Source organism: Anguilla rostrata, chromosome 9 (genome assembly GCF_018555375.3).
Source record: "Anguilla rostrata isolate EN2019 chromosome 9, ASM1855537v3, whole genome shotgun sequence".
Taxonomy (NCBI): domain Eukaryota; kingdom Metazoa; phylum Chordata; class Actinopteri; order Anguilliformes; family Anguillidae; genus Anguilla; species Anguilla rostrata.
This window is the reverse complement of record NC_057941.1, coordinates 45,830,761-45,973,835: the sequence shown is the minus strand read 5'-3', so window position 1 is coordinate 45,973,835 and position 143,075 is coordinate 45,830,761. Positions and strand designations below refer to the sequence as shown.

At 43.3% G+C, this 143,075-nt stretch overlaps 7 protein-coding genes, 1 long non-coding RNA gene and 1 pseudogene across 14 annotated transcripts in view; 6 read left to right on the top strand and 3 right to left on the bottom strand.

Moving 5' to 3' along the window:
• The window catches only part of LOC135263956 (tyrosine-protein kinase receptor UFO), a 39,151-nt gene extending 32,255 nt beyond the window's left edge, over positions 1-6,896 (bottom strand). Inside the window, exon 1 of one of the 2 annotated variants that reach the window (XM_064352487.1) lies at positions 6,028-6,896. In XM_064352487.1, the coding sequence (XP_064208557.1) occupies positions 6,028-6,112 (85 nt within the window). In that variant the 5' untranslated portion in view covers positions 6,113-6,896. The remainder of the gene's footprint in view (positions 1-6,027) is intronic. The other variant, XM_064352488.1, reaches the window with a different exon arrangement.
• Positions 6,897-11,060: 4,164 nt separating this feature from the next.
• Positions 11,061-19,418, top strand: si:ch1073-83n3.2 (uncharacterized). Its single transcript, XM_064352471.1, has 5 exons — positions 11,061-11,519; positions 16,409-16,667; positions 17,195-17,228; positions 17,920-18,094; positions 18,346-19,418. Exons 1-5 carry the CDS (start codon positions 11,477-11,479, stop codon positions 18,696-18,698), a joined length of 864 nt encoding a protein of 287 aa, XP_064208541.1. The 5' UTR covers positions 11,061-11,476; the 3' UTR covers positions 18,699-19,418.
• A 3,478-nt stretch (positions 19,419-22,896) lies between these two features.
• b9d2 (B9 domain containing 2) lies at positions 22,897-26,890 on the top strand. Of its 3 annotated transcripts, none has more exons than XM_064352469.1 (4): positions 22,897-23,790; positions 24,326-24,414; positions 25,179-25,304; positions 25,984-26,890. In XM_064352469.1, exons 2-4 carry the CDS (start codon positions 24,327-24,329, stop codon positions 26,295-26,297), a joined length of 528 nt encoding a protein of 175 aa, XP_064208539.1. In that variant the 5' UTR covers positions 22,897-23,790; position 24,326; the 3' UTR covers positions 26,298-26,890. The 3 variants fall into 3 exon arrangements, with proteins under 3 accessions (XP_064208539.1, XP_064208538.1, XP_064208540.1); XM_064352468.1 differs by having other exon boundaries at positions 22,898-23,713; XM_064352470.1 differs by having other exon boundaries at positions 23,746-23,790; positions 24,313-24,414.
• Positions 26,891-31,061: 4,171 nt separating this feature from the next.
• LOC135263952 (transforming growth factor beta-1 proprotein-like) lies at positions 31,062-43,046 on the top strand. 2 transcript variants are annotated; one of them, XM_064352466.1, is made up of 7 exons: positions 31,062-32,202; positions 36,947-37,216; positions 38,363-38,440; positions 38,605-38,752; positions 39,038-39,188; positions 39,604-39,714; positions 40,866-43,046. In XM_064352466.1, the coding sequence occupies exons 1-7, from the start codon at positions 31,824-31,826 to the stop codon at positions 40,911-40,913; spliced, it is 1,185 nt and encodes a 394-aa protein (XP_064208536.1). In that variant the 5' UTR covers positions 31,062-31,823; the 3' UTR covers positions 40,914-43,046. The 2 variants fall into 2 exon arrangements, with proteins under 2 accessions (XP_064208536.1, XP_064208537.1); XM_064352467.1 differs by having other exon boundaries at positions 31,063-32,202; positions 39,041-39,188.
• A 595-nt stretch (positions 43,047-43,641) lies between these two features.
• On the top strand, positions 43,642-52,090 carry LOC135263951 (uncharacterized). The gene is made up of 3 exons (XR_010332565.1): positions 43,642-44,403; positions 46,283-46,384; positions 50,051-52,090. It is a non-coding gene; the product is annotated as an uncharacterized LOC135263951 (long non-coding RNA).
• A 7,534-nt stretch (positions 52,091-59,624) lies between these two features.
• Positions 59,625-64,567, bottom strand: cbr1l (carbonyl reductase 1-like). 2 transcript variants are annotated; one of them, XM_064352463.1, is made up of 4 exons: positions 64,143-64,563; positions 63,190-63,370; positions 62,446-62,569; positions 59,625-60,363 (listed from the first exon to the last, which is right to left on the bottom strand). In XM_064352463.1, the coding sequence occupies exons 1-4, from the start codon at positions 64,426-64,428 to the stop codon at positions 60,124-60,126; spliced, it is 831 nt and encodes a 276-aa protein (XP_064208533.1). In that variant the 5' UTR covers positions 64,429-64,563; the 3' UTR covers positions 59,625-60,123. The 2 variants fall into 2 exon arrangements, with proteins under 2 accessions (XP_064208533.1, XP_064208534.1); XM_064352464.1 differs by having other exon boundaries at positions 60,151-60,363; positions 62,432-62,569; positions 64,143-64,567.
• A 2,119-nt stretch (positions 64,568-66,686) lies between these two features.
• On the top strand, positions 66,687-77,576 carry ppp5c (protein phosphatase 5, catalytic subunit). The gene is made up of 13 exons (XM_064352462.1): positions 66,687-66,854; positions 69,309-69,550; positions 72,407-72,554; positions 72,802-72,923; positions 73,071-73,136; positions 73,722-73,820; positions 74,030-74,135; positions 74,547-74,689; positions 74,799-74,886; positions 75,578-75,618; positions 76,179-76,357; positions 76,799-76,880; positions 77,353-77,576. Exons 1-13 carry the CDS (start codon positions 66,728-66,730, stop codon positions 77,413-77,415), a joined length of 1,506 nt encoding a protein of 501 aa, XP_064208532.1. The 5' UTR covers positions 66,687-66,727; the 3' UTR covers positions 77,416-77,576.
• Positions 77,577-96,979: 19,403 nt separating this feature from the next.
• Positions 96,980-134,249, top strand: LOC135263947 (beta-arrestin-1). Of its 2 annotated transcripts, XM_064352460.1 has the most exons (16): positions 96,980-97,081; positions 117,406-117,436; positions 119,302-119,362; positions 120,496-120,540; positions 121,067-121,263; positions 121,656-121,715; positions 122,136-122,203; positions 123,033-123,168; positions 123,802-123,886; positions 123,978-124,050; positions 124,345-124,482; positions 124,628-124,711; positions 126,574-126,597; positions 128,025-128,095; positions 128,529-128,580; positions 129,301-134,249. In XM_064352460.1, the coding sequence occupies exons 1-16, from the start codon at positions 97,062-97,064 to the stop codon at positions 129,410-129,412; spliced, it is 1,257 nt and encodes a 418-aa protein (XP_064208530.1). In that variant the 5' UTR covers positions 96,980-97,061; the 3' UTR covers positions 129,413-134,249. The 2 variants fall into 2 exon arrangements, with proteins under 2 accessions (XP_064208530.1, XP_064208531.1); XM_064352461.1 differs by lacking the exon at positions 126,574-126,597.
• A 4,894-nt stretch (positions 134,250-139,143) lies between these two features.
• On the bottom strand, positions 139,144-140,108 carry LOC135264306 (olfactory receptor 52P1-like; annotated as a pseudogene).
• Positions 140,109-143,075: the final 2,967 nt, after the last annotated feature.

Below are 143,075 nucleotides of genomic sequence, written 5' to 3'. Positions count from 1 at the left end.
CTTCTGAGGGGGAGGGTCCAAGAATGCTGGGCTGGAAGGTGCTGGTGCCGGATTGCAGAGCAGAGCTGGGAAATGGCAACCCAGGTGCTTATCCTGTCGCTATGGTTACAACCCTACTCCACCCCGCATGGCTGTGACCTCTCAGCTCAACTCTGATTCTATGGGCCACAACTGGGAAGCAAATTTAACAGCTATATTATCATGCACGTTTGTGCTCGCTGGACAAATTGAGGGTCTAGAAGAGCTGAGTGCATTTTCCATGGCCAAAAAAACTTTTTCCCACCAATTTTTTAGACTATGTATGATCAAGTGCTTGCAGACGGTTTTGGAAGGTTTGTTGAGGTCAGCCATGATTTCTATGATCTTTGGCTTTGGCTGCTTGGACTTTGAAATGGCCTTGGAGATAGAGGGGGGAGAAAGGGGTGGGGGGGGGGTCTCAACCTTGTCCAAATCATTGTAAGAGCAAAGTCCTGACAGTTCAGCGTCTCTTAGGGACAGCTGTGTGTCCGTCTGTGGGCTTCAGCCTGCCTCAGACAGTGGAGCTCAGCCCCAGCACTGATAACAGGGACCAGAGCGGAGGGGGGAAAGGACAGGAGCACAATGAGACTCTTTCAGAACTTATCTCAAGTGGACTCATAACAAGCCAGTGAGCCTTATTTCCACACAGCAAAGCCTGGACACAAACTCTCTCTCTCTCTGTTCTCTCTCTCTTTCTCCCTCTCTCTCTCTGTCACCCTCTCTCTCTTTCCCCGCTTTCCCGTCTCTGCTGCATCCAACCCCACCCTGCCCCCGCTAACCCCCATACCCCCCCCCCGCCGCCACCCCCGCCCTCCACCACACACACACACAAACAACAACCCCCACACATCCAATTCCCCCAGCTCGCATTCCCACAAATTCAATCCAAAATGCCTCACTGGCATGTCTCACAAACACGCTGCTTTGCCAAAGATTTGTGCGCAGAAAACCAGAAGGAGCGCAGCGTATACGCATGTAAAACAGCTGTATAATGCCGTCACAGTTGAACAGCTAAATCTGCTTGGTGCCTATGGCTGTCTATTGCTTGTAGCAGAGAGATGGGATCTCACATATTGTCCCAAATCTTGATTCACCCTGGTGAAGTATGGAAAGGAAAGGCCCCCAAAACTGTTGAGGTTCTTTTACAGGGCAAAGTCTCCCCTGTGAATTTGAGGGAAATGGTTTGGGTAAGACTTTTGTTCTAGAGATGGGGTTCATTTTTTTCAGGAGCAGTGAGCCGCGAAGTACAGCCAGGGTCCACTGACGTGCCTCAGCTGTTTGTTTGGCAACACCCTACAGAACAGCAGATTGAGTCGCACTGCAGATTCCAGAAGGTCTTAATAATGAAAGCTGCATCATTAAGCCCCGCATAAGCAATAAAATGACAAGGCTAGATGGGCTAAATGGCCTGTTCTCAGTAGCACGGTATTCTTATGTTCTTCTGACGTATGTCATGAGATGTTCGCTTATGAAAGAACAGGATCGCTGAATGCGTGTTTTCTCACGGACCTGTGAAACGGGAAGAAATCGTGAAGCCAAAAGACATAAATGATTGCCTCAGATAGTGACAACTGTTCACGTTCACATGACAGGAACTAAACATGTGTTTCTTTTTCTTCTCGAGAAGCGTTGAGATTCCATCATCAAAGACACCGTCTCTACCACCTTATAGGATAAACGCATTTTTTCAGAGTGACTCACCTTGGTTCAGGGACAGCCCTCGGCCCGATAGACAATTATCCCATATAATAGTGGCCAAAGTCTACTTGTTGTGGTAAACACAGTTATTTTTTTTGTAACAGAAATGGAATATACTGCAATCTACGGGATTAAAATGTCAAAATATTGCAACATTTCATCGCAATTGAGCAATATAAAATTGATTTCTACCAGATGTTGCAATATATATATTTTGTAAATACATTGTAGTTGCCAGAGATGAACGTGGCTGTTTCATTAGCCTGTAATTCACTATTTTCCCCTCCTTTCTCGCTGAGATTAGTTCAATATTCATCGGCGAGATGAGGCTCTACAAATCTGCTCACAGCCAAAAGAGCTGTGCGGTTGGGGAGCGATAAATCTCGATCATTTTCCCCCCTTCCAGTTCCCGTTTCAGTCTCTCACTCTTGCTCCCTTGCACTCCTCTTGGAATGCAAATTCCAAAAAATGCTGGTATGACGAAGTTTCACTGGACTCGCCAAAAAGTTAAACAATAGGAGACGCAGAAAAAAAGAAGAAAAAAAAGAAAAAGAGAAATGCACATAGTAGCAAATGATCCTTCGCATTCGTACAATTTTTTCCATATTAAACAAATTGGTCAGTCTCATATAAATTGAATGGTTTCACTCTCCGCTTTCCTGCCCCTCCCCTTCTAAAGTTCCCTAAGCTTGCCAAGCTTCTGCCCTTCTCCGTCATAGGGCACGACCTCTGACCCTTGACCCCCACCACCTATGAAGCAGGTCATTTCTCATCGCCCAGTCGTCGGAGCCTAGACTCCCGTGATCAGCGCATGGACAAGCACTCACATTTTATCAACACTGCGCTGGCATCTTGTTTGCCCTTCATTCGTCTCACAGGCCTGAAAACACACAGCTACGCGACTGACACTACACGAGGAGAAATCCTGAATGATTCTAAGAAAAGCAAAACAGACTGCCCCACGGATTATTTTGGACCCGGGTTAGAGAAATTGCAGGGATCTTGAAAGCAAACATGCCCACTGGCATACAATCACACGAGGAGAAACTCACAAGAGGGCGTGTTTATAATAAAAACCCTCAAGCTCCCTCTCTCTCTCTGCTGCTGTGCCTAGCTTCTCTGGCACCACATTGTACTTTGAGCGTGCTAACTTCTCTAAAAGGTCCGCACAACCGTGTTCTTTTGTCATCACAAAACAAAAGGCGGTTATTTTACGCCTTAAACACCTGTGTTTAAATGCCGAAAACTCATAACAAGTTGAACAGGTATCCCTGGAAGGATAACATAGCAGGCTTAAATCAAGTGTAACTGCGTGGGTGTGCGTACGTAAGTCTGTACTTACGTGCATACCTGCATGCGTTAGGCATGTTATATTATCTCGACCCAGTCCCCCAGCCTTGAATGCAGAAGAGGAGTATTTTTCACTTCCTGCCTGCTTGGCATCCGGTACAAAAAATAATACACTGATGTATGAACAAGGTCCCACTGTGCCGCCAGGATTTCAAGTATCCTCCTGAGACCCGACAGAAAGTAAGTACTCTAATTCAAAAAAAATAATAAGGTATCTTAGATGACAAAAACATGTTGCAGTGAAAAAAATGTTAAACTTAGTTTCATTCAAGACCAGCACACTTGAATATATGGTTCTTGAGATGAAGACCAGATAATCATGTCTCCTGTAGGGGACAGAAATTAATAGATGGATCTTAGGACTATATATGGACTGCCTGACTGTGTTTCAGCTTAGATTCAGCTTATGATAAATATCAAATGACTCCAAAATCCAATAAATGAGTTTTTTTTTGCTCAAAAAGAAACCCATTCCAGGGGCAAGACCATGTAGCATGGTCTTTCAACCCTATACAAACTCCTCTGTGCAGTCCTAAATAAACTGCATGCAGAACAAAATAAACAGGAAAAGAAATCGAGACTAAATATTTATTAAATCCCTTTTTTAAACAAGTGGCCCCACTGAGTTTGCCTCCTTTTTTTGAAAGGTTACGTTCTCACCCCTCATTACACTGTCCTCCCCTCGAGCATCTCACACCACCTCTTTACCTCACCAGCTTTAGAACAGCGAATGAATCAGGGCTGTTTATAGTAAACCAACAGGAGAAAACTGAACGTCTATTCATTCTCTCGCTCCCTCGTCTCCTTTTCGGGCCTTAAAACGTAATCCTCCGTTCTCCCTCCACCCCGCTCTCGTAACGGTCCTCCTCTTCCTCTGAATCACCACAGCGGATTACCGTACACGCTCAACGTCTGACCTGACTCAACCGCACCGCATACTTCGACCCCCTTTTAGACACCGCCGAGGTTCCTGCGAATTGCTGACAACTGAAAAAGAAAAAGGCTCACCTCTTTTCAACACTGTTCACTGCAAAACTCTTATTTCATCCAACTGTACCGTACGTTTCTGGATAACTAACTTGTTTCGTTGGAAAATTCTGGGGAACTGGTGGCAGGGGCGGTTTAAAATTCCTCCAACAACCAAAGAATTCAACAAGGTCATCTCAGATACATATTTGACTCAGCCAAACTTTTCCTCTCCCGCCCTTCACCAAAGTTCTGTCCATCATTTCCATCATTCGTCCTGATACATAGCCTGCACCGCTACCTGCAGCCTCTCTCTGCCCCCCCCAACCCTCCCTCGCTCTGCCTGAGTAACGAGTAACAAAGGTTTTAAGGTTTTGCGCCCCCCTGATTTCTGCAGCGGGGGGGCTTTTTTGAAGTTCAGGTTTTACACACGGAATTACACGTGCTTGTAATTATCCCGCGGTCCCCCCCCCCCCGTGGGGGAAAGGTGCATCGCTGCGCTCGCTCTCGCGTCACGTGACCCCTTTGTTTGGAAAGAGAACGGACCAGATGCTGACACGGCTTCAGACGAACAGAAGAAAAAAAAGGTGAGCTGGCTGGAAAGATCTCATTAAAGTTTGATAATGAAATCCCATCATGCCGTGCGAGCGGCGAGTAGTGGGCCAGAGGAGGGGGAAGCGGTGACCGACTCAGTGGGCCGACTGACTGCGTCTTAGTGCGCCACATAACTGAGAAATTAGTGCTTCCCTCTTTAGAATCGCCCCCCTCTGACAGGTGCAGACACGTTCGGGTAATTAACCAGCAAATGCAGCGCAAATGTTACCATGATGTATACGTGCACTTTTAAATACATTCTGTGGAGCCAGTTTCAGATCCGAGGAGTAAATTCACAGCCAGCACAAAATCTTTCCCAGTCACTATGTTCGGTTAGCGATGAGATGGCTCAATGTAAAGCACTGATGTACAAGAATGGTGTTGCAACACTGCACTGAAACACAGGAGACACATCATTACGCTAATGTACAACACACTACACTGAAACACATGGGCTTTAGCGCTACAATGGTAATTACAGTTAAAGGCCCCCACGCCTTCAGGTTCTTGCAGATTTACAAAAGGATTTCACAAGATTGTTCATGCCGATCAGCGATTTTAACTTCTCTATGCTCATCCCAGTCTTTCTATTTTGAATTGCCCATGCCTTAGAACTGCTGAGCTTCACACTAATGCCCAAGTAATCATTTGGGAGAATGTGGTATGGTATTAAAATAAAATGTGTCTTTTCAACAAAGGCCTCTTTAAAAACAAAAGCTTTCAGATGGAGCCATGCACTAAGAGATTGAAGTGTGTTCTGATCATCTGACTTCTCATACCTAGCAAGATCTTCCAGAACAAAGTCCATACACACCCATGCACTCTCCCTGTGTGTTTGCGTGCGTGCGTGCGTGCGTGTGTGTGTGTGTGTGTGTGCGTGCACGTGTGTGTTTCTGTATTTGGGTGTTTAAGTGTGTGTGAATGTCTTCTATTAGTGATCTATGCACATGTCCATTCAAAAGACCAAACTGGAGCTGTAGGCTACATATTGCAGCCCATCATTATGAATTCAGAACATGAGTTTGTCCTCACCAGATTTTGTTAACACAAATTATTAGCAGACTAGTGCACATTATGGGGAACAGTTGTGTTGGTGTTGTATGCTTTTTATTATCATGTCATGAAGATTTTCTTCAACTACTTATAAAAGCTGCGTTCATACATTTATAGAGATCAATTACCAGCAAAAAATCTATTGTAGTATGTGATAACACCTACAACACTAATAATAAGGCATTTGATTACAATGGCCAAAAACGATTTATTATTATTTTAATTATTATTATTATTATTATTATTATCATTTGTGTTGTTGCTGTTAATAATAATAATAATCATCATCATCATAAGAATAAGAATAATAATAATAATAATCATGCGTTGTATCATATGCTTTCTTACCTGGCACAGGTTTGGCTGTACCTGGGTTCCAAATTGCGGATACAAACACCGTCAGCAACAGCGTGAACCCTGACCCTCCGTTCATCCTCTTTCTCCTTGGACGGCCCTGATCAATTAGAATTCCTTTGGAGATTTGAACTGTAGTTAACACAAGTCACCGGGGCTGTTCCGTTCGTATCACCGCATCGTCGCTCTCAGCCAGTTACAGCACCAAAACAAAGCACGGGACGTTTACGTTTGTAGCTCCCGCAGTTGAGTAAATTAATTAACAGGTACAGCGACCTTTCATCTAATACTTCCGTAAACTTTGTCTTCTTTGCGGCACACGATTGGTTCCTTAAAGTGTTTATACAAACATCTAAGTAGAAGGAATGTGCCACCGAGTATGGACATGGAAAACAAATCAGTGACCGAATAAATCCACGTAGTTTTAGTTTATATATCTAAAGACAACAAATGAGGATAAAATCCAAGTGTTTTGCGGCAAAGCACCAAACACCGCCGCTCAATGTTCCTAAAAAAAGAATAAATAAAAAAACACACAAATATTATATTCCACGAGGCTTTTCTTTCTGTTTGGTAGAGTTATAGGAACCGGAGAAAAAAGATCTCTACAAGTTTTAGCAACAAAGCGGTCTGTTTAAAAAAAGTGGTTTATGGAATGGATGTTTCGGCTCCAAAGGGTTTGTGCCTTCTCTCTTGCTCACGTCTCCTCGATCTGTCGCTCTCCTTTTCCCCGAGCCTGTGCTGCCGTCTTGGAGCCTTACCCCAATTATTTTCTTTCTTCTTTCCCCCTTCAAACAGGACTCAAATTCCTTGACTGAACTTCTTTCCATTCTCCGGCTCCCTCCTCCCCTGTACCTCCCCCTCCTTCTCTTCCTCCCCCAACTTTAGCCGTTTTTTATTCTCACCGGACTAGCAAAGAATCAAATATATATATATGCAATCAGACCAGTTATTATTGTGAAATGTTTCGACAATTAAGCTCTAACTTGATGTGCGAGCAGCACCTGTAACACCTGTAACGCAACATTTCACCCATTATTTTAACATAAGTTTTTTGTGATAATTATGTAGGCTACGAGTCTGAATGGTTGCAGCCTGAATCGAACATCTACGAACACTCGAACAGCATTTGGGTTTGGTAAACATAATTCTGACACTGAAAAAGTCATCCTCACCATCCAGGTGAGCTGTTGCGGTGATTTTTCAATCTCTCTCTCTCTCTCTCTCGCTCTCTCTCTCTCTCAAACACACATACAGAAAGAGATTTGAGATATAAAAAAACCCTTTTATTGGGACATTGTTCAACCACAGAAATGACTGTACTTCAAAATAAAAATAATAGACAGAAAGAAAGAGAGAGAGAGAGAGATGATGATGATGCTTGATTAAACTAATATTATCGATTTTCCATTTTGCTGTGAAGACTTGCAGCCTCATAGCCCAACCACTTGTAGCAACTGCAGAACTTGGATCGTGGGAAAACTGTAGTCTTATTTAAATATAACCATAGTTTGACGTACCACAGATGCAGTGAAATACCAAAATTATGGTTTTGCGCTTTTGTTTTGGTATGTTGGTGGCCTGGATGAATTTACAGGTAAATATAAAGGAAAAGTTGGACGCTAACCTAGACGAACCATCGACAGAGGGAGATGTAAAGGGGTAATTAGCATGCGTTTTTATGAATGCCCGACTCATGGCTGGGATTAAACCGTTATGACTGTCGCGCGCGAGCAATTTGCTGGGGTAGGGGGAACGCTGGCTGCTTAAAAGTGTGTGGCGATAGGGATTATTTCCCAGAGTCTCTTAAAAGAGACGGTAAGCGAGGCTGTGAGAAAGACCCCATTGTGTCCCCCCTCTATTCAGCGGGACTGGCGCAGTTGGGCTCTCACAGGCGCAATGCCGCGGCTGTAGGGGTCCACAAATAGAAAGAGAGGATTATTTATTTATTTATTTATTTATTTATTTATTTATTTATTTATTTATTTATTTAAATGGTTACTGAGAGAGAGAGACTGATATCATGCACTTTGATTGCAGTGATGATGCAACTGGTTGGGGGGGTGGATGGGGTGGCAGTGGGTGCATGGTTGCTTTTCCCCCATGCCCCTCTGACAGGGGCAGGGGGTTTGACTCACGGTCAGGTGAGGGCTGGTCCCTCTCAATTTACGGCTCTCCCGGAAATACAGAGGTCCAGGTCCAGACCTTTACTGCAGCAACCTGAGAGACAGTGAATGTGTGAAGTATCGAGAGGATTATCAAACCTGACATCTTTTTAAAACAGTGTGCATATTGTGCTTGGTTCAAATTAATTTCTGTTTTATTTTATTTGTTCTGTTTTCATACCAATTTTATGTGGAAAAATTTTACTTGTGCAGATGAAACAATGTCTTTTTTTCATGGCAGTAACATTGTTGGGGTTGGAGAGGAGGTGAAAAGCCCATTAGTAGGCTCAGATGATGATGCTACAGTATGGTTTTTCTACTGAAGCCCTGGATCCCCTCCTCTGCTTTCTCCTATTGCCTGTTCCTATGCACCTAGCACACCACTGCGTGCTATAGGTGTGGTCAAGACATGCAGGAGAGCCAGAAGCAAAACAGTGGGGGTGGGGGCTGGGGGCTGGGGTGTGGGTTTTCTGGGAGGGTGGAAGGTGGGGGAAGCCCTGGCGGTTGGGTGTATTCATTTGAAATTTCAGCGCCTGGGTTCACGGTCCTCACAGCTGCTGACCACTGCTGCTGCCATGTGGCAGACGTTAGCATCACAGCAGCAGCGGGACCGGGCACGCTCAGAAGAAGCAGGAAGATGCTGTGGTTATGGCCCTCTCCAAACATCCGATCCATGATTCAACAAACCCAACTGTGAGCCTAACCTAAGGATTATATGTACTTCAAGAGAAGTGTGTTATTTTTTTTTACACATGAGGTCACACATACCCTTTAGATGTCTAAATTATTTTAAGCATTGCCCTACACTACTTATTATCCTGTACTATAAATGGTATGTTTTAATTTTATTCAAAATTACTTAAATAGTCACATCAAGAGATCGATGTGACTGCATGCAAAGGATAGTAACAAAATACTAAACGTGACTACTTTCATTTACATGATATTAATATATCCAAAACATTATTTTGCCCTAAAATGGGGAAGGGGGTTATGTATAAAAAGTACTGTCATTTCTACAGGGTGGAATCAAAATGTTTTTAAAAAATGCCCTTTAATAAAAGCTGAGAAACTCCACTGAATTGTTTAATTGCAAATCTAAAATTGTGGGGTACAGAGCCAAGTCAACAAATTATGTCTTTGTCACAAACATTGTGGAGGGCACTGTATATAATTTTGTTATGTTTTATGACATGTTTCAGATGTGTATATTATTTGATGTAATGCGCATATGCACTTTTGTACTACTGAAGATTCTGAAGAGCATGCAGTAAGCCCAGAACCCAATGCTCCACTCAGTTCATAATGTGAGCTACCCTCATTAGCAACCTGAGTGCTTTGTCAGTATTAACTGTGGAAATTCTGAGCTTGAGAAACAGGAGTGCGTTTTTCATGTATAGAACTGTGAGCATTTGAAGGTACCAAAAAAATGCAAACAGGAAACGTATTTTAAGTTCCAGATGCAGCATGTCTGCAGAGATGGTCTCATCGTGTGGAGCCTGAGTACTTGCATCAAGTCATCCTCCATTTAAAAGGCTTTTAATAATCATCTTTTTAGTTGTCAAACGTCTCCAAATAAGCAAATTATACTGTGTATTGATAACAATATAACAAAATCATACATTGAAGTGACTGTAATCAATCTCATTGTACAGTTAAGTATAGTATGACAATTAATACATTTTTTGTTGAAAATATTGCAATAACATACTTCATTGTTTGTAAGCTTGAACTGTTTTAAATGATGGCGTTGATGACACTACCATTGCCTAGAAGCGCAGTGGCAGTCACATGCATTACATCAGACGTTCTGGCTGACTTGTGGTTTGGGCTGGGATTTAACTTTTCTGGTTTTTATGATCTGAAAGTCATGCGATTATTCCCCAAATCTGCACTAAGAAAACTAAATATGATGAATGTCTCTCCAAAGCACGGCATTCATCCACAGTATGGAACAGGCTGACAGGGGAGGGAGTGCGTAAGTCATTAGAGATTAGAGAGAGATGAGTCCCACCATTTTGGCTCCCCGTAAACTCTCTGGCTGCCATTAATCCAGTGCTGGAAAGTGAAAAGGCCCTGGAGCTGACCGTAGCTATGAGCTCATTGCATGTGCAGCAGCCAATGCCTGCGGAGGTCATGCTTGTGGACTATACAATGTCCACTGTACAATGTGTACGTGTGTGTGTGTGTGTGTGTGTGTGTGTGTGGTACATGTACATCTGCATGCATGTATTCTCTGTGTGCTTCTAGATGTATAACACTAATTGCATGAAAGTGATGTGCATGGCTTTTAATGATATTGAAAGGGCTATAGAAAATGTGACTGACAGGGAGAGCTTTTAGTGCTGTATGCGTTTGTGTGTGCGTGTGTGTGTGCATGTGTGTGTGTTTTTGCATAAAGATATAAAAATGTATTGTGACAGGAGTGGCTTTTTTGTGCTCGCTTTCAGAAAAAAGTACTAAAAGTATCTAAACAGGTCCAATCGCTTGTCACTGTGGTGGCACCCTATTTGTACATAAAATTGAATCCCTAGTCAGCAAAACATAATTTATTTGTACCTTTTCTGCTTTGGAAAAAGTACTTTGTAGTACCCAAATATAACAATATTTTATGTTTGGGGACATTTGAGATATTTGTTCCTTAAAGAACAAATATGTACCTCCAATGTGCCTTTATTTCTGAGAGCATATATGCACATTTGTGTACACATGTTGTGTGCATACATGTGGGCATATGTGCCTGGGTATGTAGATGTTTAACAGGCAGTTAGTCCTGTGTGTGTATGTGTGCATATGGACGTGCAACCTATGTATGTGAGAGAACGAAATGGGATGGAAAAGACAGTTTTGACATCTGGTGAGCATTATGTAATTTTGAAAAACCCTGATGGAAGATCTTGTAGAGTGTTTTTTTCCTCCTCCCATCGTTATTATTATGATTGCGGCACCTCCACCCATTTCATTTGGGTGACCGGCAGCGTGTGTTTAACATTCCCGAGCACAGCCTACCCAATCCAATCCGAAACGGCTCCCGACCTGGGGATTGAGCCGGCAACCGAGTTGAGCAGGGATTACCATTCGTCGCTGCGGGATACGCGCGCTCGCTCGCTCGCTCTTCTCTCCCTCTCTCTCTCAGTCTCTCGCTCGCTCTGTCGCTGACACACAACATCGCAAACACAAACACTCGCTCTTCTATTCAACCCGTAACCACCTCAGGTCCCTCGGGCGCTCTCTCTCTCTCTCTTGGCCTGTATCGCTGATGGAGGCTGACCGCTAACATGAGCATCGCGGGAGTGCACCGTGGATTCCTCAAGAAGTATGGTAAGTGACCGTCCCTGCGGAAACCGTCGCGTGGTTGCAAGTCTGCGAACGGGCGTCGTGTCCAAGCTTTTCAAGAGCCATGAGCATAGCTTTTTGGATTTGTCTGTCAGTTTCTCCTGGAATGCTGTTGTTTGTTTTTTAGAATTAACTAGGAATGCACATAAAAGTTCCAATTAAGGGACATTAATAGACAGTTACTTATATATATATATATATGTGTGTATATATAATATATATATATATATACGTTATATATATATTATATTAATAATTATTTACGTATATATAATATACATATATATATAATTATTAATATATAATTATATATATTATTTACTTTGTTTTGGTGTTTTTGGTGTGTTTTTGTGTCACATGTAACTGTGCCATGAGCCGTTATGAGTTTTCATTCCACTCAGACTTATTATATATAGTTAAATTATTCTGAATTAGATGCGTTTGTGCACAATGGTGACGAGTCTTGGTACCGCATGTTAAATAAAATTTTCTTATTCTGTGCTTATGCAGTTAACATTGGTGATGAGTAATGACTCATAGGCAATTTGTGATAACTCTCACAGCTCCTGCACAGTTGACACATGTCTAGGGGATAAAGAAAGGTCAGTTTGATGATCCAGATTAATCTTTGTACAAACATTCAGTATACATAATCTCCATAATGATTTGACATTAATGATTCCAGACAATGGAGTTGATGCTGAGAGTTTTGGTTCAGGCTTACTGCTGATTGGTTACTCTGCTGACAGGTGATTGGCAGGGTCACAAGATGACCTGCAAAGTCAAAGTTGCCCACCTTCTAAAAGATGGGACTGCACTGGCTAATATCTCTGACCTGCTCTTTGGAAATGACAGGATGTGAGGCTTCGTCCCTCCCCTCAGGCAGTGCAGCAGCTTCTGCCATACTGTAAGTCAGTGACGGCCATGTTGACAGTGTTTTGCTAAAATGGCAGCGAATCTGTGCAGCCGCTGTTTTCCTTCAGTGATGAAGAATATCAGTTTTGAAGTGGTATATAATGCACCTTGCTTTTTGTGCAAAGGCAATTAACCGAACCAGGTAACCATTAGGTCAGAGTTGATTAGTTGCTATGAAATAACAGAGAATGGGAAGTCTTTACCACTGGAATCACAATGAATATTAAAACACTGTTAATGCATCTGAATCTGATGTCTGTGCTGAATCAACAAGGAAGCTGTGGTATAACCACAACACATTACACATTTGTATTCAGTGGCCATCCTGAGGTCAAATTGTACCCTGTTATGTGGTCAGATGATTACGGACTTGGATCCAACATTTGTTCTTAATTTTGACTCATGCCTAAATTCAAGTGTTCATTCTTTTCTTCACATAAAAACTGTCTGGCAATTTGATTGATCGCCAAATGTAACCCACCAAACAGCGTTTGCGAGGAACAAAGCTAACATTAGTATTTAACTGTGAGTCAAAGTTAATGACGAATGTTGGTTGAATCCCGGCCATAACTTTTGACCAATTTTGATTGAATCCAGTCCACAACTTTAACGAACATGCTTCTCAGCAGTATGGTTGGCACCAAATAGGTAAAGCTGTAGGATAGCATCCTTTCTGTGCAATGCCCTTTTTGGTGCTCCTTGGCGCTCCTTATGATAATGAAAGAGTAGGGCTGAGGTGGTTATGGAAGCCATGCCGCCAGTAAGCCGAAAGCGTGCTATTTTAAAACGGTGGTGTCTTGTGGTTTTTGTTGTCACCGTAATAAACTTCAGAAGACAATAAACACGTGCGGGCTGTCGGCGGCAGTCTGTAGCGAGATGAATAATAAACAGAGCGTGTGAAATCCCAGCTGTCTGAGTGTGTCCTGAGCGGGCAGCTGTCCCGATCAGCTCTTAGTGTGTAAGTAGGACAGCCACCTCCCAGAGGAGCTATCCGCTCTGATGTTAGCGTCGCGCTAAAGCGCACACTGGATTTAGCATTTTGAAATCCAAAACTGTCACTGAACGGTGAGAACACTGTCAACAAGCCAAGTTACGTGTGTTGTGTCCTTCAAATTTGGTTCAATTACTTAATAAACTTTATAAAAATATGATGTCATGACAAAATACATATTTTTCAATGAAAAAATGAAAATAATGTAACATTTTAGTGTTTTATTTTGAAAAAATTATGTAATCCTGTCTTTGGAGATTAATAGGAGCTTTGGCAATTTTTCATGGAGGGCTGTAATGCTTGTAATAAGTGTGAATTTAAAATGGAGGCTTTGAACAGAAGCAATCCATTATAAGCTTTCATTGTCATGGTCAGCATCAACGAGCTGTCTGAAAATTTAAGGCACATTGAGGTAAGTCCCTGACCTGCTTATCCCTGCTCCTGGCTTTAAAAGCAGAACAAGAGAAGCGGAATATGCTTAAGCTTAGCATTAATGCGGTGGTGTCTGTAATAAACAGGTTCAAAGCGAGTGGGAATGTCGCCATATAGTACAATCGGTATGGCGCTTGTAACCTAAACGTCACAGGTTCGATTCCCAGGTAGTACCCTGGGGCAAGGTACTTGACCTGCATTGCTTCAGTATACATCCAGCTGTAAAAATGAATGCAATGTAGATGCTGTAATGTAAGTCGCTCTTGATAAGAACGTCTGCTAAATGCCTGTAAGGTATTGTTGCCACCGTGTCAGAAAGAGTGCGTTTGCCTGGAAAAAAAAGCTTTTGTACTATGACAAATGTCATTTGGGAGGTAACCTCCTTCAGAAGATTTAACATAGGCTCTCAGGTGGTTCCTCCAGCAATTGCCCCCAGTGCAATTATGAGCCCCATGGCCTGGAATCAAATCAGACTGTGTCAGTAGTACCATAGACTGTAAAAACAATTATGACTAAGTAACTGTGCCATCACCCTTTGACTTTCCCTGGACTTGCGAAAAGCAGTTTTTGTGCTGGCATGTTGTACCAACAAGAGCCTGAGACTGCAGTAGGGAAAAGAGGGGACCCTAATATGGTCATGAAGTCTGGGCCGGGTCCAGGTTTTACCACTATGTGCATATACCGCACCCCTGATTGACATGCAGTGACAAGACAGATGCAAACTGTCCCTGATTGGTCCTCGAAATATTAGAATATTGTCCAAATGACATAATCTCTTAACAAAATTGACACATGGGGAGACATTAGACAAAGAAAAACACATATTGAAACTACATGTTCTCGTGGGAAAAAAGTATTGACTTCATATTTTCACCGCATTGGTACCACTGACTTATAAACTGAAATGGGCAACAGAATGGCTTATACTGGAGCCAACTATACTAGCCCTAGAACACAGCGTCTCTCAACAAGATGAGGAAGTGAGCTTCAAAACTGACACCAGGTCTTGGCCCCTTGGTCAGGACCAATCGTGATGGAGGGCTCCTTTGACCATGACATAGTGCTGTGGTCAGGCAGTGTGCCTGCAGCCTGCCTGCTACACCACCCGTGCCTGAAGTCCACTCCTCTGAGGTTGTTACCGTAGGAACGGCCTCTCTTCAGAATACGATTGCTCTAGACTGCCCTCTACTGGTCTGGAGATTGCAGCGCAGGGGACATGCATTCCAGTTCGGAAGACAAAAGGAGAATCGTACTTGGAAATGTTGGCGTTGCCGGCATCACACTGGCAGCTTGAATCGGGTGCATGTGATGAGGCTGCAAGGAATCAGTGTTGTGTAGTCACAAGACAAAATGAATGCATCGTTAGCTATTGGCTAGTTGGTTGGTTGAAAGAAAAAAAAATACAAACATGCCTATTAACAGTATACAAACACGTATGTAGTATGTAGAAACGTCGTACGGAGTACTTAGTAGTAGTAGTTTTGACACCAGAAAGCTTATGGTGTCAAACTCAGCTATATTATGAAGCTCAAGCTTCAGTAGTCAAACACCCCCCAAATATGAGGGAGCTAGGGTAAATAAGGAATAGTCAAAATCACTTCAAAAATGCCAAAGAATCATTAAAAGTCTGATTACAAGTATTTTGAACTTTTAACCTTCCTCCATTTTATGATAAACGTGCAGTTTTCAGAAATACATATCCCGTTGTTCTGTGCAGTGCTGAATATTGTTATATTACATAAAAAGACGTGTTAGTGTACAATATAGGCTGCTTATTCACACTAGCAATTCTTGGTGAGATCATGCTCCGCCTCCCTGACTGAGTGGTCGCTGATAACATCGGTGACACTGAAGCTTCAGGACCTCCGCTGTGCGCAGCCACACTGCAAAAAGGGATTTAATTGCTGCAGGCTTAACTCTGCTTTGCGTCTTACGCACCATTGTGTTTAGCATTGCCCTTCTGCCTATCTGCCGGAGGTTCGGGGCTGGGGCCGCACAATCGGACCACTCTGTCATTATCGACTCTGAATCTGACCGCTGCTAATCCCGGTGGAAGATGGACAGTGGGGAGAAAAGTGGGGGGGGGGGGGGGTGGAGGGGGCGCATACAATTTAATCTACCGGCGCTCAACTGTTTGTGGCCGCTAAGAATACGGTTACAATAGCGGCGATAATTTCCCGTTTGCTTCCTATTGCCGACGTCCTTTGTTCTGTTCGGCAAATCCTTTGTTTGTTCTGTTTGCGTGCGACTGTCAAATCCTCTGCAGTACAAGTACGTGCAGTGCATTGTATTGCAGTCTGACCTTCTCGGTAACTCAGTGTGTAATTTAGCATGTCCCTACCCCCAGAATATTTCTTCCTTCATTCTTTTGTCTCCCTCCCTCCCACACATCTTTTCTTTTTCTCTCTGTCATTTCATTACACCCCCCTCTCAGCCTCATTTAAATCTAAATATATCCGCTAACCCTCTCACTCTCTCTTTTTCTCTCTCTCCCCCTCTCTTTCTCTATCTATCTATCTATCTATCTGTTTCTTAGGTGGTTTTATGTTCAAACAGTGGAAGGAGAAGTACCTCATTCTGACCGCAGAGGGAAGTGTTTTGGTCTGTCGCGATGCAGAGTCACCGGCCGACCAGGTGGTGGCGCTGCAGGGCGGCTGCGAGGCCATCGTGGAGGGCAGGGAGATCCTGGATCTGCCCCGGTTGCCCCCCGGGGGCCGCAGGGACTGCTGCCTGGCGCTGATTCTGCCCCAGGACAAGTTCCTGCTGCTGCTGGCCGACAGCCCCAGTGACTGCAGGTGTGTGTGTGTGTGTGTGCGTGTGTCTGTATGTGAGTGTATGTGTGCGTGTGTGTGTGTGCGCGTGTGTGTATGTGTGTGTATGTGGCGACATAGCTCAGGAGGTAAGACCGATTGTCTGGCAGTCGGAGGGTTGCCGGTTCAAACCCCGCCCTGGGCGCGTCGAAGTGTCCTTGAGCAAGACACCTAACCCCTAACTGCTCTGGCGAATGAGAGGCATCAATTGTAAAGCGCTTGGATAAAAGTGCTATATAAATGCAGTCCATTTACCATTTACCGTGTGTGTGTGACATAGGAAAGTATGGCTTTGGAGTCTGATGGTCTGAGTCAAGGTTAGCTTCTCCCTCTCTTTTCTCTCCCATTTTAATCTTAATCTCAGTTCCAGCCAGTAAACGCTTACTTATTCCATTGGCTGCCTCCAGTTCTGAAAGCTAGTTATCCAGATAAACGTCTCCATCTGTACTGAGCGCTGTGCTGCTGTGAGTGTGCAGGACAGAGGCAGTAATGTTGCTATCTTCTCTCCACAGCCAATGGCTGAACGTGCTGAGGAAAGCGAAAGAGGTGAGTTCTATTTCTCCCTTCATTTCATGCAAACTCTACTGTCGTGGATTGACCAGGGTTTGGGTGAATTCTCTTTCATAAAATGGATTGAAATGTAGTCATTGAGTGAAAAATTCTGATGGAGTGTTGTGGACGTTTTTTTAAATCATGAACTGAATTTCAATTCATTTCCTGAATTAAATCATATTAAAAAGGAAAATACTACCAATATATTAAAATGACTTATTCAAGACCAAAAAGGATATTGCACCACTTCACAATATTTGGGCAATAATGCAAATTATTCCTCCTTTCAAATATATTATATTTCAAATGTATTTTCAGTAAAATATATTGATTGTGATATTTTCCAGAAGATCCATCCGTTTGCTATAATTTTGCAATGTATTTCATTCCCATAAGGAGACTACGTTGAAAATGATGCAGCTCCAGCCTTAATGCTGACAACCAAGGGCTTGATTTCCTAAGACCTTCGGCACATTAATAACACAGCCAATAATTGGTACAAAGCAAATACCATGACCAATCACTAGTCATGTTGTTGGTTTTTTTATGTGCTAAAAAGTTTTGTATGTGCTAAAGATCTTAGTAAATCAGGCCCCAAGTGTGTTACATTCTGTGTGTCCATATCCATATACTCCTTGCTGCATGGCTGATGTCAGAACTTGTGACTGTTTCCTGTTTCCTACAGAGTGTCTTTTCACCCCCGGCCCACTCCTGCAAGCGGCACCAGTCCCTGACCCCCTGCATCACGGACAGAGACCCCCTCCCTGACTCCATCACAGAACGGACGGCCACCAGGAGGCTGAGTGAACGGGCCCCCCCATCCCCCGGGATCGGTGACACCCCCCAGAGCAGGATGAGAGGTGAGAGGTCTTTACTTCCGGGTCATTCATTCAGTGTTTTTGTTTAGTCTTTTTTTTTTTCTCACAAACGAATGGAGAAAAAATATTATCTTGCTCTGCCAGTGAGCGTATGTTTTCTGGTTTGCCAGTGTCTTGGGTTAATCTAGGACTGAGTGTGAGGTTGCTTGAGTTCGTGTGTGTGTGTGTGTGTGAGTGTGTCTGTGTGTGTGTTTGTGTGTGAGTGCATCTTTCATGTACCTCTTCCTCCACAGGAAACAAGTCCCCACGGTCGCCAAAGAGCCCGGGGATACCGTCCCGCCAACGTTCCGTCGGCTGCCTGCGCCACGGCAACAGCAGCGACGCGCGGGCGGTGAGGGCCGTGTACCTGCTGATGGGCGGGGCTGCCGCCTCCTCGGCCCTCGGCTACCTGGGCTCCTGCCCCCCCTCTGGCCACGACGCCCGGCCCCCCGAGCACATGGCCCCCGCCGCAGACTTCTCCGACATGGGGGGCGGGGCGGCGTACCACGCCTGCGGCCAGGCCGCCGACCCCCCCAACTTCCACAGCTTCGACTTCGAGGCGGACTCCGACTTCGATACTTTCGACTGCGGGGGGTTCGCCTTCTAGGGGAGCACAGGCCCCGAAGTCTAGTACTCCCGCTGAAATAACCTCTCCTTATACAGCCCCCCCATGTAACTGCAACCAGGGGCGTAGCATGATGTTCAGGGCCTTGTCTCTGTGGGCACCCTTTTCCTTTTTAGTCCAGGCCTTTTGTGCCCCCCCCCCCCCCCGCCACCTGCCCCTCCCTTCCTGGGCCCTGGCTAGTCAGGTCCACTATTCCCCCCCACTGCGATGCCCCTGACTGCAATCATAGAAATATGATCCCCAGAAACTGTTTGAAATATTCTGGATCTTTCTCTTTTTGATACGATGTTGTCACGGTTTTTGATTATGGTTATGATTTGTGTTTTGCGCCGTTCACGCAGTTGTGATGTGTCTGCCGCTCATTTTTTTCTGCCTTTTTTATCCAGTTTTTGTATCGTTTTTGTATCTGTGCTGAAAATCAGTAACTCCTCTTCCGTCTATCTTTGTGACCGTTTCTGACCCCAACACTCTTCTTAACCCCAACCTACATTTATAATCTGATCTATTGCTGTTGTTTCTTTTTTCTCTCCGTCTCCACCGTTTCTCTCCCTTCCTCTCCCTCACCCTGTCTCTCTCCGCCCCCATTCTAACCCAGCTGTCTCACTCCTTTCACATTCCCTATATCTCTCTAAATATCTCTCTGTATCTCTGTAAATTAATCCCAGAGGCGATCTCTGAAATAAAGATGGCGGTTGTAACGGCTCTCTCTCTGTCCGTGGTTCTGGGTTTGTCGGGGACTGGGGACGTCGCGCAGACGTGCTGATAGAGGGAGTGATTATCTGCAGTGTGGGTCAAGGCTCGGTACGAAAATCTAAAGACTGCTGCTTTCACCGGGGGCAGGAGGACGTGAACCTGGCCGAGTTTGAGCTCCACATCGAATGACTGAGAGAAATGTACGGTTCTGTGTGTGTGTGTGTGTGTGTGTATACATGTGTGCAAGCGTGCAGCTGTGCACGTGTGTATCTGTGAACCAGTTCTTTGCTGGTATGGCGAGCCCAGATGTCGCCGTAATCCCACAAGATTATGGCCACTGGCCCTGGTTTAAGTGCTGGTACACTCGGCACTGCACAGAGACAAACACTACACATGCCATTGCACAGTACATAGCCTACTTTTGAGATTTACCTAACGTAATTGTCCACTAAAACAATGTTCATTCTTTCAGGTTATATTACTTAAATATATATAAAGTATTTTTAAATAAGTCATAATGTAATCTCACCTTCTCAATACCTGTTAGAATTTTATGTTACGCTTTGCGGTGAATTCAGTTCCATTCATTTCGTACTGGTTCTCGTCTGCCCTCTAGTGGTAGAAAGTATACAAAACAGTAAAGTGGTTATTCTCATTAAACAGTATTTGAGTTCACTGCGCATCAAGACGAAAAGAATGATTGTTCTGGCAATCAGGTCATATTCGATAACTACTGTTACCATGTATCGCCCAGCTCAAAAAGAAATTTAAAAAAATGAGATGAACTATTTCTGTTTGATCACAAAATAATCATCTTCCCTACTACCAAATACATCTACAATATCACATTAAAATATTTCAAATATGCACTATAATTCATGTGGATATTCATCAGAGAAAATAGGGTAACTCACCACCTTTCCAAAAGTGAAACATATTGTGCACATACTGCTATCTCTTTACTATAGATATTTCATTTCATTTCATTGCATCTTGTTAAATAAGTCCACTTATCCCTTCCCAATATCACATTCAGAGCTTTTTGAGTCATGTTTTGGCAGTCACGTATTTTCAGTCTCTATTCATGAATCTGACAGCTTGCACAGAGGTCCTCACGAATGACAAGGTAACCATAGAGTTTCTTGAGCACATATTACATATAAGTACAATTGCTGAATATAGAAATTCAATTCTGAATATATAAACACAATTTCTGAATATATAAATTAAATTCCCGAATATATAAATTAAATTCTGGAATATAGAAATTCAATTCTGGATATATAAATTACAATTCTGAATATATAAATTACAATTCTGAATATAGAAATTCAATTCTGGATATATAAGTACAATTCCCGAATATATAAATTCAATTTCCGAATATATAACTTCAATTCTGAATATATAAATTCAATTTCTGAATATATAAATACAATTCGGAATATAAAAGTAATTCTTGATATATAAATTCAATTTCGAATATATAAATTACAATTCGAATATATAATTCAATTCTGGATATATAATCATTCCCAATATATAAATTCAATTTCCGAATATATAATACAATTCTGATATATAAATTCAATTCTGAATATATAATACAATTCGAATATATAAATTCCAATTATAATGTTCTCGAATATATAACTCATTCTAATTAAATCAATTTCTGATATATAAATTCAATTCTGGATATATAAGTACAATTCTTGAATATATAAATTCAATTCCAGAATATATAAATTACAATTCTGAATATATAAATTCAATTCTGATATATAATACAATTCCCGAATATAATTCATTCGATATATATACAATTTGAATATATAAATTCATTTCTGATATTAAATACATCGAATATATATACATTCATATAATTTTCTCGAATATATAACTTCAATTCTGAATATATAAATTCAATTTCTGTATATATAAATTCAATTCTGGATATATATAAGTACAATTCTTGAATATATAAATTCAATTTCCGAATATATAAATTACAATTCTGAATATATAAATTCAATTCTGGATATATAAGTACAATTCCCGAATATATAAATTCAATTTCCGAATATATAACTTCAATTCTGAATATATAAATGACAATTCCGAATATATATATAACTCGGTTTATAATCAGGCATATCACAAGACAGCCGTTTTTACTTTTTGAATAATTTCTTTTTTTTTCTTCATGGGCTACTGAGTGAGAAAAACAAGTTTAACATTACCATCAGTAAAATTTGACAGTACAATCAAGGATAAGCAAACAAAAACGTTAAATAATTAAAATTTGAATGAGGCAATAATTCGGACTTCATTAAGGGGTCTTTATTTTCTTGGTATTAGGACCTTTCAAGTAGGGGCACCAAATTTCACAGGGAATGGCCCAAAGAGCTAGAGAAATAGAAAATAATCTCTTATCCAGCGAGAGTTTCATAGAAACCCTTGCTGCAGCATGCGACAGAATACCGTGTTATGGCTCAATGGCAAGCTCCAGCGCACACCAAACTACGGAGGAAGAGGTCTGCATGCTATTTCGCCGAGGCTCTCAACCAGGCGAACGTTTCCCTGCTCCTGTTTACAACCTGAGGCAATTCTCCAAACCGCGCAAAGAGTACAAAGTACAAATCAAAATCAAACAGGCCTAGTGATTGTAACAGTTCTAGTTTTTTCAATTTTCGTACCGCACTCTAGTCTGAGTTGGCCTGCTTGAGAACGGCTAAAAACACGAAAACAATTCATAACAAGATGGCTAGCGGCAGTGCGCCTGCCATGACAGTTCCACCAAACATAGGCCCTACCACTCTTTGAGAAACAAAAAAATAATAATTCATGTGTATGAATACTTTGCCCTTGGTTATATAATCAAGACAACGTTGTCAAAAACACGTTTGGAAACACTGTCATTGCTCATTTTAAACTGAAAGAGGAAACGCATCTAGCTAGCTAACTTAGCCAAGCACCTCAAACACCGACATCGCGAGTTATTCAGAGTTTAAGCAGCTCATGTGTACTCTTTGCGCGGTTTGGAGAAGTGTCTCAGGTTGTAAACAGGAGCAGGGAAACGTTCGCCTGGTTGAGAGCCTCGGCGAAATAGCATGCAGACCTCTTCCTCCGTAGTTTGGTGTGCGCTGGAACTTGGAATGTCATAAAATCAGTTGGCGAGCTATATGTTATTTTATGATTAGCAAATTACATTTTAGACAGCTAGCTTGTTAGCAAGCACATATTTGGATATTCAATGTTGAAACTGCAGATGCACGTTTATTTTAGTTGTTAATTGTAATTACAAAATGTATTGACGGACATCGCGACAAGCCTACTTAAGATATATCAGCTGATTTAAAAATGTGTGGGTAGTTTTTATCAGCGATGAAAACAAACAGCTCGGTAGTGAACTGAACAGCATTACACAGGCGATCTGACAAGCAATATAAATCTTTATTTGAACAAGTACAGCACAAACAGCATGTCACAAAATATTAACGGTAGTACAAAACTTAGTTCAGAGATATTTCACTTCGGTATAATAACATAAGTAATTTTGTGGAGCCTAACACATTGTACTTACATAGCATTTGCCTCCCCTGCTGACCGTCAACGTTAACAGAATCGCTTTTCCTCACAGTTGTCAGGCTCCCTATTCATTCATTTTCGGGACAACCGAGAGGAACAGAGACGCTGTTAACGGACAGCAGATGTTGCTTCACGCTACGAAAACACAGTGGAGTCGCCTCCAGAAAAGAATCTGTTATGTCGAAGTGCAACATCTCTTTAATCGGCTAACTTGGTGTGGTTAGCAAGCTAGCTATTTAGCTTTCTTGTGAACCAGAGCTAACGTTATACTTACCTTCATAACCGAATATAAACTTCTCAAAAAAGAATTTATAGCACTTGTCCAGTTTGGACCGCTTAACGTTCACTGGCAATGCTTCGACAATACGGATAACATCGGACAGTGAACTTTGGCAGAGCTATCAGGGACTGTGAGAACACACGTCGCTGTTTAGGCTCAATTTTTCGCTGTCAGAAATGGACTTGCGTCCGTAGCAACGGTAACCGAAAACAAAGTATCCCTACATTCGGTTTTGGTCGCCATCTTGTGAAATAGGCCTATCGCTGCCCTTGGATGAAACCGGAACTTGTTTAGTTGGCGGTTTAAAACAGGATCTTTTAACCTGTAGAAGGAAAGACGTCCAGCTGGTTTTGTAGAACAGTGTTGCTTGCGGTTTTGGTTGCTAAGGAAGTGACGCTGTATCTTCGCCTCGCTGGGGCCGTGGCAACGGCAGGTTTGTGTAAACAACGGGACTGATTTTTATTAATGAATGGGCTAATCTAACTAAATTCAACACATCGGAAAATCTGGGTATGCTCTTAGTAGATGTGCTGTTTCGCTAACGTCCTTGTGTTATATTTATCTCACGTTTAACTGTTGTCGTAACTTGCAAATGTACCGTTTTCACTATGCAGACAGTTACATTGCTACCAAGTTAACATTAGCTAGATATAGCAGAGAGTGATCTGTTGCTAGCTTGATGGCTAACTGGGTTAGCTAGCTAGCTATTCAAAAAACAAAACACCGAAATGACTTGGCTAACCTAAGTAACCATTGCCAGCTAGGCAAATGTTGTTAATATCAGTCAGTAGATAGCTAGGGTGTTGTTAAACGTTTATTGCTAATTATGCCAAGGTAACTGTCTACGTTTAACTTTACAGTTATTTTGACTGGAGTTAAGAATGTTACCATGCTTAACCTGAATCGTTATGTTGCTAACAGACTTGTTAATATCAGTAGCATTAGCTAGCGTTGGTTAGGTAGCTAGTATGCCATAGTATGAAAACCCCCTGGTTTTGATACAGGGAACTGATTACCGTTAGCTCATCTCAGTTCTTTCAAACAGAATGGCAGAGCTGCACATCATTGGTCAGATCGTGGGGGCCAGCGGCTTTCCTGAGAGTACGCTGTTCTGCAAGTGGGGCGTTCACACAGGTACCGTAGCTAGCTGAAGAACTGTTTTGTGCTAACATTAGTAAATATTCTATTAGCATACAGTGCCATGAAAACGTATTTGCCCATTCCAGATTTCCTCTATTATTGCATATTTGTCACACTGAATGGTTTCATATCTTCAGAGAAAATGTGATATTATACAAATGGAATCTGAGTAAATTCAAAATATATTTTAAAAATGATTTCATTTATTTAGTGAAAAAAGTTATCAAACACCCATATTACTCTTGTGAAGAAGTTATTACCCAGTCTTGAAGGGGACAAATACTTTTTCACAGCACTGTGGCTAGCCAGTGTGAACATGGCACACACTGCACCAGCTTTGAATTCCACGTTAGGAATGGTGTCTTTAATCGACCTACAACACCTTTAGAATTAGCTGTTGACATTTAGTCTGAAGAGCCAATTTTTATATAGCTGTATGAATGAACAGACTTACAATTTAGACATTTGGCAAATGGATCGATGTTTAAAGTGTATTGTTTGTTTGTGTGTGTGTGTGCTCTTTACAAGATGAATGAATCAATGAATCATTGCATTATAGCACTTTTCCAGATGCTCAAAGTGCTTTACAGTGATGATGGGGATCTCACCTCACCCACCACCAATGTGTAGCACCCATCTGGGTGCTGCACGGCAGCCATTTTGCGCTAGAATGGTCACTGCACATCGGTTAAGGTGTAGAGGGAGAGAACGATTTTTAGCCAATGAAATTAGGGGATAATTAGGATCAATTTTCACAGGAGGGGCATGGAGGCTGCTCTCTGGGATAAGGGAAGGACAGACTCAGGTAGACTCCCCACAGAATGGGGAGATGGCTTTCTGGAGTCACCCCATTGACCTGCACTACACCACCAAAGGACTGCAAGGTAACACACACTCATGCCTGACCCACGTCCAGAAGATTCAACAAGGCCCTGTCAAATGGAACCTGTTAGCACGCTAAATACGCATGAAAGAGATTGAATTTTTGAGCCACTGTAAAATCAACCTTAGTTCATTATTTTCCAAAAATGACCAACTGAAAATTAAGTCAATGTGAGAAGTCATGATATATATGTGAATATGAAGAAACTAATTTAGGCAATATGTCATGAGAGGCAGTGTCATATTGTGAATACAGTTATGAAATTGATACAGCATGGCCACAAGTGTATTGCTTTTTAAAATCGGTTTCCTAAAACATAATTTTCTTTTATAAAACATATAGAAACAATTACTTGATGACACAGTATTATTTCATCATATAATGATGAGGTGATCAGTGTCTACAAACAAGTAGTTTGATTAACTGTTACTGCATTGGATTTACATTCACTGTAGAATGCAGTCCCAGTCAATCAGAATCCAGGATTGAAAGAACCTGTTTTATCAGTCAAGTTTCAGAGTCATTTCCATTCCGGTTTGCTCTGTTCTCTAATTGAATTGAACTGAATTGTATTAATTAAAAAATCTTTATAAAACGTAGTGGACAACCCTGGTAAGCCGTTCACCAGTAAAGCTGCTATTGCTGTTTGCAGCTCCCATGATCCTCTCTGTCCTCCTCAGGCTGGCCGAAGCTCCACCTGCAGGTGTGGCACCAGGACTCGTTTGGGCGCTGCCAGCTTTTCGGCTATGGGTACTGCCACGTGCCCTCCAGCCCCGGGCACCACCGGCTGCGCTGCGCCACCTGGAGGCCGCTGGGCTCGTGGCAGGAGCAGCTGGCGCAGGCCTTCGTGGGCGGGGGGCCCCAGCTGCGCACCCCGGACCTCATCTACAGCGGCGCCGACCGCTACCGGCTGCACACGGTCGCCATGGGCACCGTGGAGCTGGAGCTGGGGATCGTGCTGCGCCACTTCGACAAGTACGGCGTGGAGAGCTGAGGGGGGGACGTGGCAGGGCGGGGCCAGGAGGACGGGGCGGGGCCGGGAGGATGGGGAAGAGAGACGGAGCGACGGGGGGGACGAGGGAGGAGGGTGGCTCACTGTGGGGCTTTCTACCAAGAGGATGCCAGGAAAAAAGAAGGGTGGTGTACTGTTTGCGGAACTGGGAGGATGGTTAAATGAGAGAAGTGCATTGTGGGTGGAAGAGAGCCAGAGATAAAGTTCTGGAAAAAATAATTTGGGCTCTGGGATTGAGCTTGCCCAATTGCACTGTTGTAAGAAATCTGCTTACATGCTGAAAACAGGATGAACTGCAAAATCAGGTGGATGAACGAGTTTGCTTGACCGACATGCTCTTCCCCCTTTCGCCACAAGGGGGCAGAGCGAGTCTCTGTATAGTGTCTGCCTTCATCATGATTACACACATTAGAAAAACGCATTTCACACAGTGGACTCTTGTTTTTTTATAAGTATTACAAATACACATTTTGTACCTGTTGATTCGATATTTTTAAATACTTTTTCTACGACTGAATCGTGCTGTGAGTTGTAGTGCTGTGTAATATGTCGTAACCGTATTAAAAGTTTTTTTTTACATTTATGGCACTGACTGGTGTGTCTGTTCAGTGAATTGTTCAGCTGTTTTTGCTACCCTTAAAATGTTGTAACTATTTGAAAGACAGAAAACCTTCGGTTTGATAGTTGCTACTCCTTCACATCCTGCGTTTTTCCCCTCTTAGTTTTCATTTCTAAGAAGGATGAGAAGGGAGTATGTCTGAGAAGGACTCTGAAGTGTCTCAGAGATGACTAGTGGTTGATGACCCTTCTGTGTGTTGGCTCATGTGTGCCTGTTCTCTTACAGCTGCTGGACAGAGAGAATTAAAACAGAGAGTGAGAACAGAAAGAAAGAGGTGGACCTGAGTCACTGGCCTAACAGGGAAAAATAAACACAACAAAAAAAAGTCAATCTTAACAAGTGTTTCAGTACTGTAGTGAGACTTAGAATCTTATTTTGTAATCCTGAGTAGAAAGTATTAGCCGGTTTTGCATGCCAAGTGGAACTTCTTGAAATTAGTCAAACTCTCACCTCATTGGTAATATTTTCATCTTATTTCGCAAAAAAAAGGAACATAAGTAAGATTTACGTTAAGTCTAAATATAAGACTAAAATACTTGTTCAGATTGACTCAATGGTTTTTTGCAGTGAAGAGTGTACGATTAAAACAGCACGGGGAGTGACTCCAGCGTTGCTAGGCTACCGTTGAGCCCCGTGTGTGTCTGTGTGTGTGTGTGTGTGTGTGTGTGTGTGTGTGTGTGAATCAGTGTTATACGGGCCCCTTCATGTGGTCTGCATGCGGGCTGCCTGCGTTTGATAACCTCCGAGGTTTTTACGGAAACATTCGGCCAGTTTCCCCCATCTGCGGTCTGGTCTGCGGAGTGTGTGCTTTTCAGACCAGAGGTCCGGGCTTAATCCGCCGGTCGCCGAGCGACGGAGCCACCTGAGCAGATGTGGTGGATGCACTCAGCGCTGTGGGGGGGGGGCAAAGTCTGTTCCTCTTTGACAAATAAAGGTGCTGTGGAGGTACAGTTTCCATTGTTTAGCGAACAAATTGCCCAAACGTAGCCTGAAGGGTACACTAATGTTCTATTTGGGTACTAGTAAGTACCTTTTACAAGCAAAAAAAAAGGTACAAATGAATGACGTTTTACAGTTTTATGTACCTATAGGTGACCACACCAGTGACAAGTGTATATTACTGAAAGTGTAGTGAGTCTGGGCTTAATCCGCTGGTCGCCGAGCGCTGTCGGGGGCAAAGTCTGTTCCCCTCTCAATCAATCAATTTTTATTTGTATAGCGCTTTTAACAAAGGAGCTTTGTCACAAAGCAGCTTTAGAGAACCGTCCCCCAAAGAGTAAGCCTAGGGCAACAGTGGCAAGGAAAAACTCCCTGACTGATAGCAGGAAGAAACCTTGAGCAGAACCGGACTCAGAGGGGGAACCCATCTGCCGCAGGCAGGCACCGGTTTGTTATGGAAAGTCAATAGTGGCAGGAGCTGGGGGTGCCCAGCTGGTCTAGCTGGTCTAAGGCTGGAGCTCCGGGCCAGGGGGGGTGCTCAGCAAACTTGGGCTAGAGCTCTCTGACAAATGAAGGTACAGTGGAGGTACATTTTTTCATTGTTTAGGAAACAAATTAGCCAAACTCAGCCTGAAAAGGTACACTAATGTTCTATTTGGGTACTAGTAAGTACCTTTTACAAGCAAAAACAAAGGTACAAATGAATGACGTATTGCTGGCCAGGGGCACAGTTTTATGTACCGATAGGTGACCACACCAGTGACAAGTCTATAGTACTGAAAGTGTAGCGTGTCAGCCCTTCCTGCTCGGCGTGCTCGTCAGAATGCCTGTTGGCTATAGGACTGGCTGTGATGTTATCAGAGCGAGCTGGGAGCGTGGAGCCCCCGCCCGCTCTTTAAAATGCAGATGTTTTAAACACGGGGACCATTGCGCTCATTTCCTGGGCGGGGGGGGGGGGGGGGGCCTCTGTGAAGTCGCAAAACCAGAGAGAAAAAAAAAAAAAAAAACGAGGTGAGAGGTGGAAGGAGAGGGGGAGGAGGAGAGGAGGGAGGAGGGGGCAGCCCAGAACGTACGGAGTGAAGAACACAGATCATTTGTCACCAGCAAGCTTTGACAAGCAGGAACCGCGGGAGGAGGGGAGGTGAGTCGGTGAGGGATCGGGAGCTTGAGGGAGGGAGGGGGGGGCGCGTTGTCTGCGTGGAGGAGAGGAAGAGTAGGTGTGAAGAGGGGTTCGGCCGAGGGCCGACGGTCCGGCGACGGAGACGTATGGAGTTGAGGTGACGGCGCCGGAACGTTCGCGCTGCGCCGCGTTCCGTCCGCCAATACCGTTTCCCGACCGGTCGCCCACACTTCCTCGGCTCTTCCCTCCGTTTCCTGACCTTTCCTAATTTTACCACCGTTCCCAGCTTCGATCTGCAACGCGCAGGGGGTGGGGGGGGGCTGCTGTGTCCCTGTGCATTTCTTGTCCTGTTTTGGTTGCAGTTCCTGTTGTGGGCTGGACCGGAGGCTGGCACAGAGCATCTGTGTGTGTGTGTGTGTGTGTGAGAGAGAGAGAGAGAAAGCGTGCTTGTGTGTGTGTGTGTGAGAGAGCGATAGAGAGACAGAGAGAGAGGGAGAGAGAGAGTGTGCTCGCCTGTGTGTGTGAGAGAGATATAGAGAGAGAGAAAGAGCGTGCTTGCCTGTGTGTGTGAGAGAGATATAGAGAGAGAGAGGGAGAGAGAGAGTGCTCGCCTGTGTGTGTGAGAGAGATATAGAGAGAGAGAGGGAGAGAGAGAGTGCTCGCCTGTGTGTGTGAGAGAGATATAGAGAGAGAGAGGGAGAGAGAGAGTGCTCGCCTGTGTGTGTGAGAGAGAGAGATAGAGAGAGAGGGAGAGAGAGAGTGCTCGCCTGTGTGTGTGAGAGAGAGAGATAGAGAGAGAGGGAGAGAGAGCGTGCTCGCCTGTGTGTGTGTGTGTGTGTGAGAGAGAGACTCACAGAGAGAACCCCAGCTCATGTAAGCTGTGCATTTTTTGCAGAGGTGCGCTCGTGGCTGCCGGGTCTCCAGGGCTTTTCCTGTGGAGGTTTAAGACTGCTGCTTTCCTCAGAGCCCGCTCTGCTACTTTGTAAATCACTTTGGAGAATTCATCTTTTTGGAAAATTGATACCATGGACACTTCAAGAGACTTTTAATAATTTTTCTACCAATTCTTTCTTCAGACGAAGCCTTTGCGCTTGTTTCTTTTTGACAAACTTGTCTGCTTTGCGGTTTAACATTTAGTTTATCTCTGTGTCATTCCCCAGATGAATTTCAGATGGAGGAGTCGTATTGGTTCGTCAGAGTTTGAGGTCATTTGTGGCTGTTGACTCTTTTCTTTTTAATAGCCGGGTTCGATTTGTGCGTGCGTGAGTCTCTTTGGATGTGGTGAGCTGGGGCTGCCCTCCCCCTGAGCGCAGTGTCAATGTGAAAGACGCTATCAGGCTTTCCGCAATCTGATTGACCAGGGGGGCTGAGTCAGGTCTACCAGGGGGAAATTATCTGCCCGGCACAGGAAACGCGGGGTTCTCAAATCAACCCTCTTTTTTTTTTTTTTTTTTTTTTGGGTCTCGTTTCCTTCCCTCTCTCTCTCTGTCGAGCCCGAGCGCAGAGAAAGCCGGAGGAGCGGAGGTCCGGGACGCAGTTTCGGCTGAACAGGACGGGAGGACGGTCCCTGGAGGGGAGCCCCGTAAAAGCTCAGCGGAGGAATGTGAAAAAGAGGGAGAAAAAGAAAAAAAAGAAAAAAAAACACTCCGGAGAGAGAGAGAGAAAAAGACGGAGCGTGAGAAGTGAACTCTCTGCTGCGCGAGGGGAGGCAGGAGACTCACAGCGGACGGGCTCGCGGGGGACCGAGCGAGAGAGAGGCGAGAGAGAGACAGAGGGAGAGAGAGAGAGAAGAGCCGGAGAGAGGAGGGAGAACGGGAGACAGGAGAGAGAGAGAGTGGAGGGAGCGAAGAGAGGAGGAAGGAGAAAAGAGAGGAGAAGAAAGAGGAAAGAGAGAGAGAGAGATGGAGAGAGACAGAGAGAAAAGACGGAGCGGAGAGAGGAGACGACGCAGGAGGGGAGGAGAGAGAGAGAGGACAGAGGGGGAGAGAGGAGAGAGAGGGAGAGAGAGAGGAGAGAGAGAAGGGGGAGAGAGAGAGAGAGACAGAGGGAGAGAGAGAGGGAGAGAGAGAGAGGAGGGGAGAGAGAGAGGGAGAGAGAGAGAGTGACAGAGACAGGGGGAGAGAGAGAGGGAGAGAGAGAGAGTGACAGACAGAGGGGGAGAGAGGGAGAGAGGTGCGTGCAGACGCCGGTCCGCAGTGTGCTGAGCAGTCGGGGAGTTTCTCCTGTCATCTGTCACCAGGTCCCGTGCCGAGTGAAGGGGCTTTCCCCGAAAAGCCAGGTAGGAGGCGAGGCGTGCCTGCCGCGTCCGCTGAAGCGCCGCCGCGCGTCTCCCCCGGGCGCTGACTCCGCGCTCTTAAAGACCGGCCGCGTCGCCGGCGCACGCTCAGACTCCCGCCAGGGGCGACGCCGCCTGCCAGCTCACGCGTGATGTGCTAACCCGGCTCTCTGGTCCCCGAGCGAGCGAGCGAACGTTCCGACCCCTGCGCCGGGCTCCGGGGACGCCGCTGCCGCCGCCGCCGCCGTACGCGTGAGTCAGACGCGGAGAGGCGGGCGTGCCAGCGAGACGGTGACTCAGTCCCCCCCCGGACGGGGTCCTCGGGTCGCCCCAGGGGGGTAGTCCAGCCCGGCCCCCCCCCAACGCTCCAGTGAAAGGGAGCCGCCGGGTGGAAAGGAGGCGACAGATCGATTCGGAAACGACCGGAGAGCTCCGTCTGGCAGGAGCTGGCAGAGAGGAAACTTCACACGCTCGCAGAACGCCAACGCGCCCGACCGGCGCCTGACGGATTCCGCTGACGCCCTGTGCGACCGGGACCGCCCGCGCCGGGCGACCATGAGGCTGGGGTGCGCCGTTTTGGGCGCCCTGTGGGTGCTGGGCAGCGTGTGCCCGAGCTGGGGCATGTCCACCTGCAAGCCCCTGGACCTGGAGCTGGTGAAGACGAAGAGGCTGGAGGCCATCCGGGGCCAGATCCTCAGCAAGCTGCGGCTGCCCAGGGAGCCCAAGCCCGAGGAGGACGAGGAGGAGGAGGAGGAGGCGGCGGCGAGCGGCCCTCGCCGCCGCGTCATCCCCGACGCCGTCATGTCCGTCTACAACAGCACCCTGGAGCTGAGCCGCGAGCAGGCCGAGCAGGCCAGCGCCCTGCCCTCGCTGGACGCCGACGAGGAGGAGTACTTCGCCAAGGAGGTGCACAAGTTCGACATGAAGGACAAAAGTGAGTACACAGCACACACAGCCACACACACACACGCACACACACACACACGCGCGCGCTTTCACTCGCTCACGCACACAAACACGTCTCGGTTATTTATTTGAAACCGCGGTCGAACGTAAACCGAAGGAGGGATGCCTTGGCCGCTGTGTCGACCCGCTGTCAGAGTTAATAAACATCGCGGCTTCGCACGTTCGCACACGTGCAGTGCGCACGCCTCATTAGCGAACCCTCCGCGCTGGCGGGCGTGACGCGTGCCCCGTGGGGTCACCCGTGAATCCCTGCCCGAGCGCGGAGCGCGAGCTCTCTGAAGGCACCGTATAGTCGAAATTTACTAGTTTTCTCGCTCGTAAAAAAAACCAGCGCATGTACTGTATGTATCCGGCTGTAAAGATGTCTTCGGTTCATTCACGCGCAATGTGGAGAGATCGCTCTCAGAGATCAGAGAGGGCTTTTTTTAAAAATTGTTTTGTTTGGCTTTTTGATGGGGTTCACGCTAATGGTACATCAGCTACATCACGCTAATGGTATCCGTGGTATTTTATTTTTGTCGTAAACTCTCAGACCTATGAATGTCACGCTGGCTGAGATAAGCGAATTCCTGCGCCCCTGCTTGTGATAACACACCTGACTGAAAACGCGAGAGGCATTTCCCCCCTTTGTCCTGAGCGCCATTTAATACCCAGTACCCCCCCCCTTCTCCCCCCTTCGAAATCTCACCCACCCTCTCTCGTTTCATCTAAAAGCCCCTTCTTCCCGAACACTTCTAGCAGGGTGAGAGAGGGATTGTTTGGTTTGGAGGTGAGTGGAGGAGAGGTACTGTACACCTGGCGAAAGTGGAGAAATGGAGAGAAACTGCCGGGAAGAGAGAAGGGGGGAGGAGGAGGGGGAGGGGGGGTGGGGACTGCTTGTGGAGGGCAGTGTGAGGGGCAGATAGCCCTTCTCCTCCCCCCCCCCCACCCCATACCCCCCACCCCCCTCTGGGCCGGGGGGTTTCCTGTAACAGGAGCCCTGTGTCCACTGCGCACTCCTCCCTTCCATCTCTTTCTCTCTATCTCTTCCCCCCAGTCTCTCTCTCTCTCTCTCACTCTCTGTTTGTGTCAGCCTCGCTCGGCCCGGCTGTCGGTATGGCAGGCAGGAAGGAAGGCCGGCAGTCAGCGTGTTGTTGAGTGACTGGGGTCCGTTATAAATAGCCCCCTGGAGGAAGCCGGGTCCGCTATCGCCGAGCAACAGGTCCCAGCTCCCGCCCGCGCCGCCGCCGCCCCGTGCCTCTCCCGCTTTCTGCCCTAATAAGGTTCTCCAGCAAGCCGCAGCGCGCCCTCCGTCCACAGGGGGCAGTAGCAGCATTTCTCTAGGGCTGCACTTGGTACTTAGTGGTACGCCCTGCTCTCTGAATGGCAGGTTTGCGTTGTGTCCGTGCGGCGCTCCGACCAACTCAAGTCTCTGTTCCCATTCCTCCAATCAGAAGGAAGCGTCAGTAAGAGTCAATGAGGGTTCTTTCTGGTGACAAGGCCACGGGAAAAATGAGCTTTCGCTTCTTCTTGTGTGTCTTTAGGTCTCTGCTTTAAATTAATGCCCCCCCTCCTCTAGCCCCCCCTTCCCTCGTTTCGCGTTTCACAGGAATGTGCTTCTTTGTCATTTCAACGTCGAGTTTGATTGAACAGGCGCCTGAACTGAGATGTGAGATATCATTAGCATAGGTTTAATAAAGGCATTGAGTTACATATTTACTGAAGTTCAGGGTTTACACTGGAAACCTTAGCGATGTGTGTGTGTGTGTGAGAGAGAAAGAGAACTTGCAATAACCTGCAGGATACAGACGGCGGGGTAAAGGTATTTAATTAAATATGGCTATTATAATGTCATTACCATGTGTAATGTGGCTCTCAATTCAGCATAGATATAAAACCACAGTAACCGATGGAATGCTAGATATCGCGCCTAATCGGGGCAAAGGTGAGCTAAGGTGAATGCGAACGGGTAACTCGGTTCTCGTAAGCGCGCGCACGCGCGTGCGAGTCGCGTGCGCACGGTACGGGGGTGCGGCGCGCGCCCCCCCGCGTGCGGGCCTGCGTGTGCGTGCATGTCTCCCCCCTGCGGTCGGACCTCGTTTTGGGAGGGCGGTTTTGAACGTCAGCCGATTAAAAAAACGCCCCCGCTCTGGCGTTGGAGGGACGCTGATGAACCGCGGCCATTAAGGCATTAAAACGTTCCGCGCTGAAGCCTCGACCGCGTCCAATTTATCTTCATTCACCAGATAATCAGCGAAAAAAGGGGCCGTTTCGGGGGATTACGTCCCGCGTGTCTATTTCCAGTTTAATTCCAGTGTGCCTAAAGGGATGCATTCTTGTCCGCAGCGCGTTATTATTTGCTGTACTGCTGCACGTACATTGGAAGGCCTGTTTGGGTCACACACGCATTCTGTCATTAAAGGGCCAGCGACGCAACTGAGTTGCGGCACACGGAAAGATGGAAAGAAATGAACAGAAAGAGGAGAGAGGAAGAGGCGTGTGAGAGGATGGGGGATAGAGGAAGGGATTGGGGGATGGATAGAGGAGAGCGAGAGAGAGAGAGAGAGGGAGGGAGGGAGAGGGGGAGGAGAGGGAGGAGGTGTGGAGCGCAGTGCCGAGGCAGGTATTTAAGCCCGCTGGAATCCCGTTTCTCCCTGGCGTAATTACAGAGCCGTCTCCCAGCCTGTCACAACAGCTGTCCCGGGCTTACCTGTGGCGAGGCCCCCGGATTACGCTCGCAAATCACCCCACGCCCAGCCCGGGGGGCGGGGCCGGACCCTACCGCGCACGGACCGGATCCGCGCCCCGCCCCAACGTGGGGTCGCTGCCCGGGGTCTGCGCGGTGCCTGTTCAGTCTTGGGGGGGGGGGCGGCACAGACTCCCCACAGTGCTGTTCGTTACAGTCAGTGAGACTTCTCCACGCTTCGCCCCGGCTCTGCTGTTGTCCCACGTGACCTGGGAGTGCGGTCTCTCGACGTGCTTCGGGCTCCAGCGCTTCTAGAAATGACCGCTGCGTGTGCGCACACAGGATGTTTTTCCCCCGTTCCAAACCGTGTTTTGCGGCGTTGACCTGGAAACATGGCGCTTGGGACCAGTGGAAATTGAGCCGTCGAGCCTGAGAAAGAGAAGGAGAAGGAGTCCAATTAGGACTTGAAGATTGAAGACCGAACTTTTTTGGCGTGCGTTTTTTTCGGTAATTACGGCGTTGGGGTTTGGCTTGCCCTTAGACTGCAATCTCTCGGTCAGCAGTGCGCAACCACCGACAACCTCAACCTTTCACCCTCGCTCTCTCCCACAGGCTTTCTTCTCTCTCTCTCTCTCTCTCTCTCTCTCTCTCTCTCTCTCTCTCTCTGTCGCCGTCTTGCTCTCTCTCTCTCTAAATTGCTTGAGGAAGCATTTTCTCTGTCTCTGAAGTTCTCTGGCCCAGACTAGGGCCTCTGAGGACCTTTCTGAGTCAGGAGAGGCCTCCTTTTTGGGGCTCTGTGATGGTACGGCCTGGTACGGCCCTGCTCCTGGAGCCCTCTCTCTCTCTCTCTAAATTGCTTGCGGAAGCATTTTCTCTGCCTCTGAAGTTCTCTGGCCCAGATCAGGGCCTCTGAGGACCTTTCTGAGTCAGGAGAGGCCTCCTCCTTGGGGCTGGCTGCGATGGTACGGCCTGGTACGGCCCTGCTCCTGGAGCCCTCTCTCTCCCTCTCTCTCCCTCGCTCTCCCTCCCTCCGTTTCTCCCTGGGAGTGTGTAATTACTGACGCAGATCCCAGGATAATTTGGGCTCAGACAGGCAGGGACATATAGCAGGGTTTGGGGCCAGGCCAGACCCGAAAAAAGGATCTGAACACACGCAGGGTTCTGTCTTTCCCTTTTTTTCCCCCTCCACCCACGATTCTCTCTTTTCTTTTGAGTTTTTTTTGTCTTCCCCCATGAAGCATGGCTCCCATGCTTCTTCTTCTCCTTCACATCCTCCCGTTCTCCCATCAGTGACTTCCCTTCTCCCTCTCTCTCTCTCTCTCTCTCTCTCTCTCAGTGGGCGAGGTAATGACAGGCTGTAATTAAACACTGCCACGCCCTCCCGTAGCGCCTCGGTGCCTGGGTGCGGGCCGTCTCCTCCCGCCGCTCCCCGGCGGGATTGGCGGGCGGGCCCCCCGCTCCGCTCGCACGCCGCCCGGCCCTCGCTCCGCTCGTTAAAAAGCACTCGTCCGCCGCTCGCCCGCCGCTCGCCCGCCGGTCCCGGGCCCCCGCGCTCTGGGGACGCTCCGGCTGCTCGTAGCTCCTCGCCCCCCCCCCCCCCGCGGGCCAAATTATACTGCTCCCGCGGCGTCTATATTGCACCGGCGCGGCGCGGCGGGGGCGGGGCGGGGCGGGGGCGAGGCGGGGGCGGATGGACGGTGCGTGCGCAGAACTTCAGAGGGCAGCTGCGCAGGTGCTTCTCATTTAGATAAGCCCCCTCGCGGTGCGTGGATCGCCGCTTGGTCTCTCTCTCTCTCTCTCTCTCTCTCTTAAGGTAGTTGTGGAAAATTTAGTGTTTCAATAAAGGAACACCAAAAGTCAAGCAAGTTTTTTTCTCTCTCTCTCCCTCTCTCTCTCGCCCTCTCTTGCTCTACTCTCTCTTTCATCCTCTCTCTCTCCCTCTCACCCTCTCTCACTCCCTCTCTCTCTCTTCCTCTCGCCCTCTCACACACTCTCTCTCTCCCTCTCCCCTCACCCGCCTCCTCTCTCTGCCCCCCGCTCTCCGCAGGCGAGAACAACACGGGGCAGCAGATACTCTTCAACGTCAGCGAGATGCGGGCCAGCCTGGGCGGCGCCCGGCTGCTCTCGTTGGCCGAGCTGCGGCTCCTCATCAAGAGCTCCAGCATGCCCCCCGGCACCGAGCAGAGGCTGGAGCTCTACCAGGGCCTGGGGGACCACGCCCGCTACCTGGGATCACGCTTCGTCTCCAACGGCTGGATCGACCGTTGGCTGTCGTTCGACGTCACGCAAACCGTGAAGGACTGGCTACAGGCTACTGGTCAGTGTGGACCGCGCACGGTCGCGAAAAAAAAATTTTCCGCCATTCTCAAGCACCTCATCTGCGATGACAGGCTTTCTCTCGACTACCTCACACACACACTGTATTTGGCTGTCTCTGTTGAAATTTATTACTTTGACCTTCAAAATGAAAAAATTGGATATACACAGCAGAGAAGTTATTACTTTCTTTTGTGTGGCAGCTATGTAGCATTTATAAAGCTATGTGTCACTTTATTTAAAGTGGTGAAATTAACTTTTAGAAGCTGTCATTACCGAATAAGCATGCAAGTTGTCAGGCATTTGTGATGCAGTTATGAAATCTCTTTACTTAAATGGGTGGAGAAAATGTCATGCCGCTGTTGTAAGTGGTTATAAGCAGTCATAAACAAGAATGTATGAACTTTGATTGAGTTCAGCCATCACAATTACACTGAATATATGCTGAAGTGTCAAATTCTTAAATAGCGTCATTGTGTTTTCCACTGATTAGTCATAAGTCTTTATGACACTTGTAGTGGGAGTTTTTATGAAATACGTAATAAAGAATGAAATCACCGATGATCTAGATAGTGGTTTCGTTATGACAGTGGATAAAAAGATTAATTCGTAGGAATCAATATAAAGGTTTTATAAATGCTACATAACTGCCACCTAAAGTGTTACCATAGAGAAACCTGACACAATAATTAGATTATATTTAAAGAATCTGGATTTGTGGTCATATCTATATCAGAGATCGATATAGTGGTGCTATGTGAGAGCATGTACATGTTTTCATGTTTCAGTTTCACAGTAGAAAATTCTCACAGATAATTTGTGTACCCAAATCAACCTTGTGTATACAAATAACCAGACCAAACCAGATTAGCAAACTGGATTTGATTGTGGCTGTTTGGGAAATATTAATGTGTGAGTACATGTTATAGCCTTAATACCAAACATGAGTTGGTATTAAGTTTTTTGGTTACTGCCATAATGAAATGCGCTAGCTGAAGAGTGCATCACAATGGTCATCCTGAACTTTTCACGAACTTTCAATCATCACAGAGTAATTATGGTACTTGCTGCATCGTGTCCTTTTTGTCGTGCACAATGTCATCATTTGCCACGCGACATTGACTTTTCTCGTGTGCGTGTCATACAGAAGGAGAGCAGTGGTTCCAGCTGAAGCTGTACTGCGAATGTGGCAAGGCCATGGAGAATTTCCAGTTCACCATTTCAGGTACGGCAGGTTCCCGGACCTCCCCTTTTCCTTTTGGGAAAATAGAATTCAGACGGCTGCTCGGAATAGCCCAGCGTCAGTAGACAGGGGGTTAGAGCAAACGGGAAAGCTTGTGAAACGCGGCGGGTTCCTTCCGTCTGACCACGCCTCTTTTTTTTGGGCAGGGATGGGCAAGCAGAGAGGGGACATCGGCAAGCTCGCCAAGAACATGCAGAAGCCCCACATCCTGATGATGTCACTTCCTGCGGACCGTGTCAGTCATCTCACCTCGCGCAAGAAACGGGCTCCAGGCACCGACCAGACTGGCGCAGAGTAAGACTCCCCCCCCTCCGCCCCCTTTTGTTTTCACTGTATACCTACATTTGAAAGCAGAACTATCCATCCCAAGCCAAACCAAAGCTGGGAATGATGGACATTTTTCTATGCTGGATGTCATTACTTTTCATTGCCAAATAAAAACCTTGAACATATGCCATTCAGTGGCCACGTGGACTTTCCCTGTATCATTAGACTTCCTTCTCATTCCAAACCATGCGCGTTGAAAATTAGGCCTGTGCGTCTCAACTCTGCTCCTTCCCATGGTCCTGTGCGACCCAGCAGGTCCGAGGGCTGCAACGTCCGCAGCCTGTACATCGACTTCCGCAAGGACCTGGGCTGGAAGTGGATCCACGAGCCCACGGGTTACCATGCCAACTACTGCATGGGCTCCTGCACCTACATCTGGAACGCCGACAACAAGTACTCCCAGGTACCCACTGACTGCTTACAGAGGAGAGCTTAAATGGCGGGGAATTTTTTTTTTGGGACTGTCATATCCCTCACGTCAGATGGTTTGCTTGTCTCTCGGGGATAACAGGATGCCCCTGTTGAGGGTGTAGAGTTAGGGGGATTCCGGGTAACTGTCGTATGACATTCTCCGGGGTTTTCCCTTGTCTGAGTCCTCGCTAGCATTGACGCTGGCTAGCCTCATGATACCTTTGTTGTCTGTGTAAAACTGCCACGCTAGTGTACTGAGGTAGTAGGAAACACAGGGGACTTTGTAGGACTGAAGACTTCTGTGATCTGTGACTTTCAAAGCGAGTGTAAACAGTGGAGTGTTCCTCTCTCTCTCTCTTTCTCTTTCTCTCTCTCTCTCTCTCTCTCTCTCTCTCTGTTTCTCACAGATACTGGCTCTCTATAAGCATCACAACCCCGGGGCTTCTGCCCAGCCCTGCTGTGTTCCCCAGGTTCTGGACCCCCTCCCTATCCTCTACTACGTGGGAAGGCAACACAAGGCCAGTACTTCTCAACGACATCACCACCGTCACCGATAAGATTTCCAATAAAGGAGACTTTTAAGCAATATTTAAACTTCAGACCGCACAAATGTAATAATCCATTAGAGACTTTAATTAGACATGTGTCACACCCTCATGCCAATCATTCTGTTGCCTCACATCATTGAACGCTACGATTACTAATGCGATTAATGATTCAGAAATGCGAAGTAACAGTTCGTAGCGCAACAGTGGTTAAGCCTGAGGTAATGATTTAATGATCCCATGATTAGCGCTGAGCTCTTTCTTCATCGGGTAATTTTTTATGGTGGTGGAAAAGGCCCCACGGAGAATGAAACCGCTCCATTGTTTCACCACACACCACACTGTTCACTCCCTGCCTGGCAGCTGGTGCTTGATAACGGCAGAGCTCTGTCACAGGCTGGTTATTGCCTGCTTTGTTTTTCTGGGGACTTTCCTTTTGATGAATCCATTATCTGTTATTTATGTACAGTACAGCCTGTCATGTAATGCCTTTATGAACTTTCAATGCATACATAAATACATACATGTAGGCATGCACACATACATACATACACACACATGTTCACTACATTATTATTGTATCTGATTAACATTTGGCTACGTGTAGTAATGCATAATACATTTTCTGTTAATATGCACACAAATAGATTAGAACTTTATTAATTTTTTTTATTTTTTATTTTTTTTACACTTTGCCGATGCCTTGCATCTCCAAAACTGGAATTCACAGTAAAAGAATAAGGACTTGTTTCTTTATTTACTAGTCAACACAAAATTATGGTTCAGCCACTTGGGATTTTGGACTATTTAGTTTTTTCACTGTTAAATAAACTCTAATAGAGACTTAAAGGAATGGAGGTGCAAATGTACTGTGCTAATGTGCAGAGTTAAAAGTATTTTATCGAATGTTACTGTTTTGGTGTATAATATTCATAGGGCTGGTTGGGAAATTGTGCGTAAAGAAGTCAAAGAAAACGAAATCCGTTTTCAGTGTGCACTTTTGTGCGTGACGCCGATATTATTCCTGCTGTTCCACACCGTTCCGACTTCGCTGTTGGTTAATCCGCGGCCCACAGCCCGGGCCGCTCCTCTGACCGCTTCGTCGCTTTCCTCCGCCCTCGCAGGTGGAGCAGCTGTCCAACATGATCGTGAGGTCCTGCAAGTGCAGCTAAAGCCGCCGCTCCCCGCGAGCTCCGCCTGGCCAGCGCTCTCTCTCCCTCTCTCTCCCTCCCTCCCTCGCTCTCTCTCTCTCCCTCTCCTTCCTCCTGCGTTCGACGGAGGGAGGGAGGCATGCCGCACGCCACGGAGCAGGGAGAGGAAAGGAAGGAAGGATGGAGAGATGTACAGAGAAGGACTGAGGAGAACAGAGACGAGCGGACGGAGCACCAGGAAGAAAAGAACAATCGGGGGCGATCTGCGGAATTTTTAATTTCCGTCCTTTCAACAGAGGAACTGATGGGACAGTACAAAGAACTCGATTTTTAAGCTTTTATATGAAATATTTAATTGTTTTATTATTATATATTTTTTTTTTAGCAGTTGTCTGTTTATAGATTCAAATTAATTTATTTTGTTAAAAGCGATTTGCTGTTTTGGGGAACTGAAACTCGGTGGGAGAGAAATTGACCTTTGTGGTTTTTAAGGGAGTGAGCACTTGCCACGGTAGTTTTTGTAAACCGTAGTCAATAGGAATTAAAATACACTGAACTGGCATGACGAGGACTGTGTCAAAAAATGGCTGAAATTGCTAAAAAGTTCTAATTGCCCCTCCTTACTACCTTACAATTAGGCCTTTACATTTAGGCAGAATAAAAGTGTAGGAAAATGATGCTGTGTTCTCTAAGGAGCAGAGCACTAACGCAGCACACGCACACACAGCCAGTCTCCGTGGAAAAGGCACGACACGAGAGGAGCTTAATCTCGTTGCGCTCCTAGAAATCTCAGTTTAGCCGAAAACCTTTTGAAAGGACAGCGAACCTCGCATCTCAGAATGTCGGTGTGTGCTGATCGGCGACGGGTCAGTTCCTCCTTTGGGCCTAACGGGTCGCGCCTCACACGGAAGTGAGCGCGCTAGCCCAAAAAACCGAAGGTGCGCTTAGAGGCATTGCCCTGCTAGCACACGGTAAAGTAAGGCAGGCGAACGAACAGCTGGCGCCGGCCATGCCGACGATGCTTTCCTGGCGGGAGAGACCTGACTGGCTGTCGTTACGGGCGCTGGACGCAACCCCACCTCCGAGATGGCGTAGACCGCAGACCACGTCTCCCCGTCCAATCCTGGCCGGGCATCGCTGGACCGACCCCACCACCACAGGCCCAGGAGAACGGACTGTACTCTACACTCAACATCACCAAAGGACCCCCACTCCCCTGCACCCACCTCGCCCCCCCACCCCCGTCACAGCTCGACTGCCTGTCACGGGTGTAGGAGACGCCATCCCAGGATGTTCTGGGTTGTGAGCTCTCAATAATTTCATGGTTTTTAAAATTGATTTCATTCTTTTTGTTTGGTGTACTATAGTAATTATGTCTCTGTAATGTCTTCCTCGCTTGTTCCAAGTTTTATTGAGTGTCATGTATTGATAGGGGTATTGAATAACATCAATAATAGTATTGCGAGTGCTAGAATGTTAATTGTCGGGTTGGTTTGAGAGCTGAGCGGTGTACTTGTGGTGGCAGTGTAGGGGAGGGGTGGGTAACTTTATTCATTGTGTTTTTCTGTCACTATTTTAAACAGATCCACATTTTATTTCACAGTCTTTACACCTTTACATTGGTCTTTACAACATGCTGCAGGGTTAAATTATAGATACGTTCGTTAAAAAACGTTCAGCGTCCTTTTTCCTGGTTACTGGAGCTGGCACACACCTTGTATTTAAAGGCTGGAGGTGGCACACACCTTGTGTTATTAAATTGTTTCCAGGTGCTAATCTTGGGGAAAAACCCATGACACATCCATCAGATTCACTCTGAAAATTTAATTATTATTGGCTGGACCGCAACAGCGGGGCCAGCCCTACAAACGCAAATGTCTGTGACTGAGTGACTGAGTGAGTGATGAAGTTACACCATTGGTTGGCCGAGTTATTAAGTTACACCATTGGTCGGCTGGTTGAAGTGCATTAGGTCCAGCCACATACTAGGTTTTGACCTGGTCTTGTTTTCTTTGCACTGGCTATCTCTGTCTCCTTATTTACAGCATCGCCTGCCAGCTACAGTGACCTTACAAGCTAGAAATATCTTTAGAGTACCGTGCCTTTACTGAACACGTTTTCGTGAATGAAACAAAAATAAACGGTTTCCTCTTGTTTTGACCCTTTCTCGTCGTGGTATGGATTCAGAGCTCTGTTCCTTTCCTCTGTCTGTCTGTCTGTCTGTCAGTCTGACTGGCTTCTGACTGTCTGTCTGTCTCTCTGTCTGACTGGCTTCTGACTGTCTGTTTGTCTGTCAGGTCTCAGTTACGCAGGTGTATGAGTATTCTGCAGGGGGGTCTTTTTTTTTTTTTGTTTTTGCGAAGCTGGCTTGGCATTCCCGTTTCCTGGCACCAGGATAATTCCGCTCCAGGGGGTTGTGGGACATGTGGAGAGGGGGTAGGCAGGGACAGAGCAGCTGCGCAGAGCATCGCGGGGGGGGGTTGGGGAGGTGGCAGCTTGGGGTTGGGGGGGGGGGGGGGTGGCAGGTTACTGATGGGTCGGTGCGGTGGCCAGTGTGGAGATGATTGGGGCAGGCCTCGACACGCACTGCACTCAGTTACCCGGGGTGGTGACTGCATGGAAAAATTAAACTCGCTGTCTCACACGAACACTCGCACACGCTGAACTCTCCGACACAGGCTGTGTGTGAGGTCACGCACCCGCATGTACACAGCACATACACACACACACAAGTGCGCACACACGCACAAACACAGTAAACTGTTCAATGTTCAGTCAACTCTTTCAGAGTACATATGACCCTGGACGTTTTACTGCGTACAACACGAAGAGACACACACCCACTTTACACAGTCAGTCGCACATACACACATACCGCACACAGTGTGGAATAACAAGCTCTTGCCGCTTCCCTGGGATACCCAAATTGCCCACAACTCTGGATTGTTAGGGAAATTCTCCTGTACGCACAGAGAGCGAGTTCATTTGGAAGTGTGTAGGTGTGTAAAAAACACTCAGTTCTCCTGACGTTCCTGTGGTTTGCCTGATGCTATTAACGGTGAAATGTTGTCATGAATGGACGTGCTCAAAGGGAATACCTGCCTCCAGTTTTAACTGCCAAATGGCCAGTGGAAAACGTGACTATAGATTTTTGAATGGAATGCTCTGCAATGCGGCCAACTCTTGTCTCCATACACATAGACGGCGATGTTCCGAAGAAATCAATCAAGCTTTGGACAGCAAATAAAAGTTCCGCATAGAAACGGCATCGCTTCCAAATTTCCCCTACATCGCCAAGGGAGACAAAATGCAAGATATCCGTCTTCTGGGAGAACACGCCTGGGTTTCCTTTGTTGACTGATTATCCGAATGTGGAACTACGTGACAGCTTCCCACAAAAGGGGAGGTTACACCTGGTACATTCTCCGTGAAGGGGAAACACAAAGGTGCGGTCGTAAAATCGTAAATCTTCTGGAGTGCGAACGTAAAGGTCCTGACGGAAAGACAAAGCGTACGTGTCCCTCCTCTCTCTGTCTCCATTTTTCACTTAACAGGTGTGTGTGTTTTTGTTTTTTTTTTAATGCTGGCTTCAGGCACTCTGAGAAGACGAGAAGCCATTCTTTTCTTCTGAGACGCCAAATTACATTTTCTGCACGGTTCACTTTTTATTCGTTTTACAGATGCTTATGCTAAAATGCCAGTAAGGCGAAAACACTCATGTGCATGTGATCAAACAACTACCGGATCTTACAGAACATATAAATATGCAGCAGAACAATAGAGCATGATGCTATTTATACTCCAAAGCTGATCAAACTCACGACCTACACAAATTAAATTGTGTTAATTGCTCAAATACTAGATGCCATGCTCCTAGTACTAATCAATATTGCAATCAATGTTACAGCAGTAATCAATATTGCAACACAAGAGAAAGAATTCGAACACGATGGAGAAATAGAGGAACTGCAGTAACTGTTCCTGTAATTGTAAACTGGAGCCCTAGGGCTACTATTAATAGGAGTGGCTATACCGCTAAAGTATACACCCTTGCTTTCACACAAGAAGTGCTTTGCGTCCACGGTTCGTTATAATGATACAGTGTGGAGACATTTAGGAGCTTTGAGAGGTAGTTCTCCGCCACCCATGGTACAGTACCTGACCTGAAGCCAACAGCGTATACAAGCTTCTCAGGAAGCAGGAATGGACTTAATTACAGGAGATGGCAGATTTTGGAGTTCTTACAAGAATTAACAAGACTGTTCTGTTCCTCCAGTAAGACGTCTCAGCTTCTTGGAAGGAAGGGGTAGCGGTATTGTAGCATGGAGGCCCGTTCACAGAAACGGCTTCTCTGTGAAACCCATTCACGTCACATCTGGGAAATATTAGGCGTAAACTGGGTCCAACTGGATTAAAATGATATAATCGGGTCAATTACAATTATTTCAGCAATCGTCATCTCTGCCATGCTGCACCACCAGGGAAACTGACTTTTACATTACCCCGTAATGTTTTTATTTATTTATTGATATTAATATTTAGTAGCATGTTTCACAGGAAGAGAGTACAATTTCCAAAATATAAGCTTGTTGAATGTGACTGTGGTTACCCTGTCATTGGTTCTGAAAAATAATTAGCTGTTTGTATCTTTTAAAATTGGCGAGGCACTTGGAGCTGGCTATGACACCCACAATTATGCGTGGATTGATCTTGTGCTGGAGGTAGCCATTAAAAGGAGGCTTATATAATTGATGTTCCACAAGGCTTGTGACCTTAAAGACCTGCCTCATAGCCCTGTCATATCGAAGCTAACATTTTTTGTTCTTAGTATATTCCCAGAAGGTTAGGGTAAAGTCAAAAGGGAAATTTCCTAAACAGTTTTGTATTCCAGTTAAAACATTTAAATGCTGGAAAGTTATTCCCAGCAATTGCATTGGGAAACTTAGCAATGCTCCAGATTTCCCTATGTGTACTCCAAAATGGTTCTTTATGACTAAATAAGGGAATGTCACCAATGATCTTACATGCCACATATCTTGAACATTTTTCTGTGTCTTTGACAAAACTTGTCTGGAAGCAAAAAGTATCTTCACAAAAGACTATCTGATCAAGGTTCTTGTCATAATTGTTTCCCACAACCTAATGGGAATCTAACTTAAATGTTCCCCAATATTAAACAATGCCGCCTCTTCCATTCCCCTATCCGGATTCTCTGTCCCTCTCCACCCGTCGTCCTGTTTTCTTTTTTGTGATTCCTTTCTTTTTTTGGCTCTCTTTTAACACCTGCGCAGAAAGGAGAGATGGCTATCGTGGTCTGAGCTGGTAGACCATGACTCTCTCTCTTTTTTCCCCCTCTTTCATCCATCCAAGTTCCACTCTTGTCTTCGCAGGTGGGCACTTTGAAGAAGCTCCCTTACTCCCTATCGTTCCATCGCACAGAGATAGGGGACAGGGACAAAGAAGAGGAGCAAGGCAAGATGCACACAATCCAGGTAAAAAAAACCCCAACAGTTATGAAAACAAGAAACTCATGGAAATCCAATCCAAAAAGGTGCTGTCCAAATCTTAGCAAGCAACACTACTGTTCGTGTAATAATACCTTCCAACACTGTGAAGTAGGCCTACAGTACACTGAATGCACTGAGCCACATAGATCAAAAGAATGCTACCCAACCCACACCAAAAGGAAGATGTGTGATCAGCCTTAACCATGGACATGTTTGCGTTTGTCTGTCTTTATGTGCGTAGTTCGGCTTGTGAGGGCCACTTGTCTTAATTCTCTTTGCAGCTCAAAATTTTTTTTTTTTTTAACGGGTTGGCAACGGGGCTCGCAACAGGAACAGACGGCCATTTGAGATCGCAAACAATCCACTTTGCGATGATAAAATGTATCTCAGTTCAGCTCCAGCAGCCAAGCAATTTCCATTTTAAAGTGCAGCGATGTGGATTTAATTTCATTTGTTCTTATTTGTTGGCAGAATTAAACACAAAATGTTAGAAACAGGCTTGCTACTTAGCAGATTTCAGGCTATTCCTTTCAGTAGCTCATGCGAAGATTGGTTGTTATGGCGATAATTAAATTATGAACAATATGAAGTGAAGTGGTCAGATTAGTTCAAATGTGAATTACCCCAAGGGACCATATGGGTGTAGTTTTTTAAATAATAAATATTTCCACTAGGTTTATGATGATTTTAAATGAATGTTTTTTTATAACAAATAGCCTTTCTATAAAAACAATGGCTACAACACACTTCCCTGGGACCATTTTGAAAACTTTCCAAAGTACACAGCGCTATCAAATATGACGGTCTGATCCGGACAACGAATGCTTTCCATTTTGCTCGGACAGAGTTGGCCATGAGCATCAGGCCATATATCATGTTGACAGGTTAAATCTTTCTTTATATACAGTGAAGTTTGGGGGGGGCGGGTGGGTGGTGTGGGGTGGGAGTGCTGTGGTTTCTCTGAAAAGTTCATGTTTCATATGCTTTGCATATGAGTACAAAGAGTCCAACGAAATTTCATGAAATTGTACTGGTTGTCCAGCTAGGTGAGTGGTGAGTTATCAAAGTGAAATAATATACCTGTTAAAAAGAACATATCACTATTTGTAATAAATTCTGTAATATAGCCAGGTAATTAAGTTTATCTTATATAAATGTATCTGAATTTTGTTTAGCTTGTATCTCATGACATTTATTATGGTGGCCACATCACGTAATGTAATGCTGGCTTTTGTTTGTTACCAGGCACAATATTATTTGGTTGAAAAGCTATAAGCCTAAACCTTTCTATGGATTTTAGCTGTGTAAGCTTGACAAAAAAAACATTCATTTTGATAATACAGGATTTTTGTTCCCAGTTGTTTATGAAAAGAGATCGTGTTTTGTTTTTAATGAAAAAATCCAAGATAGATTCATTCAGTTTTTTATGGCTCTTTACCTTCAGATCAAATTTCATTCCCATGTCACTTTAAGTGGGTGAAAAGTGATATTGCGGTGGCAGCCATGCTTTTTCTCATTGCTGAGCTGTTTTGATAGCAATGGCCTACAGAATGCGATCCAAGCGCCATTGGTATTTGCCTCTCATAAAGGAATGGAATTACATACTTTCTCTCCTCCTGGCATACCCACTCCTTCCTTTCCTGTTACTGACGCAATCTATCTCTCCCTCCTCCTCTTTTCCTCCATACTTTCTCTGTGCCAAACTGTTCTCCATGGGACTCTGCGCTATGTCTATATTGCTTTACCAATTATTTCATCATTCTCTTCTTAAATTTGCTGATTTATTATCTCCCTCTCTCTCTTTCTCTCTCTCTCTTTCTCACACACACACACACACTCACGCACGCACACCCTATATATATCCAGCAAAAGCAGCTGCAGAATGCGCAGAACAATTGGCGTTCCTTGATGGGTCCCTTAGCGACTGGGAGTGCACAGCTTCTGCAGCGGTTCCCAGGCGGGGGGTGTAGTGGGGGGGTCTAAAAACCGCAGGGGCCCGGGTTCGAGCCACGCATATTTAAGCGAATCTCCAGGAAGGCCCAGCCCACAAATGGCCCAGTCCCGGGGGGGTCGGTGCACAGCGCACAGCGAAGGCCGAGGGGGGGGGGGGGGGTCGGGCAGTTCCTCGCCATTGCCTCATCGCACCCACCCAGGCCTCGGCCTGCTCTGCCCTCAGCGCCTGGGCTGTGCTGGATCAGCCGCCTTCCTGTGGGAGCGGACCCGGCAACCAATTACGTCCAATCACGTTCTGCCGTGGGTCGAAACGCGCACAGTCCCACTGCAGTCGCGGCAACGGCCGCTCTGATTGACATGGGGCGTGAGAAAGGGTACAAATTGCTTGCAGGCTGTCGGTTCGACACGTTCCCGTCGAGGCAACACTGTCCGTCTTTGTCCACCGGTTGTGTAATGGCGAGGAAACTCTCTGTTTGTTCAGTCTGGATATTATGCTGATGCAATCTTCACATTTGACTTGAAAGTGGCAGGCCACACCACGCCCAGGTTCTGTTTCCTCATCCCCCTCCAAAAAGCGCTTCCACCCTAAAATTACAGAGGTGTAAGTGTACAGTCCCTTTTGTTGGGAGAGTCGCGAGGTCCCGACATCCCATCAAGCTTCCAGCGTTTCTATGGTTACTTTACGGAAACACTGTAACAGAGTTTGCTGTTCACCGTACTGCCTGCTCAGTAAATTGTTAAGTTTTAAATTAACTTTTGCAGAGTGCATATGGTCCTCATTGGACTCATATGTACTCAGCTCGAGTCGAATTAACACTGCACATTTTACTGCCTGCTTTTTACAGGGGGAACGTAGCCTGTAGCTTGTTCTTCTCCTGTTGCCATGACAGGCTAAGGGGAGTGAGATCAGCATAACCCTTCATCATTCATCACCACCCACCCAAACTGCCTGTGCTCCCACACCTCCCCCCACCCCCTCCATACACACACACATATCCACACACACACACACTCTCACACACATACGCATACGCACATACCCACACATGCTGTCCTCTTTGAATTCCCCCAGCGCATAGCAAAGCACATTCCTGTCTTTTTTCCCATTCCGCCTGTTTATGATACACAATCCTTTTAACTTTGAAAGGATGTATGTGTGTGTATGTGTGTGTGTGTGCGTGTGTGTGATTGTGTGTATTTGTGTGTGTGTGTGTGTGTGCGTGTGTGTGATTGTGTGTATTTGTGTGTGTGTGTATGTGTGTGTGTGCGTGTATGTGAGATTGTATGCATCCGTGTGTATGCGTGTCTGCGTCAGAGTGTGCGTGTGTGCAAGTACGTGGGTCTGTGTGTCACAGTGGTCTGACAGGCATGTGGGTTGTAGAGATACAAGAGCAAACACAGATAAAGTATTTGTGTTCTAATTAAAACAGCTGCAGCCGGGGAAAGTCACAGAAGGTCGAGTCAGAGAAAGCCGAGTCATTTCAGACTCTCACTTCCTCCAAACTGTGCTGGAGCAGGGGGCCAGAGGCTATGTAGGGGGCTGAAAGGGAGCTGGTTTTTTTTTTACCCACCTACCCCCTTTCCCCCCCTCAAATACACATGTAGGGGGAAGGAGATGGAAAGAGAGAGGGGCTATTAACTGAACCCAGACCTCAGCGGAGAGTCCTAATTTAATTCAGTTGTTTTTTACTTTTCCAGTCAGGGCGACGTAGTTCGGCCTGGAGACACGGCCCAGAGCAGCGCAAAAACGCAGCGTGCGACAGATCAGAACAGTCCAGAACAATCCAATCCAGGACCACGGAGATCATCACAAACCAGCTCGGAACAGGTAGGAACAGTCCAGAGTAACTGAGAACAACCGGCCCCAGCATCCAGCCCTGAGCGATATAAAACAACATGGAACGTATCAAAACTGCTCCACATCAAGACACAAGGACACTGAAGCTCACAGAGGCTGGTGCTAGAGCACTTCAGCAGTCTAGAGCCAGTCTCAACTAATTAGTTTGGCACTGGCGTGTACACAGATAAACACAGGTAGAAATATGCGGAAGCAAATGCCCCCTGCCCTGAGACAGAGAAGGCGCCATTTTGGCTCCATCGAGCCAGTTTGTTAGGGCCTGCTTATCACAGGTGCCTGTTTTTATTTTGTTCAGCGTAAAACAATCCAAAGCTTCTCAGAAGAGCATAGCACAATCGTGCCACCAGCAAACAGTTTCTTGCAACCAAACCGAAAAAGAAACAGTAAATTAGGATGGGGAGTTTCTCCATTGATTGAAGAAAATGGCGGAGTGACTGAGCTTTCACTTCTAACTCTGGGAGCAAGAGGCCCAGCGAGGTACAGCCCTGAAAATCTACAACAGTAAAAACGGGGCCCAGAGGCTACGGCAACGGGACACGTGAGGTGCGCACACGCTCAGTTACGTAATCGCTCGCAAAACACTCGCCGGCCAGTTTGAGGTCATTCGCTCATTTTGTTTGTCGGAAGCGTTTGCCAGCGGAGGTGAGTGGCTTGAAGGGGTTGTGTAGGGGGGAGAGGGCGGCAAAATCGTTTGCGAGGACGTATTTTGGACTCTCCTTTCATAGAGCAGAAGTGTTTACCTGCCAACGTTTCAAGGCAACGGGACCCGTTTGCTTCGACGGGTGGTCTGGATGACCTCACCTCTGGTACGAATTAGAGTTGAATCCCCTAGAACTGCCACACGCCTCACACACTGCCAAAGGTAACACAACGCAGATCTGGATTCAATCAGCAATCAAGCTTTATTGCACGTTTTACTCTTTAATCTTTACAAACACAGTTTGACAAGTTCAGAAAACACTATAATAACCTGCAAAAACTGTGTCTGAAGAAAAAACACACTGATGTTATGCATTTATACATACATTTAACTGTGCGTCAAAGTAAGAGAAATCCAGGATGTCAAAATCCAGTCCTGAGATCAAACCAAATATTAAACCAACTAGCAAAATATTCTGTGGGGTTTCAATAAGATTTAGAGGAAAAGAATGTTAAATTTGGCACTTCACAGAAAAGGAATCCGGACTGCAACTGCACCCTGTTTCAAAATAAACCCCTGACTTCCTCAAAAGAGCCAGGAGAACCCACAACAAGAAGCACACCTCAATATATCATTGGCATTGTAAAAAATGTGCCTCCCTTTTCCCATTTTTGAGTTTGATACATGAAGATTATATTATCAGTTGTACACAAATCACCATGTGACTAAAAATGTCGTGATATACCATCTATTTCTGATGATATTAACTTAGGTATGTAATATAATTATTTAAAAAACATGTATTTATATGTAATGTTTTTTATTTAAAATGTGTTGCATAATACAACACCTAAAATACAGATATCAAAATATTGTAACTTATCCTACTACATTACTGTACATTTTCCTTTCTTTTACCAAATATTTTCTGAGCTCTTTTGTCATCATGAAACAGCACTAATGCTCGCATATTTCCAATAATTTTTCATACATGAAAAATAAAGTTTATGCACCTTTTCACATATTCCTAATACATGCCTTGTCTTATATTTTTAGGGATAGATATTTTATTTATATTTCTTTTGGGTATAGAAAAGAGGGACTTGAATGAATATGAAATGACAGCAGTGCCACCTCTGACCCAGAATCCTGTTCTGCCTGCTTGTGTTTTGTTTTTAATCAAGCCCATGTGTGTGTGTGTGTGTGTGTGTGTGTGTGTGTGCGTGCGTGCGTATCTGTGTGTGTGCGGTGTGTGTGTGTGTGTGTGTGTCTACGTGTGTGCGTTCACGTGTGTGTGTGCGTGTGTGTGTTAGTTAGTTAATCAGTTAGTAAGTAATCTGCCTTGACTCAGGAATGTGTGCGTGCGCGCACTTTTTGTGCGTGTTTGCGTGCATCCTTCTCCGATTGGAGCGACGCTCGCACGGGCTGTCAGGATGTAATCGCACGTTCATTTTCTCTGCCGTCCGTCTGTCTGTCACCCCCACCGCGCCCCTCCTCCCTTCCCTTTTCATGTACAGACCCATATGTTCCAGGGAAAGAATGTGGCTGTTGCCGCAAAGTAGGTTTGCCCATCTTTGCAAATTTTACCTGACTGCTGTGGCTCAGCCGGGCTTACCGACCTTTTGAATAAAAACTACGTCATTATTTCAGCTTTCTGCTTAAAAGCAGAGGTGCATAGATCCAAGGTATTCGGCAACCACTTTTTAAAAAAAAGATCCACACTCAATGCATTTTAGTAAAGATGAGGATAAAAGTCTCAAACATTTTTGACATATCCTCTTCATCAGTGAAAGGGCATTCTGTACTAATGGATGTTCTAACTCCAAAACATCGCCACAGGTGTGCGAGCTAATTAGCTAAAGAAGCTGCTAATAGCATCCTCTATTTTCAGGTACGGTGGGCTATTAACTGGCGTGGAGCTCACGGCAGTAAATCCGAAACATTACGTAAATTTTTAAACAGAAGCGCGTTGCGCTCTTGTTTAATTCCCACGGGGTTAGAGACCGCACAGTGTGCGCAGCTATCGGGGTGCCTGGTTGGAACAGGGCACCTCCAGATGCTCTGAATCAGCGAACGAGACCTCCGTGCGGTTCGCGCCGTGCAATGTATACCTCGGCTAATAGCTCGTAAATGCAAAGCGCGGTGGCCCGATGCGTAAACACAACAACCGCCGCCGCCGCGCGTTAGCAAGCTTCTGCCGTTAGCCTAGCGTGAAACCGAGGCCACACAGCCAGATGAAAGGACGTTCCCGGGCCCGCTACCGTCCTCCTCTCTGTCTCACGATGACTTGTGGAAAAAAAGGAAAGGTTTTATTAGCTGTGTTCAAACCACCGTGGGCTTCAGACAAGCGCAGGGCTGCTGCTCTTGTGTGTGTGTGTGTGTGTGTGTGTGTGTAGAGAGAGAGAGAGAGAGAGCCATCGTTGACAGGGAACGAGCACTGACCAACGACACGAAAAACTCGCCAGTGTAGCCTGAGCCTCTGCACTAGAAGAGACCATTGTTGATGAGGTCTGTTTGTTATGGGGGGGGGGGGGTGATGTCATTGCCTGAAGGTGCGGGAAGTTTGGGGTGGGCTTCTGAAACGAGCGTGTGAGACAGTGGGAGTGTGTTTGTCGTTTTGCGGTGGCGCGTAGTGCTCAAAGGTTGACATCACAGGGAAATGAGAGTGCAGAATTTTGGGATGAGAGGGCGGCTTCCTCCTTCTGCCTGCATGTATTTATGTGGGTGATACTGGTCAACTTTCACTAACCTCTCTTCTGTTATTCCCATCCTCTGGGTTGGGAATGTCTTCTTAATCTGCCATCTCCCCTGCTTTTCTGCTCTCTCTCTCTTTCTCTCTCTCTCACACACACACACACACGCTCACTCAGACACACACTCATAACGCGCACAGTCGCTGGTCTGGTTTTCTTAAATTTCTCATTTCCTGTTTGGGGCGTGCACCCTGGCCCTTGTTCTTGTTCCCAACACACATCAAAAGGGATAGGAAGGAGAGTGGCGGGCCGGAGAGAGCCGGAAGAGATACAGGGGACGATGGCGGGAGGAAGCTAACGGAAGCCAGGGGGGAGGGGGGAGTGAGGGGGGAGAGGGGGAGAGGGGAGAGATGGGAGGGGGTAGCGTCACAAAAACAGACAGAGGGGGAGGACAGACAGACGGATAGTCAGAGCGAAGACCAATCCAAACGTGGGGGTAATGGCCCCTGAATCATGTTTCTCACTGTCTCTCTCTCTCTCTCTCTCTCTCTCTTTCTTTCTCTCACACTCTCATGGCGATCGCCGTTGTAAATAGCTCCTGTAAACACTGAGGGAAAACCGTGAGGCGTAATCCTTCCAGAGCGATGAGGTCAGGTTCACTCCCTGGCTGGGTGTTTTTTTTCCACTCAGTTTATTTTATTTAAGTCAATTACGCATTTGCAGAATGATTCCCTTAATCCCTCCTAATGAGCCCGCGGTGCCAGCGTATCTGGGAGATGGATACGGTCTCCAGGCCCGGGAAAACTTTTCCAATCATCCAAATCGGGCAGTAATGTCCTCCAGGCCCGCGCTCTTAAAATAGTCACACGAGGCTTCGGCGTTCAGCGCGAGGTCACATGATTGGCCCCAACCTTAATTGAAACAAGGTGCCAGAGGTGAGACTGGCCAAGACCTGGGGGACAACTTTATTGATGGAAAAAATGCCCAGTAGGTGGGGATTTTGAGACAGGGAGGGATAGTTAGAGTCGCAAACTCTACCCAAAAACCCATCGTTACTGATGCGTGTTGGCACTGTCCCCTCCACGCAGTACAGTGGAAGTCTCCCTCATAATGAAAAACAACCTCGACCACTGCCGTTTCCCAGAGAACCTACTCATAATTGGCTTCTGAGAGTCAGCTGGTCAGCCCAGCTCATCATCTATCTCTCTGCCCAACGCGGAGACAGTTGGCATATTGTTCTGCATTCCAGGGTTTTATGTATTGCACAGAACCTCATTGGCAGCAACCGGGGGCGAATACCTTCGTCTATATTTGAAACGGCTCGGTAAGAAATGTAAACAGCCGCTCCGCAAAATATAAACATTCTTTCCCCTCTCTCCTCCCTAATAGACAAAGCACAGATGGGGGTGGGGGGGTGGGGGGAGCAGGGAGGGGGAGGGCTCTGGGGAGGAGGACGATTCTAGCAGCGCCAATATCGAGTGGCATGGGCAGCGGCACGGGCAGGAGTGAGGTCAAACATTTTGGTCAGTTATGCACGCTGTTTTTAGTGTTTCCTACCACTCGGGATTTATCGCCCACTCCCCTCTCTCTCTCTCTCTCTCTCTCTCTCTCTCATTACATTACATCACAGGCGTTTAGCACACGCTCTTATCCACGGCGACTTACACAACTTTTACACAGCATTTACACTGCATCGGGAATCGAACCTGCAACCTTTAGATTACAAGATCAGTTCCTTACCCATTATACTACACTGCTGCCCTGCCCTCTCTCTTTCTCTCTAATAAAATGAATTTTATGTTGATATGTTGATATTTGGGGACTGGGAGATGTACTGTGCAGTATAGTACAAGAGTCCTTAGTTATGTCCTTTGATGGAGGATGATGGAGGCTGAAGTAGAGATGTGTGATCTCAGTAATGACACTGTTGACAGCCCATGTACTGTAGGATGGTATGGAAAACGGGAAAAAGTGTGTGTGTTTGGGAGGGTGGGAGTTGCATATATGTACAGAGGGGGTTTGTCATTTCCCCCATTTATTGAAATGTGTTGGATATTTAGACTTTTAACTGCAAAGGCTGTGCCTATAAAGGACTGGTTAAGGGTCAAAAGGTCTCTCTCTCTCTCTCTTCCTCTTTCTGAAGAAACCCCCCCGCAGTTCTGTATTGAGAGGCAAAGGTCATCCCACCTTGATGATCAAACACAAATTAAGCTCTGATGGTCTGGAAAGGATCTGAAAAACCTCACACGGAGACTCAGGAACGTGACCAATGGGAGAAATTAATGAATAAAACCATTAAGGAATGACACAATTACAAGGTTTCCTGCATGACATACTCCCCCTGACAGGAGAGAAGGATTGGGGGGGGGGGGGTGGTCTGAAGGCAAGAAATGAGCGGGAAAGTTCCTGACTGCATCTTAGATAAAGAACCATGAAATAAAAAGAAGGTGAGAGAGGAAGAAAGGAAAAAAAAAAACGGGTGGGCTGGGGGAATGAAAAATGCCGTTTGAAGTGGCTTTCAAACAAACATGTGTTTCCAATATGCAGCCCCCCGAACGGCAGAAGCCCTCCTAACTCTTCCCATCGATGAAAGTAAAAAAGGACGAAGAGGTACGGAGAGAGTGAGTTTATTAGATGACTCTACGCCTGTGCTATTTCGACGCCATTAACTCTTGGACCCGTCAGTGCCTCAACATGGGGGGGCATCCCTCCCAGGAGAGCAGGGGTAGTACCTTGAGTTCAGCACATACCATCCAGCTAACCCCCCCACACCCCTCGTCATCCCCATTCCCCCAGGATACTGACACATCCCTGACACACACACGCACACACACACACATGCACGCACACATGGCACCGCGTTCCTGTACAGCTCACTCAGTCCACGTATGGGCGCGGGTGAGCTGGGGAGGTGATGGCGTGCGTGGTCACGAGTTGGGTCTGAGCGGGATATGATTTGACCCATCGTTACCCCCCCGCCCCCCCGGTCCGTTACCGTCACCGGCTCACGCCCTTGGCATTTCGGAGCTTCCGCTTCGAACCCTCGACCCGCGTCAGTCTCCTCCCCACGTCGTTTTTCCTTCGAAGTCTGACTAGGCACACTCTTCCCTCTCCCACCGACTGTTTAAATTTTCCCAGGCCTCCCACCCGGCGGATTTGACGCGCAGGAGCGGGTAACTCTCTCTCTCTCTCTGTTTACCTCCCGCTTTGTCTCTCCGCCTCTCTTCCCGTCGTCTGTACACCCACTCGTCTCTCCCTCCTTCTCCTTCTTTGGCTCCAGTCCTCTCTTTCACACAACCGCCGTTATGCTATCCTGCAGTAGTTCCCCCTCTCCTTCCCCCCCGCTCCGAGTGCGGGCCCGGCTCTCCCGAAGCCCCCCGCCGGGGTCGCCCCGCTCCAGGTCGCGGCTCGCGGTGAGGCGCAGGCGGCCTCTGATGTCATCGGGGTGGCGGACCTTAAGGAGTGAAAGTTAGCTCGCACGGGCTCACTCACACTTTCAGTATGACCCTGGGAGTCGGGTGGGGGGGGCTGGGGGGGGGGGGTGAAAATGAGTCACGACGCACCTCAGGCCTTCTCTTTCTCATGGGAAATCCCGCGTGAGTCAGGGAACTCCAGACGGGACTCTGTGTCAGTCCGTCTCTGTCTGTCGGTCTGTCTCGCTGTCCTCATATGGCACTCGCATACCTTGTCTTGGCAGTGAAAGAAAATTACAGGCTTTTCTTTTCACACCATTTATAGTGTGTGGCCTGCAAAGCTACATAACAGAGTGACATGAGGACGCTGATGTTTTGGCTAGAAAGGCTTCCTCAGTCCCTCACGATAAAAATGACATGGAAAATTAGCCTTTTCACATGTGAAAATCACAGTTTCACACGTGAATTTAACATTAAAACATTTAGTAACATGAATTTAAACATTTGATATAATTAACATATTCACGTGAAAAGAAAATGCGACTGGACATTTTCACATGTGATTGGCTTTCTTCACATGGGAATGAAAATTTCCACATATGAACAAAAAATAGGTCACATTGGGTCATTTGCATCATCACGTTTTCACACGCCACTGACTTTTTTGTGAACTACAATTTTCACATTCGAAAACAAAACATTTGATACAGCGATATAGCATCCCAATGAACACGAGCTTGAATCTAGATGAAATCTAGCTGTCTCGATGGCTGGAAATCTAGGTTGAGAGATGTTTTGACATAAATGGACTAGGTTAGCTCATGTTAACTCCAGTTTAGACCAGGTTTCACCAAGGTATAACCTGGCGATGTCCAAGTTGGCTAAAAAACTTTCATTTTTCAACCAAATGTAGCGAGGTATATACCATCTACGTTCAGTGAAAACCCAGCTAAATTTGGTTGAAAAATAAAAGTTCACGTGTACTCTTCACATATTGAGTGACTTTTGAACATGTGGCTTTTGAACATGTGATTTATTTTTTAAGGAGAGTGTCTTTGATGAAGATGGTGAACAGACTGACAAAAAGGAAGTGACTGACAGTTCAAAGAGTTTTTAAAAAAGGGTGTACTGCCCATTCTGCAAACTCAGCAAGTGTTTTTTTTTTTTTTTTTTAATGAGAATTCCACTATATTGAAACAAACAGCAAGTGTATCAAACTCCGCCATGACGTCGTCTTCGTCTGCGCAGGGCAGTGATTATAAAACAGCGCGTCTGTTTGTTTGATGTCTAACTCCCAAGTGGAGAGCCACTTGTTTATTTTTGAGTAAGGTACTTCACCTGAATTTCTTCAAGAAACTATTCTGCTGTCAAATTAAAGAATTCTAAGAATTTCAGTCAGTTCAGGCTGTGGACCTCTCAGCTTCATACTCTAATTTTGGCAGCATTTTCTCCCACATGATCCAACTTTAGATTATAATATAATATATAATATAATATTATATATATATGTGTATATGTATATGTATAAAATATCTATATCTATGTTAGAAATTTAACATACTTAACGTGCTGGACAGTCACATATTCCGCTCAAGAGCAATAGCGTGTAATGAAAACGTTTTTCAAATATTCTTAATACTTTAACAACAACAACAAAAAAGACGTTTTTTATGGCTTTGTGACTCAGTTTTCGTAAAACCATCCCAAATGGGCTCTCGACCCCCAGGGATGTGAACCGACGATCAAACGGGTTTACATGCTGTGGGTCAGCACAACGGCAGCAGGACCGAGCGCGAGCTTTCTCACATGTGCCTGGCAGATGGCAGGGGAGCCGGAAGGGCGCTGAGCAGCTGTGCGGGTCTGCCTGACAGACGCCTTGCGCCCGCGACTCCCGCGGGTTCGGCTCGGTCCGGTCAGCCCGGTGGGGTGTGGACGGGGGTGGGTGTGGGCACTGACGAGAAGAAGCGCGAATCTCGGGGGCTGGCGTGACTCTGTGACTCTGTGAGACTGTGAGACTGTGAGACAGCGGACGGCGCCCGAGTGCGATCGTTTGCGGACAGACACCTGCGACTCCCGCCCCTCCCTGCTCGCCCTTCTGGTTTCCCATAAGTCCACCCTGAGAGTCCAGCTGGCAGGAAGCGCTCAGCCACTTCAAACAGATTTGGGGGGGGGGGCTGGGGGAGGTGTAAGGGTGTGGTGTGGCGGTGGCAGCGGGGGCCTCTTTTTCATGGACATTTGCCTAGCCGTGGGGTTAACACGTTGCTAGTAAGCAGCGCTGCATCTCCCACCTGCAGCTTGTAAACCTACTGTCCTTTACCCTCCTGAAAAGGGTAAAGCCTTCTAATATTAATCCCAGTGTTCCCAGATGGAGGCCTACAGCACAACATAGCTGCAGCCATGTTCCTTTTCCGCAAAAAGGTTACGCAATGCAATATTATTACCAGAGTGAGTCATCGCATAGCAGGCCTTCAATGGAGCTTTGGTGCCCCCTCAGGTTATTTAGGGTAGTACACCAGTTAGAAAAAAAACGGCCTTAAAATAGAGACCAGGTTTTTTTTTTAAACATTTTTTTTTTTTAACATTTATTAACATTTGACATGTATTGACATTCTGATTGACTTAATTCCCAAAGTTATCAAGCTTCCATCCCTTAAATACAAAAAAAGTAGAATGAAATCCAATTTATTTGTATAGCATGATTCACAATACGTTTGTCACAATAGGTTTTAAAGCAGACGTCATCTTAAAAAATCCCCTGGAAAAGCAAACCTAGAACAACATTGACAAGGAAAAACTCCCCCTTTCACCTTTTCTTTTAAAATCACATTAATTCACCATTAAAAAATGCCCTTGAATACACATCCCAAGTAATTCCCAAAATGATGACTCAGTAATGCCCATTGTCACTGAGGTTTAATGATCACTGTCGGTACGGGCCGTAATTACTTCATTGGACCACTGTGAGGCTTCACAGTCAGAAAGTATTAACAGCATCGCGTGCTACAATAGATCCGGATCTGGAACCCTAACAGTCTGAGTCTTCTGAACGAGATGTTTTTTCCCCCCCCTAAATGATTATGAATCTGCTGCCTTGTTTACTGCTATAAACGGTAATCACCACCGTTCCTGACACGGACGCTCTTCCAAAAAAAAAACTGAGCGCGCCGCTACCACTCTTGGACTTCCTTGTCCCAGACCAGCTGCCCGTGGGGCCCCGCCGCCCCCCGGGGCAGCAGGGCCAGGTAGACGGGGGTCTCGGCCCCTTCCTCGGGGCTCTTGGGGGCCTTGGGGCCCGCCATGTCCGTGCGGACCCAGCCGGGGCAGCAGGCGTTCAGCAGGATGCCGTCGCCCGCCCGAGTCTGGGACAGGACACGCGCCTGGATCCGGGAGAGCACCGTGACGCCGATCTGCGAGGGGACGCACGGACCATCAGGCAGTGCAGCGCTAGCAGACTTACAACTTTTACATAGCATTATAATATAATAATTATACAGCTATAATATCATCTAACAATTTAACTAATAATGTCAACAACCATATACACAATCAAGAACGATAGAAGCCATTATCCACTTCTTCTCTTCCTCAGCATCATCATCAGTCTAGCAGTAGATTATAACCATATAATTATGAATCATAATACATTTATATATCATATAGCAACTTTAGCACACACATACAGTAAAAACAAAACATTTGTCCTAGATATAAAGAATAATGGGGAAACATTTTAATTACAAAACTATGTTGACAAATTTATCAGCATTCTCGAGATGGGGCCGCTTTAGATATATGAAATGGTACTTTTTCACGGCACTGTATATTCAGGAGCTCCCTTACTCCCACCCTCGATAGCATCCGTGTGTTGGGGTCCATTAAGGTTCAGTGAGGTTTCGTGGGAAGTGAGTTTCTGCGGGAGCAGCGCAGTGAAATAAAAACAACTCTTGTACAATAAAACACGCGCCCCTTGACACTACAACTGATGAATTTACCCATTAACAGAGCTAAATGCAGCTAAGCTAATGTAGTTGAGCTATGTAGTTAAGATGACGTCTACTCGTCAGCCAAAAACTGGCTCCCCTATCAACATTCCCTCATGGATGCAGTGTTTTCTAGCACCAAAAGAACTATACTTAGATTTAAACCAACAGACAACAACGCCGTGGTGAGCAGAATGAAAGGGACTCCACAGTTGTATGCTCCTTTATTATTATACTCATTTATTATCAACATCGACCATTTAAGCTTGGTCTCACGGCAATATATTCTATGAACATAACTACTGTGGCATTACTTTCTAGAGCTGAGGTATAAAATTCAGATACATATATATTTATATTTATATATGTGCATATAACATTATACTCTTGTCCATTAATGCTCTCAACTCTGACCCCACTATGGTAATGTCAGTGACTACAGCAACATGCTCATAACATATGCATACAATGACCAAACACACTTAAAGGCACATTCCCTAAGAATGACTGTTACGCCACCTAGTGTCTTTATTAGTCAGTAACCTTCACTTTCTTAGAAAAAATTTTTTTCTTTGAAAATCATTTATTTTCCACATGCCTGTTTATCAAAAAAAAGTTCATAGTTTCTTCTGTAATGTAAAATTAATAATTGATTTGACCTCTGCATCAGGCAATGATTACCTCCAGCCAACCTGGACCATCACGTATTCTGGGCTGACTTACAATTAAATTAATATTTTATTTTGGGCTCCCTCACTGCTATATTCTCCCCAAATGTGTAGCAGGCGTAGCCTGGCTAGCTTTGCCGATAAAATCTATGGACGAGTGAGAGGCCTGGACTCGAATCCCACCTCAGACTCAGGCAAATATCTAACTAGTTACACTGGTGCCTACTGACCCGGATCAGAATTGTAATCAAAAAGTGGTTGCTGCACGGAGTGTAGCACAGTGCGCAAGGAACTGGGCTTGTAACCGAAAGGTCGCAGGTTCGATTCCCGGGTAGGACACTGCCGTTGTACCCTTGAGCAAGGTACTTAACCGAAATTGCTTCAGTATATATCCAGCTGTATAAATGGATACAATGTAAAAATGCTATGTAAAAGTTGTGTAAGTCGCTCTGGATAAGAGCGTCTGCTAAATGCCTGTAATGTAATGTAATGTAATGCTGCAGAGTTTCAAACGGAAAGGCAGTCAAAGGAGGGTGAGTGTAGGGGGTGTGGCTCGGCTAGTTCGCTAGTGAAGCACAGTACGGGTGCCGCAAAGCAAAGGTCTCATAGCTGGTTACCGTGACAGCACTCTCTGGCGACGCAACCCTCAAAAACAAAACAAAAACTTCGAAAACAACGACGTTGCCCTTGGCCAGGGGCGATTACACCTTTAGCTGACTGGTGACGCATTTGCCTATGAAATCTCAGGACAAGTGAGACGTTCTGGTTGAAATCCCACCTCGAACTCAGGCAAATCTCTATGTGGTCAGAGACGCAACGATCCCTACCCAGTTCGGTTTACCTTGGTGGTGCCGTAAGCAGTGGTGGGCCAGCCCTCTTCCTTGTGTTTGCCCCGCTGAGCTGCTTTCACAAACTCCTCCATCAGGGAGCACAGCTCCTCCTCCGACAGCTCGGCATCACGGAACCTGTGAGGCACATCACAGTACATTACAGTACATTTAGCAGACTCTCCTTTCCAGAGGGACTTACACAACTGTTTTACATAGCATTTACATTGCATCCGTTTATGCAACCCACACCAACACACATCTGCTCAAGGAGCAATGGGAAAAACACAGAGTGGGGTGCATTTCTGCACTAAACACTTGCACAGAGATGCATATTAGCACATAAGTGGGCAGGAGGAGGAGGAGGAGGGTAAAGAGAGAAAGAGAGAAAGAAAGAGAGAGATGGGGAAGAGAGAGAAGGAAAGACAGAAACTGGAAAACCTGAGGATGCAAGAATACGAAGCATGAGAGCCACGCGACTCAAGGGAAGAAAAAATAAAAAAGAAAGAGAGGATTATGGGTAGAGAGAAAGCATGGGTTAGAGAGTCCTCTTTTCTATTCCTCTAGTACACATGGAGTGGGGGGGCAGTGTTTATCCAGTAGTTTGTTTATGTTTCAGTCTTGCAGAACAAGGAGAGATTTTTATTATTATTATTATTATTATTATTATTATTATTTTTGCAAAAAATAGACTAAATGATCTTATTCCATAAAATTCACCACTGGAAACCGGGGCAGCAAGGGATCTGGCGGCCTACTTTGCCTGCAGCTGGGGGCTGCACTGTCCAAGAGCCCGCTTACTGACGAAGCTGGACACGTTGACCACGCGGGCGCAGGGCCGCAGCAGCGGAAGAAGCGCGCGGCTCACTTTCAGCGTCCCCCAAAAGTTGGTGCGCATGGTCACCTCAGCCTGCTCGCTGAAGGGCTCCACCGCATCATCTTGGATAAAATAAGAGAAATGAATAAATGCGCTACTGCTCTAATCAACGGAAACAATAACGTATCATAGCACGAGCTATACATAAATTGAAGTTAGCTAGGGCCAATAGTAAAATAACACCCAGATGACGACGGCTAGCTCACAGAAACACCGGGGACTAAGGTTGCATTCAAGCTGCCTCAGACCAATAGTAGGTTATAGCATGACATCGCATGACAGACAGCACGTGGCCTACAGCCTGCACATTCATTATTTAATTAATTTATCATATCAGTAAAATTACCAGAACATAAACAGTAAAATGCTCAGTGTTGCTTACAGAGTAGAAATGGTCCCTATTGGACTCACTCTGTTAGTGTAGAATTAACTATGGATAATTTGTTGTGTATGAAGTACACTCGTTGCCGCTAGAATATAATATTATTATTGGTAGCAGTAGTAGCCAAATAATAGTAGTAGCACTAGTTGCCTAGTAGTAATAGCCATTTTTGATTTACTTTCATTTTTATTAAACTAGTTGTACATCTATACCAAAGTGCTTTCAAATCAATAACACTATATGCAGTTACCTACAGTAACAGAAGCCCAAACGCACTTTGCACGCTCGCCCTCTCCCCTTTCTGTAGTCATGACCTACCGACTGAGGCACCTAAACATTTGTGACATGATCTGTGCGGTACAGTGCCGAGTCACAGAGAGCCCGGAAAGAAGCTGTTCGTGCATGTTCTACTATGCGCTAAGCATACACGGGCAAAAGGAAGTGTCATTTACTCTTGTAAGCGATTCCCGCGTTGTTAACCAGTACATCCAATCCTCCATATGTGTTCTGCAAGAAGTCTCTCAGACGCTCGGCGCTGGTCTGGTCACAGACATCAAGTTGGTGGAAAACCGTCTCTAATCCCTCCTCTCGCAACATATCTACCGCTTCGTGTCCGAGCTTTTCATTTCTAGCAGTGAGGACCACATCCCCGGGAAAGCCAGCTCTGCAAAGTCCCCGCACGATCGCCAATCCAATGCCTTTGTTGGCACCGGTAACCACTGCCACTGCTTTGGACATTATTTCCAGGGAAAAAATGGAGCCCGCACCGTGCTGGACAGCAAGCAAGGTTATAAAATAAAAGGGAAAACCCTCCTCTTTCACTCATTGGCTATGAGACGGAAACAGAGTCAGCCAGCCTCCTTATTGTACATTGTGCTATATACTGGATAAAATGTGCGAAGTCACGATTGCCAGTTAGTTATGCAATCACTTGTCAAAATGCATTTTGCACAAAGGTTGCCTGTCACCTAACCTGTTTTGTGCGTTTTTTGTTTGTTTGTTTTTTTTTGGAGCAGCTGTAGTTTACATGACCAGCCCAAAGGCGTCAGTGCAACAATACTATTGTCCTAGCCTATTATTTCAATTTCACGTTCATACGTCAAAATTATGCTGTGCTACAATAATAATAATAATGATAATGATAATGATAATAATAATAATAATAATAATAATAATAATAATAATAATAATAAACAGAGTAAAATACATTATACAGTTTTTTTTTTCTTTTTTTTTCTTCTTAGGTCACACACACACCTTAAACAATACTGTCGCATCTCTCTCAATGGCATGCACAGATCTTTGGAGAAGAGTTTTTCATTTTTCCTTTGCTATATTGTTGTATTGTTGTTGCTTGTGTATCTAGTGTTTAAGGGCTCTCCTATGACTTTACATACTCTGTAATAAAACAACAACCTCATGAGAAATGCATTTCTTTGAAGTTACTCTACACGCTCTAATGAACAAAATTAACTCTCCCTCCTTTCTGGGAATTTTGGGGAATAACAGAAAACAAAATTGGGGAAAACATGATGGAGTCGTGATGAAAAATGTGCTATAGATTTTCAGGAGCTTGGTTAGGGTGGGGACTGTTTCCATCATGTTTTCTTTGAGGCACTGCAATGTGGCTTGTACACTGCTTCTGGGGAAGGAGTAGAATGAGTGGAACACTTTGAGTTCCGTCAGAAGATTCTCTCCATCCGAGTCACGGAACTGACAGATGTTTGTGACAGACTGAGCAGTCTCCTCCATCTATTCTCTTTGTCTAGTTGGTTGATTTGGTCTGAGAGTGCACGGCAGTGAGGATCGCACCAGCTGGGCTTTTATCCTTCCCCCTGAAGTGCCCTGTCATCTGCTGTGCCACCTCCTTATTAAGAGACTTTTTAAAGGGCACCACTTAATCCACCTGCACTGACTACAAACACACATGTAAACAGACGACACAATTATACAAGCACACATATATACATGCACGCACGCACACACACAAACACACAAACTCTCTCTCTCTCTCTCTCTCTCACACACACACACACACACACAAACATGCTTTAAATTAAGGTTTTTTTTTAAACAAGGGCTATTTCAGCATTCAGAGGAAAAAGCGCACTCCCTTAAATATACATATTTAAGTCTTTAAAATTAAACTTTTCTGCAGTACAGCTCAAACATTCATGTTTTCAGATTTTGCTCAAAATATATAGGCTCAAAAATATGTAAAGATAATGAAATTAACAATTCTGAATAAGGACATAACTGCATCCTTGCTGTAATGTGTAGGCCTATTTATCATACGACAGACCAAAAGAATAATTTTCATTGGGCTAAGAGGAAGGAGAGGAGATCACATGTATAACTTATTCAATTCATTATTGAAAAAAATCTATTATGTAGTGCGTTTGTGTTAATTAAATTTGACTTGTTTGGTAATAGGAAATCTAAGTGACAAGCTAACAAAATGATGTATTTGCAATTGGTGGTGGCCCTGATAACACAACTAGACAGTCCATGGTTTAGCTGTGTCTAGTTAATCCATTTTGGCTCAATGGAGAAATAATTCAGTAAAACGTTTATATAATTTGTAAGGCCTCCACTATATTGGTAGAGCAAGGTGCTGAATTCAGTGGTTGGCGACCCTGATCTGGAAGCGTAGAAGTGCCTCTGTTCTATTCCATTTTTACTTGTGTTGCTAAAACTGTCAATTAAATATACATAACAGGTATGTTTTCAGATGCTCGAATTGTGCCCTTTTTGCCATCAAAAATATTTGACTTTTATTATCCTTTTGGCACTTCAGGGTTTTCTTTGCTGGACGATGGGACACGTAAGTCCCGCCTATCCAAAGTTATAGCCAATGAAGCTACACAAGCTGTGGCTCATGGACCAATGACGCGAATAACAATGGAAAATTTGACGAATGAGAAGTATTCAACACCAATTCCAGTGGTCGGATCTGCGTCGACTTCACATGTGAGCCGTAATGGCGTCGGCTTTCAGAAAGAGGCTGATTTGCGGCAGTATTTCCTGAAGTAACGTGATGTCAGAATTTGCGACCGTTTACCAAATAGCCATGGCGGACGTAACGAATAACGACAGCGTGAAGATGGCGGAGGGGGAGCGGAGTGCCGAGGAACTCAAGGAGAAGGCGAATAAATACTTTAAAGGTAGATTATAACTGCAATCATATACCATTAAGGATTGTGCACGTGGTTTAGACACAGTGGAACCATGAGAGACTAAAGCACTGCTACGCCAGAGAGATCTATCTAGCTAGCAACGGCTTAGTGAATCCCCTTTCAAAGCCGGTGGTAATGTTACCAAAGGAAGCGTGCCTGACTGAGCGAGGAAAGACTGCGTATGGAATAACTTAGCCTACCGTTAGCTCTATTATACGAAGGGCTTGTTTGTCAATCAGTGATCTCATTTCATATTCCTGTATTCAATACAAGAAAATGTATCTCAAATATTTATAATAATACTTGTGTAGTTTTTGGGTAATATTCTGTGTTAGTGCATCATATTAAGGTCAGTGGTTGCATCTGACTAGGTGGCTAGCTAGCTATTTAGGTGTCACGACTGAGTGTTCTTTTTAAGACAACGTTAGCTATGTTCATTTTATGACATAATGCGATTAGTTGGCTATCAGTCCGCCAAGAAAGGACTCGTCTTCTTATGACATCACGATGCGGTCTAGGTGCTCATATATTTTATATTTTGACGGTAGCTAACGTTAGCTGGCTTAATAAGTTGACTGGTCTAAGGCATTTACCAAAATCAGTGTGTGATAACTTGTGGACGAGTTTACGACAGATGTGCAACTAGTTTTAGCTAGCCTGAACGCAGTATGGCTGATACAACAGCTAACGTGCAGCGTTGCTACTAAAATGAAAACGTGCCGTGTAGCTAGCTAAATGCACCAAATTTAGCTTGCTAGCTGGACTGAGAGACAGTCGCTACACATAACTTTGATAATCTAATTCTCATCTAATTCTGGAGATTTGAACCTACAAAAATAGTAACAAGGGCAAATACCATGTGCCGTAGTGTCTAGATAAAGCTCCCGCCAACTGTAGCTTTCTATATTAGAAAGTGAGTGCGTTTCCGCCCAGCTAACGAAATTGCAGAGCTAACGTTACAGATGGGACATAGGGCCAAAATGCGTCTGTCTTGAACAGGTAGCTTGTAGTTGGCCAGTACGATGAGCAAGGAATCATCTTTTAATAAAGGTATTGTGGCAGCCAAAGAAATGAAGAAGTTTGTATCGATTACTAGAGCAATGCAATTAATGCATGTAAGTATTACTCGTTACAAATACACTTTTAAATATAAAGTTGCCTAATGGATATTTGTTAAGACAAAAAAGATTAATAGAAGTCTGCATACAATGCATGCCGATGCGTACTCCAGTTTCAACGGTATCTAGTAGTGTTTAAAATGGAGTAGTGATCTTTGATAACCAACATTCTGGGTATTTAAAATGGTTTGACACAAATGGTAAATGGACTGCATTTATATAGCGCTTTTATCCAAAGCGCTTTACAATTGACGCCTCTCATTCGCCAGAGCAGTTAGGGGTTAGGTGTCTTGCTCAAGGACACTTCGACATGCCCAGGGCAGGGTTTGAACCGGCAACCCTCCGACTGCCAGACAATCGGTCTTACCTCCTGAGCTATGTCGCCCCCTGACACAGTCAGTAACAATATGGATTTTTAGAGCACATTACCCACAAATCTTGGTAATCTGGTTTGCAAAGAACCTTGCATCAAACTAGTTGTACAGTGAACATAAGAAGATACCTGATCAGGGGACGAATAGGTTGTCAGATATAGAGACAGTTTTGTGGGAACTTCAGCAGGACACCAGGGTTAACACCTCTACTATTTAGAGAACCCCTGTGGGATCTTTCATTACCACAGTCCTAGTTCAACATCTCATCCGAAGGATGGCACCTTGTACGGTTTGTTACAAGAATTCAGTTAAGCAGACTGTGATGTGTAAATAAACCACTAAGCATCATATCAGCTGTTCTGCCTGCTACCCTGCTTGCAAATAAATCACAGCCGTAACTTAAATTACCTACTTAAACTTCATAGTGTCTTTTTAGTAAAAATATTACCCCTCAGTTATAACATGTTCTGACTACCTTTGTTATCTTTATAGACAAACGTTGATTAAAATTTCACACTTCCGCTGAAAAAAATTCTAATGAGGGAACCTTATGTGAACCTTGAGGACAAGTTGCGAACTTGGAATCATTTTACCTTATTTTGGTGTGACTGATTTTTAAGAGGGTAGGAAAGCAATTCAGTTCCACCCTCTTCCCTTGTCCCCTGTTCTCAGGAACTGGAATATCAGTTCAAATACCAGTGATGATGTCAAGGGAAGCGATGGGAATTAAAATGGACTAACAAGAAGGGAAATTGTTTTCTTTGCAATGACCATGCTGTTGTGGAAAATGTAGCTTCATCGTTTGAATGATCAAGCTGCAGATCTTGCGTTTTTTCAAACCGCAAAATTGTTAGCGGAGAGGCGGAGAGGCACAGAGACGTTATGTGGGAGGGTCCTCATCGAGTATTTTTGTTATTCATTGAAAGAACGTCCGTGTGGTTCCGTTTCAGATAAGGACTACGACAATGCCATCAAGTATTACACGGAGGCCCTGGAGCTGAACCCGGACAATGCCATCTACTACAGCAACCGCAGCCTGGCGTACCTGCGCACGGAGTGCTACGGGTACGCCCTGGCGGACGCCACGCGCGCCCTGGAGATCGACAAGAACTACATCAAGGGCTACTACCGCCGCGCTACCTCCAACATGGCCCTGGGCAAGTTCAAGGCGGCTCTCAAGGACTACGAGACGGTGAGTGGGGTGGCCCGTGGACCTGCTTCGTGCTACCTAATCGAGCGATCGTTTTCTCGTTGGGTTAAGGGAGTTTGGCAGACGCTCTTGTCCAGCGCGGCATAAGCAGTTTTCTCGTTTTTGCATAGCATCCATGTTTGTTTATGCAGCAGGATGTTTTACTGAAGCAATTCAGGTTAAGCACCTTGCTCAAGGGTACAACGGCAGTGTAAACCTGCAACCTGTAGCCCAGTTCCGTAACAATTACACCATTATTGAATGTTACTTCTGTTTTAGGACGTGAGCCTAGGAAGCCCTTTAGTGTTGTGTATATAATTTCCATAAAAATAAAAAGAATCTATATTTTCACGATTGCATGAGTATACTACACAAAAAACCCTTAGAACTAACCTCCAGACCTGTCTGGCTGCTACATTAGCACCTCAGGCCAATATTAAGCTTTGCCACTAATGTAGTCGGTCTTAATAATTAAGGCCGCTCATTTGTTTACAGACGTGTGGGCATGTTAAAATGTCTCCCATGATGCACTGCTGCTCAGTACATATTGAAAATAAGGGTGCGTGTCCGATGCCACGCCTGCAAAGATATGTCTAAGCTGTGAAGACTGGGAGTGTTCACCGTTTGCACGGTGCAGGCACAAGTGCTGTGTCATGGTCTGTTTTTTACGTGATGCTTTGCTGACACAAAGACATTGATTTAAAAAAAAAAATTTTAATGGCTAAGGATGGGATGATCACGAGGATCAATTGAAAAGAAAATGTATAAACGTCAGTATGCGCGGAATTGAATGAAGATCCATCACCTGAGCGTGTTCATTGATCAGACGGACGAGAAGCAATTTACTGCCTAGTCACCATGAACATCAAACTCTGTTATGTTGGTAATTGTAACATGAGTGAGCTGCCTGGATTTTGCCGCGTCATTGATTTTGCAACTAATAAGGTGGATGCTGAGCAGTTGGAATAATGGTGATATCACATATCTTATCATCTGTGTGGTAATCCTACATGCATTTGACACGATTTCAAAGTCATTATTGGTCCATCTTGTACATCGCTGTGGTGTGCACATTGCAGTTTTGCTCTGTTTAAGGTGGTAATGGCAGAGATAGACTGTGTATGAGCCAGCCTGTACAATCCATGGGAATTTGAGCTGGAAGCCAGGAGTACTAACCTAGGAGAAGGGGTGAACTAGCTAGTTAGTGAGGCTGAGGAATTCTTGGCAAAAAAAAAATGCAGATTAGCTTCTGTAGAGTTAACGTAAAAAAGGGGGGAAAATTTCAAGTGAAATTTTGAATATTGTCTGAATGGTAATTTAGCCGTTACCTTGTTTAAAGCCTTGCCTCTCGTAGGACAGTAATGTTGTGTAATGGTTTGGGACTTGGTGTGTTTCAACTCCCGGATTGCAGGTTTTGTTCCCAGGTGGGGCACTGCCACTGTACCCTTGAGTAAGGTCCTTAAATTGAATTGTTTCAGAAAATATCCAGCTGTATAAATGGAATCTGTATAAAACGCTTTGGATAAAAAGTGTTTGATAAATGCCTTAAATGTAATTAAAATCACACTTAAGTCATTGATCAAAATTAATCACTTCTTACTGGAACTATGCGGAAAAGATTTGAAAGTTATGGCAACACCTAGCATACGTGGCAGTGATTATGCTGACACACAGGCTTGTTTTTGTTTTTGGATGAAACTCAGGAATACTGTATTGCTGTAAACTTTGGTTTATTTTTAATGTTATAGTGTGATGACATTAACAAGAAACAAATGTCCACAATATAGGAATGTACATTTGGAAAGACATGGAAGTCACGCTGTTTTTCCTGACGCTGGTCTACGTTGACATAACTAATATGCCCCTTATTTTAGCCCAACCCCAAGTTGCCCCAGTCTCTGGCCCTGTCTCTCTCACTCTTTGTCTTTTTGTATTTTTAAACATGGAAACAGACACATATCGTTATGTTTATGAAAATTATATTTAGTTGCATACACTCGCATGACAAGACTAATCATGGCAGATAAATCATTGTAGTCTTTCACCTCTACTGATCCGATCCTGAGTACGCCAACCTCTGTCCCCACTGTCAAATGCAGTCTACAAGGACACAATTCAGAAACAAAATGTACCTGTCTTGATAGCCCACGGAAGGCCTGACATATGGACTGCTTGCAGACCTGGAGTTTGAGGACACTAGTGTTTTTTTCCCCTCTGAGGGAAAGAATGATGTGAGTGAGAAATGCGGTTTGACAGCACGCAAGTTCAGGGAGCGAGCGTCACGTCAGTCTGCGTTCGCTTTGTTGATTTCGAGCGTCTTGCCTGATGCAGAGTGCACTGAGTCCCTATTACAAGGGGGTGGCTAACAATATCCAGCACACGATTTTGTTGGTCGTGTAGTCTGAGCTTGGCATAAGGCTAATGGAACAGCCAATGCACAATGCAGTAAATCTGACAGGGCCTGAAACCCGTGTGCCAGATGTCTGCACTGGTGTGAATGGTGATCATTCATGCATGTGTGACAAGGCAAAATAAGATTGAATATGCTGCATACAATATGCATCCGGATAAGGCAAAACGATGTTGAGAGTGTCAGGATCCCTGAATAGGCGGTGAAATTGTTGGTGTGGTGCTGGTATCAGGCTCATCGAAGTACACATCTGTACAGTGTTTATTTATTTTATTTTTTTACAGAGAAGGGTATCATTGATGGTGAAATTCTTGGTACTTTCCAGCCTTTTTTAGGTGCACTTGAAGGCTGTGTGTAGAGTGAGATTTGACACTGAAGTGGGCGGTGCTCCTAATGTGTGTGTAATTGTGTGTGTGTGTGTGTGTGTGTGTGTGTGTGTGTGTGAGCAGGTAGTGCGGGTGCGGCCCAATGACAAGGACGCGAAGATGAAGTACCAGGAGTGCAACAAGATCGTCAAGCAGAAGGCCTTCGAGAGAGCCATAGCCAGCGACGAGCACAAGAAGTCGGTGGTGGACTCGCTGGACATCGAGAACATGAGTGAGTCCGGCCTGTGGGACCTCAGCCTCTCTCTCTGCAGTGGGAAAGACCAACGAACGAGCAATGAACAAATGAACAAACTCTTTTCACGATTTTTCTTAGCCCATATTAAACCGCACTCGGTTTTGCATACAGATGCGGACATTCTTGCTTTCTGTCTGACATGTTTATAAGTTATCCGTGTGTAGCGATTGGTGTAGCTGTAGATAAATGTGACGATAAACACGGGCTCTTCCTCCTTACGCAGTGATCGAGGATGACTACACAGGGCCCAAACTGGAAGACGGAAAGGTGACGGTGAAGTTCATGAAGGACATGATGCACTGGTTTAAGGAACAGAAAAAACTGCACAGAAAGTGTGCCTATCAGGTAGGGGAAACAACCCCACGTTTTTACATAATATTTGTTGTCTCTGAAAATGGTAAAGGTTTCATTGTTTGTATGTATTCATTTTAAGCTGACATGCATGTTGTTTGAGTTTGTAGTGTTAATGGAATTTAAAATGTCCCGTTTCAGATTTTGGTCCAAGTCAAAGAGGTTTTAGCCAAGCTTCCGAGCCTGGTAGAAATAGTGCTAAAAGAGGTAAGGCACTGCACGCACACAGTTTGTTTGAAACGGCACCTAGTGTAGTTCTGAGAACATTAATCCCCGGGTATGGTGCCGCTTGGATAGAGCTCACACAAAGACCTGTGCATTTCCCCAGGTGTTTATTTAAAAATGAGTATTGAACAGAGTTATTCTACTTTTGAAATTTAAATTTTCACATTTAATATTCATTTAAAGTTCAAGTCGCATGTATATGTTAAACCTGAAAACAATGGACGGAGTATAGACCGAGGCATCCTTTATATCAAGGCTGCCCAACCCTATTCCTGGAGATCTACCGTTTCATGGGTTTTCACGCCAAACCCTAACAAAGCACATCTGATTTTGCTAATTAGCCGCTCAATCTCTGGCTGTTGAATGAGGTGTGTTTTGTTAGGTTTGAAGTGAAAACCAACAGGACGGTAGATCTCCAGGAACAGGGTTTGACTGCCCTGCTTTGTATATAACCTAAAACTACATGCCTGTCCTGTTGCCATTCTACCTTCCCCTGTCTAGTGCGTTTTGCTTTTTCGCCTCTTTACCTCTCCTGTCCTCTCGTAACCACGCCGCTGTCTCCCGCAGACAGACAAGATCACCATCTGCGGCGACACGCACGGCCAGTTCTACGACCTCCTCAACATATTTCAGCTGAACGGCTTGCCCTCGCCGTCCAACCCCTACGTATCCTTTTCAGTTTTACCGGCGCGAACGGCCAGCCAAGGCTGGGAATCGGCCAAGGATCAGGATGCCGGAGTCTGCTAGGCGTGACGTTAACCACAATGCATTGTGTGTGAGCCTCACGGGCGGCAGTTGCCGTCGTCGCAAGCGCTCGCCGCGCGCTGAGCCGATGCCGGAATGTTCTGGAAGGTGGCGCTTAACTCCGCCCCCAGCTTTTCAACGGCGACTTCGTGGACCGCGGCTCCTTCTCCGTGGAGGTGATCCTGACGCTCTTCGGCTTCAAGCTGCTCTACCCCGACTGCTTCCACCTCCTGAGGGGTGAGTCTCTGGGAACTGGGAGGGCTGATCTAGGATCAGCATTCCTCGGTCCGTGTGCGCAGCTTATCAATTATGAGCTAAAAGGGTGAACTGATCCTGAATCAGCACTTCTGCTCTGACATGCTGTATGATTACAAGGCCTGGAGCTGTTTGCACTGTTCATCTCCAACCCCACCTAAATGCTCTCACTGGCTGTGTGCATCTGCAGTCAGTGAGAGCATTTAGGTGGGTTTGGGGAAAACTGAAGGTGTGTGTGTGTGTGTGTGTATTAGCACTTAGTGGATGAGACTGTTCAGTACATGATGATTTGGGTTGGTGTTTACATTGATAATATGTGACAGTATGTGTGATTGTGTCTGTGTGTCTGTGTGTGGTAATGTGTGTGTTGTGACTGTTTGGCGCCCTCTGCAGGGAATCATGAGACGGACAACATGAACCAAATGTACGGTTTCGAGGGCGAGGTGAAGGCCAAGTACACAGCCCAGATGTTCCAGCTGTTCAGCGAGGTCTTCCAGTGGCTGCCCCTGGCACAGTGCATCAACGGCAAAGTGCTGGTGAGCCAAACCCCAGCCACATCCGCCACCACTGCCCCCCCCCCACCCCCTGGCCCCTGTACCCTGAACCCGCCCCAGTCTCACAGCCTCCTCTCCCCTCCCCTCGCAGGTGATGCACGGGGGCCTGTTCAGCGAGGACGGGGTGACCCTGGACGACATCAGGAAGATTGAGAGGAACAGACAGCCTCCTGATTCGGGTAGGTCATCCAGCACCCCGCCTTCCCCTCCCTACAGCTGGCGAAGACGGAAAGCAGCGGGTCATTAGTTAGGGCCATGGAAGTATTACAGCCACACTCACTTTCCTCTGTTCTGAATGAGAGAAGAAACAAGACTGCAATGTAATCTTATCCCTCTGGTTTTGTAAACGCTGTACAGGGGGTCCTTGCTATACACTGACCCGTTGGCCTTCGTTTTGCACTTGTGTTGAGAACCGTTTTCGGTTTATGTTCCCCTCGTTTCATATTGCGACAAATCTTTTTTTTTTTCAAATTATAACTGAAATGTACAGCAAGGACCCCATGTATTTGTATGTTGCCAAATTCACCTTTCCTATTTGAACACCTTCTACATGTGCTTATACTTCAGTGGAGGCAAAAAAAAATCCTTGACACATAAATTTTAGCTTTACATTTGCTCAATTTCAGACCCAGAAGTTACTGTACCTTTACTTCTGTTCACTGTATTACTGGCTTTTAGCAGAAGCTCTTATCCAGAAGGACAACGCAAACACCAGTGCAGAAACCTTATTGCTTATTGTTCTCCGAGCAGTTTTTAAATACTTGGCTTGTACATTTATGAGGGGCCGTTGTCCTTTGTCTTCAGCCATTTATCTTTCCGGTGCACAGTGTGTTTGTAAGCGTCATAAGCCTGTTTTGTTTCCTCTTGCAGGCCCCATGTGTGACCTCCTGTGGTCAGATCCTCAGCCCCAGGTGAGTCAGCAGCCCTCCTGCCTGTGCACACGTTAGCCAGCACTGAGCCTTTAGCATTAGCTCCACTGAGCCAGCCATCCATTAATATGCAGCATCTGTGTCATATATGCAGTATCAGTTACCTTTATGCTGGTAAGCCCCACCTACTCATGGGTAATGTTGCAAACCTCATTTAGCTGCACTTGCCAGGCTTATAACATAGTGGTACCATAAACTTGGCCAGGTTGTCATAGTGATGCAGTGGAAGTCCGGCCAACTTCCGGGGATATGCTGTGCTAATGAACAACCAATCACTTGCTCCCTCTTATGAATTATGACCTTGTGTAGGCGGGGCTGCAGTCGCCGGTGGCGATTGAAGCCGCCTCCACCTTTGAGCCTATTGAACATAATGGAGGCTAAAACACGTTTGAACCGATCACATCCCCAGAAACCAATCAGAAAACCTGCAGCTTCCCTGTCCAGATAGCACGGGGGGTGGGGGATCGGGGGCTAGAGTTTAACCCTAACCCCGCTTTCTCCGGGACCCCGCCTCCGGCCCTTCCCTCCCTCTCTCTCCGCAGAACGGGCGGTCGATCAGCAAGCGCGGGGTGAGCTGCCAGTTCGGCCCGGACGTGACTGAGCGCTTCCTGGATCAGAACAAGCTGCAGTACATCGTGCGCAGCCACGAGGTGAAGGGCGAAGGCTACGAGGTCACTCACTCAGGGAAGTGCATCACCGTCTTCTCAGCGCCCAACTACTGGTACGGCCCTCCCATAACTCTGCTCTCTCTCTGTCTGTCTGTCTGTCTGTCTGTCTGTCTGTCTGCCCAGCTACTGGTACGGTCCTCCCATAACTCTCCTCTGTCTCTCTGTCTGTCTGCCAAACTAGTGGTATGGTCCTCCTCTGACTCCTCTGTCTCTCTGTCTGTCTGTCTGCCAAAATGCTGGTACGGCCCTCTAACTCTCCTCTGACTCTCTGTCTGTCTTTTCTGCCCAACTACTGGTACGGCCCTCCTCTGACTTCTCTGTCTCTCTGTCTGTCTGTCTGTCTGTCTGCCCAACTACTGGTACAGCCCTCCTCTGACCCTCCTCTGTCTCCATCTGGAAATAAAAGGTTTTTCATGATAACTGTGTGTTTGACTATGTGCTATAGGCTCCTACGGTAGGTATCGTGATAACAGTGCCTCTCTGTCTCCCCCTAGTGACCAGATGGGTAACAAAGGAGCATATATCCACCTCAGGGGATCCGACCTCAAGCCAGAGTTTCACCAGTTCACTGCTGTGGTCAGTATAAATCCAGCTTGTCATCTGCACAGATTTTTCTGCTTTTATTTTTTATTGATAAATTTGAGGCTTTTAAGTTGCTCTTTCATATATGTTTATTTAAGTTTCTTTTCATAGCCTGTTTCCCTTCCTGCCAGAACTGCATTGCAACAGCCAGTATATGGTGTCAAACTGTGTGTGGATGTGGGGGTGGTGTAAAAACAGTTTCATTTTGGGTGTCGTATTGTGTATTACGCCTGTTGTGGTCAAGAACACCCTGGTTTTCCACCCTGAGGTACTGTGTAGTGTTGCTACATGTGACTTGATATCTCTCTCTCTCTCTCTCTCTCATGCTTGCTTTCTCTCTCTCTCTCTCCTCTCTCCCTCTCGCTGTCTTTCTCACGCTCTCTCTCTCTCACACTCGCTGTCTCTCTCATGCTCTTTCTCTCTCTCTCTCTCTCTCCCCCATCTCTCTCCCTCCTTCCCTGTGCAGCCTCATCCGAATGTTAAGCCCATGGCATACGCGAACTCCCTGATGCAGATGGGGATGATGTAGCGGCACGGAGGCCCCGCCCACCCGCGACCGCCACGTTCCCGCCCTCTCTCCTCCGTTCCACCGTCTGCCCGTTTCTGTTTTTTTTTTTTTTTTTTTTTAATTTAACGAACGGCAAAGTCCTCCCACTCCACCTACGCCATCCCCCCCCCCCCGACCCCACCCTCTCACCCACAAAAAAAGGGCTGCCCCTGCTTCCCCAAAGCAGCCCAAAACTGGAATGTGTGCACCTCAACAGTAGCTGTGTGACGGACGAAACTGATGGACGGACGGTCGCCTTTGAGGGAGGCCCTGAACCCGCTCGATTCTGCCGCGGGGATTCGGGGCCGGTCGTGGTGGCGGTGGGAGCGGGTAGCGAGCCGCTCGAGCCTGGAGACGCCACTTCGCACCCGAGGCCTGCGGTAGAATCGACCGGAAGCCTTGTGGCCCCGTGCCACCCTCACTCGCGGGCTTGAGCTGGCAAATCGTGCCGTTATGAATCCCTCCCAGGCCAGCTGCTTAGCTGGCGAGAACGGCTTTTGTGTGTGTGTGTGTGTGTGTGTGTGTGTGTGAGACAGAGAGAGTTATGCGTGTGTGTGTGTGCGTGTGTGTGTGTGTGTGTGTGTGAGACACAGAGAGTTATGCGTGTGTGTGTGTGCGTGCACGCACCCGTGCGTGTGTGTGTGAACGAGCGAGTGAGCGAAGCTTGGTTTCGTGTTTCGTTTGTAAGAGAGGGTGTGACACTATGGTCAGGTCAGTCAGCCAAGCTCTTTGAAGAGAATATACTCCTCCTCAAATTTAATCTGAAAGTGAACATCTCTTCACTCAAACAGAGAAAAAGAAGCGCCTGCGGGTGACCTCACTGCTACGCCTGAAGGCTTGTCAGTAACGCTACGGCACCGCAGACACGAGTCTTTCTCCCCGACCGTTTCTCCTCGATCCCGCACACTCCCTCGCGTCGCCAGACGATCGCGATGACCTCGTCCACGAAGCGTTCGGTTCCCGGTACCGTTTCTCATTCTGCTGCACTACCAGCCCGCGCGCGCGCGCACACTCGTCCGATTAAAGAAACCGTCTAATCGAACGCGCGAAGCACTGTCCCATTCCTTACACGTGCGTCTGTCCCGTGACATCGCCCCCTGCAGATCGACAGTGGTGTCTGACGTTTAGAGCCCATCTCTTCCTGTTTCTGAAACGCACAGCAACGTCGTCCTGAGCTTTATAGATAATGTTATACAAACGTGTATGTATATATATATACTGTATATCATTTAATATTCCAGTGTACATGTTTGGGGGGGGTGGGGGGGAAAGGCTAAATAAAAATGGTCATCACTGATTTTAAAGATCTAAGAATACTGTGTTTGTTTTAAGAACGGTCTCTTGCATATTGAGCGACATCATTAATTTCTTTAATACTCAATGGCTTGTTTATCATTTCATTTTAAACCTCATGCATTTGTTACCTGGCTGCAGTTAGAGAATATCAGAAGAATGGCAGCTCATTGCAGATAAAGCCTGGCTTAAGAGTTTTATTCTTATGATGAGACTTAAAATCTTTTTTCTCTCAAGTAGAAAATATCAGCTTGTTACTTCTTGCTTTGTCAAGTTAAATTTTCTAAACCCCATTGGTAAATCATGAAATGAGTCAAGCTGTCTCACCTCATTGGCAATCTTTTTCTCTAATTTAGCAGAAAAAGTAATACAAGTAAGATTTTAAGTCTAAATATAAGACCAAAATACTTGTTTTTTGGGTTGCAGTGCTTTTACCAATCCTATCTCCTCTTAGGCTCTTGAACACAGTGCCATGGTTGGTTATCAAGGGTGCATTAATAGCCATTACATTACAACCACTCAGCAGTCTGTCTTACCCGGCACAACCTGCAGAAGTGCAGCCCTGCTTTATGGAGACAGTATTGAAAAGCCACTGCTCTGTGGTTTGTGCTGCAGTATAATCACCCTGCACCTTGGGGTGCAGTCTAACCGGATTAAATATGAAATCAGAGCCTGCCCTTTGGGTTGGGAAACGTTACCCTGTGAGTTGATCACATCTGATGTATGCCCTCAGCACTTAGCCAAGGTGAGATGAAACTTTTGTTCTCGCACATTCTGTCAGTAATGTGTAATCCTGCAGAAGATGAAAGCTGCTGTTCTGCACCAGAAATGGAAAGTAAAAGTCCTCCCCAGTATTATATTCCAATCACTTGTATTTGCTAATTGATACATTTCTTCAGCCAGGAAGCAGAACTAATTAGTTAGCCGGCTGAGCTCACAGGTTGGAGGAACACATGGCAGAACATTGACTTTCTGACCCCTGGACTTCCACCTGTGTTCTACACAATCCCTTAATTGGCTGAGAGCGTGTGACAGGAAATGTGTTTACATGTCAGTGTGTGAACAGCAGATGGCAGTGCAGTACAGTCGTTAGTGAACTGGGCTTGTAACTCAGAGGTTGCTGGTTTGATTCCCAGGTGTGCCACTGCCTTTGTACTCCCAAGTAAGGTGTTAAATCCAGATTGCTTCTGTATGTTTATATTTAGCTGCATAAGTAGATTGGACATAAAGATGATTGTTTGCATGATGGTCTGGATAAGGGCATCTACATATTGTCTTCATGTGTAGTACTGACATACACATAATGTGTATCATCATGCACGAACCTTATCCATAAAATATTAAGTAGAGCATAGCCATTCAGTGCTGTATTCGGTTTGTGTATTCAGTCTCTTTAAAAGGCAGCCAGGGTCATCTGAGGTGGTCAAATATAATTTTTTAACAGAATTTATTGGGGATAAAGTTATTTCAAGCAGGTAATATGAGAACAAGCCAAATACATCACATTGTAACAACTGGCATTTTAAGGGTATTGAGCAGTGCCATTGCTGGTAGATGTTCAGTTCAAGATGGGTATTTGGACTTGATCTGTAACGGAAAGTCTACAAATGAACAGAATAAATGAATCCGTACATATACAATCTGGATTCTTAATTTTTTTAAAGGAAGTTTTCCTATGGTTACTCAATTTTGTGCATATCTAAACTTTTGTTACCCTGAACTTTATTTATGGATAACCCGACCCACGCAACTATATACTGCATAAAGCATGCTACTCGCTTGTTATTACATGGCTATAACTATGCTCAGTTTCTGCTAAAGGACCGAAGCCATTCAAAAATCTCCTGCTCTTTTAGAGTGGGGGCACACATTAATTGTGACCGAATGCGTTTGAATATGTAAATCCCATTCTAATTTAATGCATTTATTACTAGCCTTCATCAGTAGATTCACAACGCGACTCATTAAAAAGCTCATGATTATTCCCATTCAAAATGAGGTACTGAAGTAGTTTTTCTTGACAGCTGAAGGTTACTTTGTTCACTTCTGACCAGCTAAAATTATGTGTGTAATATTATTGTAATAATATACCTGTTTCTAACATCTGTAAATTGCATACCCTGTTAAAAGTCACACTCCTTTTTCCCTTTTCAAAAAAATCCTCTGGCTTTTTATTTCTTTAAGGTACTTTAATGGGAATCTTGGTATATAAATGAACTGTAAGTTTGGTCTGATAAGTCCTGCTTCTTCCTCATTGGGGAAGCATTGAGGCCTTCTCTCTGTTTTCTGGCTAGTAACCAGCCTGCGGAAGATTTGGGCCTGTTTTACTGCACATCGGGAGCACCGATCCATTAACCAATTTGAACATTTTTATCTTAAACGGGTTTTAGCGTACGCTTTCAGTAGACTATAATTGCTAGTCCCTTTCAACCAATGAACCGCTGTGCTTTGCCAAGCAGACAGATGTTGAGTCTGATTAATGCGAGGCAGAACCCACTTGTGGTCAGTTTCCTGGAAACAAACAAGGCGCCGGATACTATACCAGCTGGTACCCCTGATATTTTATGGCTTGGGAAATTAGCGGTGCAACTCCCCGGGGAGCTGGGTGTTAATTTGCAGCTTATTAATGTTAATTGGAGAGCACATGTTCTTCCTCGGGGCAACTCTGCGAACGGACCCGGTTCACGAATCAAACGTTGCGGCAAGCATTTCAACGTCGTTACCTCGGTTAAGAGATTATCCGCCGCGTTGAAACATTAATGCGCAAAGACTCTCAAATTCACGTCTGGGTTTGGTGCACTAGCAGGCATGCATCGGTATCAAGGTGGGAGGAAACCAATCAAAGGAAGGGACATGGTTTGTGACTTAACAGCTGAGCCCTCTGTCACGAGTCAGTCATTATTTCTCGACAGAATGTTCTCAGGCGAAGCCGTCGTCTTGTGATCCTCTGTGTTTGGTGCGTTCATTTGCCAATGCTGTCAGTGGGTAATTAATTTGATCTCTTCAAAATGTGTTCTTAAAATATTGGGCATGACAATTTCCGCACCCCTGCTTGGAGCCCCCTGGGGGAAACGGCAGGATTCAAGGCTCTTGTCAGGTCTCTTATCTTTCAGTATTATGAGCCTGATCTGGTTGACACCCAATTCCTTGGACACAAGTAAACAAAGTCATCCAAAAGGTTGTGTCTTATGCAAGTCAGATTAAGTCAGTTTTTCGGAAAAGCATGTGACTTGTACTCATGCATTTGGTTCACTATGATGCCAGACACTCTTCATTTTCTGATGTACATAACATAATGGCAAAAACTTTAGAAGGTGTAAAGGAATTGCAGGGCATGTTTTTGTCACATTGCAATAATGTCAAAACTAATTTTCAGATGCTCCATACTAGAGAGAGAGACGTTGAGACTAAAATTGCATTAATGGTATTTGGCGGGTGCCTGGATATCTACTGAAGCAATCAAGTATGTTGTTAGGTCATGAGGCCAGTTCCATTATGAACCGTTATGCTACTCTGCACCACCAAGGGCCCTGGCTGAGGCTGTCATAGCATTAGCATTGCTAGCTGCCATGCTACTGAGAAAGCAGTGCAAGGGAAAGGCTTCATTCAAGCAAACTCGATTGAGTAAATATACTCTAATGGAGAGTATCATTCAAGGTCCTCCTCAGCCATTTCACACCAAATTGTTAAATACTGTATATTAAAGTCTCCAAGAATAAGTCCGATATATTTGTTTTTTGTTTTTTCTGAACATAAAATGTGCCCCGCATTTGTTCCCATCTGTTATTAAAACTGCTTCCATAATTTGCTTATTGAGCCTGAACAGCTGCCTGTTTTGTAAATAAGCTTTTAGCTAATATTCAGCAAAAAAAAAAAAAAACTATTAAAAAACACAATTGTTTCTAGCTGAAGTTTACATAAGAATATCAATTACTTTTAATTTATTTACATATTTTGGGTAATTTAAGACTGAAAACCTATTAACATAAAAATGGCTCATTTATAAAGGCGACACTCTAAATAAATTGCTCGATGTGAAAAGTGGCGCATTGTGGTTTCCTGACGCCGCACGACACGGCGGCAGACACATTGGCGCCATCAGCGCGAAGGCCAGCCAGCAGCAACCTGACTGCAGTATGTTCTCAGCGGAAGGTAACGCAACGGTTTTATTTATTTATTTTCAAATTTACTGGAAAAAAATTGATGAAATGACACATTGACTCACCATTACTGGGGTACTGGGGTACTGCACATGTCGGTTAAAGAGCTGTATGGGTGTGTCTCACACGCGAGATGGAGCCCCGATCTTCTTTCATGAGCGAGCCGGCGCTGTGGACCTGTCTGCTCTGAACCGCGTCTGAACCTGCTGGCGTTCCACCAAGACGAGTTCTGGAAAGCTATATGCAGTGACCTTTCCAGGCATAAACAATAGAGGTAGTGCATCTTCCTAATTGCACGTCTTGAACGCGTGCCATATTCGCAAGTCAGAATATGTTATTGCTGTTGTATGTCATTGCCTCTAAAAAGCATCTTCCTCTAGCTGATTCAATTTTAGAGAAACCTTTACACATCAAAAAGAACCACTTACTCATCTGAGTAAAGAAATTATATAATATATATATATATATATATATATATATATATATATATGTGTGTATATAATATATATATATATATATATATATGTATATATATATATATATATATATATATGCGTATATATATGTGTATATATATATATATATGTGTATATATATATATATATATGTGTATATATATATATATATATATATGTGTATATATATATATATATATATATATATATATATATATATTATATTATTGAAATTCACAAACAAGAACATTGAAGAAATTGCAGTAACCAAATAACATTAACAATCTTATAGATGTAGTAAACAAAGATGGCGTAAATTGACTGTAGGAATGAAACATTGAAACATAATGATAGTGGATTTTACACAAATTTACAGACAAAAACCAAGCAATTCCGAGATATGGATGACAAAAAAAGTTCTACAACATAATCTTGGGGACGTGAACGGGCTAAAGAAGCACCAGTAGGTAGTTACTGGCGGAAGAGGTTGTTCATGAGAAGTTGAATGAATAAATGAGCATTTTGGGAGAGAGGGGGGCTTGCATGTTACTAGTTGTTGGCGAGGGTGGGGGTCGGGGGGGCGGTTACGGTTGGTGAGTTTCTCCGTGGGAGTGGATGTCAATGCCGCGGCAGCCTCCGCCGGACAAAGTGCCATCTCTGTGCCGCGCACAAAGAGCCCCGGTCTGTGAGACAGTGGCGCTCTGTCACAGGGACTGGGCGGGGGGCGCGCGCGGAGGGGGCATTTTCATCTGAATGGCTCGCGGGAGTCGCGGGGGCGCGGGGGTGATTTGCAGCTCCGCTCGTTTGATCTCGTCGCGGCCGCGCCGGAATAAATCATCGCTCCGAGGACTGCTTCGCGTACGCGCCGCGGTGCCGTCCGGGGCTGCGGAGGTCGGCAGGAAATGAACCGGTCCCGGTTCTCTTTTTCAGTGCCTGGGACGCTAAATCAGCCAGCGGCTTGGGGATCATGTCCTTATGAACAGCCATATATCTGTCACTTCCCTTGCTGAAATACATTTGAAGAAATCTTATCTAATCTTGTGTCAATTTAAATTAATGGAAAAGTGGTACTAATGCCGCAGCAGTACAAATACAAACTTGTGTCTGCGACACTTCAAATGATTACAGCTGACATTTTTCAGTCACAGATATGACAAGGGTTAAGGTAAAATGTCCATTTACAACTTTCTGCATTCAGAAAGAATTGATATGGTTCTGATAAGCGTAGTGAATAGCTGAAATGTGTACATTTACACACCTTTATTTAAAAAAGTAAAATGCTTTGCAATGATTGTATTGACAGGGCATTATTAATGCATATATTTTCCAATGCCAATATCTGCAACTACAAAATACGCTTTTTAATGCACTGTATATGGCAATTCCAATATTAATCTTTTTATTGTGCACATAAGAGCATTCCTAGAATGATTAAGACGGGTGGATGAAGGATTCTTCTTGAATATACCAACCGACTGGGATTTAATCCCAACCGTGCGCACGTTTAACATGAATTAGCATCACCCCTTATAATCAAACTGTCGCCCAGCACGGCAGGTGGAATGAGCTTCCCAAAAATGATCCTTCACTCCATGCAACCAGCAGGTGTCAGTGCAAACAAATGTACGATTTGCCTCTTTTCAACCGTCCACAGTTGTGTATAAAACAAAGTGGAATTAGAAACTTGGTAGCAAGTGGTTTGAATTATTTTATTTGTATACATTTCAGAAGTTGTATTGTATTTGTTTAATTGCCGGATTATTTACTATTCATGATGATCATTCATGAGATATGGCAATTGCACAATTATCTTTTCAATTCACAGGCCTGCTTCACCTCGCAGAGGAACTCAAGGTGAAAGACAAAATGAACATATTTCACTGGACATACAATCCAAATGCTTTCTGTCCCCTTAATCACTAAGGCAAATTATCCTGGGACCATATTACTTAGTCTATTTTATCAACAAAGGTTTTCTGAACCTAATTTTTAACTGCTTGATGAATTACAAACGAGTAAAAACCACTTGTTGAGAACAGCTCTTTCATAGTTTGCTTTTGCAGTTTTCTTCATTCGTACACAGAATATTATATGCTATGTGAGACAATATGTAATTATTTAAAACTGGGTAGAACCCACACGTTCATCTATAAAATTCATTTAAATAGCATGTTTTTCCCTTAGATTTTCAGAGGATTTCATACTTAAGCAGGTTAGGGTTTTAATCATTTTACATGACACATTTGTCCTTTTTAAGTAACTGGAGAGCTATGTGCTCAAAGTAACCAAATATTCCTTTTTTTGTTTTCATTTTGACTAACTGCCCGACTCTTTATGCTTTTAACTGTCTGCTTAATGTTCTGTCAAAACAGCAGCTCAGACTGGAAAATGGTAGAACGGTCTGTAAACAGCGAGTGTGAAATCTGACTAGGAACACTGCCTATATGTTAAGAATAAAATATTAAGTATGCATGGAAACATGCATGTAAAAATGCCTGTAATAAACTTAAAAAGGGTATTTTAAAGATATGGGATGTATGGTATATTCACATCTGCAAGGTTGCACTACATGGATTCTTATCATTATATCATAAATGTTCAGACATAAATGTTTTCTTCATCTCCCGAAGATGTGTCAATGAATTGCATGTACACAGTCCCACGCACCCTGCCAGTCAGGGCCTGCCGTTGTCTCGGGTGTCATTTCCATTACTGACTGCGCATTTATTCGCTTTTCCCCGCTCCTCATTATCTCTCCAGTCTAATGACATGGGTGAGTCACTGCAGTTCGTCTCATTGGAAAAAAGAAAAACAGGAGTGCACAGGCCTACAGGCCACTTGAGACTAACATGAGACTAACACCAGACTGCACAACCCCCCCCCCCCACACACACACACACACACGCACACATACCCAACCCCCCGCCTCCCCCACACACACACACACACACATACCCACCCCCCCCCCCCCACTTCATCCGTCATCCGTCATAAATGGCTGTGCATTCTCCAGGCACTCTGGGGTTTTTATTATACAGCATGAAACCTAAACACCAGTGGAGTCATGGCGAAGATGAGCTGAATTCAGATGCCAGGTTAATTTGCAGAAGACCTGATGATGCCCAGATCAGTAACCCAGGCCATACAAATCTCTAAACTCATTTCACAGGGGCTATATGATGTAGAAGAAGAAAAAAAACATGGAAAAATACAGATGTACAAAATATTTTTTCCGTAAGCTCTATAGAGCTCTATTGGTCAGCTCTCAAAGGAAATCCATGTTGTGGGTTCTGTTTCTGTTCTATGGTGTGTGTGTATGACAAGCTTATAGCAGATTGCTGTGATGCATTTTTATAACTTGTTCTGTGAGATGGAAAGGAAATCTATCCATGGTGGAAAATAAATCTGGTAACAGATTTGTGTAGCTGCACCCTTTTACCACTAATATAGCAAAAATCAAATATATGGGTCTGTATACCAAGCAAACACAGCGGATGAGTTATTGTTTATTTATTCACAAGTGAGTGCGTGTTTGCGTGCGTATGTGTGTATGTGCATGTGTGTGTTCGTGTGCTTCTGTGTGTGTGTGTGTATGAGCATGTATGCGTATGTGTGTGTGCGTGCGTGTGCGTGTGTTTGCCTGTGTGTGCAGTTTTTTGGGAGGAGAAATCTCATGGCACAAAGTTGAGAGTTCGACCTTTTTTTTTTTTTTAGAATTTGGACATCACACTCGTTCTTCAGCAGCCGTCCCGAGCTGTCACTCCGCACGGTCTTGTGAACTGTCTGCGGTCGCCTAGCAACAGCCAGCCCACGTAACCGTCTCTCCGCGTCTCTCCCCCGTAATGGGACTTTCTCCGTATCCCGATGTTCAAAAACACACCGCGGCCAAAAAAAAAAAAAAACATTTCCAAAGCGCGGCTGCCATCAAAACAAACTTATCGCTCGTTTTGTTTTGCCGGGACCGACTTAATGAGCAGATTGCTCAGAGGCTGGCCGTCGTGCGCCTGAGTTACCCTGGCTGTCACCCCAGAGAACCGCGCTGTCTGTTTTGCGAGAGAGGAGACAGGACACAGGTGACACGGTGATGTAACCTGTTTAACGCCAAGCCTGGGGACGCTCAGGCTGGAAGCAGACCGAAGGGAAACAAAAACGATGACTCCATACCGTCAGCATGTCAGAAGCAGCAGAAGGTCAACGAACTGTAATCTGGGATGGACAGCTTTTTTTTACATGTACCTACGTTCCGTGTGTCAGGACCCTTTATTTGCACCTGGTGCACTGACATTTTACAGATTGTACTGGGTATGGATTCGCTGTATATTGTGCTCTTTGACCAATGTTTGCTAATGTTGTCTTGTGCCATTTACCCTTTTCTCTTGAAGACACTGGGCAAGCAAATGCCTGTTCACTGGCCTATGTTCCCTCAATGCTCAGTCCCAATTCACTCCACCAATATTAAACAGGGATTCTTTTTTTACTGAGGAATAGGGAATAGGGAATCCATAAATCCATAGCATAAATGTCACAAACCCATTTGGCAAGGAAGCTGTTGTAAGACACAGGCACCCCCCCCCCTCCCTGTGCCCAGCTGGAATTCAATCCTATTTCTCTGAATACATAGCTTCCATTACACAAACCAATCAGTTGGTTGGATGGTTGTGACGGTTGGTTGAAATATCAGCTCAGAAGCACGCTACTCATATTTAAAATGAATCACTGAGGCATGTAGGGAATGGGCAGGTGTATGTGCTAAGTGAGAATTAACCTGTTTGATGAAAACGCACCTGCTGACTGTGAGACCCCCCCACCTGGGTCCTACTGGGCGTCCCATGTGGTTGCAACGCTCTTGAGGATGTAAATTGTCTCGCTAATTTATTCTCCATCTGGGGGGGGGGGCTCACAGGAAGGGTGTTTGGTGAGGTCCCTAGAGCCAAACAATGCTGCACAGGTTGGCAGCAATTTCCACAATCTGTTGTTGTCTTCTGTCGCAAACGCTCACATTTGGAGCACGCCATCAATTTTCAATGTTAATGTCATTATGTAAATCTGCCCACCAAATGCCGCCTAATTTCTGTCGAGGTGGCCAAAACCGACTCCATTATCGCCCCTGGAATTGAGTTCACCATTAGTGTTGCTGACCCTAACATGTTATCTCACATTGCTGAGCTTCCAGCCCTGCTCCCCTCGTCGGGTATTATGGTCTGGTTTTTTTTTTTTTGGGTGTAGTAGAGCTGGGGGGTGCAAAATCTGGCCCAGATTTTTCGAGATTATTGTCTTTTATCTTGCTGATTTGCTGTGACTCATTGCATCTCAGATGGCTGGCTATTGTTAAAAGACACCCATTAAGTTCTTACAGTATTTGAGAGAAAAAAAAGTCTAAATCACTTGAGATTGTTTCATTGGACTGTAAGTTTTAAAAAGGATGATTGCCTGAGTGCCAAAATGCATGTTTGTCTGTCTGTGGACACATCAAAAATCTCTTTCAAAACCTGTTTTTGAGACAAACACCCCCCTCCAATAAAGCCTGTCGTTTCTGGCAAGTGCAGTATTTTTTTGTTGAAGGTGCTAGTTTTTGCCAGTTCAGAAAATGGCAGTGAACACAGACAATAAACGATGAAGTGCCCGTTCAGTTCTGCTCCTCCAACACTCCGATGGCACAAAGGTTTGCTTCTCTGGGTAAGTGAGGAATAATGGCCCCTTGCTGTGTTCAGTGCTTTCATGTCTTGACTTCACTTCAGGACTGACAGTACAGTACCCCTGCCATTACCAACAGTCCTCTCTGACTCCTTACCAAACCACCTATCAAACTGACACAAAAGTCATTCAATCAATATCTGTAATTTAAAATCTGTAATCCCTCTCATTTTCTTTCATACAAGCCACAGCTGTAATCTATATTTTATGTTTGTTATGCAGAAGGAACCGGCCCATGTGACGCTTACTGTAAATGAGTTTTGAATCATTCATTTTTTCATTATGAAGCAAAATGACTTCCACACCCTCAACAGGACATGCTTCGTTGTAATAATAAATCCATTTTTCATAGAGCCTACCCCTTTATAAAACGGATTATATCCAGATAAAGCTTCCATTGATATAATATGAGGTTATTTGGACGCTGCTATTTGGAATGTGAAATCTCTTTCTTAAAATGAAACTGGAGAGACGTTTGCATAGTGCGTCGATCATTCAGTAGTTAAAATGCGTCCTATCATGTGTTTTGCATAGAAGACACTTACAGGATGTCTCATGCAGTAAAGACAGTATGCAAAAAGACCCAATGGGAAAGAAGGGTAATCTGTGGAGGATAAAATTTGACCAAATCTGTACATTTTGGATGGGGATTGATCATTGATCCTGCATGCCTAATCTGTATTTTTTATTTTCAACTGTCAAGGAATGATAGTGAAAACCATAATTTTCTGTAGAGAAATACTAAGATACAGATCCTCTCCGTTCCAATCACAGTAGGGAAACATTTATGCATCTTTGTTTTATATCAAAAGCACACAGTCAGATTTTGAAACGCTAGCGCCATTTTCCGGGGGGGGGGGGGGGGGGGGGACATCTCCGGATTCCTCTTGACTCCTCGGTCGGCGAGATCGACGTGTTTTTGTGCGAAGCTGACAGCTCTCTCCTCCCCTGGCTTCTCCAATGCCGGATGAACCCCGACAATAGCATAGGCTAGGCCGTCTCCATGGCAACTGGAGGAGGGGAACAGACCGCGAGCGTTTCCGCGGCCCCCTCAAAGGCTCGGCCAAGCTGAACCTTGGCAGAAACACGAACGGGGCGAAACCGCGAGGGGAGCCAAGTCCAAACGGTCACCCCCCCCCCCCCCATCGCTCAGGGCTGCTAGTTTTGCAAAAACCGGCGCCGTACTTGAGCGATGCAACCCTCTCGACAAACCACACCCATCGGCTGCTGAGGGCTATATTTCCTTTCAACAGCTTATCAATAGCTGCCGGTAGGAACTAAAAACAAAGCACTAAATCAAAGCCATTTGCATGTGGCCCGAAGAGGGCCGACCAATGGGAGCGCGGGGCTTAATGTCAGATGACCAACGTGGCGCGTAAATGTCAGCGTGCGATCCAACCTCAACGTGACAACCCGTAATACAACACACGCGTCTCCTCCTGTTCAGGTCTGGTGGGAAACTATCCAGCAGGTGGTCTGGGCAGATGGAGCAGACCTGTTTTTTTTTTTCCTTTCTCAAACGGGGACAATGGTGACCCATGCGGCTGTAAAACAGGCACAGGTTCAGTTTTACTCCTTAAACACACAAGCTCTCACGCCGCCATTGGGCCCCTGCGGAATTTTCCATCCATAAGCTTCTATATATACATTTTACAACGCGTGTCGTTCATTTCTGTGCCGCTGTACGCACCCAGTCGTCCTGTGCCGCTGAGCCCATGGCTTTGCCACGGTTTGACGTCAGCTTGCTGTTTTTACACCCCCCCCTCCCCCCCCCTCCCCGCATGCTCCCCCCACCTCCCCTCCAACAGCTCTCTCACTTCCTCTTCTGCACTAGATGAGAACCCTTCTGGACCTCAGCCAGCCAGCAGTCAATTATGTTCATTAGAATTCTGTGCAGTCAGTTTGCCTTGCCTATCAAGAGCAACAGAGGATGTTTGAGATTGCTGGCTCCTTTATTTATTTTTTAAATGTAAATTTTGGGTGGTTGTAGTGGCTTTGAGCACAGCTCAGCGAGTTTATCTCATCTAATGTGAGATTATGGCACATGTTTGCATATATGTGGGTATGTGTGTGTGTGTGTGTGTGAGTGCAAATGTGTGAACATGTGCATGTGTGTACGTAGGAATGTGTGTGCATGTGCGTGTGCCTGTGCATGTGTGTGTGTGCGTGTACACGTGTGCATGTGTGTGTGTAATGGTGTTACAGCATTTTGTCTTAAGGAAACTGGATTTTGCCTCTAGTCATGATCATTAGTCCGCCAGTGTTATTTCCATGGTTTCATGTGGCAGCAATCAATGAAATGTCTGCTTGTCTTGTTGCGTAGGGTGCCCAGGGGGAGAGAGAGATAAAGAGAGAGAGAGAGAGAGAGAGAAAGCGACTCTGTGTCTCTCTGTTCATGATCGATTTTCCTGAGCCAGAACCCATGCGTGTCTCACCTCTGACATTTGATAACACGCTTTTGAACAGTATATCAGATCTCTGTATTTCAGCCGTGAGCATGCAGAATGTCACAGAACTGATGACTGATGACATGAGACTTCAATCAGCTCTCTCCTTCTGTCGTCCGTGCCCTCCATGAACACAGCGGTCTGTTCGGCGTCTGTGATCCGCGTGATGGGAGGGAAGAAGAGTCGGGTTCGCGGTCCTCGCCGCTCGCGTCCGAGACGACGGAGGCTGGTGCGAGAGAGAGGCAGGCCTCCGGAGGGGAGATCAGTCTGTGGATTATATCATGGCCGCATTGCCATGGCAACACGCTCAGAGGCACAGCGAAAAGCCTCGCCGCCGTCCGTTGTGACCGCAGTGTGTGGGTAGGGGTGGGGGGGGGGATCATCCCGTCAGCACCTCTGACCAACAGAAAATTTATGTTAAACAGCTCGGGTGAACTTCAACATTCCCTCGTTTCAGTTTGAAAACCAGGATCCTGGAGGGGCATTGATGTTAACCACAGAGGGGCGGGGGGGTGTTTGCATCCTCTCCCTTACCTTTTGGAGCTGTGAGCAATGGGATTCTTAGCGTTTATCAGTCCCCCGGTCCGCTCTCTTTACCCGTCCACAAGAACTGGAAGAATTACTCCTTCATACTGTAAAGTGAAACAGTAGGTGTTAGTATCAAGTAGTTAAAGGGAAAAGCCGCCCTGGGATTTTCTTTAATTTGTAGAAGAGTAGCTGTACTCCTGATTAAAATGAACCCTCAGCGAGCTATCAACATGTAGCGAGTGCAGAGATCTAGCTGCAGAAAATGGCGCTTTGCTGTTGTGTGGCAAAATGCAGGGGGTTAACGTCGGCGAAGGAAGGATTTTTTTTTTTACCGGCTACCGTAAGATGAGGATCCCACACATAGCGGCAAAGACATTCATTTTCAGTCAGTGAACAGCAACTGTCATCGTTTACCTGAGGCGGCCTCGGCTCGACAGGGTGTTCGGCTGTGACAGCGGCGCGAGTAGCAGCCCCCTTATCCCTTCGATTTTAACCCCTCGGTCGTGTGTTCAGGCTCAAAATGGCAGCCTTCGACCGCCGATCCCGATAAAATCTCAAGGTGTCGTCGTCCAGCGTATCGTCCGCAGAATCGTTGGAAGCCGTTATATTCGAATAATGGGTAGCCAAATACTCTTTTTTTTTTGCCAAGTGCACTATGCCAGCTCACAAAATTGCTCTGTTTACAGTTGGAACAGCAGCTACCCCGCAACTCTTTCTATGAGTTAACTTCCCCTTGGCCTAGTATGGGAGGTCAGGGGGAGATATCTCCACATTCAAACTAAGCACCAATTACTTATCCAAAAATGGGTAGAGGTGTATGTGATTGTGACATATACTTCTACAAAATCTGCTCCTGCCACCGCCGCTGTTTCTGTACAGAGATTGCCTTGGCCATCCACTAACAGACTTAATTAGTTATGTCTTGATCTGTTAAACTGTTTTGCTGCAGATTTCTCTTTTACATTGGGTTTTCTACTTCTATGGGTTCATTTCTCTCTTAGTCATCAACGTACTGTATCTCTGGGTTTTTTCATTTCACCATTTAGGTAGTCTTTGAAGTCTCACTGAAACCTGGACATTGTAAAAGTTGCTTAATGAATGCACCTTAATGGAGTGAGAGACCATCGACCATCAGGAAACGGCTCAGCGGGATCACTCCGATGGCAACCGCGTGCTCATGAAATGGCCGCCGTCTAGCGGTCAGTCTTTCACGCGAAATATCCTCGCAACATTGGTGGGCCTTCCTTTTGGATTTCATTTTCCTCATAAAAAAAAAAAACCCAGGGCAGGATCTTAATCCCTCACTAATAATATTACCAGACGGTGAAGAAAATAAAATAGCTTAGTCTTCAAAATCTTCAAGCCCCTTAAGCGGAGAAACAGTGGGCCTTTATAACTATCGCGTTAGCGCAGAGCTGCTGACGAGGCTCGTATCAGAGCGGTTATGGGGCGCTTCTACGGTTCTTTCATTTCACCTCAGAGTTTTATTATGTTGCCCGGGGCCACATCCTGTAATACAGCCGGGTCCTTCTAACAGCCTCCCTTGCCAATTGCGCATTAAAGATACACAAACAAACACGTATGACAACTGTTTTAATTGGGTGCCTGCCCACGGCTAAATGGCGTATTAATAGTTTCAGACATGAAGGGACGTTCAGCGAAGGATCTGTCACCATGGTGAACTGTTTGGACGCAACGCGGACATCACGTGTTTAAGGTCGTGATGGTTCTTGAAGTACAGTCACCCAATCCAGCTAAATTTTTTCTACTTTTGGTGCCCGCCATGGGCATTTTCACTTGTGTAATATGAATTTGGTAATAAATACATTTTTCATTAATGAACTAGGGACCAGATACCAGTAATGTTAATGCTCACAGGATAGGGGAGATGTCTCTTAGAAGAACCTTTGTTCTTCTGCCTTCTCTAGGTCAAAATTATATTATTTTACATTTAAAATATAACTGACATTTGTCATTTTATCTAAGACCCTAAAATGTTTTATCTCTGATTATCTTTTTTATCTCAACTGCAATTTAACATGTGAAGAAATTAGACAATTTCTAAATGTCAAATTCTCATTGAATGTAAAACACTGAAATTAAAACTGAGAATTAGCCAGGCACTTTTCCAATAGTTTTACAATATTATTTAATATAGCACCTCTTTGGGTACATGCCTTATAAGCATGTCTTATATGTCATACTCATCTTTTAACAGAAAGTATTAAAAAGAATGCAAAGGCTATGAAATTCAGGGCAAGGTTTCATGCATTGCTTTATAAATGGAGGGATAATCCAATATATTTGCTCAAACGTAATAGTTTAAACAAAGTTGGAATAAATAAACATTTACAAGGATAATTAACGAACATCTATATGATGAAATTTATATGATGATATTTTATGATAAATGATTAGAATTGAAATTAATTATTGCATTTCCTTCATTTCAATGAGTAGAGTAGTATTTTCCTTTTAGTATTAAATATTAGGTACTGTTTTCTTTTTTCAGGCGGAAATAATGTTCACATTTCTGGTGCATGTTTACTCTTCTACAACTTGTGGTATTTTCATTGGGTCTTCCACTTAAAACAGGGATTTCCAAATTGTTGATGTTGATTGTATTTTTACGGTTGGTTGCAGACTAATTAGTGCCACTGACTTTCTACTGCCAAAACATTGACATCAAATCTGCTCCGGCTTCTTTAATAATTCCTCGTCTCTTCAGGGAAAAAATGTTTTGTTTTTTGTTTCACACTGCATGTCTAATACATGCAGATTAGGCATCGCTTCCTTAAAGGTACAGTACACTAATAACGCACTCAGCGGTAGCCTGAATCACAATTCCCAGTGTACACCTGTAGATTTTATCCAGGTCATGAGAGCTTCGATCCATCGCCTGTAATCATGGGGTGCCTTGGGAGCATTACCCATAAATGAGTATAACTGTTCAATTTGTAATAGAAAGAAAGTGGGGGATGAACCGTGCTGGATAAGTTGACTGTTAAAACAACCTGGGTGGCCATGACCAACCACAGTTTGTTAACCCTACCTTTAAATGTCCAATTTATATGTGAGAATCACATAATTCTGATTATATATGGTTTCACTTGCTATTTATAAGCCACATCTTCAGCAAAGCCTAAATTGGCCTGAGAAATAATATAATAATATTGTGTATATATGAGTAGTTGGCAAAAGGAAATAACTACTCTGTGCAACTTTATTTTCATAGGAGGCACAAACTGAACATGACCAATCCAACACAGGAGCAGGTGAAGGCTGAAGCTGACGCCTGCCATCAAGTAATTAGATCGACTAAATCTAATATTTCTCGAAAGCGGGATGATGTCAGAGGATATGACCTTTTGGGTCGCTGTTCGCGCTCACATTTAATTAATTAAAAATTATAATCCGTGTCAAAAAGGGTGACCTAATGCGGGTGCAGTAGATTACAGTTCACTTTATAATTCACGAAAGTATTTTCAGCACACACACGCGTCTTTTCTCCTTACCTTTCCGCCATCGAGTCAATTTACTTTCCTGCTATACCTCTACCTGGTGTAGTGGTTAAAAACAAAATGGCTGGCCAGCACAGTTTCCATTAATATGTTGCTTGGGGGAAATAAGGCCACCCATAAAACATTTGTCCCTTACCTACACAGTAAAATGAAAACCAATTAATTGGCATTTTAAAATAAAACCCTTCACATCCCATGTTTTTTTTCAGGGAACTGAGTACTGAAGTAATTCACTAGTCATTGAAATTGCTTCATAAACTATGTGGAAACGATGCAGGCGCTAAGCTGATCGCACGGACTGACCGCATTCGTTCAGCGCAGAAAAGCTCTCACACTGATCATCTTCGGCGGTGACGCTAAAATAGCGGCGTGGAACTAGCGGCGTGGAAGTAATTATGTTTATGCTTAGCAGGGTGGAGAGCGTTACGCTCTCTTCCATGAGACTTGAAGCAATTAATCAGCGTGGCAGCAATCTGTGTAATGCACAGGGATCTGAAATGGCAGGGATGGGGCGAACGCCCCACCGATTCGTCGCTTGCAGGGGGGGCGACAGTGATCAGCCGCGGGCCTGCCTCTGAAATTATGTCGGCACGAAGACGTGAAATGAGGCCTCGCTGAAGCGCGTTTCCGCAGGGACCCGTGACTGAGTCGGCCTCGGGGGGGGGGCGTCGTTATTCTCGTCGCTGCTCTCCCTCTCCTCGGCTTTGCCGCGCTTTTAAGACGAGCCAAAGTTTGGCGAACCATCGACGGTAAGGGGGGGTGGGGTGTGGTGGTGGGGGGGAGAAGCTTTCGCGCTCCACAGCGCGCGCGTGCGCACGCGGTCACACGCGCCCACACACACACACACGCAGACCACGGAGCGTGTGTCTGAGGGACAGAGTGAGAGAGAGAGAGAGGGAGCGTAAGAGAGGATAGGGGAGGAGGAGGAGGAGGAGGAGAGAGAGAAACAGAGAGAGCGAGAGAGAGAGAGAGAGAGAGAGAGAGAGAGGGAGAGAGCAGCGGGAGGAAGCAGAGCGGTAGAACGGAAGGGTTGAATGATTCCCATTGAGAGCAGCAGTGTCCAGGATTTCTCAACCCAACAGAGCTTTTAATCTCTTCCCCTGGATTTACACAGCGATTCATCATCACAACAACAGCCTCGCAGAACAGAAAACAAAAAGGGATAACCCGGTCCTTTTTTTTTTTTTTTTGTGAGCACGCGTAGGTGTGTGTGTGTCTGCGTGCGTGCGTGCGTGCGTGTGTGTGTGGGTGCGCGCGCGTGTGTGCCTGTACGTGTGTTCGGAAGCACCATTGGCGATGCTGTTTTAATTGGATTCAGCAGGAGAGAGAGTGCAGGGCGGAGAGGCCGTGAGCAGCTGACTGCCGAGCGCCTCCCTCGCCTCCGCTGCGCTTCCACCGGACGAGCGTTTCTCCCCCCCCCCACTCCGCCCCCACCCCCACCCCCCCACCCCACCCCCCCTACGGCCCTCAGCTCGTAAGCGCTCCGGTCCCTCAGCCGCCAGGGAGAGCCTGAACACGCCGGCACTCGCCATGGGAGACAAAGGCACCAGGTAAGCAACCGCTTTTCCCCCGGGGACCTTCGCCGCTCCTGAGCCTCCCGATCGTTGCAGGCGCTGTATGTCGTTCAGGGAACGAGCTGTCACCTCCGCTCTCTGCCAGCCGGCTCCGCGCTGCGTGCGTTCGGTGCTGGAGGTGTGAAAATGCCGTGACCGTCTTCCCGTGTCGTCGCTGGTTTGCCGCCGTTCGCTTCCGTTCTGTTGTTATTATTATGTTTTTGTGCATATCTCCACCGGGGAATTGCGAGAGACTCTCGGCAGAATGCTCGCGCACCGCTAGCGCTGAGCTCGCCTCTTCAACCCGTCGTTAACGCTCGCTGTGATGGTCGAGCCACAGCCTGTTTTATGGACCTCAATAAATTTGTCACCGTTTTAATGCCACGGGATTCTCTGCCTTGAGGTTTAGGTGGGAGCATTTGGCATCAAAAATATGTTAACATCTCATATTTGTTTGACCTACTAGGTTCTTATTTACTTAATGCATTTATGTACATATCTGTCAAACAGCCACCTCACAAAGTCAGAATACTAGGACATACAGACAGTGGGTTTACAATGATTTGAAATCCACTTCGGGGGGTGTACTCTTAGCTCTGACGCTAGGTGCGGACAGAGGGCTTACCCTGTAATTTCAACAGTTGATAGACGAGGACCGTGACTGGTTCCTCAGCAGCATTAAAGAGTCATTCATCTTCCTTTATCAAACCGAGACTTTTATGTGGAGTCCTGCAGCAAGGTGAGAGATTAACAGGCTTACGGGGGCCAGTTCATTATGAACTGAGGCTATTGATTTGGGGTCCCCTGGGTGGCCCCCTTCCCCCTTTTGACCATGAAAGAACAAATTCCTCGGAGGAAGTCTGGAGGCTGCTCTAGCTTTGGACAGTCTGATTGTTGCTCTTTTGGAAAAAGGAGGAGGCACGTGAAGAGAAGCTTTGCCAGGACATAGAGTGGTCATCAGTTATTTTGTTTGGATGGCTTCACATGAAATACTCAGCTCTGTGTTTGTAACTGACAGGAGGGGCGAAAGTCACATTCCAGTAAAAACGACAGTCTCTTGCGCTCGCAAACCTTGCAGCTATCACAGCCTACTTCAGTTAGTCTTCTAACACATAGCTAGCACACCATTAGGGTTCTGGGGTGATCGATCGATACATCCAGGGCATGTTTTTTTTTCAGTGTCCTGTGGTTGTAGCTGCAATAACTGGTGCTGTGCTGACACATGATCAAGCCAAGCCGCCTTTTTAAAAAAGATTCCCCTTGCTATTTTGCAGCTCACCTTTGCTCTGTTGCTATAAGATGGCATTTCATGTGAGGTGGTGATCTTTCTCATTATCTGTTCATTTCTTGGCCAAATTGTAGCTCCCCCAAAGGTGGTCTCCATCATATTTAATCTCCATGACTCACCTCCCTCAGTTTCTAAATGTCAGGTTATAGGTTTGACCTGCTCTAAACATAGATCCCGTAGATTAACTGCTTGTGGTTGCAGAATTTCCACACCAAAACGTACACACTTGGCTTCCATGAAAATTCATTAAGGAAGGAGGAAGGATGCGTTCGTTGCCATGACTCCAGGAGTGTTCCGGGAACTTGATATTCAAGACATTCTAGCATGCATGAATATCAAAGTGACCTCTACCTCAGTATGATTTTCATTAGTCCTTTAATGGAGAAGAATCAATTTTTTTCCCAGGATACTTGTATTTTCAGTGGCAAAGCAATGTCATTAAATTCCATTAATAATGGCCTGCTTTAAACACTGTGAAACAGGTCAACCACCGGTTTCCATGTAAATGTGGGTGAAAATTTCACAGTTAACCCTGAAGTGCAGCAAACCCTAAACCATGTCCAATGTGAACAAAGCAATCTCCAGTAGCTGGGATTTGTAGTGTTTTATGATACTGTGGAACTACAGTCCTGATTTTTTTGTCCTCACTTGCACCCAATCTGAACTCAAGAATAGGAAATGTAATGTGTGTACAAAATGAGGAGGTAGCAAAGAAGGCCCCTTTTCCAGGGCCTGGGCCCCTAAACATACTTTAGTTGTGTTTTCTCTGTGATGTGCCAAAGCCTTTGTATGAGTCTTTCACATTTTTGGCAGCCAAGGAAAGTTTTTCATAAGTCCCCAGCTCTAAACAGCGCACTCCCATTTTCAGTATAACGTGCTACGCGGAACAAAAGTTAATCTGCTACTTATGCAATTTAACGGAATACCGTGGAATTTCAGATGAAAGTTCTACAACTTGAAAGACATGAATTTGCCTGCGGTCCTGTTTATATTCAGAAGCCGTCTCGCTCATGTTATAAGCTCAGGCACATCGTTTGAAAGTGTGGATGGCTGTATTCACAGATAAGGAAATAGCTGACTGCACCTTACCTTGCTGCAGTTTTTCACACATAAAGCAGACCACTGGAGGATCCTTGTGGTGGTTTAAAGGAAATTAAAAGCACATTGCATGGTCAATCACTGATAATAATAACACATTATAATAATAACATTAACTGGTTTGCAAAGTTTGAACAATAGCTGAACAATCCTCTAGCTGAACAAGTTTTTGTCTATTGATTTTGAAATCGATATGTTCACACAGCCTTCAAACTTTACCTCACACAACACCGAAAAGCAAACATTTCTCCCTAGCAAAGATACTTTAATAAGCGGTGGCTAACCGCTGGAGAAGATGTTCACAAGCGATGAAAAATGATTGGCGCATCCGCATAAAACACTGGCTAATTAGCGCTCCTCACTGACCTGGCCCAGGGACCTTATTCTCCCAGAGCGCCATGGCGATGACTTGCAAGGCGCACTAAATGAGAGCCGAGGAGCTTTTATTTAATTTCCTCTTTCCGTTTAGGGACCTGTGATGTACAACTGTGACTATTATGAGCATAATGGGGGATGGGGGGGAGGCTCATTACGAGAAGCAATAACAGCACCGGATAACAGTTCCCTCTATGATTGCAGTTCCTCCGCATTTATACATATGTATTTAGGAAGACAAGTGTTCTTTTTCTTTCCTTAGAGAGAATAGATTCACCTGTAATATTAAAAAAGCTACCGTGTTTCATAAGGCAGTACTGTGGTTAAACCCTATTGAATGGTAACACAGGTATGCACTGCACGTCCTCGCCAGCAGGATTTGTACAGGTTCACCAATAGTCTTGTGCTGGCCATCTTTTGCACTGTGTCTATACATTAACTTAAACCAAGAAATGTAATGTTTTGAGTAAATTGCCATAGTAATCATACAACAAACATGATTAAGATAACATAACATAACACCAGCGTGGGTTTCCACTGGGCACAGCCCAACAATGCTTGCACTAAAAATTATCTTTTACTAAAGGGTACCTACTGTTTACTGTTTACCTACAAACTAGGTAGTATCCAGTACCATCAAGCCTGGTATTGAAGACCTCCAGAGTTTATGCCTCTACTACATGACCTGACAAGCTATTCCACTCAGTGGCTGTGAAGACATACTTCCTAATGTCTGTGCGGATTTTACCTTTCATTAATTTCCATTTATGCCCCCTCGTTCTACTGACAGAACTCACTTATTATTTGCCAAGAATCACTTATTATCACTTATTCACTTTGTCAATCCCTTGTATGAATTTAAAAGCCTCAGTCAAATTGCTTCTAAGTCTCCTTTTATTAAGTATGAAAAGATAAGACATTGAAAGTCTTTCCTCATTACTTTTATCGTTCATACCAGGAACCAATTTAGTTGCCCTTCTTTGAACCTTTTCCAGAAGCTCCATATCTTTCTTGAAGTACGGTCCCCAGAACTAAACACAGTACTCTAATTGTGGTCTCACAAAGATATTGTATAAGATAGCTTCTTTGGATTTATACTCAATTATTGTGAAATGTTTTTATTTCCCATTTTCTTGTAGAACTTTACTATATAGCTATATTGGATTTAATTTGTCAAATCTTCTTGGATTACTTCTAGTAGATTCCAAACTAATTGCTAAACCTCCGAGTATTGTATCTCCTGCAAATTTAATTTAATGTATTTTCAATGTTTCTGCCAAGGTTACAATGCATTCACACACTCAGGATGTATTAGAAATGGCTCATGTGGGGGGGGGAACACAATCATGGAGCAACGTATAAACGCGCATAAACAGCAAAAAAAATAAACAGGAATTGCTTCTTTTAGTGATACAAACCTTCACTTAAAACTGCTATTAAATTGGCTTTTCAATAAATAATGAATACGCTGTACAGTGCATTAGAAACACCAGCAGAGTAACCTAAGAGGGCAAGCCCAGTCCACCTGTCATTTATTATAGATGGCCGGTCCAAGCCCTCTCTGCTCACCTGCCTTCTACGCACCACAATCAGAGTCGTGCCGAGTTTAAGGGTCTACAGCATTATTTATTTATTTATTTATTTATTAATTATTTTTTAATAAAGTTTTTGGTGAAACCTAGAAGCATTGGCCTCTGAAAGGGACTGAAACTCTAGGGAAAAGGTTAGACATCATTCAAGAGCCACCACCTGCTTTTTAAAAAATTTGTTTACTTGGGTATTTACAGTGAGCTACGTGTCGAGGGATAAGAATGAGAGCCACATTTTTACGAAAATTGTATTTTATTTTAAGGTCATTAACATGGGAACACATCTTATTATGCTGTGCTGTATCCTATTTCTATACAGCAGTTTAAATGCCATATATAAATATATAACACATGCAACAAAACAATTCCAACCTGGCAAAATTCACTGTCTTCATACTGTCAAGTTTTAGTCATTTACATAAAATTGGGACTTTTCTCTTACATAGGAAAAGATTAATGAACAAAAGAAAAATAAAGTCTCTGTTCCCTGTGCAATATATAAAGATATTCATAAAATATGTAGAATACAGATCTATCCGGTCTAGACAAATGGCATGCTCACAGAAATATGACAAAAGGGTGGTCTAGATTTGAACGGGTTTTCGGTTGTCTCTGGAACAGTTTAAATTGTTCAGTTGTTACTTTATATTAAGAGCTCTGAATTGCTTTATTGATCAGCTCTGAAAGCATTTGCCATAAATGCAGAAAATCTATCCACACAGCAAGACAGTCTCCAGTTGCTGTCAATAATGAATCCCCATTCCCCACGAGTCAAATATTATATACCTACATGCAGTATTATATATGTATTCATATATATTTGTGTGTGTGTGTGTGTGTGTGTGTGTGCTTGTGTTTGTGTGCAAGTGGTGTGTGTGTGTGAGTGTCTGTGCTTGTGTGTGTGTGTGTGTGTGTCTGTGTTTGCATGTGTGTGAACTACATCAAAAGCCGGAGGTGCTTATGATGCATTAACTTTCAAACCTATTAGCACATCAAAGGAAACAAAATACCAAGGGTTATTTTTTTCATGAAAAATGAATATCTCCTGTGTCTTGCCTTCCCTGCTATAGGACAACTAACATTTGATTCGGTACCAACATTACAAGGGTGTTTACGCATTTATTTCTGTCAGGAAAATGGCGCCACATCGAAGTACTGCACATGCTCAGCAAGCATACACACACAGCAATCAAGAGGGGCACTTTTGCATTCTGGTCCAGCGAATAGCATTGTCAGTGTGTGTGCTGATTCCATCCCAGGCACTTCAAATCAGCGTGAGTGACACCTGGCCAAACGTTGCCATAGTTGCCTATGAGCAAGCATCGCAAGCGTACAACCAGGGCCCAACTACCAGATCAGCCGCTAGAGTGTGATGAACTAGGGGTTATCCTGCTGACCGTAACCCTCCTTCCCTGGGTGCCACCATGGCCAAACAACCCCAGTGAGACTCCCAGCCAAATTAAGCACTAGAGCCAGGAGGTAGAACCACACACGGGGTTCGGCTGAATGTTAAATATTTTGAGGGTATGATGCGTGAGATCCGCTGTTTGGCAATGACGGTACAATGGATCGTGACACTCTGTTTACAAAGAAGCAGGGCATGCTGGGTGACTCATTCGGTTGATACATTGCTCTAGTGTGCGGATAGGCCCCACGGCTTGGTATCAAAGCCAGACTCTGCCAGTAGGCCCAGGGGTGACGCATACAGCAATTGGCTGTAGCGTAGTTACAGTTGTCCCATTTCAACTGAAAAATTCCAGGTATGTGCAGTTTTCAATTTGAATACCATTTCCATACAGCACTATAAGGTTTTATGTATCTTCAGTCCCACTAGGGATAGTAAAAGTAGTTCTTCAACATTAAATCAAGTTCATATATTTGCAACCTACAAAATGTCCACTGTGATTACTTTGTTTACTGTTATTGTATTTTCAATGTCAGTGGCAACTGTTGAGCTTGGGTAGCCTACTATTACAGTTTTACACCGAAGAAAACATCAGCTAGACTTGCCGACTAGATTGGGGGAATGTGTCAGATTCAAATTTGGTTAGTTTTGTTCCTACTTTACTGGGCACTGATGTATTATCTTTCTTCTTTCTTCGGTACAGGTCACATTAGTCCTAATTTTAGGATAGGGGGTTAGGGGGGGAGTGGGGTTGGGTTGTTGAGGCGGTTGTCAGGGCGATTCTGGAGGCTCTGATTGACAGAGGTCCTCATAAAAAGTGTGCTTTAATTGTGCCGGGACAGGGTGGCTTGGGGTGATCCAGCCAAAACTTGGGGTTGGACTGCTTTTGGAAGGAGGGATTAAGGTTATATAAGCTATGCTTATGCTGAGGAGATTAGTATATAGTTTACATGATATTAGACCATAGGTTTCTACAATATTGAAGTAATTTGACAAGTGTGAATAGACTACAGTTTTAACTTACATCATACAGAGATTAAATTAATTGTATATATTGGACAGTCTGTCTGTGTTAAAAGAGGAATATTACTGAGGATTTTCAAACAAACAGCTTTAAAAAATATCTATTTGTCTAAATAAGTGTATTATACAGCATATACCTGTTTTAAGCAGATTGTGCTGATAAAGTTATTTCTGAACTGACTCAGTCACAGCCAGTCATAGCATATTATGTTAAGGGTAAACAGCAACCAGAGTGATTCACTGGCTGTTAGAAAATCAGTGGATGTGTATAACTTGCATGTGCTTACATGTCTGAATCAGAAGATAGAAAAGCTAGAACATTTAACTTGTGTTATGTTCACAAGATTCAAACTGTCAGAGCCATATCTTTTAATTTCCAGCACATCGTCTGTTAAACCTGTCTAGAAATAGTTCAAAAGGAATTCTGTCGCTGATTTGTTACGACTTGACAATGTCTTTAGATATTTTTATGGAGTTCGTAAAAATTTAATGAAATGTGACTTGATAAAGAACAGTTTGTGTGAGTGAGAGATATTTAGACAGCATTTGGTCAAATTTAAAAGCATAGCACCTGCTCTGTATTTCTTTACAAGGGTGCGGATCCACCCACACACCAAGGCTGGAATCATTTTTAAATATTTCTGGCAGGGCAGCATAATTCATGCCACATTTTGTTTTTCTTGCACTGTTCAAATGCTTTTATGTTTTACGCTCTCAGTAAAAACTCAAATTTGTCCAGATCAAATTTCGTCAAATTTCATGAAAAATAGGCAACAGGTATATTTCACATTAAACGAATTCCCTGACACGTTCCCCTGGATTCGTGGACTCTTCATGAAAGAGAGTATCCACCCACCCACCGAGGGAATCATCCTGCTGAATGCTGTTCGTACGCCAAGGCGTCATATTCATGTTGAATCTTGTTTTTTCTAGTACAGTGCTAGTGCTGGCTTTTGCCTTCTCAGTAGCGGGTTCAGTTTCCCCATAAAATTTCAGTGGTTTCTAAAAAACGGGGGAGGTCTGGTGCATTAAAGGATTTCATGATATTTATAATTAGTAAGACTCTGTTCCTCCTGGGCGTGATTTAGGCTTGAGACTCCTCTGTCCTTAAGTGAAGAAGAATGCGTTTGGTTTTGCTCAACTTCAGCTTTAACAGAGCTTTCGGGCCAGCCCATAAATTCTCTCTGAGCCACTCCGATGGCCTTGCCGTAACCATGGAAAAGGAAAAAAATAATGCTCGCAGGCTGTCATCTATAAACACGCGGCTGCTCCTCCACTTGTTATTCTTAAAGACGTGCAAGAGCAGGGGAAGGATTCCATGTTGAGATAAACCAGAACTTGTCAGTTTCATGCCTTAAAAAATTTATTTCAGTTTGAGGAAAAAAATGCACTGTAGGTCTGCTCTACCTGTGATCAAATATTTTTTGTGCTTCATTCTTTTTTTTTTTTTTTTAATGCTTTACTCTCCCTATTTCTCAAAAAAAAAAAGAAAATACATGCCCCATTGTATTTATTGGTGCCATTGCTGCAACCTCTGCTATAAATTTGGGAAAAGGCAGTGAGGCGCCTGCCCTCCCCCAGAGCACATGATGTCAGCCGCCGCCGGGCTCACACGGACGTGAGTTGGAGGAAGACACCGTGTGTGTAGAATAACGGGTGGGCATGCGGGCACCTGGCTGAACCGCAGGGGGTCACTTGGGCATGATCAGATGCAGTCATCCCGGTCGATTACCGTCCCTGTTCTACGCTAGATTAAACTGAGTGTCACCCTGCAGGGCTGCAGAGTTGCACTCAGCATCAACACAGTCCAGCTTCCACACAGACCACAGACTAGAACAGTGCTTTAACAGAACGAGCCCCCAGCCACCCCTGTAAACACATTTTTACACACACACATACACACACACACACACACACATCACGCTTTCAAGTATACTGATGGGGAACACCAGTCCTTCAGTTGACATGATTCTGAAAAGTAATTTGTTCCAGCTGACATTGAAATTAATACTGCAATGTTGCTGGTTCTTATTACTAAGAAACCATTTTTTGTGTGATATACTGCAAAAAGAAAATGTATGAAGGTGATAAACACTGTCAACATGAAATCAGAAATAATGTGAATAACTGCGTAATATGCCCCCCCTTTTATGCCATGTATGTCATGAAGAGTAATTTACTGAATGTTCTGTGGCATTTATCACTTCATTATTCACCATTAACCATATTAAGCATTCATGCTAAATTAAATTCATGCTAAATTTCATCCCAGCGTGGCTGGAAAAAAAAGGAGGAAAATCTGAGCAATAAAATTTGGTGCATGCAGGGTGTGTATGTATAGAGTGGCATTACTGCGTAGTATAGCACGCAGGAAGTTAAAGGCTATGCAGTGAAGATGTTATGTAACAAAATGTAAGATCAAGAGTTCAGTCATCAGCAGCCAATTACAACATTATAAATGTACTTTGTAATATAAATGCAAATGCGCTGCATTAATGCAGTGCAGCACCGGCGCTGTATAACTTATGTTTCCGATATGAATTCGTGTTCCAAAATGATAAGCGTCACATTTCTGAAAACGCATTTGCAAAGATGAATATGGATTGTGAAATTCTATTCCAAAAAACCCTCAAGTTTGTGTTCTCAGGATTGCCATTAATCACAGCTAAAAGGTCCGTGCCATATGTTTCAGACTAATAGGAGAACGCTCTTCAACAGAGGGCATTTGTTCATCTAATAGAATCATCTATAATTCATATAACTATAAACAGGAGAACCACAACAGGCTAGGATTGCATTTTATACCCAGCATGCTCATTTTAGGGTCTCAAATATATATTACTTAATATATTTATGCAAGCTGTAATATATATTACATAGGGATTCAGCTTAATCAGTTTCTGTATACTGTGAATGAATCACTGAATAAATTATAAAAAATGAGGCTTGAAAATCAAGCAATTTTCTGCTACCACTAATTTACAGTCCTCATCGTAACAGTGTTAAATTTTAGAAAACATAGTAATGCTGAATCCTGCTTGAAAATAAAATGTAGTTCAGCGCTGAAATAAAAAGAGAAATGCTAGATTTCCCATTTAGGAATTAAGGTAATTCCTGGGTAGTGTTTCCTGTCCTACTCAATGTTTAGAGATAAATTTCTTTGAAGAAGAAGAAAAAAAGATACTAGTATTTAACTCCTAAATTGGTTCCTAGGAGTTCAATACTAATAGACGCCCCTTGGTAACTGTCCTGCTTCAGAAATTTGGTTAAGCTTGTATGCTTTACTTCAGAAGTTGTTGATGATACACAGTCCTGGATGCTGCAGTACTGTGTGTAGCTGTCAAATAGAGATGTGCATTTTTCTAGAGATGGCCTTCGCGTGCATTATGCAGATAGGGGCTAAGTTAAAGCATGCTTGCTGAGCCCGCGCTCAAGCATATTGCATTTTCCCTGGAAACCAATCCATAAAGATCCTGTTCGTAAATGAGATGTGGTTTTTAATATTTTCCTCAAGGTTTGACAGGATCCCCCCCTCCCCCGCCGCCTTCTGAAAGCTCCATGTCTGGACTCAATAATTATTTGAAAATATTGTGGTCATCAGTAAAATTCGTGCAGATTACAGATTACGCTGTTTAAAAATTCAGGGGTCTGCATGAGTGTGTGCCAGCTTCTAAAGGGTTAAAGCATTCCAAATAGGTGCAGATTTAATGCCGATCTGAAATATTCATGTTTTCCTGAGGGTGGGATGATCCCAAGAGAAAGGTCACTGCCATAGAGCTTTGTAGAGAAAAAAATATAAAAGCTGTTCAAGTAACAACAAAAAACAAACAAAAAAACAACAACTGTGCAGTCCAGCAGTATTTGGACAGTGACACGTTTCTTGTTGTTTTGGATCTGTATCTCTAGACATTAGATTTGGAATGAAACGATGAATATGGGGTTAAAGTGTAGACTGCCTGCTTTAATTGGAGGGTACTGACATCCATATTGGCTGATTCACGGACGAATTACAGCTCTTTTTATGCATAGTTCACAGCATTTGATGACCTTTATGGTAGAAAATTTCTAGCCAGTGTCTCTTCTTACATTGGCGGTGGGGTCATTTTCCTGGAAAGCAAGGCTCTTGTTAAAGGAAATGGGAAAATCATATCCGAAAGTAGATCAGTTTGGGATTAGCACTTCATTATTTTTCTGGGTCTCTGCACTCTCAGATGACTTTGCAGATCAACTACTTTTGAAAGGGGTTGATTGAAATGGGTCAAAAGATAATGAAAATAAACAACATCCCTAAATTGTTAAGCAAACTAGCAATCAACGTGATTAAAGATACATTTTTCAAAGCATTTCTGTGAACTCGAGAAATGTTTTTTTTTTGGGGGGGAGGATCAAGGTGAACGCTTCGAAATGTTATTATTTTCATAGTGCTTGTCAACAGACAAAACAGCGATGGCACAAATACGCATCAAAATAAATGAGAATCAAACAAAATGAAGGTCTCGAGGCAAGCAGTGGTTCCATAGCAACAGCTTCTGTTTGAGCTGTGTCATGTGTTCAACCTTTAGAGTGACTGTACTGCCAAAACACAATCAAACAGACTTCTTCCATCATGCAGTGCCTGCTCTGGAGGATGCAGGCAAGCGGGTTTTTCCTTTTTTGCTGGAACTCTAGCAGACCTGGGTCAAGTAACTATTTTCAATTGTTTACACGTTATATGCCGGTAAAATTTGAAACCACAATTAAAAAACCATATAGATCCTACAGAATTTTCAAGGAAATGTTACTAATAAACAAAATGCACAAATATTTGAAATCTGTTCATTCGTGAATTGGGAAAACTGTCAGCCATTCAAATGGAATTTTACTGGGGCCAAAATTGTTATTTGGAATACTGTAATTATTTTCCCCAGCAGCTCCACACTCTAGACACAGTTCCAACCCACTTTCACAAAATGGTGTTTCCTCATGAAAATGCACATTCAGCAACATTTTTTTAATAAAAGACAGAATGAAGCTATGCTAACTGTTGATAGTATTTGTAGAACTTGGTTGTATCTGCTTTGGCTCAACAAGCTTCTCCATCGGCTAGGCCCAGATGCTCCCAGGCACAGGCACTGGCACCTCTCCTCTCACTGCTGCTGTTTAATTTACTTCATCTAGTCTTCGGTTCCCATTGGCTAGCGGGCATGCTCCCACAGAGAAATGTCCCCTCCTTCCACTTGGTCCTTTGTCACAATTACGAAGCGTCGGGGGCGAAAAAATGTCAATTCATCGGCAGGTCGGGCCTGGAGAACTGTCAGGGGCATGCAGAGGCTATTTATTAGGGAGTCACCCGTCCCCTCTGACGCCGACCGCCCCCAAGACACTCCGACCCTGGGCTGTCGTGACAGAACTCTGATTGCATTGTAAATGGATATGGCAGGACACCTGCTCTCTCCCATTACACAGCCCCATCCCATTGCACTCTTCCCCCCAGGCATGCCTATGCATACAGAGAGAGATGAGGCTGGTGGGTTGTTGTGGCTTATTTGAAACGTATGAGACAGACGCCAAATAATTAACAGACAGTTAAACTGTTTTTTTTTTTTTGGCTAATTATATTTAATGTGATTATGGTGCGATATTGCACTAATACCCTTTTATATTATGTTTAGCATTGTTGGTAACTTGGAAGTATAGTATGTGTTCAGACCCATGTTATACCTAAAATTAAACAAATTCATTCTAAGAATCGTGGTGTTCTGATGTCATTAACTGTGAAACATTCAGATTATATAAATTGGGCTCTTGCTTTGCTGTACAGGCTTTTATTTTACCATTTCCATGTTATGTGGCTTCATTTAGCATGAAATACTAAGATGTTCTGCTAATTGCCACAATAATGTGCCTATCCTCTTTGAGCATTATGTGTAATTACTTATTCCACTCAGAATTGTAGCTTTATCCATTATGGTATGATTATGAGCTCAATTATGCACATAGAACAGGAAGTGCTGCAATATGATAATAAAAATTAGGGACTGCTGTACTGAATTAAAGTACCTTTGTTTTTTAGCCACGGGCAAGAGGAAGAGAGTGGGAAAAACAGTCTCTGAGCTCAGAAGGTGGATGGTGGCAGTAGCCACAGAGACATGAGTATCCATGTATAAAATTAAAAAATCTTGGTGATGCATAATATTATAATGCTTCAGAAAGCCTATGCTTAAAAAAATAAAATGCTGCCGCCAGTTTATGAAAATGACATTTATACTCCTCATACAATTTTAAGCCTATAAGGTGTGAGCTCACAAACCACAAATGTATTAGTTATTAGAATGTTCTTAACTGAACACTAATGCTGATATAACAGTCACTACTGGTAACTGAAAGTAATGAGAGTTCTAGAACAGTGACTTACAATTTTTTTTAAACATTCCAGAACACATACTCCTCCAAGGGTTAAGTGTGCATTCCCATCAGCCTCACACATTCCCACTCTATTATGCTTTATGTGCCCGATTTACACCATGTGCCCTGGTATTATTTTTTAATACTTGATATTATAGTACTATTTGATATCATATTATTTATAATACTTATGTTATATTATTGACATGCACCCTTCACTTTCATGCTAATTTTATTTCCAAATCTAATTGAAAGTTAACTGGAATGCTCCCAAATCTTTGTGAAACATTTTGGTTTAGATGGGTAATTACCTATGATTTTTACTTCACCTACCGACACAAATCGTGAAGTAAGACTAACAGCCAACGAACGGTGTGTCACTGGATAGTGTAGCTAGAAAAATATTTCCTCTTTTTTTTTGTTACTAGCAGCCAGTCCTATTATTGCTTTGTGAACTATTCACATATTTATTGCTATTACTGAGCGCTCTGGTTTAGAGAAATCTTGTTACAATACTGTTTAGAGAAGCTTTGTGCTAAAACGTTGATACTGGCTTAAAATTATGCATTAAGGGAAAGTTAAAAAAAACCAAAAACAGTCATATTTATTTAATGAGCACATTCCGTGCCCCCACAGTAAAATTAGCAGAAAGTTACAGTTATCATTCATAAAAGCAACTTTCGTTTCATTTCACCGTGGGGCGCTCATTAAATCTGTTGTTTGTTAGGTGATCTGGGGACCCCTTGTGATGCACATACTGATAGGCTGCAGGAGTAGCGTGTTGACACTGATGGACTTACATTGACTGTTTTTTTACTTTCCTCAAACTGTAGCTCCTTGTGGAAATGTCCAGCTATTTTTTTCATATCTTGAAGATCTCATGGGGTCCTTGGATTGGCCTCCTGCTACTTGTGATGATTCACTGCATATTTCCCTGCATTGCTAGCTGTTACTGAGCTGTGGGCTGCAATGTAGTATAAGGGGTAAGGAGTTGGTCTTGTAACCTTAAGGTTGCAGGTTCGATTCCCTGGTAGGACTCTGCAGTTGTACCCTTGAGCAAGGTACTTAACCTGCTTTGCTCCAGTATATATCCAGCTGTATCATTGGATACAATGTAAGTTGCTCTGGATAAGAGCATCTGCTAAATGCCTGTAATGTAATGACAGCTCTGAGATTCATTTTTTCATCTGCATAATACTGGAGCTCCGTGACAGAAAATGAAGGGTTGGTTGATGGGAAAACAATTTGATGTTTTCTGTGAACACAAATCACAGAAAAAAAACATCCATATGCATCTTCATTTACAATAGGCTGAACCCTGTCACAACACAATCCACCGTACACAAATTAGAACTGCACTGAGCCTCTGACATCAAACATCAAGAAGGTTCTTTTTTTTCTTCCTGGCGCAGTTTTTTGTTATTAATAATTATAATTTGGAGAAAAGGCATGCTGAAGCCTGTAAGATGGAAGTGTAGAACAAGAACAAAAACGAAATCAAGCAATTAAGCTAACTGTGATGAAACAAGACCAAACAAAGAGAAAAATAGTAATTAAAAAAATACAGCAGATAAATGTTGGTGATTTAGACAGCCATAGATTTAGTAGGCTAAACAAACAGAGGACAGATTGTTTTTTGTCTTCCTTCTTCATTTTTCTTTTTATTTGCTCAATAATGTTTTTTAATGCAACATGGGCATGGCCAGGTATAGTTCCATACATATGGTGCTTTATTTATACAAGGTAGGTTGACTGAGCACACATGCTCTTATGCAGCAAGGCCCTGTAAATAACCCCCCACCACCACCACCACCACCACCCCCAAGTAGCCATAACCTGCATGTCTTTTGATTTGGATTGCGGGAGGAAACCAGAGTACCTGGAGGAAACCCACACAAGCATAGTGTGGTGTTGGTGATCAATTGGTGAAAAATATTGTTGATGGTCAGAGTCAGAGTGCTCACCTGCTTACTGATATAATAAATGTGAGCTGAACACTTCGGGGGGGACCAAGGCATGTCAAAATGTTTTACGGTCCTACCCAGACTGTGGCAGGTGTGTCATCTTTACTAGAGTCTCGTCTTCCGCTAATTACTGAGTTCAGATGGGGTTACTTGTATATGATTTTGCCAAAATAGAGGAATAATTAAATCACTAGAACCACCCTCCCACCACCACCACCCCCACCCCTCCCAAAAAAAAAACTACACATGAGGGAAGTGTGAATGAAAGTGTGAAAATAGATGGCGTGATCGCATTTTTTTTTTTAGAGACTGCCACCTGGCATATGTAGTCATTTGCTACCAAGAAAAACTGAATCCATCGAGGTTGGGTGTCTGCCTGGATTATGATTACGATATGTAGTATGAATATGTATGAATATGATATGCATATGCATATGATATCTACTATGTGTGCATGTACCAATCATTATGGACAAGGCCAGTAACAGTGACGGTTTGCAGAAAAATGTTGTCATGGATATTGTGTGAATACTGTCGGTAGTTTGTCAACAGCTCTCACTGTGGGATACTGTTCCCATGCAAGTGCGTGTAACATTCTGTAAAGAGGAGCTTGCATGCCCTGCCCTATCATTAGAACATTTCAGAAAAGCAACTATTTGCAAAGCAAACAAAAAAAAATGAAATCTTAGATAAAATATGTGAGGCATATACTTTATTGTGTAAGTGCAGATGCCGGTATTATACAAAGGATCCTTTTTGCAAGCAGATTTCATGACTGGGTGATAAACGTCATATTTTGGGCAGACACACATATATTACGTGGCGCTGCTGCGCTTCCTAACCATAAAAATACAGATGGCAAGAGAGTTTAGTAGCATGAAACAGGTGCTATCAAACAGCACAGCCAATGTGCGCCGATAGATGCTGTCTTCTGCCACGTCCAAGCGTGCGTTTATCCTTCGGAAACATTCATCTGTGGCCGTTTGCATCGTCCTTGGCATACTGATGCAGTTCTAGTCAGTGAATGGCGATTGCATAACGGTGATTCATAACGATAAACCGTGAACAGTCAGGTCTGACCATTTGGAGACGCAGCTGGGAAGCGTCAGTAGAAATGACTCTCTTCGAAACAATGCTGCTGAAAAGTGAACAGCGATGGGGAGGGGAAACTGGGACAGGTTGTCCTTAATGTAACATCATTATATGCAAAAATGTTCAAGGCGTTCAGCACTGCAGCTCTGACAAATTGTTCAGTACTTCGGTACAGTTCAATGAAAGTAGAGTCGTCCCTGAAGAAAAATAATTCAGACAAATTATATCTGACACGTTAATCTAATGGGCTGCCAGTCCCTGCTCACAACAGGTGGAAAAATTTAAGGAAAGTATTATACTGACGAAACAGAATGAATAGTCAGAGAGCATAATCTTACACAAAACAATAAGAAATAAATTCTAGTGGTAGACTCAGTTAAATCTTGTGTAATTCCTTTTCCTGTGTCATTTTGAGACAAATGAGTAGAATAGATAGCTTGTCACAATACTGATAGCGTAATCTATTTATGTAGTTGAGATGATTACATAAATCCCTCCTTAATAACGCTCTCTATTGTGTTATTATTAAATTCAAGAGTGAATTGTTTATTGATGATTTATTTTTTAAATTTTCTGCCCAACCCAGGGCTGTATCCATCCAGTTTCCAGCCCAGTCTGGGACACCCGCCCTGTCTGAAACCATAGCCACTTTCCATGCGTGAACCGCCCGGCCGATTCGGGACTGCTGAGACACCCCTGGTTTTCCGCTGAAACACTTGGTGTGACCAGCTGCTTCTTTTTGTGTTGCAGACCTCACCTAAGCTCACACAGAGCGGGGTAGGAGGAAGACTTTTTCCATGCGCTTTTCATGCATTCTCACTGCCACCATTTTTGGCCAGTGGGGGTCGCTCAAGAGCGATGAAGCACGGATCCCTATCCTACTGATCCCTCCTGTACCCCGTGGAGCTACCGGCCACAGTCTGCGCTCGTACAGTCCAGTTTCGATCCAAAGCTGTGAGGCTCATCCATGAACCACAGCGTGGTGCCAATCAGCAGCCCCATGTTAACTCATAGTCACCAACATTACAAATTCATTACAGCAAAATTGTCTCATCACTTCTGTAGCCATCGTACTTGTTTAACCTTCTCGGCTCGGTTTAACACCCTCGTCACGTGTATGCAGATGGAATTCCAAGAAAGTTTGTTTGCTCTTGTAATGATGATTGTAATTGATTCAGAAATCTTAAAGAGCACAAAAAGCAGCCTGGTGTTACCTTGTCAATTTTTTTTTTTCTTCTTTAAAGGGCCCACATCTCCAGATGCTCCCTCATTAGACAGTTTCCTTCCTTTATCGCCCCCAGGCTTTAGCCTGTCAATGGAGAACACTGGAAAACTTGACCAACCGGGTCAGCTAGGAGGCCAAATAACACCACCAAGTATTTTTAGCTCCTAAACAAGGGTGATTTGACAAATCATTATAATATAGGAACTTTATCCTTTTCCCCCCCCCGCAAGGTCAAACGGCTCTCGGAGGAAAGAAAACAGAGAGTCCAGGGCAGTTTCTCCCTTAGCATTGGGCTGGCTTGCTGCTACCACGGCACTGCTCTCCGACCTGTCAACAGATTCAAAATGACAGCTCAGAACAACAAGGAAAGACAAGCTGGAAACAGCCACAGCTGGGTCGACCCCCTTTAGCATAAATATGGTTTATTCATCATTTTGTAAATGATTTTATCATAATTAAAATTCATAATGGATCAGAATTTTGTACTGAGCAATTGCAAGATCCCTTCTCACGAGAGAGTTGTTTCTTAAAGGTAGTAGTCTAAAATATACATGATGTCCCACTGGAAAAATATGACTAATTATGATACAGGCCTACTCAGATATTTTCTTGTTTTTCTGGTCCTACATTCTCAGAAATGCCTCATTCCGTCTGCTCTACATTACTGTATGTACCAAGTAATTCCTCTCATGGGACTATTTTTCGGGTGGATGCTTGCAGAGGTCAGGTATATTGATCACTAAGAGCTCAGTGCCACAGGATATTTCGCAAAGAGGTTTAAGGAATTGTTTTTCATCAAATATTGATGAGACAATACATTTTTTTCCCCCAAGATCAAATGACAGTAGGAAAAGCAGTACATTCGGATAAGTACCTTCATAACCATTTTCTGCGAAAAGCTATTGGGTTAAATACAAGTTCAATTGAACAATTGACAAATATTTTCCCAGCAATAACAGCAAGGTATCTGAGTCTCTCAGACACCCTTAAAAGTACCAGTCTATATTCCTGAAGTTTTTTTTCTTAATGTCTAAATGAGTGATACTTCTCTCTATTCTGCTGTTTTACCGGATATCCATTTGATCGGCTTTTAAGGAGTCTAAGAATTTTCCGGTTTATCCCACATTAACACAAATAGTATCCCTCTGCAAAAGGTACTGTACATTCTGAAGTGATACGAATACTTATAGACACTATTAAAGTTGCTTGATTGATAGATTTTTAAATAAGTTAAATATGTATAAAATAACCCGCAGCAATACATTGCTTGTCAAGCCATGCTAAAGTATTTATATAATATTCCAAAACTGGGTGGAGAAGATCTAAGATCTAAAGCAATGGTGAGTGTTAAGAGGTCCCCTTTTAGTCAGGCTTATCACCACAGCTTTAATAAAGACAATATACTCATTAGGGGATAAAGCAGCCCTTGCTGGAATCTAATGGGACTCCAACTAATTTATGACATCATTAAAACTTAATAAGCGGGGAAGCGAGGTAATTGCGTTTGAAGCTGCTATCTGCTGCTACATTACCATACTCAGACTGGGCTCTGGAGTCAATGGCTCGGAGGCCACTGTGACCAACGGCCCTTTTTATGCTACCCATCTGCTCACGGAGACATGAATTACCATTTTTAAAGGTCTGGCAAGCTGTTGCAATGCTAACACAAAAAACGAAGTGTAAATTCCAGTGTTGGGAAGGCATACAGGTATTCACTGTCTGAAATTAAGGCATCGATCGAACATGGAACCCCCAAAGCACTGTGCGACAGACCAGCAGTTGACTAGCGGTTGGTTCACGTAGACTGCGCCATTTAAGGTAGTAGGATTACTAATGATCTACCATTAGTGAATGCTTGTTTACAAGCCAGAACACATCAAATAAGACACTGATTTATAGCATATTGAGAGGAATGTTTTCTGCTAACATTTCATACAGTTTTTTTAAATGAATGTCAGCTTCTCTGATTTAGAGACGTATAAAATAAAAATAAAATAAAAAAAACAATTATTAATTCATTCGCTGTAGCCTTGTCACCAGAAAGATGAACAGTGCCGCGCCCTGTGGACTTAATCACCAAGGCAATTTCACAAAGGGTTTATTGGCAAAAGTTTTCCCAATTGAGTTTGCGGCATAAACAGTCAGCCAATAATTTGGTTTCATAAATGCAGTTTAGTGATGGATGTACTCTTGTCAGGACAAGAGGCCTTTTAAATGCCATTGGTTAAGATAGACTCATTTAACATCATATTCATCATTCACGAAAGAAATCTTCTTGTGATTTATTTAGTGAGTTTACTTTTAAAATGTGAGGCCTTCTGTATATTTCATTGAAAAACATTGGCTCCAATCGAGTGTTAGATTTGACTTGAAGCCATTTGCCCATTAAAAGCTAGCTATCAATTTGTAAGCCGAACAGCTTGGACTCTGATTTCATATTTTCCTGGCATCAAGACATTTTTTATTGTGTTTTATAAGCTCTTGTCCAAACCATAACTTTGGATGCTTTGAACACATTTGCTGTATCTTTCAATTCACAATACATGCTGAAGTTATTGTGCTACAAAGATTATTATCAAGCAGAAAATATTGATATCAAATACTGTATCAGTGAACTGGATTAGATTACTTATAAGCAAACATTTGGGCATTTTGATGCTTTGCACTGGCCTGAAAATGGGTCCCACGGTTGAGTTGTAACAGTCATGGTGTAAATTGTCAATATTAGTGTCCAAAGAGGACACTCTCTTATTTTTTCAGTTACTGAAACAAAGCTCAAAGTTGGACACTATTACTTGATTCATTTTTCAACTTCACTTTCAAATTACTACGGTGTCATACATAAGAAATGCTAATTGTTGTTTTGTTTTCTTCGCAGAGTTTTCAAGAAGGCAAGTCCAAATGGAAAGGTAAGTTTTAAAGGTCATAATTTTTTACTTCAGTGGTCCTGCTTTGAGTGATTTACATTCAAAATACTGCACACTTATCCCACTGAGACTCAGCAGAAGAAAATGATTTTTTTTTGACATAATACAAGTATCATGGATAACAAAACTATGTTTCAATGAAAATATTGGCAAAGATATCATTCATTTTTATTGAATTTCCCTTGTAGTGTAGGTTTCAGCATGGTAGAATATATGGCTCTTTGGATGAAGACCAGAGACTCATGTCCCCTACAGGGTACAAAATGGACATGTGGATGTGTAAACATATTCTTATCATACACACATTTTGAGTAGATTACTCAGCATTAACCTTGCAAATAATTAGCAAATTAGCATCTTCTGTATAGCCAGTCTGATGTAGCACCCATCTGGTGTGTAGCTATGATAAATATATGAAAGTAAACAAAAATAGAAAAGCCAATCAAAGAGGAAACCCTATATGTAGAATGGAAAAATAGGGACAGGGATGATATTATCTAAAAATCAGCTGTATTCTCAGCAGCAATATTTATGCTAAATATTCCTGATCAAGTGACTGAACCTCTTGACAATTTACATTTCTCATTAGTCTCCTCCTGCGAAGTACTCGGAGTGCTTTATGTCCCCACTGGCATACCATACATTATGTATAAGCACATTGGTTCACAATGTATTTTTCATAAGATGTAATGGAAAAAAGATATTATTTAAAATACAGATAATTTTTTGTTCGGAGATTCTATTCTATGATGTTGAAATCACACCAAAATTTCTGGTATGTCTAAAAAGGCCAACTAAATCATAGTATTTTCATCACTGATCCTCTCCTGTTAAAATTGATCAGTCCCATGTAAAATACTGAACCACTAGAAATGAAAAGGGCATTTTTGGCATCTCAGTTGAGATAGTTATGAAACAAATGTCCAGCTCATTTAACTGAGAAATACAAAAGGCAAACAGCTCACAGCTCCAAAAAACTCTGAAGGTCTGACCAGCAACAGCTCAACAGACACCTGGGATTAGGATCTCTCCTCTCTGAAGGCAGAGACTTAGCGATCAAAGCAAAACCTGCGCATTGAGAAGCTTGACACAGCATAGCCTTGAACAGCCTCATTTATATGAGCCATAGTTTCCATGACTGCGAGCTGAAATATCGTTCAGTAACAAGGGTAGTATTAAGTGTTACTCCTTCAGGACGGAGCAACCGTGTGGAGAATATGAAATGGTTGCTATGAGTCATCTCTAGTCATTTCATTTTTGCAGTCAGATCAGTTTAGCCAGCCTGCCAAGGCTCCTTTGATGAAAGACATGAAAAGTAGGCGCTATGGAGTGACCGGTGGAATTGTGGGAAGTGTAGTGTGGGATAGCACTGCTGATGCATGGAGATAAGTCGCTTAATTTCACTTTCTTTCTCTTCTATCTTTTTTTAAAAATTGAAGCTAACAGGATACTTCATTTTTGTTTAACTGTAGCTCACTGGTGAACCGAGCCATAATATGCTCTGAAAGCCAAACTCCTACACTGATTACGCAAAATATGTCTTCATAACAATTTGTTCCACAAGCTGTGCATCTCTGATGAGCCTGTGCCACTACAACAACACAATATAACTTCCCAGTCAGATGGGCTATCTCAGTGAGATGGGCAATAAGAAAGCTTTACTCAAACTACTGTGTGCACAGGCCAAATCTGATCCTTACTATGTTATATATTATGTTTACCTAATTTCTGTGGGATTTCCTTAGATTATTTTTTGTACAGCAGCCATGTTGCAGAGGTTTATTATTTCTATTTTCTGATTGGTATTGTTTGGTCTCTAACCTGTGCAGTGACATTTATTTCAACAGCTTACCGTCTATCTCGGGAAGAGAGACTTTGTTGACCATGTGGACCTCGTGGAACCTGTTGGTAAGCTGGCGACTCTACAATCAGACAATGACCATACACGTCTTACTATTAACATTGAGCGTAGGCGATGAAACTTGCCTGGAGTTGTTGACACTCATTTTTGTGTGAAAATAGTATTCATAGATAACATTTTAGCAAAGCAAATCTCTTAACATGTGACACATTAAAGTGATGGTTTACTGTCTGGGTTTTTCGAATATCATTTCAGTTTTAGTGTATGTTTTTTATTGGTCCACACAGTTTTTTATGTGCAATGAAAGATATTTGAAATAGTTTCTGAGGACCTACTAGCTAAACAATGGCTGCCGTTGGGGAATTTGTGGGTTCTTGTTTCAAGTAACTCAACAAAAGCAGCATGTACACAAAGCCTACAGTGGTCACACATATGAAAAGATAAGGTTTATAGCATGTATTCCCAATTGAAAACAAATATTAGTTTTAATACTGTGCTGGTAATTATTTTCTTCTCAGTTTGTGTAAAAAAAAAACGTTAAATTTAAAGAATAGTTGGTAGTATACATATCATGTATAACATCTGGAAGCTTAATGCCACTGTACACACTTATTTGACCACCAAGAGTTCCTTGTACAGGCCATTGTATTACACGTCAACAGAAACCTATAAATATCTCAAATATTCTTCTCTGCACACAAAATGAGCCAACTGAAAACATGCACTAAAACTCAAATAATATTTAAAAAACATTCAGAAAGTGATCTGTCCCTTTAAAGCCATTCTTCTAGAATGTGATTGTTTTTTTTGTATCGCAGTGTGATGTAAAATGTGAATCATTAGTATTATTGCCTGCACATGGTCTTTTAGGGAGTTGTTAAAATTGTATGACAAACAATTTGGCTTTAAAAATTCTGGTCACCCTTGCTTCTAAGAAAATTGTTTTGTATTTGAGAATATTATGTTTGTAAATACAGGATAATATAAAAAGCGAAATCAAAATGTTCTGCCTGAAGCATATAGTTGTAAATCTTTCTTACATTCATTTCCATTATCGTAAGTGCAGCATGCACTGCAGTCTAGCTGCATAGAGGTCTAAGTGCCAAAATGAATCAACGGAATCATATTCTAGAAAAAATAAAGGTCTGGAAATGTAACCCATTCATTCTTTGCCTTCCAGATGGTGTGGTATTGATTGATCCAGAGTATTTGAAGGAAAGAAAAGGTGAGGGGAAAAGTTTTAGATTTGAGCCAACATTTTCTTTGTTCAATCTCATATTTCTGAAATGGACTACAGAGTATTTCTGTCGCCAAATTATGTTATTTGAAATATGTGGCAAGTGGTAATCTAATAATTCAGGCGAATAATCTACTGTTACATTTACAAATCTACTGCTTTCATACGCTGCCCAAAAATCATATAATGGATGTTTTATGCGAGTCATAAAATATTGAAAAGGCACAGTAATTAAGTTCCAGCCAAAGGCTGTTTCACATCACTTCAACACTTCTATGAAACCAAAAATAAAAAGGAAACTTCAAAGAAAAAGAGATGGATTACCAAAAAGTTTAAACACAGCTCCTACTGGCACAATTATAAGATAGTATATTCTGCAAAGTCAATTTTTCAACACCGCCCCCACATTCCCCCGCACACTCACAGAAGTGTATTTTAATAATGTTAAAGTTCAAGTTATTGGGTTGTTCAAAACTGAACTGAATCTACTCTTATGTGTGTCTTTCACCCTCAGTTTTTGTGACACTGACTTGCGCCTTCCGATATGGACGAGAAGACCTGGACGTTTTGGGCCTGACATTTCGGAAGGACCTCTTTGTGGCCAACATCCAGGCCTTCCCACCTGTGCCTGAAGAAAAAAAGCCCTTGACCCGTCTTCAAGAGCGCCTGATTAAAAAGCTTGGGGAGCATGCATACCCTTTCACCTTTGAAGTAAAATTTTGTTTTTCTTAATATTGTTTGCAGGCATGTTTAGCTTCCCTGTTTAACTAACACGGATATTTTTTAATTGATCGATATAATTGAATAATTATAAATAAAGGCTGATTGATTGATTGATCGATTGAGTAATTAAGTAATCATGTTATGACAATGAAATATATAAAAAACATAATGAACATTTATTTAAAAACATAAATAAATGAAAAAATGTAGCATTGAATTTAGTTATACATAAATTAAAAGTTTTCCATTGTGGAAGACAGAAATTGACCAAAGTTAATATATATGTAGAACATTTAATCACTCGAATGTCTAAATTTAAAGGTATTCTGGACAAAGTGTTACGTGAATCTTTTCAGTATTCTACCTTGATCTTTCCTCAGATTCCCCCCAATCTTCCTTGTTCAGTTACCTTACAGCCAGGACCAGAGGACACTGGCAAGGTAATATGAATGATCAGGGGTCAAATCATGGGGGAGGCTGGGGGAGCATAGCCCAACCCCCCCCCCCCCCCCGAAACCCCCCTCCTCCCCCTCAGAGATTTTCACAGTTTCACACACATTCTTAAATGTATGCATGAACCTATCAATCCAAACACAGTTTTTAAAATGTATTTATTTATTTATTTCTAATTTAGCTATACATTCTGTTTTAAATGTACAATCCTCCATAGGTGTGTTATTGGTGCTAGCCATGACGTTTTGGCAGTCCACTCATTGAGATAGTGTGGTATACGTTGCAACTGTAGCGCCGGTATTTTGTCACATTCCTAATTTGTTTTACAAACTGTGATGCGCCTCATTACTAAAAAGGCAAAAGTCATTTGATCACAGCATATGTGCTCTGCTTTTTCCTTTGTTTAGGCCTGCGGTGTTGACTTCGAAGTGAAGGCTTTTTGCGCTGAGAATGTTGAAGAGAAAATTCACAAAAGGTCTGCTGTATGGTGATGCTCTGTCGTTAATCTTGTTAGTGTGTCAATGTTCAAATGGTGGGGACAACAAATCTGTATAGGCCTCTGGTACTTCTTTTAGCTGTTCTGTTGCGTAGCTGAGCAATAATTCAGATTTGATCGCCATAATAAACAATGCACTTCAAACTGAGAAACAATAGGAGCGTTCATCACTGTCTTCCATGTGAGTAGGTGCTGTATTAGTTTGGCTGGCCTTATAAATGGGCTCTCACAGTACTGATTTAATTGTCAATATCACAGTTAAGTATATGTGCCTGTTGAACAGAATATGCCAAACCTCTTGTCGTTGACAGGATAAAGCCGGTACTTTTGTCCAGTAGGTTGTTTTATTGTGTTAATAAGTGGTTCTACTTAACATTGCATAATTTCTCTGCTGTTTGTTTTGCAAAAGGGTTATAATTGAATGTGATTCAATATCGGCAGATAATAAATAATTTATAACAACAATAATAATAATAATAATAATAATAATAATAATAATAATAATAATAATACTTTATCTTACTTCTGTATGGGTCCATATGAAGGGATACCATATAATGTATACAGAATCTGATTCATTCACAATACTAATACATTGAATACATAAAAAATACTGCTCACATGCAGTTCTGGTGCTTTTGTACATCCCAGTTCAGAACCACTGTATAGCGAGGATTCAGAAGTGCAGCATTCTAAAGAGGTGTGCTGTCAAGCAGGGAGTTATAGTAATAAACTGTAAACTGTAATAAACTGCACGTCTGCACTCTGGGGTGATTTGGCTCGACTCGTCTCTGTTTATGCCACTCAGAAATTCAGTGCGGCTGGTAATTAGGAAAGTGCAGTACGCCCCAGAGAAACCCGGACCGCAGCCAATGGCCGAGACCACGCGACAGTTCCTCATGTCGGACAAACCCCTGCATCTGGAGGCCTCATTGGACAAAGAGGTGACAGTCTGAGCCAATGAGATCATCGTAAACCTGCACGTCTCTCTCTGCACTGGCCCCTAAGAAAAATCTCACTTTAGAGACACAGACAGAATGGATGTGGGATTAAAATCACTAAGTGAGGTGATACTAACCTCAATGGGCCCACACACCTATAACCGGGTGACAACACACAGAAAAGTAATAATGATAACCTAATTTGTTTTATACATTGTTCTCAAAATGGTTGCTGGAAAAAGAACAGAAGGTAATAGATACAATTCAAAGGCAGAAATGTTCAAAGAATATTCGAGGTACCTTGACCGGTTGTGCTCTAGGATCAATGGCAACCGTTCAAGGAAAACCTCAGTGCAAACCACACCACCCCCAACCTGCTATGAACACAATGGAATACAAGTGTTTGTATCTATGGTATTGCATTTATATTTATATATATATTTATATATTATATTTTTAGATATGATCTTAATACACTGCACATGCATTTGTTTTGTAATAACTAGAAGGAAACCAGTTTTGCAATAAGCAGTTTTATTACTTTTCTTGATATATTTAATATTAACATTGTTGTGCGTGCTGCGGTAATGTGTTCGAAATGTTATTATCGATTGAGTGCAATTTATTGCCTTCCAGATTTACTACCACGGAGAACCAATCAACGTGAACGTTCACGTCACCAACAACACGAACAAGACCGTGAAAAAGATGAAAATCTCAGGTGATTTATTCGGCTTGGCTGTCAGACAGTTTCATACGCTCCTCATGTAATATTTTGAAACAGAAAAGCTATACTGTGTGTGTCCATACAGTGCGGCAGTACGCGGACATATGCCTTTTTAACACTGCGCAGTACAAGTGCCCTGTTGCGACCGAGGAGTCTGAGTAAGTCTTCAGTGTGTCAACTGACAACGCCAATAGCAGTTCATATTTAGCACATGTAATTGGCTTGTGAATCCTATATACGTTTAAGACAATTTATTAAAATGATAAGGTGTTTTTGTGTGTTGTTATGCTTTATTTTTTTTAACTAAAAATATATAACTGCAAAATATGAGCATGCCAGAATTTGGTTGAGGGTTAGTCACTGTGTTTATTACATTTTACTTAAATTATCTTTTCTTTGCCACATTTGATTTTTAAAAATAAAACATTTATAAAAATATCTTTATTTTGTAGTGATGTAGTTGCTCCAAGTGCCACATTTTGCAAAGTATACACCCTCACTCCTTTCCTGGCCAACAATCGAGAGAAGCGAGGTTTGGCCTTGGATGGAAAACTCAAGCACGAGGACACAAACCTGGCGTCCAGTACACTGTGAGTATTCCAATGTTCCCTTGCTGACCTTCGACCTCAGACGTTGCTATGGAAAATAAAGTGTTGTGTTCTAGAAGCATGTTAAAGAATGTGGTGGTGACCTTTCGCAACCTGACATGTGGGACTTTCACTGTTCTTTTGACAGATTAAGAGAGGGAGCCAACAAGGAGATCCTGGGCATTATCGTCTCTTACAAAGTGAAAGTGAAGCTGGTCGTGTCACGGGGCGGGTATGCATTTTAAAAATGTTCATAAAATTGTAAGCATAAGAGCAGCCATTTTAAACCAGACATTTTAGAGTAGAATACAAAAAGCCATTGATGTCATGCAAAGGACTCTTAGTAGATATTTGTAAAGATATTAAAAATCAAGGGTCACAGCTACTGTACGATGTAACAATATGTTTGTGATAAATAGAACACACAAAAAACATTTGGCCAGAAATATGAGCTTTCTTGCAAAACGCGCAGTACATTTCCAAGACCTTTACTTCGTTTTAAATATAAACAGTAACAAAATGAAATCCTTACTAACTTAATTACCTTTGAACCAACCAAATAAACATGTATTAAAATTCCTTAGTAAAGCAGAGTCTGTCACAAACTTTCCCCAGACTTCCCTCAGGCACTTCATAAGGTCGGAACCCTACTCTGCTCCTGTTATTGGACAGCTGATGTAGGAAGCACCAGTGGTGCATGTTAGCCTCCAGTGGTGGCGTGTTGTATAGCCACTTTATTGGTTCTATGTATTTCTCCTCACACGCTTTCTATGTGTATATTATACATCAAAATATTAGCTAGGATTAAGGCTAAATCACTTCATAGTGTAGTTGACAGCAACCCAGAATATATCTGAGCAGTGGAGCAGGGTCAAAAGCTTGAACTCTGTGTTGATGAATCTGTTCATGAAACCAACTGCCTAAATTCTCTTTGCAATAACGCAAGACAGGACAAATCAGGAAGAATTCTTTTTTTTTTTTCTTCAGCTGTGATGTAGCATACATCCATGTTTTACTTTCCTAAAAGTCACGATTTTCAAAGCAGCATCAGAATGTGATATACTTTACACTATCACTTGAACCATTGTGAATAAGTTACATATATAGTAAATCAAAATGAATGAAAAATGAAATGAGAAATGTGTTGTTATGTTACTGTTCTAAACATTACAATTTATATTTATGACAAGCTAGAAGCTATTTTACATTTTCTGTTGATATTCAGAGGAGCACAAAGTCATTTTAATTTCAAAAAGTCAGTTGGTGGGCAAATATCTTAATATCGGAAGGTGAAGAAGGGCTTTCATGATTCCGGACTCATCCTTGTGAGGTTGACTTTTCTGCACATCCACCACCAACTTGCATCATCAAATCTGTCAACCTGATAGGTCAGAGACTGAAATAACCCAGGAGGTCAGAGACTGAAATAACACGGCACTATGGGTAACCCACTTTGATGCTGGCTGTTTCTGTGGGGGGCTGCTAGAATGGGGCATTGAGTTGAGTATGCCAGTCACATAGCCATGCCCATTTTTAATTTTGCCAATCACATAGCCTTCAAAACAAGCACTGGTAAACACTAGCCATCAACCATCATGTCAGCAATACACACACGTCCACCAGACTAAAGAGAAAATGCAGACTTCTGGGACTGACCAAAACATTTTACAGTAAGAACATTCATGTTGATATCAATAAAGTATCAATGGCTTTTTATATATAACTCTTTTCAAGTCTAGTTTAAAATGGCTGATCTTCCGATTCTAATTTTCTTGTCACAATTTACAGGACATGGATATTGTTTTGCATACATATGCCATATTTCAAACTGATGTATTGTGTTGGTCTTGGACGTATTAGGTATATATTGGCCAATTAAAACCTAAATCTAAAAATCTAGTCTTATTATCACTGGACATCATATATTGTCCTTAACTTGTAAACAAATAAATAAGTAAGTGTACCTTCGTTTAAAGGTCTTAAACATTTTTTTATAGAAAACTCTAATTCCAGCTAATGGCTTTGTTAATGGCTTTGCAAAGTATATAGATATTTATATTTTAAGTAATACATTAAATGTTTCAATGATTTCAGACTCTTGGGGGACCTTGCTTCGAGGTAACCTTTAGATTTTTGTTTTGTGTTACCACATGTTGCATGTCACTAATCTCAGACTACGAATATGACAGATAGCAGTGAAATAGTTTGTAATACCAGTTTTAAAGGTAACCTCAGGTTTCATGAAAACATGAAATCCAAGTAGTGGTTGTGCTTATTACAGAAAATCCAGTCTTCAAATGCATGTTCTGGGGATGTTACAGCACGCAATATGCAAAAATAATCTTAATAGGGACTAAAGGTTGTGCTGGATATATTTGTGCCCAGCATTGTCAGCTTGTGTTTTATGGGCTGTATTTTAGTCCTCCAGCAGCATGGTGGCAGTACAGCCACCTCATGAAGTGCTGATTAGTGTTTCAAGGAAGCCTGAACAGTTTTGATTGGTTAATGGTTCATGAAGGAAGTATTCTTGAGGGAAAGAGATTGGCTGCTAGCTGGTAAAGGAGCTTGCAGGTATTATGTGTGTCTGAACTATCACTAAAATTGCACACAGTTTAACATGGAGATTGTTAACAAGCTAGCTCCCATTTTCAAAATGGGTACCAAATTAGCTAGCTGAATTTGACATAAATGAAACGTTGTGCATTCTGCAGCTTGTTGACATGAACTAAATGACTAGCTAGTGTTAGTTACCTTGGTAATTAGTAGTTTTTGTTTCCAAACTAGTACTACTTGTATATAAAGCAGCCAGTCTCTTAAAGAGGGCATGTGACATTTTGGAAATTTTTTGCGACTGAACAAGTTCACCCCAGTCAAACATATTCTGACCATAGCCAATCAAATAGTTCAATTCCTTAAAATACCAATGAACTCATGCAGCTTCTTGCTGAGCATTCAATAATAATATTCCCATTGTAGTATCTGAGTCATCCATATAACGATTACTATTTTAACTGAGATGATGATGATAATCTCCAGTTAACTGCAGCCACATAAGTTCCATATAAATGGAAAAAAGACAAATGCTCTAGAGAATTCCAACTGTGAAAAAAGGCTACGAAATCTGGTTGCCAAAAACTATAATGCATATTGTTCACAATGCATGCTTCTGAAGTTTAGTTTTTAGAGTTTTTTTTACAGCACGACTGCGTAAACAGAGTTTGATTGCCTATTTAATTTATATTTATTTTGCATGATATGGAGGGGGAATTCTTGGGTTGGAAAAGCATGTTGCTGAGATTACATCTAACTCAGTGTCATAGCCTAGAGGTAGATTCTAATATGCACATTAATACCGTAACAGTCTACTCAACCAAGCGGAATAATTTCTGTCCTTTTTTGTGCTAGTTTAGGATTAAGATGAAATTATTTTGTTTATGCATGTTGGGGCTAGTGCTTATTATATTTGTCTTTCTTGATTGTGCACTATGAAAGAAGCTTGACCAAAAATTGTATTGAATGGATCTGTTCCTCTCTTTCATTTTTAGTGATGTTGCTGTTGAGCTGCCTTTCACATTAATGCATCCAAAACCGATTGAGGAATCCTGTTACAGAGACGGTATATCCTATTTTATTTATAGATTAATTTTTTTGTTACTATAAAACCCATATTTTATTTTAATATGTTTTTCCAAAGAAATATATCCATATGTCTGAAATTAAATGTGTACATTACTTGATATGAAAGATTAAAAGATTAGCACAGCTTTTCCCGATTAAGCATGTCATATTACTGCCTGCTCTTAGAAGTTATATTTAAACGGCATAAAAAATTACAGAAGAAAATTACCAGCATTGTATTCCAGCATTTGTATGTGTGTGTGTGTGCATGTGTGTGTGTGTGTGTGTCTGTTTGTGTGTGTATGTATGCATGAATCATTAAGAACATTAAAGTCTTAAAGTACTTTGCGCATGAATTTCCCTTTCTGCAAAATATGTAAATATGATGGTGAAATGTCATTTTGTGGAATATTGTCTCCTTTCTGTCTCAGCTCCAGAAACCGACGCGCCCCTCGACACGAATCTCATAGAGTTCGATACAAAGTAAGCACGCTGCTTGGAGCCCCGCCCCACGCTGAGTGTGCCGGCGATGCCACGTTCCCGTTTGACGTTCTTTTTCCCGAGCCCCACCCGCCCCCTAGCATGCCCATCACATGCAAATACATGCAAGCGTGAATAATTTATGCGAAGCTTCTGCTCCATCTCGCCTGTTCCTCCTTTTTAAAGTGCGTCTGCCTTGTGATATAATGCATGTGCATGCTACACCCCGGTAAAGCGATATCATAATGTTTTGCTTTCTGTCTTGAATTCTGCTTCCTGTCTTCTGATGTGTTTTGGAGTACTCAGGGCGCTTTGTCATTGAAATAATAACACATAATACAGAATGACTAATAGTGTTAGGAGCAAAGCAGGAACAAAACGGGGGGGGGGGGTTTGTGAGGTGGGTCTTTTAGCCCAAGTACCTTGGGGGCCCTTTTGTCCCAAGTCCTCGATATGCCCCTCTAATTAAAATTTTTGAAATGTATAATTATTGTCACGGTCATTAATTTTAAGGCTTATTCTGTGCTTCATTTTGGTGAAATATAATCTGTACCGTACCTGGGTGTCGTAAAAACATTTTGTCTAGGTCGGTGTGCCCTTTTCTCACTTTGGGCACCTGCCCCTCAATAGGTCTGTGCCCGGCCCCGCGGCAGTGATTGCGAATCGGGCGCAGTGCAGCAGCCGACGTTCGCACACGCTAACTCTTTCTCTTTTCCCTGCCAGCGACGATGACATCATCTTCGAGGACTTCGCGCGTCAGAGGCTGAAGGGGGCGAAGGACGACAAGGACGAGGACGACGAGGGCGCCAACTCGCCCAAGCTGGACGACAGATAAAGGGCGCGGCCTCCGCTCTCCTCCTCCTCCTCATTCGCTGTGACGCCGACGGGGCGTCGACCAACCCCATGTTAGTGAAGACAAGAGTCTGGGACACACCCTTTAACAAACCACAGTGGTGACGTCGTCCTGTCCGTGTTTGCGTTTGTCGTTCACTCAACACACACACACACACACACACACACACACATGCGCACACACACACACACACACACAAAACATTTTTAAAAATGAAAAAGAAAGAAATGTTCATTCTAGTTTCAGTGGTAGAGAAGCCATCTTTTAGAGTGGAGGTGGGTGACTGGGTGAAGATGAAGAAGATGAAGGGCGATGGACTGAGACTTAAAAACAAATACGTGGCAGATTAAATTTCCAGTCGTAGCATGCCTTTGGTGATGTTTGCTGTACATGTTTCAGATCAAAGGAACTGGACTAGTTAACAAAATACTGCCAAATTCAAATTTCATGATCGTTTTTGTATACTCTATGAATGTTATCTATATGAGGGAATGCTGAGGGCATATGCGTATTTTAGATAAAGGCTTCAGTTGCCATTTTACTCAGATATGTTTATATTTTGCCTTCCCAAAGTTAAAAATAAAGTAATGGGATTTTTAAAAATAATTTTTGAAAAAATACACCCAGCTTTTATATCCACGTGGCCATGTTAACCACTTTTATATCATACTTTCAGCCAATATCGTTTTCAGATTTTTGCACAAATTTCCTGTGACATTTACGTCTGAATGAACAAATTTCCTGGATTTTTTTCTTACAAATCAGAGTGTCCTACAGGTTTTGCCTTCAATAAACCTAGATGGCAGCCATACATACACACACACACACACACACACACACACACGCTATTTCACACTCACACGCAAGTCTTTGAATTTTGCACTCTTACCTTGTCATTCCGTTTCACAAAATAGGAATAAAATGTGGTTTCAATTAAGGTAAAGCATTGCTTGCCTATGTAGGTGTGTACACGTAGAGCTAAGTATCCAGTAGTGGTGGGGAAATGGAACCTTGAGTCTGTGCAGTGCAGATGAGTTTGCATTTCTATGAAAGAGTGGCCTTGTTTTTTTCCGCATGATCCTACCAGTCAATATTAATAGAAATAGGTATACCTTTTGAAGACAAAATTATTTTTATGATGTGTACAACCAATTTACTTCTTTCTAAACAATTATTATGGCGTGAGTATAACTACAGTACCTGACAGGACAAAGCAGCTGTTTTTTTTTTTGTTAAACTATTGTTATAATTATTATTATTACTAGGTATTTATTTACAGGTCAGTGTTAAGATGTATTCACTGTATGATCCATCTACATAAGGGATGTGTCCAGCTGTTTGTTCGATTTATACCTCATTGTTTTAATTGTTAATTTATTGATCTCCTTGGTGGAGAGGATAGAAAAGAGCGACAGAGAGCGAGAGATACTGATAAACTGTATTAATAAAAAGAACACTGAAAACAAGACTTCACAATAATATTTATCATTTCATTATTGTTGCTATTACTCTCCTTTATCTGACAAATATGAAGAATATGATTTAAACATTAAATAAGATTTTGATTTAAAGTATGTTGATACTAAAGCATTCTGAGCCATTTATAATTCTGTGTTTTATGTTTGCGACTCAGGCTTATTGGTTGCAGTTGAGAGACCATTGGCAGAATGCGGAACAGTACATTTTGTGTGCTGTTTAGTAAAAAAAAAAATCTGTTTCAGCATATAATTTGCCTGTTGATCAAACCTTTAACAAGACTAATTTACCTTTATCATGTAACTTGGTGATAAAATCACAGGATTCGCCATGTAATTGGGTGTTCTCATAGCTGGGTTGTATCTCATAGTGTTATATGTTTCAATGGCACCTTTTATATTTAGTTGTTTGTCTGTTACTCAGTCATATATGAAAGATTAAACACTGGAGGACATTATCAATAGTCTCAAAATAATGCAGTCCTGATCATTGGTTTTGAGTATTTCTAAAGAATTTGTGCATATTTTAGAAAATATAAAGAACTAAATTTAGTAGAAATGCTGCAAGAAAAAAAACTGTAATTATGATTCATGACTCATGTTATTAATAGTGTATAAAGCGCTTGTTACAAAACACTTCTTTCCAAAATTTTTCAGTGGATTTGTCAGTCAGTAGTCCCTTGAAATGCATTCTTCCATTTGCTCACAGTGGGCCTCATTCACAGAACTCTTCTGAAATTCTTCTTACTTTTTTTCTTGAGAAAAGTTCCTGTGAAAAACCAACACGGGATTCAAAAAAAAAAACAGACCGTCAGATGAAGAATGCTGTTTGGTCGCAAATTGGATGTGCTTGCCTGTTCATGTTTATCAAGGAAACACCCTAACAGTCCCAAAAAACCATTCCAACTTCAGGGTCGTGTGCAACCATTCATTGCTCTCCACAAGCATACGTATCTGTGCAATGCCTAAAAATGTGTTGTTTCCCCAAGGCACGATTAGCCATGTTATCCAAAAGCAAACGTTGCTAAGTGTTGAGTTTGGCTGGGCGCTTGTGAGTCTTTATGCATCACCATTCGTCATTGTCAATCACTTTTATCAATAAACGGAATTAATGACATTACCAACATGGTTATTATTGTAAACTAACAATCTAAAACTAGCGTAAACTAAAATAAAAATAGAAATGTTTTGAATGAAAACTAAAGTAAAACCTGCAAACCTGCTCTTAAAGCTAAGTAAAACTAAAAATCTAAATCAATTTTTGATCTCAAAACTAAATGAATTTTGCAAAAATAATACATCATTGTAAATGGAAAAATGTTTATGCATGTTCCCAAGCACACAAAGATTTTGATCATACCAAAAAACAAAACAACAATTTTTAAAAAGGAAAATAATTATGATTGCCAAAATGTTTGGTGAAATGTTTGTGGAAACGTTCATAACATTCATTACAGCCCAATGACAATGATCAGAAAAATGGCTGAAAAGTTGATTTCTGTGGTTACAGTAGATGTTAAATATCAATTATATATTTTTTTGCCATTATTTTGATAAATGTATCATTCTGACTGATCGTGATATCGCGCCGATCAGCTAATCAGATGGTGCTGGGCGCATACTTGATGACTTCATCGTCAAGTCCGGTGAAGGTCAAGAAAGAAAAACATGAAATGAGCAAAGATGCCCCGCTCATTAAAGAGAAGCACAAGCGATGTATTAATAGAGGCCGGACCACGCCCGGGTGTCAAACGCCATCGGGCCTGCCGCTCTAATATGTCACGCCCATTCCCCCGTCTATCGGTGACGGGTCACGTCATGTGACACCAAGGGCAGCTACACAATTAGCATTTCGCTGTCCAGCAGATCAGTGTGTGACAGCTTTCCAGTTCTAACAGACACTCCCTGTCACATTAGCTCACGCCTTCAAGGCTTGTTTTGTCAACCGGGCGACCCGCAGAGACGACATGTTCGGCAACGCTCGTCAGCGCGACAGATTGAGATGATGTCACCAAACACTTTCAGGTGGAGTTGATGGCAACCGTCGGTTTTCCTGGCTCGGTTGCAGTCAAGCTTACGCGCGGGCGACCTCGAGAGACATCGAGTGCTAGCTTTCAAAATGCGCGTTGTTGTGCTCAACAGACCAGTTAATGGGAAGGTGCGAGTGTGATGGTCAGGGCAAAAAAAAAAGTGTCACTGTCAGTTGTGAGTGATGTTCGAAAAAACATTCTGGCGAAAACATTTTATAAATATGCTAAATACAGTATAATTTGCTGCATGCATGTAAAATATAGTGGTTTTTTTGTTTTGTTTTGTTTGTTTTGTTTTGTTTTTGTTGGTGCTCAGAATGCGTATTTGTTAATGCAGTTCTGAATCATGAAGGCAAGCTTCCATGCAAAGTTATTCTGACAGAACACTCATTTGCAGTGTTCTGGAATTTCCACCTGATCTAAATGGCATTATGTGCAATCAAAACGTGGTGTTAAATACTTATGGTAAGCCATTAAGAGGCCTAACACAATACATAAATACATCAACTTTTATGAGCTGGTGAAGACAGAAGATTATAATGCATTAATAATTTGTTATTTTTTTAAATATTCTTTTGAATTTATGTGCTTTCAATCATCAAAACTAATACATTATTTTTCTCTTGCAAGTATATATGCAACATTTATTTATTTCTAGCTTAAGAATTGTTTCAGTAGGAAAGAATGCACATCAACTGCCACCAAGCAGCCTTCCCATTTTAATGAATAAATCTCACATGCTTATTTACGTTCTCACAAGGTCTTTCCATGTTGGAGAACTTAGAGAAAGGTCAAAATGTATAATTGTTTTATTCTGTACGAAATTCATATGAAAATATATTTTCACCTGTCACATAAATAGTTTAATCGTGCTGCTTAAAATTTGCCCACTCAAACATACCCAGCTGGCATTATTTGCATACTGAATGCTTGTTGCCATGACTTCATTTCAAAAATCCTCATCCCCAACTGTCATTTTTTTATTTATTCAAGGCAAAACATATAAACCACAAGCTCACACATGCTTACAATTTGTCGCACCCACAGCCTTCCCATATAAATGTTAATATTAAAATGTTTCATGACGTTGCTAGTAGTTTATTTGCACATGTTACACCCGAAAAGGACAAAGGTTAGTTTAATTTAAATGAGATGTTGTTTCTACCCTTTCTAATCCTGGACATGTATTTTTGTAAATCAACCTCTGTATGATGTTCAAAATCTTACTCTATTTGGTCCCTTTATTCCTGGGTTGTACCTGTTGATGTTTAACTATTCTGTCAAGTCTTAATAAAAATGTTATAGTTTATATAATGGGTTGTACATCTTATTTGATTTATTTTTATTAATTCATTATTTCATGCAGGGTTATTATTTTTGTAATTCAAGTGGCTGTGAAATGTCACATTAAAATAATTTAAATTAACTTAAATTACAAAATTTAAATAAGGCTCCATGGTCATGTACTTAGCAGGATACATTCATGTTTACATGGAGTAGCCAAGGTACAGTAAAACTTGTTTATAGCATGTGACTTGCTGTTTTTGATTTTTTTAATTGCTACCCTGGACTTACCCTTTGGTGACCAATTATACCTGGCCACACTTGCTGTGGCATTGTGCCCTAATTAACTGTGTCAAAACCAGAAGTCTCTGTTCTTTTTGTCTTGTGGGCCAAAAGTCAGCCATCTTGGCTAATTTGTTTCCATGCTACAGAACGTGATCTATCATTAGATGCGACCAGTGCCGCTTAATGACCTTGTTACCGTCTGTTTAATATTAATTAAGTCTGAAAACAAAAGAATTGCATTGTTCTTTAACCCTCACAGACTGATTAAAGAACAAGCAACACTGAGATAATTGAAAAACAAGGATTGATACTCCATTTTATCCAGGTGTCTGCTTGGGCTATGTGCTTTAAATAATAATGAATCTATATTGTTTACCTTGTGACTTCGTCAATGACTAGTTTTTTTCTGTTGCAATGAATTTGACTCTCATCGACTTTATTGGGCACAAAAAAGACTAAAATATTAATACATGTGTCAGAAAATATCATAGTCCTCCCTTGTTGTGGACAATCCACTCTGTAACATTAAATATTAGTCATCGAGAGTCTCAAAACAAAGGTATCACCACACAAGACAGCCATTTTGTACTTCCGTATAAAATACACCAATCTCCATGGAGAAACCCAACACCGGTGTGGATAGCTTCACAATAATTGCCTGTCTGCGGTAAGTGGCCCTCTTTGTGTCCGCCAGACAGCCATTAGGGTAATGGCAGTGCGGTTGTTTTTTGACCACACTGACATTGGTAGCAGACATTGGTCTCACCCGCCCCCCCCCCCCCCCCCCCCACCCCCTTCAGCGCTGAGGTTCATTAAAGCCTCCAGTACAGGTTAATCCACCGCCATTCCACTTTGTTACTGTTATTGTGATGTATTACAACAGGGGGGGGGAGGATGAATGCACAGATCCAATGAAGACAGGAAGCCATTTTAGATTTTCTTGCTTTGCCAGAGTTTTATACAGTACATACAGCCTGAAGCCTATAAGTCACTCACTTCAATATAATACGTCAAATTTAGCATGTGCTGTGCATCTGCAGATACTGTACCCTAGTGGCAGAAGCTCTACAGCATGATTACCAGATTTACCATTGCTGTTGTGCCCATGGGGAAATTGTCTAGAGTGAATTCATTCAGTAAAAATACATCCGTTAGAATTACTCATTTTTAAATAATACATTTAGGTTAAGGCTCCCTAGATTAGATTTCTTCTCAGTAAATTAATGCATTTACTACACTTCTTCTGTGCACTGTATGAGCCCGGCTAAAGAAAATACTGAGAAAAGCATGCAGTCTAAATTGAGGCAAAGTGACAGAAATGAGTTCTAGCTCATGATCGGCTGATTAGGCCTTGCAGCAAAGATCACGTCAAGATGTCTGCACACAGTTATCACAGCCAAGAGAACCGTCAATCAATTTCTCAAAAACAGACGGACCCTATAGCCTAGCCCAGTGGTCTCCAACCTTGGTCCTGGAGAGCTACAGGGTCTGCTGGTTTTTGTTTTCACCTTAAAATCAGCACCCAACTGAGACCCAAGACACCAGGTGAGTTGAGCTAACTGTGCAATCAACTGCTCTAATTGATTCATGACGTGCAGGGTCACTATGAAAACCAGCAGACCCTGTAGCTCTCCAGGACCAGGGTTGGAGACCGCTGGCCTAGACATTGAACCCTTGGCTTAGGCTGCATCGGACACTTATGACCAACCAGGATTCCACAGAGGAAGGACACATTTAAGATGGACCATAAAGGCTGGGGCCAGCGTTCCTCAGGTTAATTGGCCAACGTTTCCCTGGTAACCACTGCATGAGCTCCTCCCCACGGTACACCTGGTTCCTACACGCTACAGTTTGTGTCAGTGTGTGGCACGCCCCTCCTCAAATCAACGCTAGCTTTCTTGACATACTTTTTGCTGCAAGGGGTTGTGATATATCATTTGAAAACCCTGAAAACGGGCACACACACACACACGCGCATGTTTGTATTGCTATACTTGTGAGGACTTCCCATTGACTTACATTCATTCCGTAACCTCTAACCCTAACCCTAACCCCAACCACTACATGCCTAACCTTAACCCTAACTTTAACCTAATTGTAACCCTAACCCTAACCCTAAGCCCTAACCTTGTGCAGTTTTCCTCATCTTTCTATCCTTGTGGGGACATTTGGTTCTCACAAAGATAGTAAAACATGCCCACAAACACACACAGACACAGACACACACACACACCGGCCTGTGGCAGGTCAGCGGGGACCATCTCAGCTCTTGACAGAGCGTGGGACGGCACAGACGCGGCAGAACAGGCGCGGCTGCCGCTCGTTCCGGGAGTCCAATCTGTGACCCAGTTCTGCCGTTGGGTGCCGTGCGAGCGGAGAGAACAACAGCCAAGGTCTGAAGCCACACGCTCCCTCCCCACCTGCCCCCCCCTCCCCCCCCCCCCCCCCCCACCGTCTCTCACTCCTTCAGAAAGCCCAGAGGGAGACCACCACACTGTGCCACATCGCACAAAACTGCCTCTCCTCACCCAGAGATGGAACCCCAGGGGGTGAGAAGTCTTGCCCTGTGTTTCTTCCACCCATGAACTCAGCCTGCTGGTTTCATTAAAGGGGAATTTCACTTTTTAACACCTCTGGGGTCATTTTCACACCTACCCGGGCTTTTGCGTGCACCCCAGACCGTTTTTAGGTTGCCTGCTTCAATATTTAGATATCTGTAGATATTTGATATCCGAGTGAGCAAAACACCCCCATCCAATAGAAGCCCATTCAACATCAAACTCCATGTTAGACTCATTGTAAACACACGTCCCTGCTTCTCATGACTGATACTGTCCTTCTAATTGTCAGTGCAATCAATTATTTAATTATTATTAAAATTATCAATTTAATCAATTATGAAGATTATGATTATGATGATGATTATTATTATTACCATTATTAAAATAATAAAATAACAAATGACGAGTAAGTGGGAGACGCAAACAAACTTAATAAAAATAGAGATAAAAAATATACTGACAATGCAAAAAGACCCAAAAGTCACAACCATTGTCAATACCAATACCAACAAACACCATCACAACCACTGAGAAGAAAAAGTAGAATTGTATTATTTAACCTTTTTTTTAAAAAGAGCTCGACCAGCCTAAATAAACATAATTAAAATTGCTGGAATATCAATCACTGCAACTTCAGCAGCAATAAATGTCAGCTCAATGATTAGCCACATAGCAACAGGAGAATGCACATTCTGTTTTTCCTCCACTGAATGGCATTTAACATCAGTTAGAATAATAGTGAAATCATGGCCTGACATTGAACCCATTCATTGGTGGTTAGCTTCCACCATATTATTTCATTATTTTGTGGGGGTATTTTTTGTCACATTTGAAGAGGCCATAAGGAATCAGCCAGTGTTAGTGAAGGTTATTTAAATTTTAATAAGTAACTAGAAGGATCATGAGTGCTGTTCCTGAGTAAGAGTAAGTCATATACTGTATATTGTGTGTGTGTGTGTGTGTGTGTGTGTATTACTTTAATGGATGTATTGATGGATAGAAGGAAATTTCTTACATCATTCTTTACTGGCATACATAATACAGACAGAACATCACTGGAATTATTCATTATTTAAACACATAACAAAATAAAACATAGAAAATACCACTGCAGATGCAATAATTATTTTCCAGCTTTAAACATACAGACTGTTGCCTTTAAATGCAGTGCACATTCACAAAATCCCAACAAAGCTGGAGTCACAGGAAATAATTCAGAGTAGGCTGCTTTATTTGCCACAAATGTCACCCGATACTTCAGTATGCTCTTTCTCGTACATGTACGTGGATACCATTCAGTCCCCTTGCGTGATTTACGTACAGCGTCTGATTCAGTCACTGTGAAAGGCAATTGAGTTCAAACGTACAAGTCAGGATCAGCAGGATTATTCGACTTAAAGAACAGCAGGTTGTGAACTAAAGCTTTACACAGCAATGAATCCAAGACAATAATAAAATTTTATTTTCTGGAGAGGACGATAACGTTTTTGATAGATTTGATGGCATAACTGTTTTTAATTAAACATCCACGAGTCTGCATTATTTCAAAAGATTTTTCAATTACCTAAAACTATGGGGATAATAATAATAATAATAATAATAATAGACTGGAATGCTTTTAGCTATGGCAACGCCTTATAAGCAATATATTTTTGTATTATCTATTGGAGACACTTTAATTTTTTCAGATTCAATTACACTGTTTAAAGGGTGCCACATACACAGAAAGATTCCACTGTCAAATCGTGATGAAGTATCCTAGCCTTGGACACTGATGAATGGATTGAAAGTGGTGGGTTCTTTTGAAACCAGTTATTTTCAAAGTAGCATCTTAGAAAAATGTTGTGCAAGTCATATGAAAAAAATGACTTGCTTGTGAAGGTCAGCTTCTACTTAATCGCAATCATGTTCCAGGTGCTGCTTCACAGAAATTTAAGACTTGATTCCCAGAAAACTGAAAGCGACTGCCTCGCTCCACATGAAAAAATAAAATGAGAAATAAACAAACTACAAGCTTGCCTGTCTAGTTTTTAGGAGGGGAGAATCTGACAAAAGAGAGATTACTCACGTAACAGTACTCAAAGATTTCTTACAAATATCCAGCAGTAACACTTCAAAATAAAATATAACTGTGAGTCCTCTTGGCCACATTTAAAGATTCTAACAAAATGCATCCTTATCTCTTTGGTCCTGAGGCCACATACGACGGGGTTGGAGCCCCCAGGGACGAGGAGGCACATGCAGCTTATCAGCACTCTGATGTCAGACGGAATACTGTGCTGTACCCTGTACCCTACGAACGCAATCATCGCAGACGTGCAAGCGATGCATATGACAATGATGTGCGTGTCGCACGTCTGGATGGCTTTTTTTTGGCGGGATTCGCCCGCCGCTGACTGGAATATGACCGCGAAAATGTAGATATACGAGCAGGCGATGGCGGTGCGGTCAACGGTCGAGACGCAGAAGGCTACCAGGTCCGCTAAGTAGTTTTGGCTTCTGTCCTCGCAGGCCAAGTTCTCCACCATCTGATGCTCGCAGAAGCAGTGGTGCAGCACGTTCGAGGGGCAAAATTTCAGCGTCCCCGCCCCGATGAACGCAGCGGCGGCCACAGAATTGGTCAAGCTCACAATATCGTTGTAACGCAGGGGCACACCAATGGCGAAGTATCGATCGACGGCCAATGGCAAGCAAAATGGCGGACTGGAAAGAGGCCGCGTAGTGAACTAAGTACATCTGCAGCAGGCAGCCCGCTCTGGAAATCGCATCGATGTCAGACAGGAAGGCAAAGAGCATTCTGGGAACGAGCCCCAACGGGACCATCATGTCAATACAGTCGATGGCACTGATCAGTATATACATGGGAGAGTGTAAACTCTTCTGACTTACAATCACATAAACGAGCGTCCAGTTGGTGACCAGCGTGAACAGAAGTGCTAAACTGAAAGGGGATGAAAAGGAACTGCCATCTCTCTCCAAGGGACAAGGACCCCGTCAGGTAGAATTCGGCGTGAGAGAAGTTCCTGCTTGGTCCGGATTCCATTCTGACTCCAGGTGTGAGAGAAAAGCCTGAGAAAACAATGGTCCACAGCGTTAAGTCATTATCTCAACTCTTTTTTAAAGTTTAGAATTAGGCCATTGACTTCAAAATATCATTGTGATTATAGGATACAAATAGAACAAAATGATAACAAAAGGTAGAAAGTCAATAGTTTCCTTTGTACAGCCAAAATATGAAGTTCTACTTGTCAAATATTGCCAATTTGTTATTAAATGTGCACGCACCTTATTTTGTGCTGTGCGCATGGAGCAAATATTAGATCATCAATGTTTTGTTCTTTTTGAATTGACTAACAACAAAATGTGATGAACAGGGTTCAGGAAAGCAAGACGTTCTTGGTCAACAGCTTAATCTAACTGGTAAAGCAACGATAAGAGAACTGAAGCCTCAGCCTGACTCACTGTTTCAATGGGATGTCTTGCTGTTCTCTGTTAAAAAATTATCGCTGGTCTTACAAGAGCCACTTTCAAATTCCCTTTCCAGGTCCCTCTGCGATCTTTGTTCTGTTGTGGCCTGCTCTCCTAGTTGGCACAAGAAGGCTAATATTTTTTTTTTTTAGCAACCCTTTGTTGACTCATTATTTAGATGGTCCAAGGCTGTAATTTTAATCACGTCCTGTATGAATGACACGTCAACAAATTACTTATCTCCATGCTGTGAATGTTTGATTGCCCATTTAATTTGTGATTATAGATGTAAAATATTGACACACAAATATTTGCCTCAGCAGTGCTCTACTGGCAAATTGCGTGTAATGTGGTCAGTAATGAGCCATACAGTCACATCCACATTCACAACAATTTGTGGCTGTCTAGAAAAAGGAAAAGAGGGAAATGACAGTGAGACTAAAACTAGACTGGTAACTCTAACATGGAGGATCATTTCCCAGGTGGAGCACTTGAGCGACGTACTTGAGCCGAATTGCTGTAAAAATCTAGCCATATAAATGGATCATTTATAAAAAGTTTCTCTGGGTAGGAATGCCTAAAATGCTAACATTAAAATGAGGTGTGGCGGATATGATGCGGCCTTCCATTTCAAAAGAATGTTTGATGGGTTTTTGGCTTTTTGATGTGACTCTGTGAACTTTTATTTATTTATTTATTTAGTGGTGTCTGGGTTTCCTTTGTATTATTATTTTTTTCTAGACTAATACCTTCAACCTTGAAGTTCTTTGGAACCTCTTTTTGAAGCTATTTGGTATGCCAAGCAATCGGCAGCTTTATCACAGAGCCAAAGAGCACCATTAATAGCCAGGTTTATACTGTGTGCACATCAGTACCCTGACTATTGGCTATGATCAGATTATTACTGCACATGTGAGCACACTGAATGTTTTCAAACAAAAGTGAAACTAAGAATTGAATCTGTATCACCATAACAAAATGGAAATTGTTTCCCATGATCAAATAAAAATTATTAGAAGCCCTTATAATATAATATAATATAATATAATATAATATAATATAATATAATATAATATAATATAATATAATATAATATAATATAATATAATATAATATAATATAAATGGACTTTAAATGGAAACAAAGGTTAAATACCTGCAGCACCCAAACTGCTGTTAAATGTCCCTAAAATGATATATTAGCATATTTAAATAATAAACCTCCTTTATTAACCTCTTGTGTCCATTCTTGCATTAATTCCTATATTTAACACTTTTTGTATATTCTGTTCTTATGAAAACAGAGAAGCAAAGAGTCTGCAGGGAGTATTGAGAAGGTGGACCACAACTAAGAAAAAAAAATACCTGAAAATATTTCTCTTTTTTATAGAATATTTAAAGTAGCATATTTCATGATATGATGTTGACATTTTAAGCCATTATCTGATCTTATTGTTCAACATACATAAACATTACATAAAAAATCTGGCATTTTTCAGAAATGCAAAAATGAGGTTGGCCATGTGAAGTATTGGCTATGGCAGCTCATTTCGTAAATCAAATTCTTTGGTCTAGGTCACAGTACTACTTCAAAAAACCTTCACTAAATTGTAAGCATTTGTATAAAAAAATAAATAAATAAATAAAAATAAAAAAACCGCACACTGGGTAGCAGCAAGAAAGTGCTGAGTTCAAATCCCTGCATTTGGGGGCTTTCTGTGCAGACTTTGCATGTTCTCACCGTGGGTTTCTTCCAGGTACCTCCCACAGCCCAATGACACGCAGGTTAGGCTAATTGGAGCCTGAACAGCTCCTAGCTCTGAGTGTGTGAGTGAATGGTGTTTGTGGCCTGTGATGGACTGTAGACTGTAATCCCGCCTCTCGGCCAATGCATGCTGGGATATGCTCCAGCCCCTCCCGTGACCCTGACCAGGAATAAGTGGGTGAAGATAGATGGTATAGGGTATAGATGAATGTAAAACATAATTTTGAGTAATCCAATCAATATAATCATGTTTTTGATTAATACAATGGCACAGAGTGAAGCAATGTAACATTATAATTTAAAAGTTTAATCCAATACTTTCATTTTAATTTATTCTTTATCTTCTCATAATCCAATGAAGTTGTCGCCATCGTGATTTGAGTGATGAAGCATGTATGCTTTCAATATTATTATTATTATTATTATTATGTCCAATTCATGCAATAATGAATAAACTTAAGTCTTCTTATACATATTTCCCTACATATATTTTTCTTTCTTGCGAAAGTTTTTATTTATTTATTTATTTATTTATTTATTTAAATTTAGTTTTATCTCATATGCCCAATTTACCTACAGTAGTACTATTTTGGTTACTAATAACAATATCAAGATTTGAATTTTTCAAAAACCTTCTTTTTGGTGTTTGCTGCCACCCAGTGGAAACAGGTATGTATGTACTTTGATAAGTTCATGGATGTGAGATGTATAGTATCTTTTCCACAGGAATATGTCGCCCAGAAAACTGAATAACTCATGTGGGCATACTATATAATAT

Excerpts from the sequence above, each read along its gene's own strand:
- ppp5c (XM_064352462.1), top strand. The coding sequence starts at position 66,728 with ATGTCAGAATTTGCGACCGTTTACCAAATAGCCATGGCGGACGTAACG. Across the intron at positions 69,551-72,406 it reads CTCTCAAGGACTACGAGACG|GTAGTGCGGGTGCGGCCCAA; the intron begins GTGAGTGGGGTG and ends GTGTGTGAGCAG. Across the intron at positions 72,924-73,070 it reads ACAGAAAGTGTGCCTATCAG|ATTTTGGTCCAAGTCAAAGA; the intron begins GTAGGGGAAACA and ends GTCCCGTTTCAG.
- b9d2 (XM_064352469.1), top strand. The coding sequence starts at position 24,327 with ATGGCAGAGCTGCACATCATTGGTCAGATCGTGGGGGCCAGCGGCTTT. Across the intron at positions 24,415-25,178 it reads CAAGTGGGGCGTTCACACAG|GAGGGGCATGGAGGCTGCTC; the intron begins GTACCGTAGCTA and ends CAATTTTCACAG. Across the intron at positions 25,305-25,983 it reads CACCACCAAAGGACTGCAAG|GCTGGCCGAAGCTCCACCTG; the intron begins GTAACACACACT and ends TGTCCTCCTCAG.
- si:ch1073-83n3.2 (XM_064352471.1), top strand. The coding sequence starts at position 11,477 with ATGAGCATCGCGGGAGTGCACCGTGGATTCCTCAAGAAGTATG. Across the intron at positions 11,520-16,408 it reads TGGATTCCTCAAGAAGTATG|GTGGTTTTATGTTCAAACAG; the intron begins GTAAGTGACCGT and ends TCTGTTTCTTAG. Across the intron at positions 18,095-18,345 it reads CCCCCAGAGCAGGATGAGAG|GAAACAAGTCCCCACGGTCG; the intron begins GTGAGAGGTCTT and ends CTTCCTCCACAG.
- cbr1l (XM_064352463.1), bottom strand. The coding sequence starts at position 64,428 with ATGTCCAAAGCAGTGGCAGTGGTTACCGGTGCCAACAAAGGCATTGGA. Across the intron at positions 63,371-64,142 it reads CGCGGGAATCGCTTACAAGA|ATGATGCGGTGGAGCCCTTC; the intron begins GTAAATGACACT and ends ATTTTATCCAAG. Across the intron at positions 60,364-62,445 it reads CTGCTTACGGCACCACCAAG|ATCGGCGTCACGGTGCTCTC; the intron begins GTAAACCGAACT and ends GTCCCCTCGCAG.
- LOC135263947 (XM_064352460.1), top strand. The coding sequence starts at position 97,062 with ATGGGAGACAAAGGCACCAG. Across the intron at positions 97,082-117,405 it reads ATGGGAGACAAAGGCACCAG|AGTTTTCAAGAAGGCAAGTC; the intron begins GTAAGCAACCGC and ends TTTTCTTCGCAG. Across the intron at positions 117,437-119,301 it reads AGGCAAGTCCAAATGGAAAG|CTTACCGTCTATCTCGGGAA; the intron begins GTAAGTTTTAAA and ends TTATTTCAACAG.
- LOC135263952 (XM_064352466.1), top strand. The coding sequence starts at position 31,824 with ATGAGGCTGGGGTGCGCCGTTTTGGGCGCCCTGTGGGTGCTGGGCAGC. Across the intron at positions 32,203-36,946 it reads GTTCGACATGAAGGACAAAA|GCGAGAACAACACGGGGCAG; the intron begins GTGAGTACACAG and ends CGCTCTCCGCAG. Across the intron at positions 39,189-39,603 it reads CCGACAACAAGTACTCCCAG|ATACTGGCTCTCTATAAGCA; the intron begins GTACCCACTGAC and ends TGTTTCTCACAG.